Source organism: Ischnura elegans (assembly GCF_921293095.1).
Source record: "Ischnura elegans chromosome 13 unlocalized genomic scaffold, ioIscEleg1.1 SUPER_13_unloc_4, whole genome shotgun sequence".
Lineage (NCBI taxonomy): Eukaryota > Metazoa > Arthropoda > Insecta > Odonata > Coenagrionidae > Ischnura > Ischnura elegans.
Genome location: NW_025791660.1, coordinates 919,763 through 1,025,622, shown reverse-complemented (window position 1 = coordinate 1,025,622; position 105,860 = coordinate 919,763). Strand labels below are relative to the sequence as shown.

Here is a 105,860-nt window from a genome sequence, read left to right as displayed (position 1 = left end):
CCTATAGGAGGGTAGGAGAAGCAGAGTAAACCCAATAGCTATTTAATTAAAAATTCAACCATTACATGGTATATTCCATTGCTGTGCCACTAAGTTGTAATAGTAGTTCAAACATTACTACTTCATCCACCACACAGCCTAGAAGAAACATCTTCAAAGCACTGGATCCAATCATTTAACTAAATTGTGTCACGCATTGCATATAATGCATATTCCCTCCACAAAGTTCAACCACCATCAGCACTCCACTTGAACCAAGAATATTCACCTTCATCACTATAATATCCTACAACTGCCCACGATGAATTCTGAATCAGTGACGGCATTGATAAGGATTAAAAAATGTTGCATTGCGAATGAACTGCACTGCAACATAGACAGTGAGGTGTAGGACATTGAAAGTGAGGAAGTGATTTTTCTCAGATCTAGGCGATAGCAACAAAAATTTTAAAAATTGTTATGATATAGATGAATCGGTGATTTTTTGTTTTATTTCCTCAAGAGGGATGATATTTGATTTCATAATGTAAAAAATGCTATCACCTAGAGTTTTCCCATTTGATACCAAGATGTTCAGATTTTGCCCTTGCCCACACCATCAGCTCATACATCACACCTAACTACTGCTTTCAGGCATCTAGAAGGTATGAAGAGCAATCTGTTTTCATTTAATTTGCCGAAGGACTTCCGTAATTGAAAAATAATGAATTGAAATTGCAAACAGGTCTGAACTTATGTGGTTGGATATCAGGATGGCAATATGGATGCATAAGGCAATAAATTCATGACAAAGATATGCAGGAACACTCAACATTAGAAAATAATTTTGACTAATAGATTATACATTCATGTCATCACAAAGTAACGCAACATTAAGAGGTAAAAATTTAGTTTTTGTTTTCATTATTTACTTCCTCATGAGCCTGTACAGAAAATGTGGGTTGCTTGAGATACACGAGGGCCCGGCTTACTTAAGTATATACTATCTCTACATATTGTAATTCAGTTCCACACTGCATGTTAGCAGTGAGTTATTTAGTTAACTCTTTTCTTGCATTTCCTGTTTCCATGACTATGATCCATTTCAATTTTTTTTACTTTAAAAATTCAAAAGAAGATAGTAAGATCTATGCAGTATGATAAGTTCAGGAGCCATGGCCGCCCTCTTTTTAAAAAGTTAAGAATTGTTCATTGTACCATGTATTCATATTTTATGTGCATGGGTTTTTACAAGGGAAAATTCATCTTTGTTTCTGAAAAACATGTGCTACCAAGAACTTGACAGGTAACTAATCCATATCTTCAACAAAATTGTGAAGTCTCTTCTAGGAGGGATCCAGAGTAGTGTATTAAATTGCGCAATGCCCTTCCAGTGCATCTAAAAACACTCCAACAATGTCTGTATTTGAATGCCAGCTATTGTCATTCCTAAAGTCGAAGTATTTTTACAGTGTGGAGGAGAACTTCTTGTACTTTTAATCTGTTAATAATTACTTCTTATGTACCAACTTCATCTTAAATTTTGACCAGTCAATTATATTCTTGTAACGTCACCAGCATGGAATAAATTATTCTTATTTCCAATTTTTATTACTAAGGAACCATAACTTTCATAGTTATTGTGATTCCAACCCTTTTAGTCGCCTCTTACGACAAGCAGGGATACTGCGGAGGTATTCTCGAATCCCCTCTCCGCAGGGAATGCTTTCCTAAACAGCTACTATTAAATGCCTGTTACACTGAAGAGTAATTCAGATGTTTTTTTTAAAATAATGATGTGTAAGCAGCCTAGGTCTTTGATTGTGAAACTTGGAAAAAAAATAATATGAAGTTGCTAATTCACAATCAACATTTTTATTACAACTGAAAGTAACGTTGCACATGAATTGCATATATTCTCTTCCAGAGTTAGGAGAAGTGTGACTGCAACGTAGAGGTAAATTTACTGTATTCCAGTACATGCAGATTGTACAAAAATTAACGATTTAAGGAAACTCACTTGATGGCTCACTGTGGTGCAAGTACAGAGAATATACACTTTCACAATCAAAGACCATGACATGATCACATCAACAACCTAATTTAAATGACATTCTACAAAATAATAAAATTCTTAACTGTATACCTTGAAATTTCTGGGGTAATACTTACTGAAAGTTACTTTGGTAAAAGTCATCAAGTAAAATCAAGTAGTTGATATACATGTAAATATTACAACACAGTTACAAGCAATATAAGGTTAATAAAATTCTTTTGCATGAGCAGAAACAAAGGAGAGATTAATATTTATTTACCATAATCAATCGAAATTTTGTCAGCAACATTTACCATTGGTTGTTTCACATTTTTTAGTGATTCGGGTAAAGCAGTTCAAATTCAGGCCACTTTATTTCTTTCAACAGCTATTTCATTCGTTGCTTTCCTATTCCCGAGGTGAGATTTGATAGGTAAGATACTTTAACAGTGAAATGCACAGGTGGACACCATGGGTTTCACCTCTTGATGCTTAGTTGTGTGCAGGGCAGATCCGGACTGCTTTCTTGCCATTAAAACCAGTCTCTTCTGTGCCTGGATTAAGATGAATGTCTCATACTTAAGTACTTCTAGGTTAACATCCATACATCACTTCAGCATCATCACAGCCTTGAGGTGAGCCTCTGGGACTCTTGAGGCATGGCTCTCTTCAGAGTATCCAAATGTTATTTGGATTGACAGAGGGAAGAGATTTCCTGTTGTCCTAGTTCGCCTCTGCTCTGCCCTTTATATATCTTAAGAAATCCATCTGGAACAGTCAAGTAAAGAATACCTACATGAGAATAATTGGAAAAAAAAAACTGGATAAACTTAAAAAATGCTGCATAAAATTATATGTATTGGAAATGAAGATTAAGATAATAATACCAATTAAGCATATTAGGAAATTTAATATTTTTAAATTGCGGGTATACCACAGTTTTAAGAAGTTAAGACCCTAGAGGCAATTCCACAGCTGGCACTGATGAGACTACATAACCACTAACCACTTCTAGCCATTGCCTAGAGATGTTACAGCATTTTGCAGCCTCTTATTAATGGGAGCTTAATGCATGTAATAAAAAAAATCAAAAATCATAACAGCGACAAATATATTTATTTTTTATTTTATCATAGCAAATGTATCATTACATGACATACTGCCAGTGAGTGCTGTAGTGAAAAGCATATGGCATCATGTATCAATGCATGGGCTCTCGAAGGAGGTTTGTTGGAGTACACTAGTATAGCCTATCTACCTAGCCTATCATTTCAGAAATTTTTAACACAGGATTGTGGGGCTCTGTTGTCACATGGATGGGTGGAAGATTCTCCTTCAATCTTTGATTTCCGGTTTCTGTGTTATGGTGATTCTTAACGAGAAAAGTATTTTTTAGGGGAATGGAGCCTTTTTAGGAGGGGTCTTGAGCTATGGTGACATTAGGGCATCCATGGTTGGGGTACCTGCCAGTTGGTGAAACTGAAGGGATCTGCAGGCATGTACCCAGTTCAATTGAATTTTTAGATATAATGCACTCATGTTCAAAAGCCTCAAGTGGTAAATTCATCTCCTTATTTTCAACTCTAATATGTTTACCTGTTGTATGTGTGACCCACCAAAATATTTTACCAAATGAATTAAATTTTTGTTGAATTTTATGCATTTGTTTGTTCATGACTGGTTGATAATTCATAGTATTGCCTCTCACTTACGTGGGGATAGTCTCTTTTAATATTTCTCTGTTTTAATTCATCAATAATGTATGCATGGTACTAAGGTACTATGTACAGTCGGATACAAAAGTAGTGCAACAAATGGAGCGGCGCCACTTTCGCCGCAGTTTGGAAATCGAGTTTCGGCATTTTCTATTACATCAGTGGGAGGGAAATTTGAACAACTTTACCACCTCCCGTACTATTTTTATAACAACATCGTTAAAGGGAAATGTATGCCGGATATGTGCAATGTTTAAGACCAAATAATTTATGCAGCTTCTGATAGATAATACATCTACGTCCAGAACGTCAATTTACCTTCTCTCGTAAGTTGGCCGATCCGTCGAAGTATATTGTCTTACATTTAACGCTGAAGCTTTTCGATCAGCGATAGCGAACATAACATACATATAAAATATCCGCCGCAATATCACAGTAAATAATGCCAGTGAGTGTTTAAAATCAGCTTGGTTTAGTGACACTAGAAGACTGGTTCATTCCTTCTCTGACAAAGCTCGTAATGAATTTGCTTCGCAGTCAACGAGTGGGATGGACTAGTGGCTAAGGAGAAGACTTACCACGGCAGCAATCCCAAGTCATCAGTTCGAATCTCTACGGTTCAATTTTTTTTCAGTGGCATAGTATAGTAGTAACATTTTTTTCCACTCTAACTCATATTAACTTAATTAAACACTGCTGTCGTTTTAAAATTTTGAATAGAGAAAATTCTCTTTTTGCTTTCCGCGGATATCATTATACGTTTTTACCGAAATATCAGTGCACCAATAATATGGAAAATATTTCAGTCAGGTAAACCGCTCCATCAAGTCCTTTTTCGTATCACCCGAATATTTTATCGTTTTCAATAATATGTAGATACTCACGAGACCCGCTTAATTGATGGGGCCGGGTCGGAGTAAACTTGGAAGGTTGGCACATGAACCAACCTGCATCCGTTACCTTCGCGGCGAGCCGACGAGGACGGACACGGACGCGACTGAGCAACTGAACCTGGAGTCAAACTCCAGGAGCAAGTGCCCAATCAAAATTAAGATTAGCGGATGGAATGTATTGAGGCCCCACAGACGTTGGGCTGTCTGTGTGTTTTCTTTCGGACTCCGTGGCGAGGTTTTTCCTATCATTGGATTCATATTTGGACTCACCATTTACCTCTCATCACTACGTGGTTCCCTGGCCGAGTGGGTCTATACTGTGCGCTGTAATTTCGAGAGAATCCTTCGAAGGATCGAGTCCGACGAAATCAAACTTTTTTCATTTTTTAAAAGATGTATTCTTAATATGAACATGATCTATGCAGGTGACTCAAGAAAAATTGTGCAGTGAATTTTTAAGTAAAGTAATCTAACTGAATGTTGTCTCCTAAGTAGTTCACATTGCGAAATCCATGAAGTAAATTTACGAGAAGTAATTCCCGGTAAATAACGATAATTCCAAAGCGCCTACTCCACAAAAAGCGATTTTATCTAAATTAATTAGCCCATTTTAGAGTTATACACTCATTTATACACATTAGAGAACAAAAGAACCAACCGAAAGGCAAAAAAAAGTGACATTAATTTTGTCGCAATTTATTGTCATAGCGTTATAAATAAGAGTGCTAAAATGGAGTAAATATTTCAGGACGCAGACATAGTCATAGGAACAGAGAGTTAACTTACGAAGGATATAAGCGACAGCAAAGTTTTCCCTCCAGTATATAAGATCAACAATTGCGATCGACGCGATGGGATAGGTGGCGGAGTTTTCCATCAGTTAAAATACACAGCGCCTTAACTTGTATTGAAATAGATAGTATTTGGTGCACAATTAATCAACGAAATAATATTATTTTCCAAGTAGGAAATCAAGTATCTGCATTTAGTTTTTCAATGCCACGTCTATATTTTGGATTCTTACACTCTAAACCCTAAATCAAGGAATATATAAATCTCCGAAATCTTAGTAAAAGCACTAATAAATTACTTACTTGCACAAGTAGTTGACAAGCTCACTAGAGGAAATAAAAATTAGATCATTAATCAGCGAGTCATCCTAAGTTGATGAAAAAAAAATCGATTTCATAGACGGTATACGTGATCACAGAGTAAATGATTTAGCCTGAAAAATTGGAATAGATTCATCTGTAAAACCAAAACGGAATATTTAATTTCGGGCATTTTTAGGGGTAGAAGTAAAGGCTACAAGTGTAGTGAAGTATCTAGGAGTTACGATGTATTCGAACCTATTGCTGGGAACACACAAAAAAATATTTTTTAAGAGCCCTGAAGAAGGTAGCAGTCGTCAAGCGTATTGAGAGAAGATTTTCGGACGATAAATTAAAAGACAGGTTCTATAACGCAATCGTCTGACCATATCTTAAATATGCAACGAGGATATGGGATGTGGTGCAGAAAGACTTAATTGTTAAATTAATAAAACACAAAGGAAAGCTGTGAGATTAGTCAAAAACTACCACGGGTGATCAGAAAGCCTTACATATATTGTGACGGTACACTCCCGGTTGCCGTGCACCGTCGAACTGGGATAACGATCCGAGTTCTTAATTTTTCGTAGGTTCTGTGGCTCGCGGTCAAGATGGAAACTCATGGCATTGAATGCAATGGGACAGCAAGAGGATGAATGACCTCGTACACAGTGAATGACTGTCATACAAAAATTTATTCAGAGAAAATAAAACGAACACTTTTGTCCTTAAACACTAATGAGGGATGAAAGGTGATGCTGACTTGGGTGAGACATCAATGATACACTTGCAAAAAAGAAAAACGAAGCAAATATACCAGACACAAAAAGAAAGAAATCTTAAATCTAATAAATGAGGGATGAGATGACTATTGGGGTAAATGAACAAAAATGGACAAAAATAACACTGAATATCTCAATGATTGCTATGACACGGGCACTCGTTATCTTGCTCGAGTTGCGACAAAAACCACTACACTTCAAAGGCAATTATGGGTAATGTTCGTTGTTCTACTTTCAAATGTTACACGCTCCACGTTCCGTTCAATCAAAAATGAGTCTGACGTCAACCAGATGGGATGACGTGAACGGGAGAATAGTGATACAATTTAAAATGATCTTTAGACCGAGAAAGAGCGACGTGAGTTTATGTCAGAAACCACATGGTTATTAGGATGACACACGTGCACACTGGGGACTTTCTTCGTTATTAGGGCGCGTGGGCTGGCTGGAGCGGGGGGAGGATCGGGATTATTTCCCCGTCCCGGGAGAGGGTTTAGAGTACTTAAGTGTCAAAGACGGCGATTCCGAATCCTGGTCGTCGGGTCACGATGCGTCGATCGCGGGGAACCACGTCCCGCGAATCCTTGGACGATGTCGTGATGTCCTGACAAAAAAACGAGGACACTTTTCTTGTGCCTCGCTGTACTCCACGCTCTCCTCTCCGGCACGCCATTCCCCTGGTCGCATTGTCCGACCTCCAGAATGCCGTGGCCCTCGACTGCCGCGGCCCCGTCTTATTGCCCCACCTCGGCACTGTCACAGCTGACCTCCGTCCTCTCTAGCGGATCAACCACCGCTTTCTCAGGAATCGACCACCGCTCTCACCGGAATCGACCCGAGTTCCCACAATACCGGGCCTTATATACCCATTACACAACAAAAGACATGCTAAATGCTAGCAGACGACAGTATATAAAAAAAGAAGGTCGCTCATCACTTGCTGTTGCCGCGCGCCAACATGAATCGGGAAAAAAGACGCGGACGCAGAACGCGCCGTGACGAGGCTTTTCGTCACAATATGTTTAGAGCATTAGGTTAGGAGCCGCTAGAGACCCGGAGACTAAGAGCGAAGCTTATATTGCTTGAGCAAATGAGAATGGATATCTTTAACAGTGACACGGAGAACATGATATTAGAACGCCACTACATTTCCGCGCCCGACAGAAAAAACAAATTCAGAGAGGTATTTTGCCGAACAGATAGGTGTGGGAATTCGTTTTTCATCTGCGCGGGAAAGGCATTTTTATATGAAAGCGGCTGGTGTTCTAATACTTCCCGCCGTTCGCCTATTAAGGCGGCTTAATGGGTATTAATAGCAATATTAGAAGGTGTATTAAAAGATGAAGATATACTGTTAATATAATAAGCTAATAGCCAAAATTGATACATCCATATCTTCAAATTAATTAATAATGCTCACCAGTGATTAGATGTGATGCATTTAGGTGGGATAAATGAGCCAGCCGTGGTGTTTCTCTCAAGTTGCCATGAATGAAATCCGAAGACAAGGGCAATAGATTTCCCAATAGATACCTATATTTTCGTATGATTACTTAAAAGTTATTTTAAAGTTGGAAAAATGGATTATATTCATTCGGTATTATATGAAAAGTACTTATAGTGGTCGTTCAAGTAAAAGAGTTAAAATACAATTTTTTTTATACCTGTCACTATAATCAAATTAGAGTCATTAATTGAATACCTTTCTTCGTCTAAAAATTCACTGCACAATTTTTCTTGAGTCACGAGTCGATTATTTTTTCATCAACTTAGGATGACTCGCTGATTAATGATCTAATTTTTATTTCCTCTAGTGAGCTTGTCAACTACTTGTGCAAGTAAGTAATTTATTAGTGCTTTTACTAAGATTTCGGAGATTTATATATTCCTTGATTTAGGGTTTAGAGTGTAAGAATCCAAAATATAGACGTGGCATTGAAAAACTAAATGCAGATACTTGATTTCCTACTTGGAAAATAATATTATTTCGTTGATTAATTGTGCACCAAATACTATCTATTTCAATACAAGTTAAGGCGCTGTGTATTTTAACTGATGGAAAACTCCGCCACCTATCCCATCGCGTCGATCGCAATTGTTGATCTTATATACTGGAGGGAAAACTTTGCTGTCGCTTATATCCTTCGTAAGTTAACTCTCTGTTCCTATGACTATGTCTGCGTCCTGAAATATTTACTCCATTTTAGCACTCTTATTTATAACGCTATGACAATAAATTGCGACAAAATTAATGTCACTTTTTTTTTGCCTTTCGGTTGGTTCTTTTGTTCTCTAATGTGTATAAATGAGTGTATAACTCTAAAATGGGCTAATTAATTTAGATAAAATCGCTTTTTGTGGAGTAGGCGCTTTGGAATTATCGTTATTTACCGGGAATTACTTCTCGTAAATTTACTTCATGGATTTCGCAATGTGAACTACTTAGGAGACAACATTCAGTTAGATTACTTTACTTAAAAATTCACTGCACAATTTTTCTTGAGTCACCTGCATAGATCATGTTCATATTAAGAATACATCTTTTAAAAAATGAAAAAAGTTTGATTTCGTCGGACTCGATCCTTCGAAGGATTCTCTCGAAATTACAGCGCACAGTATAGACCCACTCGGCCAGGGAACCACGTAGTGATGAGAGGTAAATGGTGAGTCCAAATATGAATCCAATGATAGGAAAAACCTCGCCACGGAGTCCGAAAGAAAACACACAGACAGCCCAACGTCTGTGGGGCCTCAATACATTCCATCCGCTAATCTTAATTTTGATTGGGCACTTGCTCCTGGAGTTTGACTCCAGGTTCAGTTGCTCAGTCGCGTCCGTGTCCGTCCTCGTCGGCTCGCCGCGAAGGTAACGGATGCAGGTTGGTTCATGTGCCAACCTTCCAAGTTTACTCCGACCCGGCCCCATCAATTAAGCGGGTCTCGTGAGTATCTACATATTATTGAAAACGATAAAATATTCGGGTGATACGAAAAAGGACTTGATGGAGCGGTTTACCTGACTGAAATATTTTCCATATTATTGGTGCACTGATATTTCGGTAAAAACGTATAATGATATCCGCGGAAAGCAAAAAGAGAATTTTCTCTATTCAAAATTTTAAAACGACAGCAGTGTTTAATTAAGTTAATATGAGTTAGAGTGGAAAAAAATGTTACTACTATACTATGCCACTGAAAAAAAATTGAACCGTAGAGATTCGAACTGATGACTTGGGATTGCTGCCGTGGTAAGTCTTCTCCTTAGCCACTAGTCCATCCCACTCGTTGACTGCGAAGCAAATTCATTACGAGCTTTGTCAGAGAAGGAATGAACCAGTCTTCTAGTGTCACTAAACCAAGCTGATTTTAAACACTCACTGGCATTATTTACTGTGATATTGCGGCGGATATTTTATATGTATGTTATGTTCGCTATCGCTGATCGAAAAGCTTCAGCGTTAAATGTAAGACAATATACTTCGACGGATCGGCCAACTTACGAGAGAAGGTAAATTGACGTTCTGGACGTAGATGTATTATCTATCAGAAGCTGCATAAATTATTTGGTCTTAAACATTGCACATATCCGGCATACATTTCCCTTTAACGATGTTGTTATAAAAATAGTACGGGAGGTGGTAAAGTTGTTCAAATTTCCCTCCCACTGATGTAATAGAAAATGCCGAAACTCGATTTCCAAACTGCGGCGAAAGTGGCGCCGCTCCATTTGTTGCACTACTTTTGTATCCGACTGTACATAGTACCTTAGTACCATGCATACATTATTGATGAATTAAAACAGAGAAATATTAAAAGAGACTATCCCCACGTAAGTGAGAGGCAATACTATGAATTATCAACCAGTCATGAACAAACAAATGCATAAAATTCAACAAAAATTTAATTCATTTGGTAAAAAATTTTGGTGGGTCACACATACAACAGGTAAACATATTAGAGTTGAAAATAAGGAGATTAATTTACCACTTGAGGCTTTTGAACATGAGTGCATTATATCTAAAAATTCAATTGAACTGGGTACATGCCTGCAGATCCCTTCAGTTTCACCAACTGGCAGGTACCCCAACCATGGATGCCCTAATGTCACCATAGCGCAAGACCCCTCCTAAAAAGGCTCCATTCCCCTAAAAAATACTTTTCTCGTTAAGAATCACCATAACACAGAAACCGGAAATCAAAGATTGAAGGAGAATCTTCCACCCATCCATGTGACAACAGAGCCCCACAATCCTGTGTTAAAAATTTCTGAAATGATAGGCTAGGTAGATAGGCTATACTAGTGTACTCCAACAAACCTCCTTCGAGAGCCCATGCATTGATACATGATGCCATATGCTTTTCACTACAGCACTCACTGGCAGTATGTCATGTAATGATACATTTGCTATGCTAAAATAAAAAATAAATATATTTGTCGCTGTTATGATTTTTAATTTTTTTTATTACATGCATTAGGCTCCCATTAATAAGAGGCTGCAAAATACTGTAACATCTCTAGGCAATGGCTAGAAGTGGTGGAACAGTATTACAATGCATTTATTCAAGAATTAAAAACTTCTTTCTCTCATACACCAGCTATTGAAATTGAGAGCGGCTTCATATGATACAATGGGTTTAATTGAACTGCTGCTGCGTGCAAATTAAATTATAATTTAGAGACTTCTACAATGCTTTCAATGCCATTTACTCATTAAAGCCCATATGTTTTCACTGTCTTTGATAAAGAAACAGCTATGGTGACATTGACCAAAAACGAAACACCGTGGAGATGGAAAATGTTTTTAAGAATCATAATGTACAGTAATTTCCATCACATCCTTAGTTAAAATAACAACATAATGAAATGCAAATGCTTAATTGGTATAACGATGAGTTATGGAAGGAAAATAAAATCATTTTAATGTAAGCTTTTAAAAATTGGTATGAAAATAATGGTATGGGGTACAGGTCGCTTAGTGACCTAATTTTTTGAAGCACACTTTCATTGCTTAATAAACGAATATATTTTATTCCTGAATCAATGTATTAAAATGAAGTCATTCTAAATGTTTATGATTCCAAATACAATGAACACAATGAAGCCAAAATATTTCCTCTAGCTTCGAAGTAAATCAGCAGTTATTCAATGGTTAATAAGTTTCGAAAATATTGTGAGCACTGCCATTGCATGTGTTTATGGTACTTCATGTTGCAAAACCCTATGTAATAAACATATATAGTTTCAAAAAATGTTGTTTCACTTCCCTCAACTACCAACAACACATGTTACCACCTATTCCCTGGTTATTCCACATTACCTATCGAGGTTACCAGGCAAATGTTTCTTGATCTTATCCAGGGAAATACCGCAACGGAAAAGAAACCCCCTTTTACAGGCTTATTATGAAACTGTTAAAAACAATGTGTTTTTACTCCTCCGTAAAATATTTATGAGAAAGCTCATGCCTTCCTGGTTAAGGTGGATAATGTCCGGCCCCCTGCAGTCTCTGCATCCCATCCAGCTATAAATTACGGAGGTTATGTATGTAAGAACATATGCCCAATAGGTGAAGATATAGCATATATATAAATATATTAGTACGACATTTGTGAGCTTAAAATTCAAAATACCCCTCCCTCACCCTACAATCCCAAAGAAAAGGTGTGATGACGTCAATCACCTGAAATCCACAAAAGAGATTTGAAATCGCAAGAATGGGAAATCAGCAGAAAGGGAAATTAAATCACCAGAATGAATATCATGTTAATGCATGAACGCAATGGCAACTGTAAGAAGAATGAGTTATTGACATAATATGAATAAAGTGAGTGAAAACATTGTCTTACTCTCCCTTTTTAGTGTCCATCAGTTGATGGCTACTAAATGATGCTGATGAATAATGTTTCCCCATTGAGCTGGAGTCAGTGATCGTGCTTAACAGAACCACCCTCAATGTCAAGCAATGAATCCTGAGAAGTATCCGATGGATATTACTCATCAGCTGTTGAAATCTTACCTCCCTCCTCAAGTCATTGGATCCTATTGATAATATCATTGGAGAATAAAAGCATCCAACATCCAGCAAAACTCTCCGCAATTCCGTCATTCTCTGGCCCGATACGCAAAGTCCAACGGCAGCAGGACAACCTATGAGCAAATGAAGCATTTAGTAAAGAAAACAAGTTGCATTAAGGATTCATTACAAAGAGAAAAAATTCTCCTGCCTCTCTCAAGGCGGTTCCCCAGAAGAGACACCAACCACACAAAATGGCTGTTTCCCACCATTATGTGCCCATATATCTCGGGTCTATCCATGGAGAATCCATATCACTCACACGTGGAACACTAGCGATTGACTATGAAAAGGCAAGTGTGGCCACGATAGGCAGGGTGAAGGTCAGCCAAACAACTCCCCCTTCCACGCCTCATAAAAACACACCCACAATGTACTCGGTTGAAAATCAGGACAACCTCTGTCTCTCATCTCCCGATTGGCATAACTAGCTACTCTTAAGTTGAAACAGGCAACCGGAGAGAAATAAAAATGTTAGCAACCTCTGCATTATTTCCAATGCCACAAGCACATCGGTGGCAAAATGCTAAATGTGAAAACACGTATGGTGACGCTGAATGTAAAATGAACACTGTGAATGTGCGTAAAATGTTTTTAAAAATCAAGGAATCCAATTATATGCCCATACTTCATATTGAGTGACAAATTGAGGAAATATTTAAATCACAGGAAGGAAACATGGAATAGCAAAATGGCAATTCATGGAACACATTGCTAATTTGTAAAATAACAATAAAATCCATGCAAAACAGAACTTTTATAGTAAGTATATTAACTAGGTTAAGTAACATTGCTTACCGCAAAGCACCTTTACATAGTTGGTAGTAAAGAAATAAATCATGTGACTAATTCAATATAATTAAAAAGACATCGCTTTCAGTGCATTTAACCTTTTCTCAACTAAAGACGACAATATATGTGTGGACATTTCTTGACCCAGGAGACGAAAGCCGCATATTTTCTTTGGAGGATTTCTTATGCAAATAAATGAATGCCAAATACATACATTTCCCAGCTCTCCCCCTTTTACATAGGGGTTCCTGGGGGGGGGGGGGGCATAAGCCCTCAGATGTGAAGCCATGCCTAACGGTACTCTTTGAGCATTTAGCCATCATGTCCTGCCCAGCTTCGTCAATTTGCCATAAGGCTGCATGTTAAGAAAATATTGAGTTTTTCTGAAACCAGTGGCTTCACCTTGCATTCTTTAGACAAATGCATCCTTTAGACAAATTAAATGCAAAAACAATGACTTTCTACCTGTGATTTAAAGGAGATTATAGGGTTGCAACTCTGCCTACATACTGAAATTCAGTTTTTTCCAGGTTTTCATGGTTTTTGCAGGTTTTCACAGTCTCATTGTCATCAAATTCAGTCTGTTAATAAGCCAACAATAAAGCAATCACCAGCCGTATATCAACTAAAAATTAACATGCGCGACAGATGCCATGAATGTAAACGCAGCAATTAAAATTGAAATCTGTTATGACATCACCTATTGTTTGTAAAATTCAGGAAGGCCCAACCCAACTGCGGTCTTGCCCAGACACTGAATACCATAGCCTATTCTAACCCTTAAGCAGTGACGTGCAATTCTTGTTACACTACCAGTGACGTGTGGAGACCGCAATGAATCAAAAATACATAAAATATTGCTATGCCATTTTTATTGTTTTGTTTAATTTTTCTTTGAATGCTTAACTATTTTAAAAATTATATTAAAATTCTTTCACTCCCAATACGAACCAATTTGTCATAAAAATTGTGATTTGAAGCAGGATCAAAAAACTGAAACCAAAAACACTTGAGTAATAATTATTATATTTTTGTATCAATATTTTGCCAGATTCAAAAAAGGCCTCAAATGCTCAAGTTGGAAGGCTAAGTAGCAAGTAGTCATGAAATTTATCCGGCGTATTCCTTTTTGTTGCATTCTTAGAAGTGATTCTCACAGACTGCTAATCGAGTTGAATTGCAAATTTACAGAAATTAATAAAAGGAACGTTAAATTTTAAGAGTGGGATGTCCTTGTTTTGCAAAAATATGAAGATAACGAGAATTATAGATATTTTGAAATCTTAATTTTGAAAATATTCATAATTTTAGAAACGCAGCAGTCTCTCAGACCGCACGTCAGCGGTTAAGGGTTAATATGCTTATGCCCTTAGGACCTTCTTCCATCTGGACACTGGAAGTCCTTTTTTAATTCCTTGCCAAGAGATTTTTTTTTGCGCACATTGTTATCACCACACAGTAACCAAATTTCCCTTAACCATTTCAAATTCAATAGGGAATTGAACATGTAACTTATTTTAACATAAGTATAAATTATTGTGAATCGTACATAATATTTCTATTTAAAACAGTGCAATAATTTGATGGTGGACTCATGGGCTAGAGGGTCTAGTACAGTGCCTGGGGTAATAGCCCGGCACCCCATTGAGTTGAGTCCCAAATCAGAGGGAAGCAAACACAAGAGAAGTGTACTCCTCTCAAAATTACACCTCAATAGAGAGAGATTAAAAATATTCTAATGCTATGTGTAGAATGGAAAACATTTTTCTTTGGCAGAAAGAATTAAGTATGCCACCTTCACCTTGGAGTTTGCCTTAATCAATAACTCACTGACCAGAGGATCTTGCTCAACTCCAGCATCAAGCAGCTGTTTTTCTGTGACCTTTACCCTCCAATCATAACTATAGCTGGAAGGTGGAGCGTTACTCGAGACAATCGGGATTCTGAAAACACAGTAGTCCTCATAGATACTGTTTTACCTCAGCTTGTCCAGAGAGACAGAACAGACGCATCTCGGGAAGCCATCTGACTGCACAACCTACAAATCAAGAGGAGGGAAATCTTTCATACTTATAATAGGTCCAATGAAATCATTTCTTCAAATTCTCTTCAGTCGGAATTTCGATCATTGAACAACGATGCCGATTCATGAAAGTCAATCGATAGTCAAAGTATGGCTTGATTAGGGCTGAAGTACGTGAAAAAATTCCTTTCAGTTTAGGGCCCCACAGCGACAATATCTCTAGTTTTGTCTAACAATTACACCTCGACAATTACCATATTTCTAAATGCATTATAGAAATAAACAAGAAAACAACTTACTTCAATTTGAAATAAGTCACATATCACTCAAGAAGTTTTTCAAGGATGGCCAAGACAGTGGAGCAATAAACATATCCCTCTTGTTAGTTTTTCACCTCCAATGAATACGTAGGGGTCAAATGTCACAGAATCTTTCACGGAAATATCATGACAATTACAATGATAGACAAAAGGCTTTAAAAGTTGTTCTAAGGTACAGCGCTGTCCACATATCATTACCCTACATAAACTTACAAAGTTACACATTGACCTTATTGGGTGTCTCAAAAGCTGTTTGATGTATTTTTCAAGTATTTTCATGAAGGCACCCTTACCTCAGCAACAATGTAACCCATTTGGGAAACTTCAGCTGCATGTCTCACCACCTTGATTGGTCACCTTGGTCACCTCGATTCAGAATCTCGCGCAAGTAACGCGGGGTTGGCTGAGCGTGACATCAGAGGCCAGTAAACAATAGGTTTATGTGGTGCCAGTTGACTATTTGTCTCAGTTTTATTAAAACATATGCATCTCTTAATACAATTTATTTTTTACTTTCTTAATTCCAACATCAGTGATGTGAAATATTTATCCTGAATAATTGACGGATTTAAAGAATGTATGCAAACTGGAAGATGCAGCACCATCTTGACAAATAGCACTTATTACTTTATCATCCTCCTCATCCATGGCGATTTCCACAGTATAAGCTTATTGTTCTCACTTAATTTTCTGGTGACCTTAGCCTCAAAAGTGCAAACGTTCAAATTTAATAACACTTGAACCTAACAAACGGTTGAAACATGGTATGTCTCTCTTTCAGACCTTAGGATTGCTAAGTAAATCAGCGTAAAATATGATCCGTTGTATTGATTTCTCCTAAACGTTAACATCACATATTCCAATATTGCACCATTAAAAGTAATGTACCATCAAACATCATCAACAAGTACTGTCACCATTAAAGTACACATTAAAAGCAATGAGTAAATGACAGTAGTTAAATGAGACACAAACAAAGCTTTAGATTACTAGCGAATGAGATTATTGATTTAATTTATGTTACATTTCAATTTCGTGGCTTCTCAACTCATAGAAATCTTCATTACTGGAGAAGAAATAAGTGGCCATGAATTAATCTACCATCAGAATGTTCCCAGGATGCGTCTTCACAAAGACAGAGTCAACGATTGCGCAATACAAGCACCATAAAAACTTTGAAACTATTAACAACTGTTTTTGACACACCCTTTAAGTTGTGAATCAGTATCATTGTAGATGTTCGTTATCGTCGTCACTGTTTTGTTATTGTAATGGAGTGAGTCTGCTCACTCGCTGATGTCACAGGGCGTTTTTGTAGCATGAAAGAATTAGGTAATTGTCGGGAACTTAGAAGCTCTCTAGCAACAAAAACACAGATTCATGAATTATTTATATTGCATATACGTTTTATATGCAAAAAAATTATTTTGCATACGCTAATATCTTAAACTTCATTATCTTAACTTGAAAAAAAATTAGCTTTTTCATTTTAGGAGAGCACGCGATTCCTTTGTAAAGACTATGAGAAATTCCCAATGGTATTACTTGTGTTTTTCACTGCATTAACTCATTCAACCTTTAAAACAGTTCACTCTAGTAACAAATTTCAAAGCACTCAGCGATTAACAAATTTCTAATACATTACGTTCATTTCTATGACGTACACCAATGCAAAAACTTGAGAATAACTAAGTACATGGGCGTAAAAAGATCACATTAACATATGACCTCAAAAATAAAACTAATTTCAACAGAAAAGACAGCAAATTATTTACACGAACTCCATGCTCATTGACGGCCTAACTCATAACTGACCAGGCTAGCAAGGTTTATTCTAGATACCAGTCTTCATTTGCGTATTGCACCACTAGAGGTTTACGTACACAACAGGGGTATCATCGAAAAATGAGGTATATCCAACGATGAGTGATATAATATTGAGGTGCATTGCATTATTTTAAACATGGATATTCTAAAACTTTTTTCATTACACATTATTGAATTTTTTAACTCTCTTTCATATTTAAAGACCATAGATGAAATGTGACCAAGTGGAAGCCATGAAGTATCTCTTGGACTCACGGATTGCTACATGAACTATCACAAATTGTTCCTCCAACAAAGTCATTCTCCACTAATACTTAGAACAGCCCACCAACATGGTCATTAAAATAAAATTGCTAAATATCGCAAAACATCCTTGAAAAAAGACTTTCCCGTTCAAGTAGTTCATTGCAATCTGTACGACAACAATTATTTTTTCATGTACTCCAAATTAAATAAACAAAACTTATCTATAAAAAAACCACATTTCATCAGTAAATAAACCTCAAAAAATGGGCGCAAATATGATTCTGGAAATAACCTAAGCTTTGAGTGTAACACATTTAAAAACAAACAATTTTCCATGTACTCAAAATTAATTAAACAAAATGGATCAATAAAATAAAACACATCCCATTCTCTAATCCATGAGTCCAATTCTAAAAAAAAACTTATATGTACAAATACTAAGCGTTTCCATAAAAGAAGATAAAAAAATATATCACGAGAATCAAATTCATCACCTCATATTTTTAACACCTGTTTAAACCACACATAAACATATACAAGTTATTGAGTGAATGTATGAACGACTTTACCAGACCAGAATGGAATGTGTACATATGCGTTGACCATATCAGAACAGGATCTTTTTTCTATTCATGCATCCACACAAGTTGTGTCGTTACACAGCGCATTTTTTTTTTACAGTCATGGGTATATATATTTAGATAATAACTAGTACAGGTAAATGCATGGAGTAAACAGACCTTTAAGCAAGAACGGTAAAGCAACGACATATACTGATTTTAAAAGCACTACAGAATTTAATATGCCCTGCGAGAATTATGAGGACTCTTGCATAGGAAAAACATCTAAATACATAAAAAATAGTATTTCACAGCAAAAATATCTCTTAGAAATAACATACCTATAGGAATGAGCCCATTTTTTCCCAGCAATAAATTCAAACCACACTTTCATATTTGACAGCACCAATATTATGTACATAAAACGTTATTAAACAAAAAATTATTTGAATAAACATTTTTATACGCGAGCACATAATTTTTTTGGTAACCATCTGACATATATAATGTTAGAAAATAAAAGATTTATCAAATCAAACGAAAAAGGTTACAAAGCAAATATAAAAAATGCATTCGTATATAATATTGTAACATAGGAACAAACAGGTGCAGTAAATAGCCAGGTGTGTCAAATTACTTTTCTCAACTTGTTTTAAATATTTAAATCGATATGTTGAAATGCCTAATGTGATATTTTTTGCAGCTGAATTATTCTGTTGTAAAAGCAAGGAGGAGGTAAGAAGCAAAGGAAATACATTTAAGAACATGTTCATCAAAATTCTTCACGTTCATTGATATGTGTTGGTCATTGGTAAATTCAAATTATTCACTTTCATGACTGATTGAATTGTAAACACTTGGTTCTACCAAAATAGCGACTTCGGTCGCCGCCATTGAGGCACCAACTGCGAGTTAATTGATGCTTCGTCAGGATTCGGAAACACTATGCGGGAAATTGGACTTTTTTCACTGCTCCGTCGATCATTGGCGAGGTCCTTTCATAACATTCAATATTGTTAACTAACAAATTTAGTGCTACATTAAGTTTTGGTCTCTAATAAGAAGTGCTTTCAGTTAATTTTTCATGTAATACATTGATGCAGACACTAAGCATTAAGGCCTGTTTACACGATGCATTAACAGGTATGAGATAATGTACGTTTTCGTGAATAATTTTTGTGAACCAGAATGGTACACGCACGAATGGATAAACCAAATAAGAACAAGTTCTATTTTCTGTGCATGCATTCGCACAAGTTGTGTGGTTACACGGTGTATTTTGGCGTTCATTCTCGCGTTCATACTTTTAGACACTCTTAGTGCTATTCTTCTTCCTGGGGTACTGGCGAGAAACGCGGAGGGTATTTTTATAAAATGTAGCTATAAGGAAAAAAAACATTACGAAGATATTTTATTACATGTCCATAAGCGGTTTTTTAAATTATTGAGGTTAAACTGGCTAACATTGACAAAATCTTTTTGCATTTACTGAAATAAAATATAGCAATGTAATAAGTTATATGAAATTATATAATGTACTACGTAAGAGCCGATATATTGGCCCGCCGCACTTTTTGCCCGAGCTGCAAAAGCCGATATATCGGCCAGCCGCACTGAAAGGGTTAACGCGTACGTGTTGATGTACCGTGCAAAAAAATACATTGCCCGTCGTATACTTCGTAATCGTTTACACAATTAATTACATTTTCAAGTTATTACTATAATCTGTTGAAACCACAAGTACAAACATTTATCAGAAATTTCATTCCAGTCTATATGAACTTTAAACGATAAAGTCCGGGCTACACGGTAAGTTAACACGAACAAGTTAATATCTGGTTACGTAAATGATTTCACATTATTTGAAAGCTACACGAGGCTTCCAATGAAATTAAATAAGATGCACTCACCCTGAGGTTATTTCTACACGAAAATTAGGTCAGTTCTGCGTCCGATTCATGACAAATATTTCTGAAATCATTGACTTCGATGAGCTTTTTAAGCACAGTGGGCATATAGTGGCAGGCAGGCCATCTCCAACAGCAACCTACGAAAGGAATGAAAACATGTGCGCAAGAGATTTCAGACTTGCTATGGAAAACATGCCCATACCACGGAATAAAACAATAACTAAGGACATCAATAAAACCCCCCCTTACTTGTAAGTCAACAAAATCGCCTAAGGCGTCCTTTCCAGTTAAATGGCTTCCATCAATTGAAAAGAATATGTTGTAACAATAATCATTTTTCTTCATGCAACGTCTGCACGGAGTACCCTCAGAATTCCTTTCTGAAGACTCAGATAAATTCCCAGTGGTAATACACACATTTTCAACGCAATAACTCATTCTATCTGTAAAACCAGTTCACTCCCCAAACAAACCATCCACACAGCACTCAGTTATTTACAAATTTCTAATACATTACGTTCATTTCTATGACTTATGCCAACGCAAAAACTTGATAATAATAAAGGAAAAGTGCATGAAAAACTCACATTTACATAGGACGTCAAAAATAAATCGCATTTCAACAGATAGGCAGCAAATACCACACACGAACTCCATGCTCATTGACGCCCTAAAACTTAACTGACCAGGTAAGCAACGATTACCTTACAAACCTGGACTTCGTTTGCGTATTGCACCGCTAGAGGATTGCGTATACAACAGGCCAAAAATCGAAAAATGGAATATTTCCAACAGTTAGTGATATATTGTGCTTGTTTAATGTATTATTTGAAAAAAAAATTTTTTCATTTTTTTAAATTCTACATTAAAGAATTTTGAACTCTTTCTCATATTTAAAGACTGGAGATTTAATCTGACCTTGTGGACGCCGAAGTTGGGCTTTAATTTCGTTTTCGGCCAGTTGAGTGAATAACTTTTAACCAAACATTTTTACACTACAATTTATCAAAAATTTGATGAATTTTAAATGAAATGGTCCTTTATTTTTTGAAATGGAAAGAAAATACTCTTCAAACACGGGTGTTTGGCCTGCACTATAGCTGTGCTATTGGCGGATAAAATAGCAACTAGAAATCATCGGTTTTATACTGAGGTTGAATACATGTGACAAGTGAACGTTGTGGCGTTGTGGATTAAATTTGTCGTGAATGCCTGTCCAAAGACTACATAACAAGTGTCATAAATTGTTGAAAATTTTCTCGATCCATGCTATTGAGTCGTGATATATCTTTCCGTCGATTCATCATTTGTTGGATTCTGTGTTCCTTTCGTTGAGCATTCTTAAGTATTTTATTTTCACTCAGCATCTTAGTCAATGTAGTTTCCTTGTTGGAATTTGTGATCTTTGTCAATACTGAGTAGATGATTTCTTTGACGATAAACCTGATTTAAAAAGTGAATAAGAGTTTGAATCGAAAACATGAGTCGTACCATCGGGATTTTCACGGAATCTTCAGATAGGAATCCAGAAATAGACCTTTGCAGACTTTGTAGGGAGAAGCATGATTGTTATTACAGCATATTCACTTCGAATGTAGCATGCAAAATAACTGTAAAGGATGCCCTATATGATTTAGTTGGTTTACAAGTAAGTAGCACATCAAATTCACTTCAAATGTAACACAGTAACTGTGAATAATGCCTTACATGATTTTGTCGGTTTACGTGTAAGTGTGTTCGATATTATGACAATGGTGCTTACTTCATTTTATGATTTAATTCCAAACTGTTGATGTTCAAGTTGTTTTTTAATATCTCAGATTGCTGTGGGAGATGGCCTGCCCACTACCATGTGTCCACCGTGTTTGAAGAAACTTACGGAATTCAGTGTTTTCAAGAAGATTTGTTTAAAATCAGACGCAGTTCTTAGAAAAAGTTGCATCAGGGTGAGTACTTATCGGAATTTCTTATTTGAAGACTGGTGTAGTACAAGTATTGCAGAGTGAAAGGTGAAACTCTTTGGTTTATGTCGACAACAGTAGGAATCAAGAAAGATACATTTTGCGAATCGGTTTACGGTAAAGTGTAACAAGTCCAACTTCCCGTTAATGGTTTTTCCCTATCCGTCAATCGTTGGCAAGGCCCAATTAATGTTGCTGTTGGTGTTACAGTGGCGACGATTGAAGACATTTTGTCTTCAAGTGAAATTAAGTGTGTGCTAAACTACGATATCCAGGAAAGAATGGCATTCAAACTCACTATTTATCAACTCAAAAAGGCAATCTACCCACTGCGCTATACCACGCTACATTTTTAAGTATTTGATTAGGTAATCGGAGCATGTTAAAGTGAACAAATAAAATCCCTGACGATTTGCTGCTAAAGATTGAAGTGTCAGAGAACCAGAAATTATGATGATAAAATAAAATAATTAAACCTTTGAATTACCCAGAAAATAGTTTGTCAATGCGTTGTCATATAAAGTCACATGTACACGTAAACATAATATCTTTCTTTTGGTCGGAGCATCTTCCTTACCTTTAACTACGATCTCATGAGGCTATGGTTATGTGTAATTTAAAATAGTGAAAGTCCGGAAAAATTAACACAGAAAACATTTTCATCAAAAATGTAAAATTAGAAAGAAAATTAGGAAATTTGATGTGGTGTATCTTTTCTGTATTTGTTAAGTTAGTTTTTATATACTATTTTCCAATATTGGAATATAATTTTCATATTTGCATCAACTTTGATTTTTTAAATCACAGCATATTTGGCTAAAACCATTTCTGTTAGTGGCTTTACTAAAATTATTCGCATTTGTGCCTCTAAAAACAGTTTTTTACACAATCTTTTGGATAAACTATTTTGTTTCTAAAAAATACATTATAAAACTTGTAAGTTTTCTACAAATTTTATGGTTAGCAAGTTTAAATATGACCTTAGCATAAATATGTTCATAGGTTTCCTGTATTAGGAAATACATTTTGAGGTACTCAGATGCTTATCCTTCATAACAGTCTTCAAAATCTTTGCAAAGAATATGGCATGCTCAAGAATTCTCAGATTCTCCTACTCCATCATGGCCGACATTTCTATTTCGACGAGTTGTCCAGGTGCCCTGATGAAGATGGACAACTTGTGCATCAAAACTTTGGCTGGTTGTAAGATAGAGTTGGAGAACCTGACCCAGTGGAATTCCCATGTAACCTTTAATGAATCTATACCCAGGGAAAACCTGTGATAATTCTTTTTATGATATGCATGCCGGGGAAGGTTATTGCATTCTTAATTTTTTTTTGGGCTATCGACGTAAAGAAGGGTTATGAATTCATGCTCAGAGTAGCTTAATTCTTACAATCTATTTTGATGTCTATTCTCTTGAAACCATTTTTTATTTGTTTGGATAACATTTTTTTGAACTAATTGCGTGATATTTGGAATGGGTTGCTGTTTTAATCTGTGGATCAATTATGTGCAATGAGTTTGGAGTGTGTTGACAGAAATATTTTCTTAGTGCATAAGAAATAATTAATGTTTTTTTCTGATCTTTTTGGAATACATTTGAGCTTACGCAAGTAACTGTGGTGATAAACTGTTTCACGTAACTGTAGAGTTAAAGATTTAGTTCATGATGTGTATTTATTTTGTATTTTAATGGTTGATGTGATCAATAACTTATAATTGTGGTTTATTAGTAAGGATCTGCCCACCCTATGATAGAAATGTAGCTATTAGAATATCTTATGGGTGTGGTGTAAAAGGAAGGATGTTGTCCATTGCTAGCTGCAGTTTTTCCCCATCATTGTGGCAGAGATTGAATACTGGAATAGTTTAAGTGTTCATCTTTTGAGGTTAGGCATGAATGAAGCCATTTTTCAATGCATTCATTTGAGTGCAACTGCTGATCTGCCAGACCATGTAATATTGAATGCAACAAATAATAATCAGATGATTCAATGTCTGGGGAATTTGGTCTGTGCGTTCGGCACATTCATTTCAGTGTTTCCAGTGAGGTTTTAATGTTTAAAGTTCTTGGCTTTGTAATGTGAGGTTGAGCATTTCATACTGTAGAATTACTGTTGAATCATTGGGAACACAACTTCCTTGCTTGACACTAAATTCCCAATGCATGCAATCCCTTGGAAATGGCTTGGTAGGCAACTCCAAACACAAAGCAGTCTCTTCTTGAGTATGGCATTGATCATTGAGCAATGTCTCCAATTGATTTTATCTGAGGTTTTGGCCTTTCTACGCCTAGACAGTTGTCATCATTGAAATGATTGTCTTTGAAGAAATGATACCAATTTTGTAACATTGTTTCTCTTATAGCATATCTTGGTTAACTATATGGTGCTCTTCTCTCAACACTACGTATCTAATGCCGTGACATATTCATCATGGTTGTTGAGCAGTTTGTTTACCTAATGTCGAAGCTTGAGATATGATTATTCTGGTGGTTCAAAAGTGACCAGCAATCAGTGCTTTAGCCATCTATTGACAGGCAGTTGGAACTTTGTTTCAAGCGTAATACATAATTGCTGTGTAATTGGTTTTGCATGTTTTAAGGATAATGATAACAGGGTAATTATAAAAAAATGTTCCATGAAATAGTTTTGGAAGAGAAGATTATATTGAGGCCTGTTTTCTTTCTGCATAAATATTACACACTGTATTCTCTTCCAGAATTTATATTTGAATATTAACAAGAGGTAAGAGAACATAACAAATACATTGAAAACATACTCCACATGTTTTTTCCCATGATTCTACTGTCGAGAAAAGGAAAAATAGTGATTTTGGCCTTTTAACAGCTACTACTACGAAAGTGATAAATGCAGAAGCAAATTGAGTGCAAGAATAAGAAACTTGATGAATTCATTTTCTTAACTGCAAAAAATTGAATCTTTAGTCCCTCTTTTGATTTCTCATGATTTGAAAAAAAAAAACAGAAAAATGATGCATCTAAATAATCTCCATTCTCTGTCGTGTATTATGCTGTGAAGGGGTAGCTTCCATGGCCCCTAAGATAATTAGAAAAGACCCTGAGTTAACTTGGAATATCAAAATGTTCCTGTCATTTTTTTTCAGTTTGCGCTGTAGCTTTTCAGTATTTGATTAACAGGCATGCAGAGACCAGACTATTTTGATATGATAACAGAGGCAATATGTTTAACATTCTTCTTCTAAATGATTTGAGTATCCCATGTATGTGTTTTTTAAGAGATAAAGGTTTATCCATGTTACTTATTCTGCAGAGTTTTGAAGGAGGAGGGGCAGATGATGAGGAGTCGGAGCCTTGTGTGGAGACTAAGGACTTCATTCAAGATGACATTGAAAACACTTCAGAGTTCGCATGCTCAGACAAAATGACTGAAGTATACTTTCCTGTGCCAGACTGCTTATTGCCCAGGGACGATAGTTTGGTAAGTTATATTCTCATTCACTGTGAAAACTGAGTCTAATCACCTCCAGTTTTACAAATTTCTCGGTTGTATGAGGAATGGGGGTGTGTCTGTTATAAATTTAAGTGTTTTTGTGGGAAGTCACTGGCATAATGCAACCTTCAGATGCTGTTCTTTACAGTAGTGACACATGAGACAGGAAGTGGAACCACACAAATATTTTCATGCCAGTCAATAGCAGTTGTACAGCATTGATAATCTGTTGACAGAAATGTCTCGTATCCCGTAGAGTATAATTTTGGATACACTTGTCGAATCTCTGTTCAAGCCATTAGTGGTAGCTATAACAAGGCTGTGTCTCATGATTGCCCTCAATTTGTTCAAGCCATCATGCTCCATTATTTCAACTGAGGAACCAGCATTAACTATTGTGAATCCTTTTTATAAGCCTAGGTGAAGAAAGGATGAAGGCAATTCAATGTACGGTGGAACCTCGACGTATCGTTCCCACTGTTGTGCCCTTACTGTTAGTGGCCAATACTCTCATTCTAACTATGTGATGTTGGTGGCGTAACTCTCCCCTCCCTAGTTGAGCATTTATATGCTGAAGTTTGATCTGTGAGTCGCAAGAATTTATGAGTATTTTGCACTGCCAAAAAATATCAATTGTTGTTGATGTGAACTGTTCCTGATTATTTTTTACTCAATTTTCTGCTGCTGTGAGGTACTCAAAGTTTTGAAACATTTTCCACAATTTTTTATTTTAAGTTAATATTATTATTGTTAGATTTATAAGAAATTTTTTCTAGAAGATTTCAAGTTTTTTTTAAAATCAGTGCTCTTATAGAGTTTAATGTCAAATCATTTTGAAAATAATTATAATGATTTTGGCCAGATTGGGTGGCTGCAAGTGTGCAAGTGAAAGATAAGATTTTATTATCAAATGATCTTATTTTGTTTAGCTTTTTTGTGCAGAAATGAGGTTTTTATTGTTTTGCCTTCGAGTGACACCCATTTTTCTCTTCTAGTGTCATGTAAAAGAGGAGAACCAAGATCACCTCAGTGAGGAGAATAATCCTGTGCTCTACACAGATTCAGCTGGAATTTCAAATTACGACTCGGACCCATTGATGACTGATGAATTGGTGAGTTAACTCTCGCCTTGTATAGTTCCTTTTTTCTAGGGCACAATGTCTTTCTGTTGTGGAATATTGGCAACACCTCTGAGTAGAAACCTACAGCATTTTCCATCACCTGATCAGTCATTTAGGAATACAAAAGAGCCTTCATGAATAAGTTGTTAAAAATGAATGATTAAATGCTATGGACACATTTGGTGTATTTTGCCAAACTGACAGTCCAACTTCACTCACTGAGCAATTGAGCTCGCCGTCATCACCGCACTGAGCAGTTATATTTTTTTTTCATCATACAAACACGGTTTTCACTTCCGTTTGCCACCAAACAGAAGGGGATAAAGAATTGAGAGTAATACTGAGTTTTCTTTAATTTGGTACTCTGACAGAATGACCATGACATCATGATGTAGCTGCTAGCCAGATTCTACTACATAAATCTCATTCCTTATGAGAGATTGATGTTCATAGGAATCATATTGTTGCAGATTTGGATTTTGTGATGAAATCGAACAGGAATTTATATTGTAGGCTAGGGATTCAACCTTCTGTGCCATTTTTGAATGGGGTGTTTGGCGTTTGCGATGCTAGTGGATTGCCAAAAGATATCAATTTTTAGTGACTTGAATTGATTTTTCTTTTCTCTGACTGAATTTTCTGCTACTGTTGTTCTAGTCTTGAAATCCTTCCACTATTAATGAAATATTAAGATTTTGCTTATTCTTAAATTTTTATCTATTTTTTAGAAGTCAGTGCTCATGGCCTTGTACCCCTTTCGAAATTAATTTTAATGATCGGGGAAGTTCACAACTTAAAAAGTTCTTTATTCCCAAGATTTTCCCAATAAAGTTGTTTCTTATCAAACTATGGCTATTATTAGGTTATTTGAGAATAATAAGGATTTTACTGGCTGAATCATTTTGGTTTATCAAGTTAATCTGTTTTCTACAAAGAAACCAGAATCATTCATCAGGAATAATTTATTTTCTACGTACACTTTGTAATTCAAGCTATGTTCATAGAAACTATTTCTTCTTGTACCAATTGATTAAAATGGATATCCATCGTTGTCCCTCTTTCCAATAGAGTGATCGGGTAACGTACAAGTGCACTTCTGTTAAAGAAGATCAGATTAGCGATGATGAAGAAGGACTTCATGTACTCAATGATTGCTCTGATGGTGTCACAAATAAACTGATGCATCAAGACTCTTCTGATCAGGTAATAATATTAATGTACTTTATTTTTTTCTGTATCACCATCATAATTTAACAGAACTAAAATTGGTTTCATGCAACCCCCAATTAATATCTAACGTCTGCTTATCTTTTCATGTATATGGCCTTTTTTATATCCTTAATAACCTGGCCCATGAGAAACATACGGAGCTATTCTTTTCCCTACTCTGTCCACCTCTCCTTTTTGTCCGACTGTTGTATTTATAAGGCCATCACATCTAATGAGGTGGCCAATTAAGATAAGGGTTTTAGAAGACTTCCCTTTCCTCCCACTCTTCTTTTTACTTCCTTCTTTTGTTTTCATTTTTTTTATCTTTGGTAATCTTCTGGAGCGACACATTTTGAAAGCTTCCAATCTTGACTTTTCTGCAGCTGTCCATTTTGAAACATGGCTACCATTTTTTACTATGCTCGAAATGTAGTATCAGATATACTGTTTCCCTATTTTGGTGTTAATACTCTCAATTGTAGGAGTCTTCTTCTTTCTAGTGTTCTCGGTGCCTGTGCTATTATACTGACTATTTATTTCTTGCTTCATCATCACTGGTAACTAACCTTCCTAAAGCATAATATATCAGTCTGTTTGTAAGAACAGAGATGTCCTTAAAAAAGACAAAGGGTATTGTAACCTTCATCAGTGGTGGAGTTTTATATTAAATTGAAGAAATTATCATTTGTAGTCTATAATTTTTCATTAATTAAGTGCATTTACTCCTGAAACAATTTGATATGCTTGAAAGTGCAGTCTAAATCTTTTGTGCAAATTAGTTGTAAAGGATTCAGGTTTTTCCAGGCAAACTAATGTTGTTGTGTAGAAATATGCATCATAAAAACTTAATTAAGTCACTGGATGTAAAAATACCTCAAGAAAACACCAGTTATCAATTTTACATGTAGAGAAAAAAATCTTCATATTTACCAATTGAAGTTTTGCATCTTTTGTCCTATTAGAAATTAATCTAAAGATTTCTCTTTTTCTTTAACTCAGAATGGCCTTCAGTTGTATCTCATCTGAGTAAGTTTTTTTGTCAAAATTTGATGTCTCTAAACCAAATTATAAACCAAAATAAACTGAAATTATTTTCTGTTGTTGCCCCTTTTTATTTTCCATGAATGAATGCTATTTCCTAAGGCGTCTGGATTCTCATGCAAAGTGTTCCCATAATATAAGTTTCTGTTATAATATAAGATGATACCTGGAGAATTACATCTCCAGGAACTGTTGCCCAGAGAATAATGACGTGGATTTTTCAGGAATTTTGCAATGAAAATAAGAAGCATTAGGAGTATAGTTAAGTGGTAAATTTAATGACAAGTATAAACATAATCAATTCCTGACATTAACTACCTCCCCGGATAGTATGAAGAATATATCCATTTGAAACTAACTTTTATTTTATTCGTGTGACTAATTCTGAAAAGCACATCTATGTTTCTGTACCTCATTCGCTAATGATGATGATTGGGCATTATGTTACAGCCCAATACCTTAACTGCTTTCCAAGGTGAAAAGGTGGAAGCTCAGAGTAGGGGAGATATTGTGGTAGACCTGGACGCGATGCCAATTGGGGCAAAGAAGGGACTATCTCCGGAGGAGAATGCCCAGGTACGTACAAAATCCTTGTAAGGGAATGTAATTATTAGTTGAAGGAGGTAAAAATCTAAACTTTTGTCATTGTAAATCATAGGACATTCTGCTTTTTACACAGATTCAAAGGTAACCCATTTGATTCAAAGTAATTAATAATTCAAACAAGTTATCTTTTCTTAATGTTAGCAGTTTTTTTTTTCCTTCTTATGTTGTTCATTTGGTAGTAGTTTTCTTGCCTTATACATAACTATATAAAATCCTGGGATAGATAAACTTAGCCTTATTAGCCCTCCAGTAGGGAGGTGGTGCACCTTGGTGGTCCAAAGTATTTCATGTGTCCAAGTAGGCTTCCGCGGAGATTATGATGAATTCTGCTGGTTTTTCCGGGTATTCTTCCGCGTTTATCCATTTGTAGGACGATATTTCGCCAACGTTCCAGTTGGCTTCCTCAGGTCCACTGAAGTGATGATGCAGAAATTTGTTCATCTTATATACACCCCGTTTGCCGCCTTTTTTCTCGAGGTGTGCCCTGATTGGTCAGGATCTTTGAAGACCCTTTTCCACGCGCTGGCGAGATTGTAGCCGTCTTCACGGTTGAAGTTCTTTGTCGTTTTGGCGATTTCAATTGCCTCCCTGATTATTCTCGGGTAGTAGCGGCCTTCTTTGTTCAGAAGAGAGGCGTTGTCAAAATCAATATTGTGTGTCGGTCCACTCCATTGGTGTTCCGCTACCGCTGACTGGGTGAAATGTCTATTTTTTACTGCCCTTCTGTGCTCTTGGACTCGGCATTTCAGTGCTCGTGATGTTTGGCCGATGTAGGACTCACCGCAGCTGCATTTAATTTGATATACTCCTCCACAGATGTCATTAGGGTGGTGGTCTTTCGTGTTGACGAGGATATTCGACATCTTGGTGACGCATTTGAATCTGGTCATGATGTTGTGTTTCTGGAGAGCTCTCGCGATCTTTTCCGTGGTACCGGCGACGTAAGGTAGGATAGCGTGTGCCCTCGCCTTTTCTGTAGTAGGGCTCTCTTCATTGGTCCTTTTTGGGGCCATCCGCGACTGCTTACGTTCCATTTTGTGGAAAATCTTCAAGATGTTTTCTCGCCGGAAGCCGTTCATCTGGAAAGTTTCCATTAAATGCCGTTTTTCTTTTTCGATGGAGGCAGCGTCTGAGATGGAGCATGCTCGGTGGAATAATGTTTTAATTACTCCGAATTTCTGTTGTGGGTGGTGATGGGAGTCTGCATGGAGATATCGGTCCGTGTGGGTATTTTTTCGAAAAACAGAGTGTCCCAAAGTCCCATCTCCTTTCTTCTCGACCAGTACGTCTAGAAAAGGTAGGCGATCGTCCGTTTCCATCTCCATGGTAAATGTTATGGCAGCATTTTGTACGTTCAGGTGGTGCAAGAACTTCTGGAGTTCATCTTTTCCGTGGGGCCATATCACAAATGTGTCATCCACATACCTCACAAAGAGTTTTGGCTTTTTGTTGAAGGACTGCAGGGCTTTACGTTCAAAATCTTCCATGAAAAGATTGGCGATTACCGGGGAGAGTGGGGACCCCATTGCAGCACCATTTGTTTGCCTGTAGAATTTTCCGTTCCACGTGAAGTAGGAGTTTCTCAGGCAAAATTCCACCATCTTTGGGATGTCTTCTGGGAGGCCGTCACTTGTGAATGTCTTGATAATCTCTACGGCTTCACCAATTGGGATGTTGGTGAAGAGAGACACTACATCGAAACTCACTAAAATATCATCCTTGCTTATTTTGGCGTTTTTTATAATCTCAATGAAGTGAGCGGAGTTCTTTACATGCGTAGACGTCTGACCGGAGAACGGTACGAGTTGCTGGGCCAAGTATTTTGCAAGTTTATGAGAGGGAGAGTCTATTGCACTCACAATTGGTCGTAGAGGGACACCTTGCTTATGGATCTTGGGTAGACCATATAATCTAGGTGGTTTGGGCGCCGACTCGATGATCCACTTTCTTTCTTCTGGAGGGATCGAAGACTGGTTGATAATGTGTTTGATTCCTTTTTGAGTCCTGGAGGTGGGATCCAGTTTTTCTTCGGAGTAAGTATCATCGTTCAGGAGACCGTTGATTTTACTAATGTAGTCTTCTTTATTCATCACTACAGTTGCGTTCCCTTTATCCGCCGGTGTGATAATAATGTCGTCGTTCGTCCGAAGTTCTCTCAAGGCTTTTTTCTCCTCTCGGTTGACGTTGTTTACAGGGGTACCGTTCTCCGGTCAGACGTCTACGCATGTAAAGAACTCCGCTCACTTCATTGAGATTATAAAAAACGCCAAAATAAGCAAGGATGATATTTTAGTGAGTTTCGATGTAGTGTCTCTCTTCACAAACATCCCAATTGGTGAAGCCGTAGAGATTATCAAGACATTCACAAGTGACGGCCTCCCAGAAGACATCCCAAAGATGGTGGAATTTTGCCTGAGAAACTCCTACTTCACGTGGAACGGAAAATTCTACAGGCAAACAAATGGTGCTGCAATGGGGTCCCCACTCTCCCCGGTAATCGCCAATCTTTTCATGGAAGATTTTGAACGTAAAGCCCTGCAGTCCTTCAACAAAAAGCCAAAACTCTTTGTGAGGTATGTGGATGACACATTTGTGATATGGCCCCACGGAAAAGATGAACTCCAGAAGTTCTTGCACCACCTGAACGTACAAAATGCTGCCATAACATTTACCATGGAGATGGAAACGGACGATCGCCTACCTTTTCTAGACGTACTGGTCGAGAAGAAAGGAGATGGGACTTTGGGACACTCTGTTTTTCGAAAAAATACCCACACGGACCGATATCTCCATGCAGACTCCCATCACCACCCACAACAGAAATTCGGAGTAATTAAAACATTATTCCACCGAGCATGCTCCATCTCAGACGCTGCCTCCATCGAAAAAGAAAAACGGCATTTAATGGAAACTTTCCAGATGAACGGCTTCCGGCGAGAAAACATCTTGAAGATTTTCCACAAAATGGAACGTAAGCAGTCGCGGATGGCCCCAAAAAGGACCAATGAAGAGAGCCCTACTACAGAAAAGGCGAGGGCACACGCTATCCTACCTTACGTCGCCGGTACCACGGAAAAGATCGCGAGAGCTCTCCAGAAACACAACATCATGACCAGATTCAAATGCGTCACCAAGATGTCGAATATCCTCGTCAACACGAAAGACCACCACCCTAATGACATCTGTGGAGGAGTATATCAAATTAAATGCAGCTGCGGTGAGTCCTACATCGGCCAAACATCACGAGCACTGAAATGCCGAGTCCAAGAGCACAGAAGGGCAGTAAAAAATAGACATTTCACCCAGTCAGCGGTAGCGGAACACCAATGGAGTGGACCGACACACAATATTGATTTTGACAACGCCTCTCTTCTGAACAAAGAAGGCCGCTACTACCCGAGAATAATCAGGGAGGCAATTGAAATCGCCAAAACGACAAAGAACTTCAACCGTGAAGACGGCTACAATCTCGCCAGCGCGTGGAAAAGGGTCTTCAAAGATCCTGACCAATCAGGGCACACCTCGAGAAAAAAGGCGGCAAACGGGGTGTATATAAGATGAACAAATTTCTGCATCATCACTTCAGTGGACCTGAGGAAGCCAACTGGAACGTTGGCGAAATATCGTCCTACAAATGGATAAACGCGGAAGAATACCCGGAAAAACCAGCAGAATTCATCATAATCTCCGCGGAAGCCTACTTGGACACATGAAATACTTTGGACCACCAAGGTGCACCACCTCCCTACTGGAGGGCTAATAAGGCTAAGTTTATCTATCCCAGGATTTTATATAGTTATGTATAAGGCAAGAAAACTACTACCAAATGAACAACATAAGAAGGAAAAAAAAACTGCTAACATTAAGAAAAGATAACTTGTTTGAATTATTAATTACTTTGAATCAAATGGGTTACCTTTGAATCTGTGTAAAAAGCAGAATGTCCTATGATTTACAATGACAAAAGTTTAGATTTTTACCTCCTTCAACTAATAATTACATTCCCTTACAAGGATTTTGTACGTACCTGGGCATTCTCCTCCGGAGATAGTCCCTTCTTTGCCCCAATTGGCATCGCGTCCAGGTCTACCACAATATCTCCCCTACTCTGAGCTTCCACCTTTTCACCTTGGAAAGCAGTTAAGGTATTGGGCTGTAACATAATGCCCAATCATCATCATTAGCGAATGAGGTACAGAAACATAGATGTGCTTTTCAGAATTAGTCACACGAATAAAATAAAAGTTAGTTTCAAATGGATATATTCTTCATACTATCCGGGGAGGTAGTTAATGTCAGGAATTGATTATGTTTATACTTGTCATTAAATTTACCACTTAACTATACTCCTAATGCTTCTTATTTTCATTGCAAAATTCCTGAAAAATCCACGTCATTATTCTCTGGGCAACAGTTCCTGGAGATGTAATTCTCCAGGTATCATCTTATATTATAACAGAAACTTATATTATGGGAACACTTTGCATGAGAATCCAGACGCCTTAGGAAATAGCATTCATTCATGGAAAATAAAAAGGGGCAACAACAGAAAATAATTTCAGTTTATTTTGGTTTATAATTTGGTTTAGAGACATCAAATTTTGACAAAAAAACTTACTCAGATGAGATACAACTGAAGGCCATTCTGAGTTAAAGAAAAAGAGAAATCTTTAGATTAATTTCTAATAGGACAAAAGATGCAAAACTTCAATTGGTAAATATGAAGATTTTTTTCTCTACATGTAAAATTGATAACTGGTGTTTTCTTGAGGTATTTTTACATCCAGTGACTTAATTAAGTTTTTATGATGCATATTTCTACACAACAACATTAGTTTGCCTGGAAAAACCTGAATCCTTTACAACTAATTTGCACAAAAGATTTAGACTGCACTTTCAAGCATATCAAATTGTTTCAGGAGTAAATGCACTTAATTAATGAAAAATTATAGACTACAAATGATAATTTCTTCAATTTAATATAAAACTCCACCACTGATGAAGGTTACAATACCCTTTGTCTTTTTTAAGGACATCTCTGTTCTTACAAACAGACTGATATATTATGCTTTAGGAAGGTTAGTTACCAGTGATGATGAAGCAAGAAATAAATAGTCAGTATAATAGCACAGGCACCGAGAACACTAGAAAGAAGAAGACTCCTACAATTGAGAGTATTAACACCAAAATAGGGAAACAGTATATCTGATACTACATTTCGAGCATAGTAAAAAATGGTAGCCATGTTTCAAAATGGACAGCTGCAGAAAAGTAAAGATTGGAAGCTTTCAAAATGTGTCGCTCCAGAAGATTACCAAAGATAAAAAAAATGAAAACAAAAGAAGGAAGTAAAAAGAAGAGTGGGAGGAAAGGGAAGTCTTCTAAAACCCTTATCTTAATTGGCCACCTCATTAGATGTGATGGCCTTATAAATACAACAGTCGGACAAAAAGGAGAGGTGGACAGAGAGTAGGGAAAAGAATAGCTCCGTATGTTTCTCATGGGCCAGGTTATTAAGGATATAAAAAAGGCCATATACATGAAAAGATAAGCAGACGTTAGATATTAATTGGGGGTTGCATGAAACCAATTTTAGTTCTGTTAAATTATGATGGTGATACAGAAAAAAATAAAGTACATTAATATTATTACCTGATCAGAAGAGTCTTGATGCATCAGTTTATTTGTGACACCATCAGAGCAATCATTGAGTACATGAAGTCCTTCTTCATCATCGCTAATCTGATCTTCTTTAACAGAAGTGCACTTGTACGTTACCCGATCACTCTATTGGAAAGAGGGACAACGATGGATATCCATTTTAATCAATTGGTACAAGAAGAAATAGTTTCTATGAACATAGCTTGAATTACAAAGTGTACGTAGAAAATAAATTATTCCTGATGAATGATTCTGGTTTCTTTGTAGAAAACAGATTAACTTGATAAACCAAAATGATTCAGCCAGTAAAATCCTTATTATTCTCAAATAACCTAATAATAGCCATAGTTTGATAAGAAACAACTTTATTGGGAAAATCTTGGGAATAAAGAACTTTTTAAGTTGTGAACTTCCCCGATCATTAAAATTAATTTCGAAAGGGGTACAAGGCCATGAGCACTGACTTCTAAAAAATAGATAAAAATTTAAGAATAAGCAAAATCTTAATATTTCATTAATAGTGGAAGGATTTCAAGACTAGAACAACAGTAGCAGAAAATTCAGTCAGAGAAAAGAAAAATCAATTCAAGTCACTAAAAATTGATATCTTTTGGCAATCCACTAGCATCGCAAACGCCAAACACCCCATTCAAAAATGGCACAGAAGGTTGAATCCCTAGCCTACAATATAAATTCCTGTTCGATTTCATCACAAAATCCAAATCTGCAACAATATGATTCCTATGAACATCAATCTCTCATAAGGAATGAGATTTATGTAGTAGAATCTGGCTAGCAGCTACATCATGATGTCATGGTCATTCTGTCAGAGTACCAAATTAAAGAAAACTCAGTATTACTCTCAATTCTTTATCCCCTTCTGTTTGGTGGCAAACGGAAGTGAAAACCGTGTTTGTATGATGAAAAAAAAATATAACTGCTCAGTGCGGTGATGACGGCGAGCTCAATTGCTCAGTGAGTGAAGTTGGACTGTCAGTTTGGCAAAATACACCAAATGTGTCCATAGCATTTAATCATTCATTTTTAACAACTTATTCATGAAGGCTCTTTTGTATTCCTAAATGACTGATCAGGTGATGGAAAATGCTGTAGGTTTCTACTCAGAGGTGTTGCCAATATTCCACAACAGAAAGACATTGTGCCCTAGAAAAAAGGAACTATACAAGGCGAGAGTTAACTCACCAATTCATCAGTCATCAATGGGTCCGAGTCGTAATTTGAAATTCCAGCTGAATCTGTGTAGAGCACAGGATTATTCTCCTCACTGAGGTGATCTTGGTTCTCCTCTTTTACATGACACTAGAAGAGAAAAATGGGTGTCACTCGAAGGCAAAACAATAAAAACCTCATTTCTGCACAAAAAAGCTAAACAAAATAAGATCATTTGATAATAAAATCTTATCTTTCACTTGCACACTTGCAGCCACCCAATCTGGCCAAAATCATTATAATTATTTTCAAAATGATTTGACATTAAACTCTATAAGAGCACTGATTTTAAAAAAAACTTGAAATCTTCTAGAAAAAATTTCTTATAAATCTAACAATAATAATATTAACTTAAAATAAAAAATTGTGGAAAATGTTTCAAAACTTTGAGTACCTCACAGCAGCAGAAAATTGAGTAAAAAATAATCAGGAACAGTTCACATCAACAACAATTGATATTTTTTGGCAGTGCAAAATACTCATAAATTCTTGCGACTCACAGATCAAACTTCAGCATATAAATGCTCAACTAGGGAGGGGAGAGTTACGCCACCAACATCACATAGTTAGAATGAGAGTATTGGCCACTAACAGTAAGGGCACAACAGTGGGAACGATACGTCGAGGTTCCACCGTACATTGAATTGCCTTCATCCTTTCTTCACCTAGGCTTATAAAAAGGATTCACAATAGTTAATGCTGGTTCCTCAGTTGAAATAATGGAGCATGATGGCTTGAACAAATTGAGGGCAATCATGAGACACAGCCTTGTTATAGCTACCACTAATGGCTTGAACAGAGATTCGACAAGTGTATCCAAAATTATACTCTACGGGATACGAGACATTTCTGTCAACAGATTATCAATGCTGTACAACTGCTATTGACTGGCATGAAAATATTTGTGTGGTTCCACTTCCTGTCTCATGTGTCACTATTGTAAAGAACAGCATCTGAAGGTTGCATTATGCCAGTGACTTCCCACAAAAACACTTAAATTTATAACAGACACACCCCCATTCCTCATACAACCGAGAAATTTGTAAAACTGGAGGTGATTAGACTCAGTTTTCACAGTGAATGAGAATATAACTTACCAAACTATCGTCCCTGGGCAATAAGCAGTCTGGCACAGGAAAGTATACTTCAGTCATTTTGTCTGAGCATGCGAACTCTGAAGTGTTTTCAATGTCATCTTGAATGAAGTCCTTAGTCTCCACACAAGGCTCCGACTCCTCATCATCTGCCCCTCCTCCTTCAAAACTCTGCAGAATAAGTAACATGGATAAACCTTTATCTCTTAAAAAACACATACATGGGATACTCAAATCATTTAGAAGAAGAATGTTAAACATATTGCCTCTGTTATCATATCAAAATAGTCTGGTCTCTGCATGCCTGTTAATCAAATACTGAAAAGCTACAGCGCAAACTGAAAAAAAATGACAGGAACATTTTGATATTCCAAGTTAACTCAGGGTCTTTTCTAATTATCTTAGGGGCCATGGAAGCTACCCCTTCACAGCATAATACACGACAGAGAATGGAGATTATTTAGATGCATCATTTTTCTGTTTTTTTTTTTCAAATCATGAGAAATCAAAAGAGGGACTAAAGATTCAATTTTTTGCAGTTAAGAAAATGAATTCATCAAGTTTCTTATTCTTGCACTCAATTTGCTTCTGCATTTATCACTTTCGTAGTAGTAGCTGTTAAAAGGCCAAAATCACTATTTTTCCTTTTCTCGACAGTAGAATCATGGGAAAAAACATGTGGAGTATGTTTTCAATGTATTAGTTATGTTCTCTTACCTCTTGTTAATATTCAAATATAAATTCTGGAAGAGAATACAGGGTGTAATATTTATGCAGAAAGAAAACAGGCCTCAATATAATCTTCTCTTCCAAAACTATTTCATGGAACATTTTTTTATAATTACCCTGTTATTATTATCCTTAAAACATGAAAAACCAATTACACAGCAATTATGTATTACGCTTGAAACAAAGTTCCAACTGCCTGTCAATAGATGGCTAAAGCACTGATTGCTGGTCACTTTTGAACCACCAGAATAATCATATCTCAAGCTTCGACATTAGGTAAACAAATTGCTCAACAACCATGATGAATATGTCACGGCATTAGATACGTAGTGTTGAGAGAAGAGCACCATATAGTTAACCAAGATATGCTAAAAGAGAAACAATGTTACAAAATTGGTATCATTTCTTCAAACACAATCATTTCAATGATGACAACTGTCTAGGCGTAGAAAGGCCAAAACCTCAGATAAAATCAATTGGAGACATTGCTCAATGATCAATGCCATACTCAAGAAGAGACTGCTTTGTGTTTGGAGTTGCCTACCAAGCCATTTCCAAGGGATTGCATGCATTGGGAATTTAGTGTCAAGCAAGGAAGTTGTGTTCCCAATGATTCAACAGTAATTCTACAGCATGAAATGCTCAACCTCACATTACAAAGCCAAGAACTTTAAACATTAAAACCTCACTGGAAACACTGAAATGAATGTGCCGAACGCACAGACCAAATTCCCCAGACATTGAATCATCTGATTATTATTTGTTGCATTCAATATTACATGGTCTGGCAGATCAGCAGTTGCACTCAAATGAATGCATTGAAAAATGGCTTCATTCATGCCTAACCTCAAAAGATGAACACTTAAACTATTCCAGTATTCAATCTCTGCCACAATGATGGGGAAAAACTGCAGCTAGCAATGGACAACATCCTTCCTTTTACACCACACCCATAAGATATTCTAATAGCTACATTTCTATCATAGGGTGGGCAGATCCTTACTAATAAACCACAATTATAAGTTATTGATCACATCAACCATTAAAATACAAAATAAATACACATCATGAACTAAATCTTTAACTCTACAGTTACGTGAAACAGTTTATCACCACAGTTACTTGCGTAAGCTCAAATGTATTCCTAAAAGATCAGAAAAAAACATTAATTATTTCTTATGCACTAAGAAAATATTTCTGTCAACACACTCCAAACTCATTGCACATAATTGATCCACAGATTAAAACAGCAACCCATTCCAAATATCACGCAATTAGTTCAAAAAAATGTTATCCAAACAAATAAAAAATGGTTTCAAGAGAATAGACATCAAAATAGATTGTAAGAATTAAGCTACTCTGAGCATGAATTCATAACCCTTCTTTACGTCGATAGCCCAAAAAAAATTTAAGAATGCAATAACCTTCCCCGGCATGCATATCATAAAAAGAATTATCACAGGTTTTCCCTGGGTATAGATTCATTAAAGGTTACATGGGAATTCCACTGGGTCAGGTTCTCCAACTCTATCTTACAACCAGCCAAAGTTTTGATGCACAAGTTGTCCATCTTCATCAGGGCACCTGGACAACTCGTCGAAATAGAAATGTCGGCCATGATGGAGTAGGAGAATCTGAGAATTCTTGAGCATGCCATATTCTTTGCAAAGATTTTGAAGACTGTTATGAAGGATAAGCATCTGAGTACCTCAAAATGTATTTCCTAACACAGGAAACCTGTGAACATATTTATGCTAAGGTCATATTTAAACTTGCTAACCATAAAATTTGTAGAAAACTTACAAGTTTTATAATGTATTTTTTAGAAACAAAATAGTTTATCCAAAAGATTGTGTAAAAAACTGTTTTTAGAGGCACAAATGCGAATAATTTTAGTAAAGCCACTAACAGAAATGGTTTTAGCCAAATATGCTGTGATTTAAAAAATCAAAGTTGATGCAAATATGAAAATTATATTCCAATATTGGAAAATAGTATATAAAAACTAACTTAACAAATACAGAAAAGATACACCACATCAAATTTCCTAATTTTCTTTCTAATTTTACATTTTTGATGAAAATGTTTTCTGTGTTAATTTTTCCGGACTTTCACTATTTTAAATTACACATAACCATAGCCTCATGAGATCGTAGTTAAAGGTAAGGAAGATGCTCCGACCAAAAGAAAGATATTATGTTTACGTGTACATGTGACTTTATATGACAACGCATTGACAAACTATTTTCTGGGTAATTCAAAGGTTTAATTATTTTATTTTATCATCATAATTTCTGGTTCTCTGACACTTCAATCTTTAGCAGCAAATCGTCAGGGATTTTATTTGTTCACTTTAACATGCTCCGATTACCTAATCAAATACTTAAAAATGTAGCGTGGTATAGCGCAGTGGGTAGATTGCCTTTTTGAGTTGATAAATAGTGAGTTTGAATGCCATTCTTTCCCGGATATCGTAGTTTAGCACACACTTAATTTCACTTGAAGACAAAATGTCTTCAATCGTCGCCACTGTAACACCAACAGCAACATTAATTGGGCCTTGCCAACGATTGACGGATAGGGAAAAACCATTAACGGGAAGTTGGACTTGTTACACTTTACCGTAAACCGATTCGCAAAATGTATCTTTCTTGATTCCTACTGTTGTCGACATAAACCAAAGAGTTTCACCTTTCACTCTGCAATACTTGTACTACACCAGTCTTCAAATAAGAAATTCCGATAAGTACTCACCCTGATGCAACTTTTTCTAAGAACTGCGTCTGATTTTAAACAAATCTTCTTGAAAACACTGAATTCCGTAAGTTTCTTCAAACACGGTGGACACATGGTAGTGGGCAGGCCATCTCCCACAGCAATCTGAGATATTAATAAACAACTTGAACATCAACAGTTTGGAATTAAATCATAAAATGAAGTAAGCACCATTTTCATAAAATCGAACACACTTACACGTAAACCGACAAAATCATGTAAGGCATTATTCACAGTTATTTTGTTACATTTGAAGTGAATTTGATGTGCTACTTACTTGTAAACCAACTAAATCATATAGGGCATCCTTTACAGTTATTTTCCATGCTACATTCGAAGTGAATATGCTGTAATAACAATCATGATTTTTCCTACAAAGTCTGCAAAGGTCTATTTCTGGATTCCTATCTGAAGATTCCGTGAAAATCCCGATGGTACGACTCATGTTTTCGATTCAAACTCTTATTCACTTTTTAAATCAGGTTTATCGTCAAAGAAATCATCTACTCAGTATTGACAAAGATCACAAATTCCAACAAGGAAACTACATTGACTAAGATGCTGAGTGAAAATAAAATACTTAAGAATGCTCAACGAAAGGAACACAGAATCCAACAAATGATGAATCGACGGAAAGATATATCACGACTCAATAGCATGGATCGAGAAAATTTTCAACAATTTATGACACTTGTTATGTAGGCTTTGGACAGGCATTCACGACAAAATTAATCCACAACGCCACAACGTTCACTTGTCACATGTATTCAACCTCAGTATAAAACCGATGATTTCTAGTTGCTATTTTATCCGCCAATAGCACAGCTATAGTGCAGGCCAAACACCCGTGTTTGAAGAGTATTATCTTTCCATTTCAAAAAATAAAGGACCATTTCATTTAAAATTCATCTAATTTTCGATTGATTTTAGTGTAAAAATGTTTGGTTAAAAGTTATTCATTCACCTGGCCAAAAACGAAATTAAAGCCCAACTTCGGCGTCCACAAGGTCAGATTAAATCTCCAGTCTTTAAATATGAGAAAGAGTTCAAAATTCTTTAATGTAGAATTTAAAAAAATGAAAAAAAATTTTTTTCAAATAATACATTAAACAAGCACAATATATCACTAACTGTTGGAAATATTCCATTTTTCGATTTTTGGCCTGTTGTATACGCAATCCTCTAGCGGTGCAATACGCAAACGAAGTCCAGGTTTGTAAGGTAATCGTTGCTTACCTGGTCAGTTAAGTTTTAGGGCGTCAATGAGCATGGAGTTCGTGTGTGGTATTTGCTGCCTATCTGTTGACATGCGATTTATTTTTGACGTCCTATGTAAATGTGAGTTTTTCATGCACTTTTCCTTTATTATTATCAAGTTTTTGCGTTGGCATAAGTCATAGAAATGAACGTAATGTATTAGAAATTTGTAAATAACTGAGTGCTGTGTGGATGGTTTGTTTGGGGAGTGAACTGGTTTTACAGATAGAATGAGTTATTGCGTTGAAAATGTGTGTATTACCACTGGGAATTTATCTGAGTCTTCAGAAAGGAATTCTGAGGGTACTCCGTGCAGACGTTGCATGAAGAAAAATGATTATTGTTACAACATATTCTTTTCAATTGATGGAAGCCATTTAACTGGAAAGGACGCCTTAGGCGATTTTGTTGACTTACAAGTAAGGGGGGGTTTTATTGATGTCCTTAGTTATTGTTTTATTCCGTGGTATGGGCATGTTTTCCATAGCAAGTCTGAAATCTCTTGCGCACATGTTTTCATTCCTTTCGTAGGTTGCTGTTGGAGATGGCCTGCCTGCCACTATATGCCCACTGTGCTTAAAAAGCTCATCGAAGTCAATGATTTCTGAAATATTTGTCATGAATCGGACGCAGAACTGACCTAATTTTCGTGTAGAAATAACCTAAGGGTGAGTGCATCTTATTTAATTTCATTGGAAGCCTCGTGTAACTTTCAAATAATGTGAAATCATTTACATAACCAGATATTAACTTGTTCGTGTTAACTTACCGTGTAGCCCGGACTTTATCGTTTTAAGTTCATATAGACTGGAATGAAATTTCTGATAAATGTTTGTACTTGTGGTTTCAACAGATTATAGTAATAACTTGAAAATGTAATTAATTGTGTAAACGATTACGAAGTATACGACGGGCAATGTATTTTTTTGCACGGTACATCAACACGTACGCGTTAATGTCTAAAAGTATGAACGCGAGAATGAACGCCAAAATACACCGTGTAACCACACAACTTGTGCGAATGCATGCACAGAAAATAGAACTTGTTCTTATTTGGTTTATCCATTCGTGCATGTACCATTCTGGTTCACAAAAATTATTCACGAAAACGTACATTATCTCATACCTGTTAATGCATCGTGTAAACAGGCCTTAATGCTTAGTGTCTGCATCAATGTATTACATGAAAAATTAACTGAAAGCACTTCTTATTAGAGACCAAAACTTAATGTAGCACTAAATTTGTTAGTTAACAATATTGAATGTTATGAAAGGACCTCGCCAATGATCGACGGAGCAGTGAAAAAAGTCCAATTTCCCGCATAGTGTTTCCGAATCCTGACGAAGCATCAATTAACTCGCAGTTGGTGCCTCAATGGCGACGACCGAAGTCGCTATTTTGGTAGAACCAAGTGTTTACAATTCAATCAGTCATGAAAGTGAATAATTTGAATTTACCAATGACCAACACATATCAATGAACGTGAAGAATTTTGATGAACATGTTCTTAAATGTATTTCCTTTGCTTCTTACCTCCTCCTTGCTTTTACAACAGAATAATTCAGCTGCAAAAAATATCACATTAGGCATTTCAACATATCGATTTAAATATTTAAAACAAGTTGAGAAAAGTAATTTGACACACATGGCTATTTACTGCACCTGTTTGTTCCTATGTTACAATATTATATACGAATGCATTTTTTATATTTGCTTTGTAACCTTTTTCGTTTGATTTGATAAATCTTTTATTTTCTAACATTATATATGTCAGATGGTTACCAAAAAAATTATGTGCTCGCGTATAAAAATGTTTATTCAAATAATTTTTTGTTTAATAACGTTTTATGTACATAATATTGGTGCTGTCAAATATGAAAGTGTGGTTTGAATTTATTGCTGGGAAAAAATGGGCTCATTCCTATAGGTATGTTATTTCTAAGAGATATTTTTGCTGTGAAATACTATTTTTTATGTATTTAGATGTTTTTCCTATGCAAGAGTCCTCATAATTCTCGCAGGGCATATTAAATTCTGTAGTGCTATTAAAATCAGTATATGTCGTTGCTTTACCGTTCTTGCTTAAAGGTCTGTTTACTCCATGCATTTACCTGTACTAGTTATTATCTAAATATATATACCCATGACTGTAAAAAAAATGCGCTGTGTAACGACACAACTTGTGTGGATGCATGAATAGAAAATAGATCCTGTTCTGATATGGTCAACGCATATGTACACATTCCATTCTGGTCTGGTAAAGTCGTTCATACATTCACTCAATAACTTGTATATGTTTATGTGTGGGTATATATTTATAAACTTGTATATGTATATATATACTTGTATATGTTTATAAACATATAAACATATACATATACTTGTATATGTATATGTTTATATGTTTAAACAGGTGTTAAAAATATGAGGTGATGAATTTGATTCTCGTGATATATTCTCGTCTTCTTTTATGGAAACGCTTAGTATTTGTACATATAAGTTTTTTTTTAGAATTGGACTCATGGATTAGAGAATGGGATGTCTTTTATTTTATTGATCCATTTTGTTTAATTAATTTTGAGTACATGGAAAATTTTTTGTTTTTAAATGTGTTACACTCAAAGCGTAGGTTATTTCCAGAATCATATTTGCGCCCATTTTTTGAGGTTAATTTACTGATGAAATGTTGTTTTTTTATAGATCAGTTTTGTTTATTTAATTTGGAGTACATGAAAAAATAATTGTCGTACAGATGGCAATGAACTACTTGAACGGGAAAGTCTTTTTTCTAGGATATTTTGCGATATTTAGCAATTTTATTTTAATGACCATGTTCGTGGGCTGTTCTAAGTATTAGTGGAGAATGACTTCGTTGAAGGAACAATTAGTGATAGTTCATGTAGCAATCAGTGAGTCCAAGAGATACTTCATGGCTTCCACTTGGTCACATTTCATCTATGGTCTTTAAATATGAAAAAGAGTAAAAAATTTCATTAATGTGGAATGACTTAAGTTCATGTTAAATATCCTTGTTTAACATAATGCAATGCACCTCCATAGTATATCACTCATCGTTGGAAATACCTCATTTTTCGATGATAACCCTGTTGTGTACGTAAACTTCTAGTGGTGCAATATGCCAATGAAGTCTGGTATCTAAACTAAACTTTGCTAGCCTGGTGAGTTATGAGCTAGGGCGTCAATAAGCACGGAGTTCGTGTAAATAATTTTCTGTCTTTTCTGTTGAAATTAGTTTTATTTTTGAGGTCATATGTTAATGTGAACTTTATATGTAGGTTTCCTTAATTATTCTCAAGTTTTTGCATTGGAATACGTCATAGAAATGAACATAATGTATTAGAAATTTGTTAATCACTGAGTGCTTTGAAATTTGTTACTTGAGTGAACTGGCTTATAGGTTGAATGAGTTATTGCAGTGAAAAACACAAGTATTACCATTGGGAATTTCTCCTGGTCTTTACAAAGGAATCACTTGCTCTCCTAAAATTAAAAAGCTAATTTTTTTTCAAGTTTAGATAATGAAGTTTAAGATATTAGCGTATGCAAAATAATTTTTTGCATATAAAACGTATATGCGATATAAATAATTCATGATTCTCAATATTTCTGTTGCCAGAGAGCTTCTAAGTTCCCAACAATTACCAAATTCTTTCATGCTACAAAAATGCCCTGTGACATCAGCGAGTGAGCAGACTCACTCCATTACAATAACAAAACAGTAACGACGGTAACGAACATCTACAATGATACTGATTCACAACTTAAAGGGTGTGTCAAAAACAGTTGTTAGTTTCAAAGTTTTTATGGTGCTTGTATTGCGCAATCGTTGACTCTGTCTTTGTGAAGACCCATCCTGGGAACATTCTGATGGTAGATTAATTCATGGCCACTTATTTCTTCTCCAGTAATGAAGATTTCTTGGTGCGGAGAAGCCACGAGATTGAAATGTAACGTATATTAAATCAATAATCTCATTTGCTAGTAATCTAAAGCTTTTTTTGTGTCTCATTTAACTACTGTCATTTACTCATTGCTTTTAATGTGTACTTTATTGGTGATAGTACTAGTTCATGATGTTTGATGGTACATTACTTTTAATGGTGTAATATTGGAATAGGTGATGTTAACGTTTATGAGAAATCAATACAACGGATCATATTTTACGCGGATTTACTTAGCAATCCTAAGGTCTGAAAGAGAGACATACCATGTTTCAACCGTTTGTTAGGTTCAAGTGTTATTAAATTTGAACGTTTGCACTTTTGAGGCTAAGGTCACCAGAAAATTAAGTGAGGACAATAAGCTTATACTGTGGAAATCGCCATGGATGAGGAGGATGAGAAAGTAATAAGTGCTATTTGTCAAGATCATGCTGCATATTCCAGTTTGCATACATTCTTTAAATCTGTCAATTATTCAGGATAAATATTTCACATTACTGATGTTGGAATTAAGAGAGTAAAAAATAAATTGTATTAGGAGATGCATATGTTTTAATAAAACTGAGACAAATAGTCTACTGGCACCACATAAACCTATTGTTTACTGGCCTCTGATGTCATGCTCAGCCAACCCGGCGTTACTCGCGCAAGATTCTGAATCAAGGTGACCAATGGAGGTGGTGAGACATGCAGCTGAAGAGTTTCCCAAATGGGTTACATTGTTGCTGAGGTAAGGGTGCCTTTATGAAAATACTTGAAAAATACATCAAACAGCTTTTGAGACACCTAATAAGGTCAATGTGTAACTTTGTTAGTTTATGTAGGGTAATGATATGTGGACAGCGCTATACCTTAGAACAACTTTTAAACCGTTTTGTCTATCATTGTAATTGTCCTGATATTCCCGTGAAAGATTCTGTGGCATTGGACCCCTACGTATTCATTGGAGGAGAGAAACTAACAAGAGGGATATGTTTATTGCTCTGCTGTCTCGGCCATCCTTGAAAAACTTCTTTAGTGATGTGTGACTTACTTCAAATTGAAGTAAGTAGTTTTCTTGTTAATTCCTTTAATGCAATTAGAATTATGGTAGTATTAGAGGTGTAATTGTTAGACAGAACTAGAGATATTGTCAGTGTGGGGCCCTAAACTTAAAGGAATTTTTTCTCGTACTTCAGCCCTAATCAAGCCATACTTTGACTATCGATTGACTTTCATGACTCGGCATCGTTGTTCAATGATTGAAATTTTGACTGAGGGAAATTTGAAGAAATGATTTCTTTGGACATCTTATTATTATGGAAAAATTCCCTCTTGATTTGTAGGTTGCGCAGTCGGATGGCTTCCCGAGATGCATCTGTTTTGTCTGTCTGGACAAGCTGAGGTAAAACAGTATCTATGAGGACTACTGTGTTTTCAGAATCCCCAGTGTCTTGAGTAACGCTCCACCGTCCAGCTTTAGTTATGATTGGAGGGAAAAGGCCACGGAAAAACAGCTGCTCGATGCTGGAGTTGAGCAAGATCCTCTGGTCAGTGAGTTATTGATTAAGGCAAACTCCATGTTGAAGATGGCATACTTAACTCTTTCTGCCAAAGAATAATGTTTTCCATTCTACACATAGCATTAGAATATTTTTAATCTCTCTCTATTGAGGTGTAATTTTGAGAGGAGTACACTTCTCTTGTGTTTGCTTCCCTCTGAATTGTGTGCCGGGCTATTACCCCAGGCACTGTACTAGACCCTCTAGCCCATGAGTCTACCATTAAATTATTGCATTACTAGGTACTGTTTTTAATAGAAATATTATTTACGACTCACAATAATTTATACTTATGTTAAAATATCTTACATGTTCTATTCCCTGTAGAATTTTAAAGATTGGGTAAGGGAAATTTGGTTACTGTGTGGTAATAACAACGTGTGCAAAAAACAATCTCTTGGCCAGGAATTATAAAAGGACTTCCAGAGTCCAGACGGAAGAAGGTCCTTAAGGCAGAAGCATATTAAAAGAGGCTATGGTATTCATTGTCCGGGCAAGAGTGCAGAGGGGTTGGGCCTTCCTGAATTTTGCAAACCATAGGTGATGTCATAACAGACATCACTTTTCATAGCTGCGTTTACATTCACGGCATCTGTCGCATATGTTAATTTTTAGTTGATATACGGCCGGTGATTGTTTTATTGTTGGCTTATTAACAGACTGTGACTTTGACTACATTGAGACCGCGAAAACCTGAAAAAAACATGAAAATGTGGAAAAACTGTGAATTTCATTATGTAGCCAGAGTGGCAACCCTATAATCTCCTTTAAATCACAGGTCGAAAGTCATAGTTTTTGCATTTAATTTGTCTAAAGAATGCATTCATTGATGCGAATCAATCCAGGAAATAAAATTACATTTAAGAAAGAAAAAAAAACAGTATTCAAAATGAAATAAAGGATAGGGATTGTTGAATTAACAAAAGAAAGATAATTACTGTATATTTTTGCAACATATGATTCTCCATTTTGACAAAAGTTGTTATGTATTCAATTAATTTTATAAGTTTCATTCCCACACAAACTATACTACAGACATCAACGGCATATATGCGCAAAGTCACTTTTATGTTAACTTTTAGTCTGACTGGTTTAGTTGAGAATGGACTCGCCACTACAGTTTTTATGTCCTGCCTGCCTGCAGCGTGATCATTCAATGAGATGGGAGACTTGTTACCTTTGACCTGAAGACAAATGCAGGATGGGCGTTGAAATCTTGGTCAATGAAAAACAAGAAACATGCTGGTGAACCCAGAATTAGGCAGTCATCACAAAAATTATTTTCACCACTTTGGGCAAAATATAACGTGTTAGCACATGTAAGAGGCACAACTTTTTACCCAGAAATTTCATCCAAAAATGGGGGTGCGTCTCTTGCACAAACTTCTTATCTCCCCCCTCCCCTTCACCGGTCGCAAGCCCAAAGGGAACTGAGTGGCCTTGGTTTTCAACGTGTATCGGTCACCTGAAACCCTAGTTCAAAAACAAGCGGCAGGCAGGGGAGTTTCTACCGTAGTGACATATAAACTTGATTGTTTCTGGCTTTACTTTGTGAAAATCCATTCTTAATAATAAAACGTTATTGTACTTTTCCACACGATTTAATTAATACGACCGGTTTCGTCGCAGAGGCGACATCATCAGGTACAGAATCCGTTATAATAACAGTTATTTTGTTCTTGTTTATCTGGTTGCTATTACGTTGGTAGGGAAGGGTTACGTTGGGGTTGGAGCGTCACTCAGCTTCAGGGGAATCTCCAAGAGCGGGGAATAGTTTACAAAAATATTTTCATTTGCTAAAATTCCATTTTTTAAATGCTTCCTTATCTCCAACTCCTCCAAGCAGTCCATCCTTCTTCCATTTCCCTCAAGGTGGAGAATTTCCGGAACAAAATTGCTCCTGTGGTCACTCTCCCATAGATGTTTCGCAAAATGCGATTTTCCTAACTCCCCGTTTCTCAAATGCCTTCCGTGTTCCTCTGCTCTTACTCGGAACGAACGTCCAGTCTGGCCTATGTAATAGGTCTCACAGTCACTGCACTTGAGTCTGTAGATGCCACTTCTATCATTTAAGTCAATTTTATCTTTTGTATTGCATAATAACGCCCTTAAATTAGATGTGTTATAATATGCTATTTTAAAGTCTTCTCTGGGAAAAAGGTTTGCGGTTGCCTGTGAAATATTTCCATAATAACTCAGTTTGCACCAGCGTTTCTTATGCTCATTATGAATGGATGAATGGTATATCATTTTCTGTGCCCGGAGGGAGTATTTCTTCCTTAACAATTTATCTATGACACTTTCTTCGTACCTGTTTTTAACTGCAATGTTTTTGAAAGTTTTGATTTCCATGGCGAGGTTCTCGGCAGAGAGGGGGATGTTGAGTGCTCTGTTTAACATGGCATGAAAGGCGGCTAGCTTATGAGAGGGGTGGTGGCGGGAGTCGGAGGGGATGACATGGTCGGTGGTAGTCTCTTTCCTGTAGATTTTGAAGTCGTAGCCTTTTTCCGAGGTTGAAATAGTGATGTCGAGAAAGTTGATTCTATGGTTGGATCCTTTTTCACATGAGAACTTTATGTTTTTGGCTTGTGTATTCAGTTTATTCAAAAATATGTCCAGTTGCCTCATAGTACCAGTCCATATGGCAAACACATCGTCAACGTACCTGTACCAGCAATGGATAAAATTGGTGTTCACTGAATCTTCACTGAAAATTTTTTCTTCAAACTTGTCCATATACAGTTCCGCTAAAAGCAGCGATAGCGGAGACCCCATTGCCAAACCTTCTTTCTGTCTGTAGAATTTGTTATTAAATTTAAAATAATTCTCTTCCACACACACTGTCAGCAATTTCACAAAATCGTCGAGGAAGGGTGGATCGGCTCCGGCTTTCCTCAGTGTTTCTTCTGCTATTTTAACAGCCTCGGAAATTGGAATGTTAGTGAATAAATCTTTCACGTCGAAGGATACTAACGTATGTTTGGATGGCGGGGGCTCTCTTTGGGTGAGAAGACGGCACAGTGCAGTTGAGTTCTTCACCCCGTATCTTGGCTTGAATCCGGTGAATTCTCTGAAGATTGAATTGAGGTGGGAGGCTAGTTTTCTTGATGGTGCAGCAACACTTGAGACTACGGGTCTGATTGGAATGTTTGTTTTGTGTAACTTTGGAAGACCAAAAAATCTTGGTGCCTGCGGGTTCATCACTGTTACTTTGTACATCTCATTTGTTTTAATGATACTTGGGGCAGAATTTAGGGCTTTTTTCAGCAACTTCTGAAATTTGTATGTTGGGTCATTAGGCAATTCCACTACAGGGTTGTTCTCAATGAAATCGTTGCACTTTTTCGCGTACTCAACTTTGCCCATCACAACAACTGCGTTGCCTTTGTCCGCTTTCTCAATAATTAAATTTTCTTCCCTTAACAGTTTTTGGACGGATTTCAAGGGTTTCAAGTCACTGGAAAATTGTTTTGCTGTGGGGTTAATTCTCTTAATTGCGTTGGAAATTTTATGAGAAAACACTGATTTATGTCCCCTGTTGCTATTAAATAGGGCTGCGTCGCAGTCTATGATTAAGCTTTCAAGCTCTCTTTTGCCTATGGGAAGGTCGGGAACGTATTTAAATCCTTTTTCCAGGAGTTGGATCTCTTGTTCATTAAGTTCAACGTTAGATAAATTAACTACTCTTTTATAAAAACAGTTGGCTGGTACATCTATACGGGGCTTTTGTGGTGGAACATGGTTGTCTTCTGTGAGATTCTTCAATTTATTCATTAACACCAACCTTTTCTTGTGCGCAATTTCGCTGCTTCGTTGGCGAACGTAGTCGTCAAAAATGGTCCATTCCGTCCAACTTAGTTCCCTGCAGAGATCCAGGTGTAGACGGAATCTATACTGGGCGATGCTGTCCCTCTTCATGTACCAGCTCTGGAGTTCCTTCCTTATCCATGTCCTGCGTGCCGTCTCTAGAGCTATCTTGGCTGCTGGAGACTTGGAGGCGGTGGTTAATGTCACATACTTCGGTGTCAAACCCATAGCAAGGCATCTACTATTAAAGTAAATGTTTAAAGATGCCACTCTGTATATTATAGTCAAGGTCCGGTAGAGTTTAGCCTTCTTTGCTGTACTGGCGTTTTCAATAAACTTGATTGTTTCTGGCTTTACTTTGTGAAAATCCATTCTTAATAATAAAACGTTATTGTACTTTTCCACACGATTTAATTAATACGACCGGTTTCGTCGCAGAGGCGACATCATCAGGTACAGAATCCGTTATAATAACAGTTATTTTGTTCTTGTTTATCTGGTTGCTATTACGTAGGTAGGGGAGGGTTGCGTTGGGGTTGGAGCGTCACTCAGCTTCAGGGGAATCTCCAAGAGCGGGGAATAGTTTCCAAAATTTTTTCATTTGCTAAAATTCCATTTTTTAAATGCTTCCTTATCTCCAACTCCTCCAAGCAGTCCATCCTTCTTCCCTTTCCCTCAAGGTGGCTTCGAACTGCGTCGCGACGGCGTTCAGAAGATCGTCCGGAAGTCGCGACGCAGTTTCTCTCGCGTCTGGGCGGACGCGGAACGCACCCGTGCGTCGAGGTGGCGCGGCCGGGTTTAACGACCGCACCACGCGGGGAAGGGGGGGGGGACACGGGTGCATCCAGGGCGCGGCACTGTTGGGCGGGGGATGCGGGATCACCCATGGCGCGGCACTGTTGGGCGGGGGTGCGGGATTATCCATGGCGCGGCACTGTGGAGTGGGAGTAAGAGCAGAGGAACACGGAAGGCATTTGAGAAACGGGGAGTTAGGAAAATCGCATTTTGCGAAACATCTACAGTCCGGCCGTCGAGAGTTGTCCGATGACAGTTCAAAAGGAGGGGCGGAGAACCCTGCGCCTGCACGGTTTGCAGCCAATTGCTGTTCCCCAAACGCACCTCATACCCTCGCCCAGTCATACAACGTTGTCTCATGGATATGAAGCACTGAAACAAGCCTGAGCCACCCAAAACAAGCCCTTTCTGCGAATCGCCAAAACAAAGGAATCTTCCTTTGGGTCCTTCACGCTCGTCGTCCCTTCTGGTTCCTTTCTTAAGGGAACCCTTTTGTTTACGTGTGGTGTGGGCGTTTCCATTTCTTACCTGGCAACCTTGCCCCCTACTCCTTCTAGCTGTCATCGGACAACTCTCGGCGGCCGGACTGTATGGGAGAGTGACCACAGGAGCAATTTTGTTCCGGAAATTCTCCACCTTGAGGGAAAGGGAAGAAGGATGGACTGCTTGGAGGAGTTGGAGATAAGGAAGCATTTAAAAAATGGAATTTTAGCAAATGAAAATATTTTTGTAAACTATTCCCCGCTCTTGCAGATTCCCCTGAAGCTGAGTGACGCTCCAACCCCAACGCAACCCTCCCCTACCAACGTAATAGCAACCAGATAAACAAGAACAAAATAACTGTTATTATAACGGATTCTGTACCTGATGATGTCGCCTCTGCGACGAAACCGGTCGTATTAATTAAATCGTGTGGAAAAGTACAATAACGTTTTATTATTAAGTAGTGACATATTTTTAAAATGCTCCTGTTTGCTTTTCTTACTCCTTGGCATAGCGCCATCATGTCCGTACCTCAGAGGTATGCATGTAGAAGATTGCCCTGGTTTTTTTTTCTCTGGAGGGCACACTTAATTTACTGCCACCAGTGGGCATCCTGTGGCATTTTTACTGCAACTGCTAATCACATATCAAACGTAAAGAGAAACATGAGGAAACTCATAGTTTTGAGGGACAATACCTGGTTAATAGTCCACATCTGCCTTGCCAAGTAATGTCCATTACGCTAAGGCCCTGATTTTTCAAAAATAATTTTCAGGTGCTATTATGAGGATAAATACAACTGAAATGTATATTGGTGTAAACAGCTGCAGTTTAAAAAACTCGAGCGAGTGTGTACATTGTTGGACTAAATGGTGGATGGAAGAAATCGGAAATGCTTTTAAGTGAAGAGCACTGAAGGAGGGGTTGAAGGGAAGGAGCACGCTCTGTCTTTCAAGCAATGAGGCTATGAGCAAAGGAGCAACACGTCCGATCTTGCATGTTACGTGGTTGCCTTCAAAGTGAAGGGGCGAAAGATGTGATATATGCAGTTTGAGTTACCTGAAGTTTCCAGTCTGTATTGTCTTGTTTGAATGCACTCATGCTATGCTTGTTTCTTCTGAAATGGTCCTGTTTCGACTGAGTTGAGTATTAGTAGCCTTGTTGTAACTATAAATCTTTGGGTCAATAGATTAGAGAAAACTTAAATGATGTCAAATATGTGTCACGTTAGGTCTCATTCTTTTTTGAACCACATGCATGTCATGCAATCACAAAATTGCTGAAAGCTAAGGAGATATCTTTGAGCTTAGTAAGTGACTCACATAGCATTTGGCCTCCAGAAACTGGGAGAATGATGGAACCTGGTAGACCAAAAAAGGTCAGTTGGTGAGTTAGGGTAGGGATGAAACACGTTTCCATTGTTCCCGTGTAACTTGATCTTTTCCTTTGAGGCAAGTGATTTATGGTCTGTGGGGTCTCGGAAAGGAAAAAAACTACAGAGGCATTGGCTGATGGAGGGGTGAGAGTGGATTTGTGAAATCTACGATGTGGTTATTATGCTATGGTGCTTAGATTCCCCTGATTGTTGTTCAATCTCTTGGAAAGGTTCATGCTATGTGCCTGTCGTGTTTTGCCTTAAAATTTTCCGTGGCTGCAATTCTATTGCAATACTCCTACGAGAGCTTTTAATCAGTATTGTTCATGAGTAGGACAAACATCGTAGTTCGACAGCATATGTGAATAGGGGATTGAAATTCATTCCAACACACTATTGGAACGTTGTATTAACAAAAGCGTTGATTTAACATTTCAGAATCCATTTTTACGATGAATTTGGATCAGAGGTATCAGATCTGACCATCCTTAGTAAGCATCATAAGGTTACGACTACAAATGAATACCTACTTATCTCTGAGCGTCATACATGTTATGTAAATTTAGCTTTAAAATTCCACATAAACTGTTAGTTTTGAAAGAGGAAATTTTGAAAGCTGTCGAAAGTCCAGGCATAGGTCTGGTATCTTGCACGTGTGTGGCTATGAGATGTACTTCTATGGTAACATGGAAGTGTTTAGGGACTAAAACTTTTTCCCTTGTATTTGGTAGTTCTGATTGTCTTAGGAGCATGAATTTCCCTTGATTGAAACTAGATTATTTGTCTGATTATTGGTGTGGTATTGGAATTTAGAATATTTTTTTTAATTATTGAAAATTTGCAATGCTATTCTTATTAGCCTAACTGTGGAATTTTTTTTGGCCTACTTGCAATAATGTTGGTACAAATTCCCTGAAAGAAAATATACTAGATGTTTTGCTTGATTTAATGGCTATCTTGGCATTTTTGTGCCTTGAAAAATTTCCAAGCAACAAATAATTTTCGATTTTCCATTGTCGAGATAGGCAAATTTTCAATCAATCTTGGATTTTGGCCTTGAGACTTTGGAATGTGAAAATTTGGAATCTTCATGAAAAATCGTGGAGGCTACTTTGTTCCCTCGTGTTTTACTCTGATTTTCCCGTGACTCTCTTGGTTACTTCATAATAAAATTCCAAAAAATTGTGCTGCAGGTGAAAAATCGTTGTTGCTATTTTCATGTAGAGAATACAAATTGGATTATCTCAGTAACTGTTTGCGCTAGATGCATAAAATTTTCAGTGTATTTCTATCACCAAATATATCAAATTTTGCAATGATGGTCATTCAGCTTTATGGAATCGTGTGAGTTATGTAGATACCTATATTTTCGTATATGCTTTATTTGCTAATTACTTTTTTGGTAAGCAAGGTTTGAATATGAAAGTTATATATAGTACTACTGCTAATGTGTTTAATTAGAAAAAAGTTAAATCAAGTGGATTTATGTACAGTGGAAGCCCGGTTTTCCAAATAGGGCATTTTACGAGAATTCGGTTTTTGCGAGTGACAGTCTTTGTACCACCAAATGGTGTATGTTTTACATACAAAATAAATCTGATTTAGCGAGGTCAAGAAATTTCTTTCGCTGTGTGCGCCCGGTTTTACGACTGATATTTCTCGAATGCAATGCACTGCTGAGCAAGTATTAGCTATTATGCTTTGTTGTTATCTGTTTATTAAACTAAAAATAGCAGATGTTTGTCAGTTCTAACACGCCTAAAGCCAGGTACGTCCAAGCATTTATGTGATTTATGGCCTTAAGTATGCTCCTTGTGCTCCTATTTCACGTTCTTCTTTTGTTTGGCTTAGATACCAGTGGGAGGGGAATGGGAGGAAGATGACCGTGGGAGAGGGAGTTAGGTCCCCCCTTTCTTCCTTTTGGCTGGCTTCCTCGCTGTAGGCTACCTCTTGAGAGCTGCAACTTGCATTGCAGTGAAACCCACTCCATATTTTCCTGTGGTACGTTAGTGGAAAGTGCAACATTGTCATAGTTACATCGGCACCCTTACTTTGACTTTTGACTAATGGAAACATAGGGCAACATGGCCTGTCGCTGCATGGTATTAGGTGTTGTACATTTCGATATTAAATTAATGCATTGAAATGTAGTTCGATAAAGGCATTGTCTGCAATTGCCATGTTGAAAAATCACAGTAATTACCAAGATGCTAAAATAAAAATCAACCTTAGGTTAGCGAGCGTGGACTCAGCACTGCCGAGTAAACAACTATAAAAAACTTGCAAAAGCTGAATTACTATGATGATAGCAGATATCCCATACATAAATATTTGGGATTTCTGCTATCAGATGTAAGAGTTAATTCTTCTGCTTACTGAAATGCTTGGTAGTTTTTGTGTTTTAAAACTACCATGTGTGTGTACGAAATACGAGTGTTACGTGATCGTGTGTTTATTTGTATAGTTGCTATAGTGGGTACAGGTATTAAAAAAATTGATCGTCGTTACAAAATAGATTTATTTTTAGTTAAAGTGGCAATTCATATGCCTTTATGAGAGGCACCATGCATGGTATATTAATGCATGAGCTCCAAAAAGGAGCTTCTTTGGGGTATGCTATTGTACAATTTATTCACATCATATCAACTTACCTTGATCCCCTGTATGAGTTATTTGATATGATTTTGGCATTAATTGAAATGCGTGGCAGTTCTGCATGGCTGGTTGGGAATGTATTGTTCAGAACTATGCATGTAATGTATGCATGCTAAGTATGTATGCATGTAATAAAAAATTAAAAATTGTGAAAGTGAGAAATAATTTTTTTTTTATTTTAGCATAGCAAATATATCATTGCATGATATGGTGATAGTGAGTGCTATAATAAGAAGCATGTTGCATCATATATCAATGCATGGGCTCTCGAAGTTAGAGAACACTAGTATAGCCTGCCTACCCATTTTAGCAATTTTTTACACAGGAATGTGGAGTTCTGTTGTCACGTGGAGGGGTGGAGGATTTTCCTTCAATCTTTGATTTCAGGTTTCTATGTTATCATGAATGTTAATGGGAAAAGTATTTTTTAGGGGAATGGGGCCTTTTTAGAAAGGGTCTTGAGTTATGGTGACATTGGAGTATCCATGCTTGGGGATCCTGCCAGTTGGTGAAACTGAAGGGATCGGCAGGCATGGCTTCATTTAAATTGGATTTTTAAATATAATGCACTCGTGTTCAAAAGCCTCAAGTGGTAAATCCACCTCCTTATTTTCAACGTTAATATGTGTACGTGTTGTGTGTGTAAGCTACTTAAAATTTTTATCAAATGTATTCAATTTTTGTTGAATTTTATGCATTTGTTTGTTCATGACTGGTTGATAACTCATAGTATTGTTTCTCACTTAAGTGGGGATAGTCTCTTTTTATATTTCTGTTTTAACTCATCAATAATGTATGCATGGTAGTACCGTACTACATAAAAATTGAATTTCTGTGAATGTCGGCACTTTTCATTCTCCATCCTGCAGCTACCGTAATTCCACCAACCATCTTGTAGATGCAATGATTCTCTCAGCAATGGTTTCTTATTCTAAGAGGGTCTGTTTTTGCAAGTCAGCGTTTTTATCTGTTAATTTGATGCATATCCTTCAGCACTACATGGTGCTTTAGAGATTTACTTTGGTTTATAGCTTTGTGGCAGCTGCATTGGTGTACCAGGGCTTTGGTCATGTGTAGTTAGTTCTCGTTTGCTGAAATGCTTCGCAGATGTACTCGTGTTAGTACATATATGGTATACACTGAAGTGGTGTTGTTGCATTGGAATTTGACCTATGTAACCTCTGGTATAATCTCTACCCTCAGTAGGCCTGAACAGTCTCATGTTCATCCTCTTCCCTTCCTACTGCTCCCATTGATAAGAGGCTGCAAAATGCTGTAACATCTCTAGGCAATGGCTGGAAGTGGTTAGTGGTGATGTAGTCTCATCAGCGCCAACTGTGGAATTACCTCTAGGGTCTTAACTTCTTAGAACTGTGGTATACCCACATTATAAGAATATTAAATTTCCTAAAATGCTAAATAGGTATTATTATCTTAATCAATATTTCCAATACATATAATTTTATGAGGCAGTTTTTAAGTTTATCCAGATCGTTTGTCCAATTATTGTCATTTAGGTATTCTTTACTTGACTGTTCCAGATGGGTTTCTTAAGATATGTAAAGGGCAGAGCAGAGGCGAACTTGGACAACAGGAAATCTCTTCCCTCTGTCTATCCGAACAACATATGGATACTCTGAAGAGAGCCATGCCTTCCAGAGGTTCAACTCAAGGCTTTGAAGTGATCTATGGATGTTAACCCAGAAGTACTAAAGCATGAGGCATTCATCTTAATCCAGGCACAGCAGAGGCTGGATTTATTGGCAAGAATGCATACCTGATCTGCCTGCATACAACTAAGCATCAAGAGGTGTGAAACCCATGGTGTCCACCTATGTATTTCACTGTTAAAGTATCTAACTTCGCAAATCTCACCTCAGGAATAGAAAAGCAACGAATGAAATAGCTGTTGAAGGAAATAAAGTGGCCTGAATTTGAACTTTTTTACCCAAATCACTAAAAAAATGTAAAATAACCATTGGTAAATGTTTCTGACAAAATTTCGATTGATTGTGACAAATAAATATAAATCTCTCCTTTGTTTCTGCTCATGCAAAAGAATCTTAATTACCTTAAATTGCTTGTACCTGTGTTGCAATACTTATATGTATGTCAACTACTTAATATTACTGGATAACTTCTACCCAAGTAACTGTCAGTAAGTATTACCACAGACATTTCAAGGTATACAGTTAGGAATTTTATTAATTTGTAAAATCACATTAAAATTAGGTTGTTGATGTCATCATTTCATGGTCTTCGATTGTGAAAGTGTATATTCTCTTTACTGGCACCACAGTGGGCCATCAAATCAGTTTCCTTAAAACGTTAATTTTTGTACAATCTGCATATACTGGAATACCTTTACTTCTACATTTCAGTCACACTTCTCCTAACTTTGGAAGAGAATATACGCATTTCATATGCAAAATTACTTTCAGTTGTTATATAAATTTTGATTGTGAATTGAAAACTTCATTTTATTCTTTTTTTTCGGAGTTTCACAATCAGACGTAGGCTGCTTGTACATTGTTCTTAAAAAAAAACATCAGAATTACTCTTTGGTGTAACAAGCATTTTATAGTAGCTGTTTAGGAAAGCATTCCCTGCGGAGAGGGGATTCGAGAATACCTCCGCAGTATCCCTGCTTGTCGTAAGAGGCGACTAAAAGGGTCGGAATCACAATAACTGTAAAAGTTTTGGTTCCTTAGTAATAAAAATTGGAAATAATTATTTATTATATCCTGGAGGCATTAAAAGAATGTCATTTGAAGGTCAGATTAAAACTAAAAGAAGTTATCCTGCACACTGTAAAAAAACTTTGACAATAGGAATGACCTTAGCTGGCATTTAAATTCAGACATTGTTGGAGTGGTTTTAGATGCACTGGAAGGGCATTGCACAAATTAATACACAACTCTGGGACCCTCCTAGAAGAGACTTCACTATTTTGTTGAAGATATAGATCAGTTACCTGTCTAGTTCTTGGTAGCACATGTTTTTCACAAACAAAGATTAGTTTTCCCTTGTAAATACCCATTTGCATAAAAGGTAAATACATAGTACAGTAAGCAATTCTAACTTTTTAAAAAGAGGTCGGCTATGGCTCCTGAACTTATCATTATGCATAGATCTTAATGTCAGCTTTTGAATTTTAAAAGTAAAAAAAATTTGAAACGGATCATAGACAAGAAAACAGGAAATACAAAAAAAAAAAGTCAACTATTCAACTCACTGCTAACACATGCAGCGTAGAACTGAATTACAATATGAAGAGATAGATAGTATATACTTGAGTAAGCCAGGCCCTCGCATGTCCTAAGCACCCCACATTTTTTGTGCTGGCTCATGAGGAAGGAATTAAAACAAAAATTCAATTTTTAGCCCTAAGTGTTGCATTTAGTCATGGCATGAATGTACAATCTATTAGTCAAAATTATTTGCTAAAGTTATGTGTTCCTGTACGTCTTTCGCATGAATTTATTGCGTTACGCATCAACATCGCCATCCTGATATCCAACCACAAAAGTTAAGAAATGTCTGCAATTTCAATCCATTACTATTCAATTACAGAAGTCTTTCGGCAAGTTAAATAAAAACAGATTGCTCTTAGTACCTTCTAGGTGCCTGGTAGCAGTAGTTTGGTCTGATTTATGAGCTGAAGGTGTGGGCAATTGCAAAACCTGAACATCTAGGTATCACATGGGAAAGCTCAAGGTGATAGCATTTTTTACATTATGAAATTAAATGTCATCATTCTCGATGAAATAAAACCAAGAATCACTGATGAATACCTACCTATATCGTGACAGTTATTTTAAATTTTTGTTGCTATCGCCTATATCTGAGAAAAATCACTTTCTGTCCCACACCTCACTGTCTTTGCTGCAGTGCAGTTCGTTCGCAATGCAACATTTTTCAAGCCTTGTCAATGCCATCACCGATTCAGCATTCATTGCTGGCAGTAGTAAGATATTATAGTGATTAAGGTGAATATTCTTGGTTCAAGTGGAGTGCTGATGGTGGTTGAACTTTGCGGAGGAAATATGCATTACTAAGGCGTAGCATTGCGTGGCACAAATGAGTTAAGTGATTGGATCCAGTGCTTTGAAGATGGGTATTCTAGGCTGTGTGGTGGATGCTGTAGCAATGGTTGAACTACTACTACAACATAGTGGCTCAGCAACAGAGTATACCATGTAATGGTTGAATGGATAATTAACTAGCTATTGGGTTTGCACTGCTTCGCCTACCCTCCTATAGGAACATCAGGTTTTTACACTGCTCTAACCTGAGGCAAAACATTTTGGTATTAAGTATGCGGCTTTGTGAAAACATTTTGAGATTGGATTGCGAATAAGCAAACATGGTGAAAGCACAATAGTCTTAGTTCTGATTGTTGCAAGTTCTTTGCCATTCTCATTAGGAAAGCATTCCCTGGGAATGGGTGACTAGAAAGTCCAACAGTATCCCTGCGTGTCGCAGAAGGCGACTAAAAGGGTGACGGTGCAACAAAGGGATGGCCAGCTCGATGTCTTTCTCTGAGGCATCCTTTTACAGCTGGTTCCTATGTGCAGCATCCGAAATGAATGTACTGTAATGTTAGCAATCACCCTTATTTTTTGTGTGTATCTTACACTTCGCACTGGTGGTTATGCTAAATATACTTTAAAAATTTAAATTAAGACAGGCAAGAGGCTGTTTAAAATTATATAAATTTATGAAAACAAGAATATTGATACATAGACTTACTCAGCAACAAAATAAAAAATGCAGGGAAGTAGGCAGTATTACTGACAGATTGCATGGAATGTATTGTTTTTCATGTAGCGCATTGGTGCCTCCATGGTTACAATATTGAGATTTGGAACACGGTTTACAGGCAAAATTCTTGACTGAGGCCTTAAGATAGGAATGCCTAATAATTCATAAATACCAAATGTGGAAAAATAAGTCCCGAAAATGAAAAATAGCATTTAAGATGCTTTTTGGCCTTCTCAGGGGTGAAAAATACGCTCATTACGTACCAACACGAGGGTTCTATAAAAATAGTAAAAAATGTTACCTAACCACCACTAAAGGCCTGTTTACACGGTACATTAACTCCTACGGGTTAATGTACGAACGCATGTCCCGTTTCATGTACGAAAACATGTACATTTGCGTGAACGGAATTCATGAATGGGCGGTTACACGGTGATTGCTTACGCACAAGTTTTCACACAATTTTGGTGACGCAATGTGCGATAGCTTTTGTTTACAATCAAAAACGCGCTTATTTCAAAAGGTCAAACCACAAGCAGACAATGAAAGAGCAATTATTTATGTCATATTCAATTTCATTTTTCTCCTTTATAAGTGTACGGTAGTTCCATCTGGCGATAACCGGTGAAATCATCACTGCAACTGTCGTATTCGGCTTGTTCAGTTGTTGACGAGTTTACAAAAGTGCCTATAATTTTTATTACGGATTTTGACGACGAGAGGACTGCGGCCGCAGCCGCAATAATATTGATATCAATGATGATAGTAGTAGGAACAATGAAGAATGTGCGGAGGAGGAGGAGATCAGTTTGGACTCGGCCGTGGATCCAAAGAAGAGAAGGTGGCCGCGGTTTATTGCATATGGTCCATCGGGAATTAGCAGTCGAGGATGCGAACGCCTTCCGCAATTTAATGCGAATGTCTGAAGAGCAATTTCACGAAATCTTACGCCTCATCAGAAATGACATAGAAAAGCAGGACACGACAATGCGGGAGTCTATATCTGCAGAAAAAAGGTATCAATCGGACATGGAGGTCATTATTTGTTTATGAAAGTGTTATCCCGTTGTATTTTATTTTAAGGTAGACTTTATTTAATAGAATATACTCCTTGCTTATACGTTATCGTTAACGTTACGGTTTTTAGCCACGGGAGAAACCTACCGCTCGTTGATGTATGCAACCAGAATTCATCATTTCACCATTAGCAAAATCATTCCTGAGGTTTGCATGAGTATCTATCGCAACTTGAAAGGAAAATATCTCCAGGAATTTAATAAGGAAGACGAATAATGAAGAACGTTTGATGATTAAAATTGAAGGCGAAGGTTGGTTTCATTGGTTCATTCCTGTTTTAGGTTCCTCGGAAATGTCAGGAGTGGGAAAGTATTGCTGAGAAGTTCAGTAGCCCGTGGAACTTCCCCATGTGTCTGGGTGCCATGGATGGGAAGCATATAGCTTTTAGCCCACCGGCCAGTGCTGGCTCCCACTTTTTTAATTATAAGGGTAGCCACTCGATTGTACTATTGGCAGTCGCTGATGCTCAATGCAAATTTATTTATGTTGACGTCGGAGTCAATGGAAGGGTGAGCGATGGCGGAGTATTCCGCGAGAGTACTTTGTGCAAAGCTATACCCTGCAACACCCTGAACTTTCCACCAAATAGAAGGCTACCCCATGGGCAAGCAGAGGTGCCGTACGTTTTTGTTGCCGATGAGGCCTTCTCACTAACTCCTCGCATTTTGAAGCCGTATCCGAGCAGGGACTTGAATGAGGAGAAGAGAACTTTCAATTACAGGCTTTCAAGGGCTAGGAGAGTCGTAGAAAATTTGTTTGGGATATTGAGCAACCGCTTCAGAGTTTTCCTGACTACTATCAACCTGAGCCCGGAGAAGGTGGAAAGTGTAGTTTTGGCAGCAGTAGGGCTGCGCAATTTTCTTTGTGAAAAGAATGGTGCTGCATACACCGGGGAAGCTGAAGGTGACTGCCCTTTACTAGTGCTACCACAACAAACTGGGAACAGACCTACCCAATCTGCTTTGGACATTAGAAATAAATATAAAAGTTATTTTAGCTCAAATACAATTTAACTATAAGGTGAAACTGAGAAAATAAATTAAACAAATTATCTCATTTAACACCTTCACTTTTTATTATCTTTGAATACTTGCAAAATTTCTATCATGATTTTGTTCTTCTTGCCTTTATCGGAGACCCCCCTCAGCTTACAGGCAACAAGTTCCCCAAAACTAGTGTCGCCATCCCTTGACTGGAACTTTGTAGAGAGGAAACCTATTGCCTCTGCAGCCGACTTGAGGAACACATTAGTGTCATCAGGTGTGGATGCCTTCCTCTTCCTACCCTCGCCTGATGACACTGGCGTGGAATGGCTCACACTCCCCCGTGCCTCTGCCATTGCCATTGGTGGAGCACTTGCCGGACGGGCATCATCATCCACAAAGACAATGTCCATCACGGCAGATGGATCCCCCAATTCCCCAATTTCCCCTTCTTCCACCACCGGAATCTCCTCTTCAACAGCAGCATATTCCTATGGAATGCAAGTGAATTTATTACTGTCTCTCGGTGTAAAATAACAAAAGAGAAATCGAAATGCCATTTTCCCCTATGATGGACAGGAAAATGATAAATTGACTTCCTTCATAGCTGACCTCAGTTTAAATACAGCTTCTGAGTCAAAAACCTATAGCTATTATGATTTTGGTGAACAAAATACATTCAATAATACCAGCTATTTCAGCCAAAATCAAGACTATTCACTTTCGTTGCATATGTAAAGTAAAATTGTATTTATTTATAAATATATCACTTAATCTCTCCACCTACTAAAATTTAAATATTCATTTTTTGCACTAATTGATCTGCAAATGAACTCATCGAATGCTTAGGTAATGGGTCAGTGATGAGGTTGCATGCAGGGTAAAGGGAAACGTAAATAGTTGGCATCAACCTACCTCAACATCTTCATCCAAGGTTGATGTGCTCCCCCTTGGTGATGTGTACTCATCTAGGAACCCCATCTCTCCGTAATAGTACAGAGATGGTACATAAACCTGAAATTATCAAATAATTTTCAACTTAACTACCAATTCACTAGCTACAGAATAACGATGGGCAGTAGTTTTAATTTTTATGAACTTACGGAATCCGTCCCGGCGCCGCTCCTTTTGGACGTCGTCACCTTCCTTCTCTCTTCCATGTAATTGGTCCAAATACAGTACCATTTTCTCTTAATGTCCATGGCAGTCGTCCCCGGTCTACCCAAAAACGAAAAAGAAATCCGCACAAGGCTGGTATGATTATTTATGGTTTTAGCAGTCAAAACTTAGCACAATTGACAGGAATTACACAATCTAACGTAGTAGGTATCACGTGAACCAACTAGCAAGAATATGTAAGGAAAGTATATTTAATGACATTAACATGAAATTACTACCTTTCAAATCTCATCTGCTGCGCTATCTCCGTCAAGCCAGACATCCTCTTCCCCTTGTTCTTGTAGAGAGAGTTCCTCGGATCGAACAAATAAGGCCTCTCGCTCACCAAATAAATTAATGATTGCACTTGTCCTATGGTCCAAGCCATTACTGACCGTAAAGTAAAATCCGTGAAGAGTAATCCAAATCGCGCAAAAGTCGTAAACGGGAGGGTGAGAGAGCCAAAAACAATGCAAGGGTCAAACTGGAGAGAGAGAAGCCCGTATAGAGCAGAGGTCAGGATAAATTAGCTGTCAAAAGATCACCGTAAACACCACTTCACAAGCCAAAACACATCAAACAACGCAAGCTGAAAGTGACGTTCCCACTGTCTACCACCAGGGGTCTCTGAAACGAGCGCAACTTGTGCGAATACATGAACCAAATTAGAACAGGTTCTATTTTCTGTTCACGCATTCATACATTTGTTCATTTTGGAGTGGTTACACGGTGCATTTTGGCGTTCACTCTCGCGTTCATACATTTAGACATTAACCCGTACGAGTTAATGTACCGTGTAAACAGGCGTTAAGGAAGAGTTTCACTGATACACGCAAACTCCACACATCAGGCGATATAATAAACCGTGTTAACATTCTTTTGTTACATCTGCAAGATGATTTCCCCCAACATGACTCAAATAAGTTACCTGTAAAATAAATAAACTACATGGTAAAGAGTAATTTGTTATATCTTAATGTTTACAGCCACATTTATTACAAACACGATACAATTCACATGCTAGATTTCCATCACTCCACCTCCGAGAGGCTCAGGTAAAAATTTCTCCCTTGCAACTTGACTGAAACTGGGCTGAAACTACCTTGAAACTCACTGCCTTGTTTCTATGCTGAAACTGCATTGAAATTGAAACAAACTAGTGGAGTCTGGAAGAGGGATGGCAGTGCAGTAGCAGTGCAATTAGGTACTCCAGCTACTCCACTGAAACTCCCTTGCCCGACTGGGCTGGCTAGACTGAAACTCCCTTGCCAGCCAGACTGAAACTCCCATGCCTGCCAGACTGAAACTCCCTTGCTTGCAAGACTGAAACTCCCTTGCCTGCCAGACTGTAACTCCCTTGCCTGCCAGACTGAAACTTTCTTGCCTGCAAGACTGAAACTCCCTTGCCTGCAAGACTGAAACTCCCTTGCCTGCCAGACTGAAACTCCCTTGCCTCCCAGACTGAAACCCCCTTGCTTGGCTGAATACAATTCTCCTGCCCAATCCATTGAAATTCTCTCATCAAATCATATGGAACACCATAAATCCCCTTGCTTAACCTAGCCAACATTGGTTGATCACATAATTGGTTCCATCCACTATGTTGCATGCATGATAAAAGATAAAGAGTGTTTAAGTGATTGTGAACAATAGCTGTTTCTGCAATGACTACAACAGTTTTCAAAAGACAATTTATTACAAATTGAAAAATATCAATTACATCAATTATTATTACCAATTACATCAAATGCACAAACAATAATTATAAATACGATAGAATCCTGATTTAATGTTTTTCAGTGGGGACCAAATTTAAAACTAAATGAGTACAAGCCATTTTTTGAGGTTTTAGGGTCTGTAATGATTGGAATGGCTTTATATTAATAAATATTATATATTTGCGGAAAGACTAAATGAGGATAACTTTTACATTGCTCGCATAGGGAATGAATCAGGACCTCAAAAAATAAACAGTAAATGCGGAAAAACATTAAATGCGAAAACCTTACATGCGGATCTGACTGTACATCAATTATTACTACGAATTACCAATTACATCAAATGCACAAACAAATATTATAAATACAGTAGAATCCTGATTTAACGTTTTTCAGGGGGGACAAAATTTAAAACTAAATGAGTACAAGCCATTTTTTGAGGTTTTAGGGTCTGTAATGATTGGAATGGCTTTATATTAATAAATATTATATATTTGCGGAAACAATAAATGAGGATAATTTTTACATTGCTCGCATAGGGAATGAATCGGGACCCCAAAAAATCAACACCAAATGCGGAAAAACATTAAATGCGAAAACCTCAAATCCGGATCAGACTGTAAATAAATTATGGAAGCTCCTACAATTGAGAAGAAAAATAACTGATGAATCACAAATGACATAACTCAAAACCAAATTTTAAAAAAGATAGTCGAATATGATAAGATAACCAGTGAAAGCATAATGATCACACAATTGCTTGCAAAAAAAATCAAATGACATTAAAACACAGAACCGTTGTTTCCCTCATTAATTACACTGCATTCATACCACCATCAAACAAAGGACGTCTAACCGTCAATTATTTCAAACGAGGAAGATACTAGGCATCTTAACACGAGGAATACCGGACTTGACATCCCCCCTAGAACTACCAAATGGAGTCATTTCCACTCCTACCTTATAATTGTTTATTTTTCCAGTTTATCTCTGTTTTTATTGATATATTGCTTTAGTTTATCATTTTTGTCTATTATTTCAATATTTTAGGCGTGGTTTTAACAAAAAATAATATATTTTTTAAATGCGAGATTCGACAGTATTGCTTTGTAATCGCCGTGGTAAGGCACAATTCGGAGTTTCGTTTAAAATCCATAAATTTATGTTAAATTTAAAAAATCGCGAAGTAACTAAATAAAACGAATGGGGATAAAATGTAACAGTGATATCAAAAATTAGAAGAGAGAAAAACACGGCAGTAAGTAAGAGGTAGCGATTACTCAAGGGATGTCATGCTGCGCGAAATCTTTACAAGCGAATATCTCTCGAACCCGGGCCTATGTGGAAGAAAGCCGTGACACTTTTTCTACCTTACCTATATAGTTTAAGAAAATAACATCCGCATGCAGATCCCGACATCACTTTGGCGGTGTCTCCTTGTCAGAATAATACCAATTTTAGATGAAAAAATCATGCTGCAAACAATGGATTTCACAATAAATCACAAATAGTTTAAGCTCAGGGATTGCATGAACATTGAGATTCACCCTAATCAGGAATAAAGATTTCCCCCAATCAGTATTGAACAACGGTTGAGGATTGGGCGAATCAAATGCCAACATCGCCTTCAGCATTACCATGTTTCTTGTACTGAAATGTGTACATACTTAGAAATTTAAAGGGTACCAAACTAGCACAACGGGTTATATATCCCAGTCATATCATAATACTTTCCCGATATAAGACGGATACTATATCTCCTACGGGAAAAGATATCTCGGATATAATGGGGAAATGCAGCGGAAAAGCACGGGATACATTTCCGCCTTTGACGGGATATGTTATCCGTAGCAGGGGATAACTGCCGCCTGGCGGCGAAAATCAGAATGAACAGTAAACGATATATCGATAACATACTCGAAGCAATCGCAACGAAAGCATATCGACCCTGACGCGTAATCGATATATCGACTGTACTCGACGCGTTCACGCTGCAAGAGCTAAATTATATGAAAGAACCGCCACATTCTTCAAAATTACCAACAATCACCCACCAAATGAATTTAAAACCAACTATCAAGCCGATCTCCCAAGGATACTACCCTTAAATCTCCTTCGTCACCGGCCGGCTCGAGATTATTCATCTGGGTTCACTGTCCATGGTAAAAAAAAGAACAGGAAGTTCATCGAAAACCTGAAAACTCGAATATTGAAAGGTTTACCCCTAGGGGAGAGTAAGTACAAACTCGACACCGAGACACCCCTACCCACTTCTAAAATATAAATTAACCCACAGTTGCTTCATCACTATGAGGATCCCATATTTTTTAAATCTGAAACAGAGGCACATCTGTAGGTATAATTACAATAGTGAGGAATGAAATAAGTTACAGGCGAATGTATTTATTTAAAACATCACAAAACAAATATTTAAACAATTTCGCTTGTCACAGATTTCTTCGATCCTCCCCGCAGCCTTGCCAACCGGAGCCACTCCCCAATGCTTTTCTTCACTGTGAAGAGGTCAAGTTGTGGTCCATTTGCTCCCTTGGTTTTTACAGAGTCTGAAAAAAACCTATTTTTGATTTTCTAATAACCAACGGATTACTATGGGGATTACTACATCCCCCCCAAAGCCTCAGAGAAATTTAAAAATTATTTAAAACTATTATCTAGTTTTGAACTTAAATAACTGCATCTGCTTGAAGTTAAATCTTTAGAGCTAAAATGATGTAAAATGTATTTCCAGGCATGTCATTAAAAAAAAAATTTGTGGACCCCGATACCTGGGGGTGGAGGGTGGCCACCCCAGACCATCCTATCCCCCCAGAGCCTATCCTTAGTTATGCTACTGCTAATAACTCATGAATTCAAAGGATGAGAGGTGTTCAAATGAATTAAATCAGGCCACCTCAGCATTAAGCAAATTTACCAGCAGCCATTCAAAACTTATACTTACCAAAAATTAAGTCAATGGTATTTGGGAAGGTACTCTTAAAAGGGATTTTATGAGGGGTTCTGCCCTTCATGCAGAACTGCTTCCCCATGTCATTGCTCATAATCATCGAGCATATGTCATTCAGTCTTGTTGACTCCAGCAGAGAACAACTTTTCTGTGATGCTGTAGTACAATAAATTGGACGAACGTTCCATCAAGTACTTGACCTGTAATTACAAAAAACTATTGAAGCTCAAAAAATTCAGTGATGGAATAATACAGTAGCCAATGAGAGCAATTGCTTCAGTAAATATTGATAATAATAACACAAACATTAAAAATTTTAATGGCAAGGGGGAAAAATTACTGTTATCTTCAGATAAAAGTCAAAAAGGACATTTGAGATGATTCCAATATATTTCAAGGGCAAAATTAACCAAGACTTACTAAAAATCTCCTATACTCTTTATCGGAGGCAATTTCTCCTTCAAACTCTATTAACTCTTCTAATGTGTCCATTGGCAGACAATGCCTCGACTCCATTTCAGGAGGAAATGAATCGGCAATTGAACCTATCCTGGCAGATTTCAATTGAAATGCGACTGCATTTATCGCCTCCAAGACCTCTGCTTTGTCTTCCCTCATCTGTCTCTTTATGTCTTTCTTCATTTCAGCAATTTCATGTTGCATGAAAGATTTTATTTCGGCTGTGGAAGAGAAGAAATGACAATAAATATACTATCTGTAGTAAGTTCCTATTAATGTACGGAATGCTTACATTTCAGCCACTCCATGTTAAAAAATTTCTTACCACTCAAAGAGACATTATTTGTCTTCATTGCTGCTGCAATGTCAGAATCAACTGCCTCCCTCGCCATTGATGACTCTACTTGTTTGTTACACCTCTTGGCTGTATCCCGAACACCCTGAAAGAAAAAAAGTGGAGGACTCAGAACAGCTTTCTTTAGAGCTACCGTTGAGGAAATATAGGATAAAATGAATTTATCAATACACTCAAAGGCTAAGGCAAGTATTGTTAATCCCTTAGGCTACTAGTCTCAACACATATTTTTGATATTGAGATACCTTCTCCACCACCTATAGAAGTTCGAGGTTTTGGTACAGGTGGCACTTCCGATGGAAAGTCACATGACTTTACAGCTGTAAAGAAAAAAAAATGCTTATGTACTATCAATTACCACAGTATGAAACATCAACACTTTTTGTTTCATCAGTACCTGAAGGTGAGGGAGGATTACTTATAGTATCCACATCAGACTGGTCACTCTCAGTCCATGGCTCATTAGGATAATGAAAGTCCTTCATTTTCCTCTTCCTTTTTGTTGCCCCTTTCTTCATTATAAAAAATCTTTCCAGATCAGAGTCCTCACAGTCAGCCGCCTCAATTTCTAGATGTGTGGCGGCAAGTACATCATCTGGAATAAGAGAAAACAAAACGGGAATAAGGGTACCGTAAGCATGGGGCCATTAACTTCAATGAAATAAAAAATTAGAATGATTGGAAAAGTATATGAAGAATATACAAAGAATATCCTACCAAATGGAGTTGTCACAAACTTCAATTTTATTTTCTCCCAAGATTTATTGGGACTATGCTGCTTCCTTATCATTTGCTGCACCACAGGAGCAGGAAATGTCTCTGGTGGGTACAGGGCATATGTTTGGGATGCATGACGATACACCCAGCTCTTGGGAATGGTCTGCACTGTGGCTTCTAAGAATTCCCGATGAGGAAAAATTCTGCGACTACCCACGGTTTACTGAAAGAAAAAAATGGAATCTAAATCCTTAAATTACTTTTGAATAATTCACTGGGTCACATTAATAAATAAATGGAAGCAATAAATACAAGAACTTACACCTTAGGGACATTAATGATGAAGGAGCTCAGCAACATAGTAGTGATTAATTGGAGCACCTAATGGAATCATCATTGCTTTACTTTTCACATCTGAGACAGGATATAACTTCTCTTGAGGCAAAGGACTTGCTATATATATTCCCACTCCATCTGAAGGAGCTTGCGTGTTATAAAATGCGGAAATCTTTTCAAAAGCCTTCCCGACTATGAACACCTGACCATCCCTAGATGCAATAACTTCAACTGCCACAATATCTCCACATGTGGTGATCACACAGTTGTTAGGGGCTTTATCAGAGATTGTCAGGTGATCAGTAACAGTATATTTTGAGTACTGAGGATACTTCAGGGCAAATGGTAATCTCTCATGATGATGTTTATACTGACGGGTTCTATCAGTAACAGCTTCAGGTCGATGGAATTGAGACATTTCCTGCAACCGCCTGACAATTTGAGGTAGAGGGAGATTTGGCTTTCTTACTAGCCTTTTAATTTGTGCCAGTTTATTCTCAAATTTAAAAGCGCTGTACTTCTCAAGGGGCCCATGTATCTTTGCATCACTTGCCAAATGAAGAAGGCCATGCACATTATAAGTTAAGCCCTCACGACCATATAGGAGAGCAAAGTTTTTCACGAAGTACTTCAGAAGTGCTCTTGCATAATCCCCATGCTTTAAGTAATCATTGGACAGTAAAATTCGAATAGCATAGTGCAGTGATAAAAAATGCTTGAATGCTGATTTTAATAATATTCCCTTTAGAAGAAAAGGGCCTGTGTAAATAAGAAACATTCTAAATTCCGTAGCCTTCCACCTTAGTACCTCATTGACACTCCTAGGCTTCCTTGCAAATTCCTATGGCACATGCTTTACAATGTTTTGTATTTTTGAATTCAAGTGCACCACTTTCCTTGCCTGCAATCTCACACTAAGACTGCCCTTCAACCAACCCAGGAGTAGCTTCCTCATGACATCAAGGCATACCAGATGCATGTATTCGTAGGGAAAATCTGTCACCATCTTGATGTCAGGAATGGCTAGCAATGGAGAATAACCTACATGGTGATCCTCATCTATAACTTCCATGAAACTCTGATCTGTCCTCAGTGGTGCATTCACTTCATCGAAAATGACTCTATGATTTATATACTCCCCCTCCACACAACATTTTCCACAACCAAAGTAGCCAGTATGCGATTTGATTTGGGCTGCATAAGCACGGGCAGGGGCATCACACACATAACATGTCACAATAACCTTAACTTTCAAACCATTACACAAAATACCCCTTGATTGAAGGATTGTGATTTCCTTAACATACTCTGCCAAGTATTCTGAGCAAGACTTAGGCTTCTCATTACCATGAAATATTCCAATAGCAAAGGGTGGAATAGAAGAAAAATCTTGCAAGGACATCAGAATGGGCCACACCTGACTACTTGAGCGATCTTTTTAACTCGGGAGAGGAGGCGCTGCCGGCGGCCCACGCCGCCTTAAGCAACGCACTCCTCTCCGGCGAGTACCCACCTAGAATCCTAAATGCAATCTTGCAATAGATCACTCGCGCTTTTATTTCGTCATTAATGAGGTCAAGCCCCCCCTTAACGCGACTCAAATACAACTGTTGCCGTTTCACCTTGCGCGGCATTTTATGCCACACCATGCTGTTTGTAAGTGTGAGGAGTTGTGCGTCGTGTTTTCGTGTAAGTGGTCATATGTGTGCCACGAACCAGATCTTCGGATAAATCAAAGTATTAATTAATTTAACCCTATCCGTCAGGGGCAGGGAGACACAAGTATATTTACCAATATTAAACCTTATTGTCTTAAGGACCTCATTCCAATTATGCTCGAGCATGGCGGGGATTGGCTTCTCCCACCATATACCGAGAATCTTGACTGGATCCTGCGTCACCTTCCAGCAGTAATTAGATGGGGGTGTCCCTTGTAAGACAATTTCCTTACTTTTTGCGTGGTTAATTTCCACACCCCCGCCGTGTACGCCTCGATTACTTCACGAGCAGTTGCCATCTGCTCATGGTCGTCGATGAAAAGCGTAATGTCATCGGCGTACACAATCCCGGTAAACTTTGACCCAAATCGCTCAATGCCAACCCCCGCCAGCTGTAATCCTTTAATTAGAGGATCCATGGCCATCGCGAAGAGAGCCATGGACAGGGGGCACCCCTGACGGACTGAATTCTTAATTGAAAAGGGCCCAGAAAATCCTCCCCAAACCCGAAGACAGGCCATGGCGTCTGTATATAATAATTTAATTACACTGATAAAAACGTCAGGAAAAGCCATTCGTTTTAAAACAGTTAAAACATACTCGATCCTAATAAAATCAAAGGCTTTGCTGAGATCTATAGCTAAGACATAATAAAAGAAATTTTCGTTTGGCGTGATAAAAAGATCTCTCAGCAAAGCCGAAGCATCCAGGATGCTACGTTCTTTAGAGACCGCTTACTGGGATTTATCTAAAATCAAATCGGTAACGGCCGAGAATCTGTTTTTTAAAATTCAAGTAAAAATTTTAATATCACAGTTTCGTAAGGCGATCGGCCGTAAATCGTTATACGACTTCGGCCGATCTTTCTTTGGCAATAAGGTAATCACCGCGGTCCGCTGACTTGGAGCCAGCTCGCCGCCAGAAAACATTAAAAATTCGCGTCAACACGGGGGTTAAAATATCCCAGCATGCAGCAGCCCCAGCAACTCGTAGGGGAGCCCATCGGAGCCGGGTGACTTACCCTTGGGGAGGGAGCGGAGAACCAGCTCCACCTCCTCCCCTCGGATCGCGCTTTCGAGCTCGAGAGATTCATCGTTCGGGAGTGTTGGTCGGACGGGGAGTGGGGGGCAGGGCGCATCACTCCAAGCAGAGTAGCGGTCGTAGATGCCTTTAAAATGTCCCTCCGCCTCGCTTAAGAGGCGATCCATGTTTGCAGTGGAGTGTCTATTTTTTATTTTTATCACTCGCTTGAGCTCGGAGAGGGACAGCGGGCCCCACCCCTCCTTATCTATCTCCCGCTGCCATGTGCGAGGAGAGTAGCGAGCAATTTCATGAGATAGAATAATGCCTTTCAATTCTCGCACCATGGCGTAATAATTATCAGGCCGGCGAGGCAAGGTAATGAGTTCTTTCAAAGCCAACCTATAGAATCTTATTGTGGCATCTTTTCGTTTTCTCCATTGCCTGGACATTTTTCTCAGCAGGAGGGTAGCCTTGGGCTTGAAGAAACTCTCCCACCATGTAATTGCGTCCATGTTTGGGTCGAAGGAGTCAGCCAGCTGAACTACCTTCGCCCTGATTATCTCCGTGTACTCAGGCATTTCTAAAAGTCGAGTATATAGACGCCAAAAGGGAGTTGCATTGGGAGTGACCGGGGTGGGGGAAGGTAGGGGTAGGGAAAGGTCTAAAATAAGGGCACAGTGGCCAGAGAGAGACACTGGCAATAAATACGGGGTTCGAGGAGAGAGTTTAAGGGCTTTGGATATAAAGATGAAATCAATTCTCGAGCGCGATGTTGGGCCCGTGCGCGTGAATGGCATGGTGTCGGAATTAGAATTTAAAAAACTATCTGTTAAACACACAGAATCTATTAAAATTTCAAAAGCCCGGCTCGGAGGTTCGACACGAGCGCGGGATGATTGACGATCTTCGCCGCGATAAGTACAATTAAAATCCCCCGCGAGAATGGCTTTCCCAGTAAAAACATGTAAATACGGCAACAGTGATTCATTTAAAAACAAATCTCTGTCCACCCTCCGCTCAACATGCGCAGGAGCGTAGACGTTTACCACATGGATATCAAATACCGTTAGGGAGGTTATTCTCCCTAAAGGGTGGAATCTGATGTTGCTTACCGGAAGCCCGGATTTAATTAAAACAGTTGTACCTCGGCCCGGCCCGTCGCAATTGGCGAAGGACCGGTAGAGGGGGTCAGGCCAAACGATCCCCTCTAATGACTCTTGTAAACATGCAAAATCTATGTTTTGTGTTTAGATAAAATTCAGAATTAAATTTCTCTTAAGGGGATTATAAATCCCCGCAATGTTTAAAGAGAGAATTTTCATTACAGGCCAGTGGGAAGAAGAACTTACGTGAGGGGTGAACTTGGTTGGGAGTGCACGTCGTTCTTCTTTTGTTTGTTCGTTCTTTTTCGTCTCGACGACCCGCTATGGGATCGGCTGCGTCGCCCGTGGCCACCCGTCGGCTGCTCTTGGCTGCTTCCACCTTCTCTCACACCCCGCTCCGGCTCGCCATCACTGCCACTTAGGCTCCCGCTGGGAGGGACAGCCCCCCGGGACGGCAAGCGTGAGGGGGAGGTCGTCGCCTGCCGGTCGCCTGGCTCCGCCGTGTTGAGGGTGAGGGATGAGATGGGGTCGTTCTCGCTGACATGCGAGAGGTCGGAGAGGGAGCTGTGAGGGGAAAGGGAGATAGGGGAGGTGGAGGGGGAAGTGGAAGTGACGAAGCTGATGGTAATCGCCTCGTCCGGGGTAAAAGGGTCTTCGATTGTTTCACCCTCATGTTCCACTGCGTAATCCTCCACGTGCTCTGAGGTTGGTTCCGCACCACTGGTGTCAGTCGGCACTTCTTTGGGGGGCTTTGGGTCGCCCTCGTCATCGGACTGCTGGTCAGGAGACTCGATGACCCGAACAGACGCGAAGACATGACGCTCCGCATGGTCAGGGGCCGGCACTCGTTGAGGGAGGGGGGGAAGTTCTATGGGCGTAGAGTATGGGACCTTTGGGGCATCGTCAGCTGTTTTTTGCTTTTTGGTGCTCTCGGGGTTGAGTTCAGGGATGATGTCAGCCGGGGAAAGGGGTCTCTTCGGGTTCGGGGGGACAGGCTTCGACGGTTCTTCCTCCATCGTAGACAGTTGCTGGGCGATATCAGCCGTTATCTCTTCATCGTCAGCGGGTGCAGAGGGGGAACGGGCCGCTACATCCGCAAAACGTCTTCCAAAGTCATTTCGCGGGCAGTTCTTACGAATAAGGCCCTCCTCGTGGCACCGGGCACATGTTTTCTTTCCCCCTTGTAAAGTATCAGGGCCCTGTGGCCTCTGAAATTGAGGTAGGAGGGGATGTTCGCTTTAATCACCATTTTCACAAAAAAGGTGCCGGTTCTGGTGCCATCGAGGAGGTCCTTGCCCCTCCACACCCCTTCCCAGCATGACTTGATTTCGCCAAAACGCCTGAGCTCGTCGGTGACCACCGCAATGGGCATCTCGAGCGGCAGGCACATGATTTTGACCAAGACTGGGGCATCGTCCGTGGAGTCTATATTAGCCGTCATAATTTTCCCCTCCTGGGTGGGAAATGGTAGCGTTTTCGTCTTCGTCTCTAAAACCTTCTTCAAAATATTTTCATTTTTTAGCTTCAGATAGATATTCCTTCGGTTGTAGCCAATCTGTATCCCGTCGATATCCTCCACCGCGAGGCCCAACGTCTTCCTTGACAAAAACGTGCGCCTCCAGCGGCGTAGCGAATCTCGCCGTTTCTTCCGTCGTTATGACGATCGTGTTAGTGCGATTGATTTCCATCATCACACTAATATGAGCACATTGGGGGGAAGATCACCAAACAAAATGGGGAGAAAGAAAAAGAGATCACTGATGATAAACCTGCCCGGCGCAGACTGCGCGCAGGCAGGGGCGGGCACACTCCGCTACTCGCCAAAACACAAAAATGTAACTAAAACACCACTCGTAGAATAACGAAAGAAAACTTGCAAACTGTTTCACTATGGCTAACTATAGCCCGTATGTCAGGAGAGAGAAAATCACAAAATCACATGGTTGCTTCGGAAAAATTTCCCGATCGTCAAACACAGGAAAAAAAAGACGATCGCCAGAACGGGCGATCGTCGCCTCGCGCGGGCGGCCGAGGCAGGCCTCCCGGCCGGGAGTCTTATCTCGCGTTCGGACTAACAGAGCGCTCCGCAAACACGTCCGTCTGGTGTGGCCGTTGGCGAGTACATAACCGAATCCTTAAAAAGTTATCATGATCGTGGCTACTTGAGAATCGATGGAAGATGTGGTTTCTTCGCGAGTGTGTTTGCATTACATTCTGTTGGATAGCTACCACTTTCAGGCAGTAGTCCCATGATGCTTAAGTAAATCTCAATTCCGTTATTTCTTGTAGTCGATCTTTGAAAATGTGTTACTGAAAAATGTCCTCAGTAACGGTGTGCTTGTTGGTGTAATGGCAATTTATTTCAGCTGTACTCGCTTTGTAAATGTGGCCTGTTGTTGTGTCGGTTGTTTCATGATAGATGCAAAACAAGGGTTGCATTTATTTATTGAAAGAATTTAGTAGGCAATAGGGGATTATGTAATGCGAATAGGAAAAATAGTATTCTCCGAAGGGAATCATTTTAACCTCTTCCCTACGCAGGGCGTGATTTCACGGCCTGTATTTTTCGAAGCAATATGGCCAAAGGCCGTGTTTTCACGGTTTCGCGGTCAAGAATGCCAAGTGGGTCCCAACCGTCATTAGGGTCCCTCGGCGCGAGAGGTCCGACCCTCTCCTATTGTCCGTGTGGGGATTACCTCTGCCCATTTCGGCTCTCAGTGTCCCACTCAAGGAAGGTGCTCATGGTCACTTATTTGTTTATAAGGTGAAATAACTAAAAACGTTCATGTTGCATTTATTGAAAATCAATGCGAGGAATAACATTCTGTATGTTCTGCTGATTGGTTCCAAATTTTAAACGGAATTCTAGCGTTCATATTAACGGAGTTGATCATCACCTAGAACAATTTTTGGAGACGCTAAGGTTAGATGTTTAATTGTTATTTTTATAACTTACTAGCAAGTTTATAGGAGCGATATTGTAATGATTTACATCTAAAAATATACGTTACTCTTTAATTACATTCTAAGTGTACATTTGCGGTGAAATTCGACAGAATATCCTATTTTATTTCTATGAAAAAGAGCCCTCGTAATGTAATAAAATTTGATTCTCTCAGTTCTTTGTCGTGAGCCAAAATTACAGCGGCTATTTTTAATAACCTCTTACCAACCTTTAAATACAAAGGTATTATAAACGAATTTTATTATAAGTACTGATTAATGCATATCCTAAAAATTCGTAAATTTAATGTACCAATAGGGAATGTTATACGTAGACACATGTTGTGAGAAGCATTCCATACCATTGTAGGAATAAGAACTGCTCTACCCAGGTAATTACTCTCATATTGTAAGTACTCTCATTGGTGTAAGTATTGTCCTACTGAAATATGTACGTGGAAGATGATAACCTCACTCTTCTCGGAAAAGCTCATTTGGCAATGATATAGTGCCGTTTTGCTGAAACCCTAAAAATAACCGTAGAACTTCGTTTAAAAGTTCTACAGTCATTGCAAAATGAAAGGAATACATTGATGAACTGACATTTAATGCAACAGTAACAATTAAAAAAAATAAAATTGCACTGGCAATAATAAACTGACCGCAAAAGTACGCCGGGATTAACTGCCATCGGGGAAAAGGGTCGAGGATTATATTTGCCCAGTTGCCGAGGAAAGGGTACCTGGTCAGTCCCAAGCCGAAAAAAAAACTCCGTACTGGGCGAAAGCAACTTCCCGCGAAAGAGCTCGGCGCGAAAAGGTTAAGAAAGATAATGCTTGGCGTTCGAAATTCTTCATCCACATTTTCCGGGCTTGACGGTGTTAAGTCCGGTTTCTGGAGTAATAGGTTATGAATGCAACAAACCAGATACAGAAATATTTGCTTGCAATGCAATGTGTGCAAAATCGTCTCCATTGTTCGTGGAACAAAATCTTTTTCGCTGTATTATTAATTTCTTTTTTTGTTTCATTTCTCTCTCCCAATACCAAGGCAGGTTATGAATTGTAGAATAGTGAACGGTGCGACTTGAAATCGTTTCATTGGAAGGAAATGTGAATAATGCCATTGTGCGTGAAACAAAATGTTATGCAAACCCTTCTACGCATAAATTTCGACGGAAAAGTGTAATTCGTTCTCCTTAGGGTATAGAAAAAAATAAAAAGTAATACCAACAGCACCCGATGTTCCCAGGTGGTCACCCATCCAAGTAATATCCGGGCCCGACGTTGCTTAACTTCGGTGATCGGACGAGAACCGGTGTATTTTTTTTAAAGAATTTTTTTTTATTTACAATCAGATTACAATCATTGGTAATAGTATTACACAGTTATTTCCTGAGCATTTGGCTTTGGAGAAAAAACCAAGAGAAACCAGTTGATTTCGGGGACCCGGGGATTCGAACGCCCGACCTGGCCCACTCGGCCTTGTTGTCCGTGAGTCGGGCGCCGATCCCCGAGGCCACCGTTCACTTATTACCAATACATCAGAATTTGAGCCTAAAAGATTGAATTCCTATGGATTGTTCTCTGCAGAGGTCTTACATTGTTTGTCTTGCTTAACATATTTACATACATTTCATACAAGTATCCATATAATCAACTAAAACATAGATAAAACTAAAGGTGACCTCTTTAGAGTATAAGATTTTCACTGGATTTACAACACAGTGGGTGTTGTTAACATTGCATATTTGAACGTAAAATTTATGAGTCTAATACATATTTACAGTAGTTAAAAATTATTATTTTTGGTTACACATCTTGTTTGTATTATGATTTAAAAGAAAGTGATCTGCTTTTTTTACTTTAAAAACTTTTAAGCAATTGTTATCAACATTTTAACATCCACAGGGTTACATTATCTAATCATCTAATACAGTCATAAGAAATTTTCTCTGCTCTTCGATCATCTTTATTTTGTTACATTCATTTTTGTAGTTGTTGAGGCTTAAGGACTCTTCCCTAATCAGTGTTACATAATTTGCTATCAGTGCACATATAATGTTGTTTCTTGCGTCTGGGAATAGTTTGAAGTCAAGTGTCAACAGCTGTTTGTCGGTTGCTGGGGCGCCTCCAAATGCGTCCCAGCATCTGTATATCTGCTTAATTTTATTCCAAATTCTTTTGCCTTTTACACAACCAACAAATGCGTGTGTGTTGTTATCTATTTTACCGCATGTTTGACAGTCTGGCGAGTTGATTAGTCCGCACTTGTGTCTCATTTCATTTGTTATGTTTATCCCTGACAGTATTTCATAAAGTGTGCTCTTCTTCTGGATGTTGGTTTTTAGCTTCTTGAAATTTTGCCATGCTCTCCTTCCAGGTGGTGGGTGTTCGGTGTTTCTTCCTGCTTCCTCGACTTCTTCTTCCAGTAACGTTTTTACCGGTATGATGCGATAGTTATTTTGTTTGCGAAATTGTGATATTTTCTCCTTTAGGCCTTTGAGGAATGTTACGCGCTTCCCCCTTTCCATCGCCGCTTCCGCCAGGTCAATTCTCTGCTTGTTCTGCGAAGCGAAGGCTTTAGAGTGGCTATTCATTAATATCAGGTTTGCTTTCTTTTCCGCATTTTCTAATCGGAGTCCGCCTTTTTCTTCGTTTAGGTACATTAACCTTCTTTCCTTTTTGATCAGAAAGCCATTCCATATTAACATATTCGTAGCTCTTATTACTTTTGCGTGCGTCTTCTTGGGCATGGGCCAGACGTGGGCCACATACCACAGCACGGGATATATTTGTTGATTTACATTCCTGATTCTTTGAAGCAGGGGCGTATTACTTTGGCTCAATGTGAAGCATTTGTGCCTGGTTATGCGGAGGGCTTCTTCCCAGTTGTTCCGGATATTATTTGTGATGTCCTTTTCCCAGCTTAATCCCAATATTTTTATTTTCCTTGCTACGTCCCAGGGTAATTTTCTCTTGTTGTCTTCCTTTTCGGTTAATTTAAGAATTTTGGTTTTTTTCTGGTTCACTTTTATTCCTACCGGTTCGAATTTTTCCAGTATTTGTTTTATTTTTTCCAGTTGGTCTTCGTGATCTGCAAAAATTGTCAGGTCGTCTGCGTATACTATGGACGAATAGCGCTCCCCTCTTCTGATCGTCCCTATTCCTTCGTTGTGTATTGCTTTCAGTACTGGATCTATTGCTAATGTAAATAATAACATGGAAAGAGGGCAGCCTTGTCTCACGGAATTACGTATACGGAATGATTTTGAGACGTTGTGCAGCAGTTGTTCTCTTGCGGTGGTATCTTCATATATGTTTTTTATAATTGTTGTGATGCTGTCTGGTAGGTTCATCTGTGTCATTATTTTGATTATCCATTCGAATCTAATTAGGTCAAAAGCTTTTTCCAGATCTATAGCTGCTATTACCGGGGATTTATCCAGAGGTCCGGGGGATGATAGTAGGAGGTCTCTGATGATGGTCACAGCTTCTATAGTACTTCTGTTGCTGAGGCCTGCGTATTGATGTTGGTAAAGTAATGGTGTGATTAAAGGTTCTATTTTGTTTTTAATTATATGCGTGAAAATTTTGTAATCGGTGTTCAGTAGTGAAATTGGTCTGAAGTCATCTATGGTTGTTGGAGTCTGCAATTTAGGTACCGGTTTGATTATGGCTTGTTTCATTTCTGTTGTTAGTCCTTGCGTACTGATCTGGTTGAATAGTTTTATTAAAGCTGGTTTTAGTAAATCCCAGAATTTTATATAGATTTCATATGGGGGATTCCGTCGGCACCTGGTGATTTTCCTCTTTTTAGATTAGGCTTGATGTTGTCTAAGTCCTCCGCTGTTATTCTCCCCTCGTGAGTCTTCTTTTTTCTTCCGTCAGTCTGGGTCCATCTGGTATTTGTGGTGCTGCATCATCAGTCCAAGTGTCGTACTTGTTATATCTCCTCTCGAAGTGTGCTCTCATTCTGTCCAATATTTCCTCTTCCCCTACATCTGCGATTGGCTTCGGGAGTATTGCGCACTTCACTTCGATTGTTCTTCTCAGGGTGGCGAGGCTGGTCGGGGTTTGCTTTTCATTGTATATTTCCTGTTGCCACCTTCTGGTGGCGTATTTTTCTCCTAATTTTTGGATTGTATTCTTCAGCTGTTTTTCTTCTAAGTTGTTTCCTCCGTCTCTATGGGTTTTTTGTAGACTGTCATTTAGGCATTCTCTGTAGAAGTTGAGTGTTTTTGTCAGCCTGTCGTCCTTTCGTTTGATTATCCTCTGTATTGTAGTCCTCGCTCTGGGTTTGAAGATTTTTTCCCACCAGTCTGCAGTATTGTGGTCCAGTGCTGGGTGGTTCAGGAGTTGAATTATCTTTTCTCGTATTTCTTTTGCGGCTTCTTCATCCTCCAGAATTTCTGCCTTCATTTTCCAGTTGTTTTTGCGTCTATTTATTTGTGTATAATTTCCTGTGTCTATTTCCGTGATTATGGCGTGGTGGTCTGACCAGGTCATTGGGAGGTTTTTGAAATTTTTTATTTTGTGTTGCAGATTTTCCGAGGTAAATATGTAGTCTAGTCTATTGTATGAGTGGGTTCCAAATCTTGTGTACTGTTGTGAGTTCTTTCCTTTGATTAAACCGGTATCTATTGCTTTGATGCTGTTGATTAGTAGGTGGAATGATTTTGACACTTGGTATGTTATTCGGTGCTGGTTTGCGTTGCTGTCTTCTTTTCTATAAATCGTATTAAAGTCTCCGCCCATCACCGCGTGTTCGTGAAAACAGTTGACATAAGGTATTATATCATTATAAAACAGCTTGTCCCTTTCTTTTCTGCCTAAGGCGCCTGAGGGTGCATATACGTTAGTTATGTGTATGCCTTCTGTTTTGATGGCTAATATCCTTCCTGAACTGTGTCTGCGGCAATTTGTTGTTTGTAATTCTTTTCTTACGCAAATTATGATACCTAGGTTACCCTCAGCAAAATTTTCATACGTTGCAAAGTTTACATTATTCCATTTCGCCTCTTTATGAACCTCCTGTAACATGATAGCATCAAGTTTTTCCTCTTTAAACGCCCCCCAGCATGCGTTTATTTTGGAGGGGTTTATTATACCCGCCGTGTTAAAAGAAGCGATTCTCATTTTTTTCTTTCTCTGTATGCAGTGGATTTACTAATCTGCATCGCAGAAAATTTAGGGATGCAAAGCAGAGTAATTTCCAAAAACAAAAATATCCGGTATATACCATAATAAGGAAAGAGACAATAATAACTAAATCTAGACACATTTAAAACCCGGAAAAAAAAGAAAAAAACCAGAGTAAATATATAACAGGTTTTTGCCGGGATTCGAAGACCCGACTGAGGCTTTTTCGTTCCACTAAGCACCGCCTTGCCCACTGGGCTATGATTCACAAGGTTTTATTAGTCATAATTCACAGAGTACAACAAATTTCAAAACACTTTAGAATATGAAAGAAAAGCAATAAAAAATAAAATAAAAAGGCATCTCTGGCCAAAGAAAATACAAAGAAATTGAGAAAGTTATTTGAAAAGACATAAAAAATAAATGGGCAAACTTGCTATGAACCCCAAACGGCACTGGGGTGCTTAATGTGAGGACAAAAAGTCAAAAACATATCAGGCCCATATCTTCTAGGATGATAAAGTCAATGTCATTTCACTTGTTTATTATTTTTTTTCTGGAATGGGGTAGAAACTCACACACTCTTTTTTTTTTGTTGGCAGCCTAGGCGGGGTCGAACTCAACAACTTCCAGAAATATCTCCTTAAGGAAATTCCGGAAGTGCGGTGGAGCGCCCGCAAACGACGCCGTAGTGACGAAGCCCAAAAGGCCTTTACCCACTGGCTTTTTATTAAGAAGAAGAAAGATGAATTTACTTATTATGGCCGAAAGAACATAGTTTTTGAAGGAAGGAAAGAGTTTAAAATTAAGCGTCATTAGATTAAAATCATCCAGCCGGGCACAACTTCCAAAGGAATCTAAAAAAATAAAATCGATTTAATTGCCTTCCATGCCCTCGGACTATCTCCACAGCCGAGGACATGGTGTGGCAGGTCGTCCATGTGGTTACATGCAGGGCAGAGAGGCGAGGTGGCAACCTTCATATTAAATAGATTAACCCTTGTGGGCAGAAGGCCCGCAATCACGCCGAACATCGCGCTTGCCACCCTCTCTTCCACCCCACATGCCGCCCAGTTCCTCCACGAGTTGGCGGAGGGGGGCGCAGGGCCTCCCTCCCCTTCCCCTAAAACCCTCGCGTACAAACGCTTTACTTTGAATGCCTCGCCCGGGCGAACAAGATCGGCGATCGCCCGCGCTGATGCGAGCGATCTTTTAACCCTCATATGGATTATCTGCGCCTTAGCGGCGCTCGTGGTTTTAAAAGTGGTGTAAAAATTTTTCATTCCGATGGATCATTTTGAAATTTTCAGTAGTCTATTGTTTCTGCCTTCTTCGTCTACGTACAAAATTTTGTTGGCATAGTGTCGATAGTTTACATTTTATTGGCCTCTAATGGAAAAATTTACGTCGTTGGATTTTCGGCGCCTCTGCGGCGCTCAGTATTTCCTCGTCGCTACGTCGTTGACTGCACTCCCAATGTTAATGTCAAAGCATTTATGTTTCGTATGAAATGCTATTATATATTTATTATCATATTATTTATATTTCTAAACATTATAAACAAAATGAAATTGTTAAACAAAAGGAAAATATTACCATACCAATTTTGCTTTCTATTAAAGCTAAGAATCAAAATATTTGCCTCGTTATGATGTTCATTGACAAAACTTCATCTTTTTACAAGAATTATTCATAAAAACTCATGGCTAGTCAAAGTTGTTTTCTCATGGGCCGCCGACTTAATTTTGCTTGGGCCGAGAATTTCCTCATCGCTACGTCAGGGTCTGCACTCTCAACGCTAATGTCAAAGCAATTATGTTTCATATGAAATGCTATAATCTATTTATAATCCTATTATTTAATTTTTTAACTTATAAACCAAGTGAAATTGTTTAACAAAAGGAAAATATTACAACACCAATTGTGCTTTCTCTTTTAGCTAGGAATCACTATGTTTGCTTCGTTATAATGTTCATTGACAAAACTTCATCTTTTTGTGAGAATTATTCATGGAAACCTAGCCTAGGTTGTTTTTCCATGGCTTCCGACTTAGTTTTGCTTGGGCACCTTCTCCGCTCTGCATCCACGTACCTGCCGTGGTGATAGTCAGCTTTGGGTAAATCCTAGAGTGACTCTGTTTAGAATTACTCCAAAGAGCAATTCTAAGAAAAATTTAACACAATGCATTATCCGAATTCGTAGAATAATGCTTCCTCACCGTTATGTGAATATTTCTCTCTGAATGGGTAACTGTAACTTGCCAGGAGATTCATAAGTTTCACCGACTACCGTGAAGAACACATCGCACAGTTATTGTTATATGTCTTGTACCTTCCATTCGAAAAAAAATCCCTTTGCGGCGACGATAGTCTATACAAAATTGCTGGCGTTTATATAGCTACTGATGACGTGACAGTTTACCATTGAGGTGAAATCAAGATAACTACCCAACTAATTGTGTGATAGAAAATAATTTCTCTTTCCTGACGATGAGTTTAGACTTTACTTGGTAAAAATCGTTTCAGTAAAAGACAATTTACCGTGAGGTGAAAATTTGTGAACATATTTCTCGTTTCTTTGTTTACTGAAATGCACAGATGTTTTGTGCATTGGGGGTGTTACTAACGTAAAGGGGTGAGTGAGAAGGAGAAAGGAGAAGGAATGCCAGGAGATTGTTTTGAGGTGAAGGGGTGGTGTTGTGTCGACAGCCAAGGATCGGGGAATACCCAGATCGTTAGGACAGGTAGGAGTAGAAAATCCTTATCGCGAAAAAGGTTGGGAGTGCAAGGAGGCAATTAGATACAAAAGCCTGCTTTTTCTTCATCCTTCCAACGCTGCATGAAGGACAGGGAACAAAAGCCTTGTCAAAACGCCCCGCGGTGGCCCTCCCTTCATTCTAAGAAGGTCCAGCTCGGGTGGGTCATTAGGGTGGAGAGAAGTTCAATCAAGTTTTGTGGGAGGGGGGAAGAAGGTGGTGAATGACGAATAAGGGAGCTTAGTGGGAAGGTATGGACTGTCTCAATGTTTGGGTCAGTGAAACGCTAAGAAAGGAAACGGAAAGAAAATGTAAGGGAAGTCCTTCCAAAGTGAAGGTATTTTTGTCACCCCTGAGCATTCTTTCATCAGTTTCTCACGCAGAGCTGGACGAAAAAAAAAGGCAGCTGCTCCTTCTCCCCTACCACCAATAACACATACTTCTAAGAATTTATTTTTTTTGGACTTCCCACCAATCCAGGAGTAAAACCTAATCTTACACCTGTATGCACTCCCACGCAAAACATTTACCCGTCCATATCTAAGGAAACCTTTCCCTTAGGCTACACGTCCCCAGTGGGGGAATGGGGCTCCGTGGTAGGAAAAGAGTACCGACTCTTCTAGCTCCATCTCCAAAGAAGCGTTGGGTTCTTTGACACGCCGCTTATCATCCCATATTATTTATATTTCAAAACCCATAAGACACTTTTTTTTTTATTTCAGGACATTAGCTCCCAGAATATTCGTAAGATTTGTCTTGATCGCCAGAATCTTGTAAAAATCACGAAAGTAACACTCGTCTCTTCTCACTTAACCTACATCTGTTCCATTATTAACGTTTAATAACTTATCCTTCTATATACACTGCAAAGATATAACATATGGGTCGACGCATTGAAGCAAAATTATGTCATATGGGCATAAACGAATTTTATTCGGTCATCATTTTTAGCATTTAGATACATAAAATTATAAACAATATAAACATTAAAAAGCGGAGTTTATCGAGCTCTGCGTATCAGAAAAATATTTCAAACAACAATTACACACGAAATTAAAACTTTCACTCAAAAATAACAAACAAAGGGAACTGAAATAAAGAGCATTACGGCAAGAAATGGAAAAGAATGCAGCGTTCAAGATTTTTTGTTATAACTTCAACAATAAGGGTTTAAATCTAGCAAAATACGGTAAGAAATAAAGATAATAGATGTATTTACCATTATCAATCAAAAAACTTGTAAATTCAGGCTAACTTTGAAAGAAAATAGCAAAAAATGACGCGGCGCCGCTGCGGCGCCGAGAATCCAACGACGTAACTAATTTTGTAAATCCATATGAGGGTTAAACTCGTGCGAGGCGGCGCTGCCGGCGGCCCAAGCGGCCTTCAACAACGCACTCCTCTCCGGCGAGTCCCCACCCAGAACCCTGAAAGTTATCTTACAAAAGATAACCCGCGATTTTAAGTCGGCATTAATTAGGTCAAGCCCCCCCTTATTCCGAGTAAGAATACAACTGTTGCCGTCTAACTTTACGCGGCATTTTATGCCATATCATATTGTTTGTGTGTTTAATCAGTTGTGCGTGGTGTATTCGTGTCAATGGGAAAGTGTGTGCCACATACCAAATCTTGGGATAAATCAAAGTATTTATGATTCTAACCCTCGCCGTCAGGGGCAGGGAAACACAAGTATATTTACCCACATAAAATCTTATGGTCTTAAGGACCTCTCCCCAATTACGGTCGAGCATGGCGGGAACTGATTTCTCCCACCATATACCTAGGATCTTGACTGGGTCCTGCGTCACCTCCCAGCAGGGATTAGGCGGGGGTGTCCCCTGCAAGACTATCGCCTTGCTCTTGGCGTGGTTAATAACCACTCCCCCCACCGTGTACGCCTCAATTACTTCACGAGCAGTTTCCATCTGTTCGTGTCTGTCGATGAAAAGAGTAATGTCATCGGCGTACACAATCCCGGTATAAGTCGAGCCGAAGCGCTCAACTCCAATCCCCGCCAGCTGTAATCCTCTAATTAGAGGGTCCATGGCCACCGCGAAGAGGACCATGGACAGGGGGCACCCCTGACGGACTGAATTCCTTAATGGAAAGGGCCCAGAAAACCCTCCCCCAACCCGAAGACAGGCAGTGGCGTCAGTGTACAATAAATTAATAGTTTGAATAAAAACCTCCGGAAAAGCCATCCGTTTCAAGACAGTTAAAATAAACTCGATTCTAATAAAATCAAAGGCTTTGCTGAGATCAATAGCTAAAACTGCAAAAAAACGGTCATGGGTTGGCGTGATTAAAAGATCTCGTAACAAAGCCGTTGCATCCAGGATGCTTCTTAAACTAGATACCGCATACTGGGATTTGTGTAAAATCAAATCGGCAACGGCCGAGATTCTAGATATTAAAATGCGAGTAAAAATTTTAACATCACAGTTAAGGAGGGCGATCGGCCGCAGATCGTTACACGACTTAGGCCGATCAGTCTTTGGCAACAAAGTAATCACGGCGGTCCGCTGACTTGGAGCCAACTCGCCGCCGGACAGATAAAAAACATTAAAAATCCGCGTCAACACGGGTGATAAAATGTCCCAGCATGCAGAATAAAACTCATACGGCAAGCCGTCCGAGCCGGGTGACTTACCCTTGGGGAGGGAGCGAAGAACCAGCTCCACCTCCTCCCCTTGGATCGCGCTCTCGAGCTCGAGAGAGTCTCTTTCTGTGAGGGTGGGCAGGACAGGGAGTGGGGGGCAAAGCTCCTCACTCCAGGCAGGGTAGCGGTCGTAGGTGCGTTTAAAATGGTTCTCTGCCTCAGGCAGAAGTCGCTTAATAGAGGCAGTGGCGGCTCTGTTTTTGATTTTAATGACTCGTTTCAACTCAGAAAGAGTGAGAGGGCCCCACCCATCTCGCTCCAACTCCCTCTGCCACAAGCGAGGGGAGTAGCGCTCAAGCTCGTGATTTAGAATGATTTTCTTTAGTTCACGCAGCATAGCATAGAAATTACTGGGCCTCTGGTCAGTAAGGATCAACTCCTTGAGTGCCTGACGATAAAAAGTAATCGTCCTTTGTTTGGCCTTTAGCCACTGCCTCGTGATGTTGCGCAGCATTAAAATAACTTTGGGCTTAAAAACATCCTCCCACCATTTCACAACATCACTATCCGGGTCGAAGGCGTCAGCCAGCTGACCGACCTTCGCCCGGATTTCCTCGCGTCACTCGCTCACCTCCAGGAGACGAGTGTCGAAGCACCAAGAACGGGAGGTGGGGGTGACGGGGTTAGGGGGGGGAGGGGAAGGGAGAGGTCAAGGGAAAGGGCACAGTGGTCCGAAATGGACACCGGCAATAAATTAGGGGTTCTGGGAAGGGATTTCAGGGCTTTAGATAAAAACAGAAAGTCTATTCTCGATCTCGAGGTTGGGCCCGTGCGTGTAAAAGGCACGGTGGCGGAATTAAAATCTAAAAAAGTATCCGTTAAACACACGGAATCAATAAGAACTTTAAAAGCCCGGCTCGGAGGCTCCACCCTCCCCCGGGAAGACTCGCGATCCTCCTCGCGATAAATACAATTAAAATCCCCCGCGAGGATGGCTTTCCCTGTAAAAACATGCAAATATGGCAACAGTGTTTCATTTAAAAATATATCCCTGTCCACCCTCCGCTCAACATGTGCGGGAGCGTAGACGTTTACCACATGGACATCTAAAACACGCAGGGAAGTAATTCTCCCTGAGGGGTGGAATCTTACACTACTAACCGGAATGCCGGTCTTAACTAAAATAGTTGTGCCACGGCCCGGCCCATCACAATTGGTGAAGGACCGGTAGAGGGGGTCAGGCCAGATCACCCCCTCCATGGTTTCCTGTAAACATGCAACGTCAACATTATGAAATTTAAAAAAATTTATAATGACGCTTATCTTAAGGGGGTTAAAGACCCCCGCAATATTTAGAGTTAAAAAGATCATTGTGGAAGCCAGTGGGCAAGTACACTTACGAACTGTCAACAGGCATGCTGCGGAGCGCGATCGTCATTTTCTTTCGCCGCGATCTTCTTTTTGTGGACCCCGATCGCGAGCGGCTGCGGCGTGAGGAAGTCTCCGCTGCGTCGCTTGTCGGCTCGTCACTCCCGCTGTGTTCAGGCGTCGTCTCCGCCTCGCTGCCACTTACCCCCCCGCTGGGAGGGTCGGCCGCCTTGGAAGTGGAAGGGGCGGTCTCGTCGGCCACCGTCGTCCCATCCTGGGTGGTGGGGGTGGAGGAAGGGATGGGGGCACTCTCGCTGATGTGGGAGAGGTCTGAGAGGGAGGGGTGGGGGAAAAGGGAAGCCACGGACGAGGTTGGGGAAGAAACCAGGCTTATTTCAATTGGTTCACTTGCCATTTGAGAAGGGCTGTGCTTGATGGCGTAGTCGGTGTCGTCTACGGCCGTGGCAGCGGAAATTTCCACTGCCTCGTCGTCCGAGGCGGATTCTTCGGGGGGGGGGGGGGGGGGAGACCACGGTCTCGGAAGCCACAATGTGCTGCCTTTCTTCCCTGGCCGGGGCCTTCACGCGTTGGGGGAGGGGGGGGAACTTTCCGGCTGGTACCGAATAGATCCCGTCGCCAGTGCCGTCGTGCGTCTTTTGTTTCTTAGCAAGATCAGCGGCACTCTCGGGGACAATAGCAGAGGGGGAAGGGGGTCGTTTGGAGGGCAGGGCACCGGAAACAGCCGGGTCATCCTCCATGAGGGCCAGCTGGCCGGCAATGTCGGCAACTAGTTCCTCGTCCTCGGCAGGGGCGGCAGTTGCGGCTCCCGCGACGTCCGCAAAACGGCGGCCGATGTCATTTCGCGGGCAATTGCGCCGGAGATGTCCTTCTTCGTGGCACCGGGCGCACGTCTTCTTTTGTCCTTCGTATAATACGAGGGCCCGGTGCCCACGGATGCCTAAGTAAGACGGGATGTTCGTCTTTACAGCGACCTTAGCGAAAAATGTGCCTGTTTTTGTGCCCGAAAGGACATCCTTTCCCCGGCATACTCCCTCCCAGCAGGCCTTTACGTCACCAAATCTCTTTAATTCCTCGATAACCGCGGAGGCAGGCATTTCAAGCGGGAGGCACATTACCTTCACTAGGACCGGTGCCTCCTCCGCCGAGTCAATTGTGGCGTCCATGACGCGCGCCGCGTTCGTAGGGAAGGGCAGCGTCCTGGTTCTCTTCTCCAGAATTCTTTTGAGGGTTGCGTCATCCTTCAACTTCAAATAAATAATCCTTCGATTAAAGGCGATTTGTACGCCGACGACTTCTTCAGCCGCGAGGCCCAATGTACTCCTCACGAAGAGGTGGACCTCTAGCGGCGTTGGAAAGCGACTCTAGTCATCGGGAGCGATGACAAGGGTGTTGACTCTTTGCACCTCCATGTTGAGTATGGAACTTTGGGGGGGGCAGAAACACTTGTAGAAAACACAGGTGTGTCAGTAGCCCTGCCCGGCGCAGACTGCGCGCAGGCAGGAAGAGTGGCACCCTCTGCCACTCACCGAGCACGTGAAAAAAGAAACACACTTCTTGTGGAAATAGCACAAAAAAGGAAAAAACAGTCACACGAAACGTCCGTCAGCACCTCGACACAAAAATACAACGCCAAAATCACATGTTGAAAAGTTCGTCAAAACACGTTCGGAAAAAAACAAGTGCCGATCGCCGGCGAACCGAGATCGGCGGTCGGAGCGGCCTTATCGGCCGGGAGAGTTCAGGCGGTCGGGCTTCACGGGAGCGCAGCCAAAACACGTCCGCTCTCGAGGGATGGCCGTTGGCGATGTAGTATGTATGTAGTAGTAGATGTAGTGGCGTATGCAGTGGATTTACTAATCTGCATCGCAGAAAATTTAGGGATGCAAAGCAGAGTAATTTCCAAAAACAAAAATATCCGGTATATACCATAATAAGGAAAGAGACAATAATAACTAAATCTAGACACATTTAAAACCCGGAAAAAAAAGAAAAAAACCAGAGTGAATATAACAGGTTTTTGCCGGGATTCGAAGACCCGACTGAGGCTTTTCCGTTCCACTAAGCACCGCCTTGCCCACTGGGCTATGAGTTCATGTTTGAAATTTCCAAGAATTTTCCGTTTAAGAGTCCATTAGCTGTTGTGTCTCTCACTTACATCTACAACATCTACAAATTACCCTGCGAGCCACCTCTAGGGTGTTTGGCAGGGGGTGATCAATCACCAGCATGCAGCATGCATTTGGACTCCCACATGCACACCACACCGTCCAAGAAACGTCCCGTATAATAACAATCTATACTACTATATGCTGTTAGAAATAGAATATAGAATAGAAATTCAGAAACATGCAGTAAGTTTTACATAGGTTAGTAGGCTACACTATAAGTCATGCAATCTATTTACGCGTTCTATTGCTGCCGTTATAATCTCTTATTGATCGTGGAAAAAATGACATTCGGAATCTGTCTGTTCTGCAATCTATCTCTCTTATTTTATTTATATGATCTGATCTTCCGTAGTACGTTGGCGTCCGCAAGATATGGTTAACTTCGTCAGAAAAGACACTGCTCTTGAATTTATCTAAAAGGTTTAGTCTATTTTTCAATCTACGGTCCGACAGAGATTCCCATCCGAGTTTATCTAAGAGGTCAGTTACACTAACAAGACTATCGTAACGACCTTTCACATACCTGGCAGCTCTTCTTTGCACGCGTTCTAACTCTGTTATTAAGCCTTTTTCATGAGGGTCCCAAACACTGGCAGCGTATTCCAAATGTGGTCTAACGAGGGAAAAGTAGCTAATTTCTCTCACTTTGTCGTCGCACTTTCCTAATATTCTTTTGACAAAACCCATTTTACGATTAGCTTGACCGGTTATTTCTCGAATATGTTTATTCCACGATAGATCATTATTGAGTCTAACCCCTAGATATTTCACAGATTCAACTGCCTTTAACTGCGCGCCCCGAATGACATAGTTACGCTGTAGGGAGTTATTCTTCTTCCAGAAATTCATTACGACGCATTTTTCCAAATTTAATTCTAACTGCCAAGCATCGCACCAAGCTTGGATAGCAGCAAGGTCATTCGTTAGTTCATCTATATCTTTGCTGGAACGAATTTCTCTGTAAACTACAGCGTCGTCTGCAAATAATCGTAACTTACTCTGCACTACTTCGCCAATGTCGTTTATATAAAGAAGGAATAGGAGTGGGCCAATGACACTACCCTGAGGAACGCCAGAAGTCACTCTAACCTCATTGGAGACTGCACCGTCTAATACTACTCTTTGGACGCGGTCGCTCAAAAATTCTCTAATCCAGGAAATGACATCTTCGTCTAGACCATAAGATTTCAGTTTTAATATTAACTTTCCGTGGGGTACTTTATCAAATGCCTTTTTGAAATCAAGAAAAATCGCGTCTACTGGAATGTTGTCTTCCCCGGAGACTAAAATTTCGTGGGCGAAAAGCACTAACTGAGTTTCGCACGATCTGCTTTTCCTGAATCCATGTTGATTTCCCATTAATAAGTTTTGCGCGTCTAGGTGTTTCATTACCGAGCTGACTACGATGTGTTCAAGGACTTTGCAAGAGATGGACGTTAAAGATATCGGCCTGTAATTAGATGGCTGTTCCTTGTCTCCACTTTTAAATATAGGCGTTACATTAGCGATTTTCCAGTCATTAGGTACTTCGTGTTGCTTGATGGATTTACTGAATATTAACTGCAAGTAGGGGGCAAGTTCTGAGGCTAGTTCTTTATATACGCGAGAAGGGATTTCGTCTGGACCAGGTGATTTATTTGGACTAAGCGATTTCAATATATTTTCTATTCCGAGCGTACTAATGTCAATAGCTGGCATCTTATGAATACAGGGATTGTCATCGGTCTCGGGTGAGTTTTCGGAAGGCTCCGTGAACACGCTCTTAAAGTAGGAATTTAATAAATTGGCTTTATCGTAACTGCTTGTCAACACATCTCCATTGTCGTTTCTCAGCGAACATACGGTAGATCGTTTACCTTGAACTTCCCTAACATATGACCAAAATGCTTTTGGGTTATCCTGTAACTGCTCTACTAGTGTTCTTCTTTTAAAATTCGTGAACGCATTCCTGAACGCTTCCTTCGTGGCGGCTTTAGTCATCCTATATTTTTTAATTATTAGCTCGCGTTCATTAGCGGATAAATCCGTGCTGACTTTTTTCATTTTAGCATGACACGCTCTCTGTCGCCTCAATGATTTTCTCACTTCCGCGTCGTACCATCTCGGTTCGCTGCCTTCTTTTACTATTTTACTGGGGATGTAGCTATTTATTCCCGAAGTTACGAGCGAAAGAAAAGCTTTCCAAGTATTCACTACATTTAACTTTAATACTGATTCTTGAAACTCGGGGAAAGCATTTTTCATATGACTCTTAAACCCATCAAAATTAGCTCTTTTAAAAATGAAAACTTTACGCTCTTTTTTAAAGTTTACAGCGGTATTTAGAGAAAACTTTGCAGTTACTACCCTATGGTCACTTATTCCTTCGACAGTGCCAACGTTTATTACCTGATGTGGTATATTTGTCGCTAATAAATCAAGAATATTTTCTCCTCTGTTCGGTGCGGATGCTATTTGAAACAATGAATTAGATGTGAAAGTGTGTAATAAAGCCTCGCAGATCACTTTATCCCTCCCACCAGGAATGAAGCTATAAGTCTCCCAATCTATAGAAGGTACGTTGAAATCTCCACCCACAATCAAGTTTCTTTCAGGATACTTGGATGCTACGCTGTTTATTTGATTTTGAAAATCCAACATTGACGTTATATCTGAGTTAGGTGGTCTGTAATACGAACATAATAAAATAGTTTTGAATTTTGGACATTTAATTAAACACCACACAGATTCAACGCTGGTCTCAGTTACGGTTATCGCTTGGCTGACGATTGAATTCTTTACAGCTATAAAAACTCCGCCCCCAACTCGATTAATTCTATCTTTCCGATAAACAGTGAACGATTTTGGGAAGATCTCATTGTCTGAATCATCATCTGTTAGCCAACTTTCTGTTCCAAAAATGACGTTACACTTCGTACTATGAATTAAATGGTGGAATTCGGGAATCTTATTTCTTAAACTACGGCAATTAACCACAGCCACGATTAAAACTTCGGAAGTAGTAATATTGCGATTCGGGAATAATTCTGATTTGCTTTTGTCGAATAGACTATTCACAGGCTCTATACCGCTGATAAATGGAAATGCATGTCTTATTGACACACTATCAAAATGACTTGAGCCTTGACTGCCTTTGAACGTGTTGCTCGACTGACGCTTCTCGTGCTTAAATGTAATACCTGAAACGCTGATTTTTCTCTCTACTTCTCTATTCTCATTTCTGGAAGAATCTTTGTCTGTGAAAAGTTTTGAACTTACCCCTTTATTTTTCAACCCACTAATATATCTACACTCTGCCCTACTCTCTACTCTAAAAAAGACCTACAGTGCTCAAATATGCTACTCGCTACACGACTAGCCGACTCGGCCGTGTAATGGACTCCCGAACGGTTCAGAGGGATCCGACACGATCGGATTGCCGGCCTAAGGTCCACGAAGGAGGCTCCGATGTCCGTGCAGAAACGACGCAGCCTCTGGTTTATGCCTTCCACTCGGCTCCAAACCAGAGAACCACGATCGATCCTCGGGACAAGACTACAAATCGAAAGCTCAATGCCGACTCCAATGGTCCCACCCACCCGCTTCACTTCGGAATTCAGATCCCGGAGGGAATCTAGAATTTCCTCAGATCCACGGAAGGTGGCATCATTGACGCCAACATGAGCCACGACCCGCAGTCTGGAGCACTTCGTGCCCCGTACCGCCGCACCAACCGCCTGCGTCACCTGAGGAACACCGCCACCAGGGATGCACCATGACGTTACACGGTCGCTTACACCCTCGCGGTCTGCCCTCTCCCGTAACGGGACCATCACACGACGGACATTGCTACTCCCTAACACTATGATCCCCCCCTTCCCACTCTGACGCCCCTTCCTAGGTGCCGGTTTCGGGGTAGGAGTAGGCACGTCAGGCACCTCGGAGTTTCCATCCGACAGCAACTGGTACCTGTTCGAGACGGGGACGGGATTTGCCTCAGCATCCCCCAAACCCCGTCTTAGAGTGACACTACCACCGTCCCTCCGAGACACGACCCTCCAAAACTCAGATTTACGGGGTGACGTGACCCCGTCATCGAGAGATGGACCTCGAGGAAGGCTCTCGATCGACCAGCCGACCTACTTACTGTTGCCACGTGTTGGGAATTTCTCCGCCGGTCGACCGCAAGCCAACGCTGCTCTCCTCCCGTAAGTAGGTCGGCTAACGGTGCTTTCCTTGGGCTGTGGCAAAAAATAGCCTCCCTCTCTCCGTCGTGTCGGGCGCCGCAGCACGGGCTGCCAACCGTTGAGTGTTGAAGTCGCAGTCTATCAGCGTCAGACTCCTCGTGCCATGCTTTGCTCCTGCTTTCTTCAACCTGTAAAATAAAGAGAGACATTTTTTTAGGATAATTGCCCTTCGTCTCTTCCCCCCCTCCCTTCACTTTGCAGTAAGCCTGCATTCTCTTTTTTTTCACTACGAGTCTGAGTTTTTCCTCCATTCACGGAGGTGTTTGTCTTTTTTCTTTTTGCTTTCACTCGTCTTAAATGTCAATTTCGACATCGATAGTCCTCGTTGTGGTTTATGTCTTTCACTAATTCCTCTAATTAAAGATCTCGATCGTCCTTCTCTCTCACTGTCACTATCGTATTGTCTCTTTGTGATGTGGCTCACAGACAGTTCACCCGGTAAAACCATGCTGAACACATTTCCTTCCGTGCCAGCACATTTGAGGCTGATATCCTTATATGGATCTTCGTTCTTATTCTGATTAGCTATCATCGTGTCTATGTTTGTATCAGCAATTGAGCGATCGTCCATTATTATTATGTCGTCCTCCGGATTTGTTGGTACTGGCGTTGGTGTGGATACTATTATCTCTTCTCCAACGCCTTCCTTCTGACTCGTGTTGCCTTGTTCGTCTTTGTCAGTTCCCTTCTTCTGCCTGGTTCGGTGTTTTCTTGTTTTCTTCTTTCCTTCTTTCTTCGAAGTGCTTTCTTCGGAATCTTTCTCCTCCTCCATGAAGATTTCAGAGTCGGAGCTTGTGGCAGTAGTTTTTGTTTCCCTGCTTTCTGCTGCGCTTCCTACGTTTCCTGATGAGTTTCCATGTTTACTGTTTTCTTCTCCTTCTGCTGGGCTCTTTTCTGCTTCTACTTTCTCTGCAGTTTCACCACTCGTACCGTTTATGTTGGCAGGCCTGTCTGTCCTTTCTTTTCCTTCTTGTCTGGTCTCCGCCTCCTCTATCATCATCGCCTCTTGTATTGCTCCCTCTTCCATCTCCGTCTGTTCTTTTCCGATTTCCATATCTTCGATTGGGGCCTCCATGCCTCTTACTCGCTGAGCATATGATTGTCTACCCCCTTGCAGGAGCAGAGGACCAGCTATTCTCAGATGATCTGTTGCACCGCACCTTGAGCAGGTGGCTTTCTGTCCGTTGTAATAGATCGCGGCTCTGTATCTCGCTACAGTTATGTAGGATGGTATCTCTTTTTCAAGCTCCATCTTCACACTCCTGGCACCGGTATAAGCTCCTGCAAGGGTCTTAGGCCCCACCCATTTGTTCATTTGATAGTCTAACACCTTGCCGTATGGTTCTAGGGCTTTAACTATCTCCTCTTTCGGCACCTCAATGTTGAGAAGGTGTACCTTTACCATGGTTATCTTCTTACTAGCCGATGTGATGAGGACCCTCCTGTTTTTCCATACTCTCCATTCTCCATCCTTCAATATGTCGTCCATTAATTCTTCCGTTCTCAGTTTCAGAAACACCGTCTTTCTTCTGTTTGTTATAATTACCGCTACAGCGTCTTCTGCTTTCACCCCGAGCTCCGACATGATTAGCTCATGGATCTCAAGGGGTTGCGGCCCTTCTTCGTTATTCGGGAATTGTATACATACAGTATTCACCTTTTGATACTCCATTTCTAAATCACTGGGTTGAATTCAAACTTATTCTTCGTAAGAAATTACGGAAGACAGGTTGCGTGTAAAACACGCAAGTCTGTCTTAGCACCCTCCGCCTTACACTCCTTCCACTCAATTTCAAAGCGCACTTTCACTAGGGAGCCCGAGTAGCCTCGGCTCCCGGCGATCGCGAGCACGATCGCCGGGGAGCAGTCGTCCTTGAGACCGTCGGTCGACGCAAAACAATTGCCTATCGGACCTCTCCGTAAAACACGTCCGTCCGCTTTGTGTATTCAACGTGGTATTTTTTTCCACAGAGTTTTCCCTCTTTTATTTTTTATATAAAACGTTTGGAGGTCTGGGGATTCGAACGTCCGGCCACACACACTGCTCACCTCTTCTCCTCAGCCGGAATCCGATCCACCAGGCTACCACAGCTCTTGCATTTACAACAGGAAAAAACTGATAAAATGCTTTTCAAGATCCATTTGGGCATTTTAAAGAGTTGTTTTCCAATTTTAACATTTATTACTTACAAACAATAGAATTGTCGCATGTATTATTTCCACCTTGTAATTAAGTATCACATTTATCGCATTTCACTGAGATAATCTCCACGATTAAATTTTTATCCTGGGGACCTGGGGATTCGAACACCAGCCCAACTCACTCTCCCCTACTCACCAGTCGGACGTCGATCCACCAGGCTACCCAGGGCGACACAAACACATCACGTAACCACCCATTTCATTATTCTCACTCTATTGTGGTCTCTTTGTCCGTGACAAAACACTTTTCTAACCACCAACCACAATTTCAAGAGACATCAGAATATACAGGAAAAACACTTACGATAATACTAAATTAAAATAAATAATTCATTTCATAAATACCCAACACTGAACTGTATGGACAGATATATATAGATCAAATATTATATTCAGAGAGGTACAAACGATAATACAATAAAATTCCTTTTCCCAGAACAAAACACAATTAACATTGGTAAAATGGAATCAGGAAATCCCTAGCATCTTTGTTCAGTGCTTTAAATTCATCCTCTTTTACATTCTTATTCACTACAACATTCCATTTCAAAATTTCATAACAATATCCTGCAATAATAAAAACCATTATCTCTGTCTTATACGATGGAAACAATAGGAAATCTATTTTTATCAGTCTGATACCATCCATATCATTTTCACCAAATAAGTTTAAAGTTCTGAACGTTTTTTTTATTTTGTCCCATTCATTTTTTATCTTAGGGCATGTTATAAATTTATGTCTTAGGTCCTCAAGGGTATTGCAGTTTTCACAATTCCCTGTTCTGTCCAAACCTATTTTTTGAAGTTTTTTTTGTAGCTGCCAACTCATTTATCACATTGAAAATTGCCGGTTTGTTATCTATTGGCATAGAAACTTTTTTAGATTACCCCAGTTTGGCAGTTGAGATAAGTTCTGTGATATTGAGCTTATAATCTTCCCTACTGTTTTTGTCCTTTCGTACGTGAGATGTACAGTCACTTTCAAAAGTTTTAGGACAAAGTTTGTGGCGCCACTTCTTCTTCTCAAGAAAATTTAGTTTCCCTTACTCCATTTGTTTTCCTTGCTCACGCACTGCAAATATTTCGCTTCCATGTGAAGATATATGAACAAAGAGGGAGAAGTTACTTGCTAAATTTATCGTTTTGTTTCGATCTTTGATGGATTTAATGATTAATTTCGTGTGCATACTCTGTATCCTTGCTCCGGTTTTCACTGCTGGTCCGATATTATGTATTATAAAGACCTCAACGTCAGAAGTCATGGTGGCGTAGTGAAGTTAATGCGACGTCGTCATAGTAAAGGTTGTTGGATCGATTCCCCTGCTCGGAATTAAGATCTCAACATTTTTTTCCTTGGTAACTCCTTTTGTATTAAATAATGGATTTCAAATAATTTGAATTCGCTCTAACCGTTATATACTTTTTTAATGATAAATGGTAATATACCTACAAGTTAAGAATTGGGCAAGGGTTGACGTATCATTTTAATGGATTGCTAGAACACATTTTGAACGTTAGGGATTTGCAAAAGGGGTAACCGTAACCCGACGGTAAGGGGCGCATTCAAACCCAGCGTTGGTATTAACTTAATGATTTTAGATTGGCGATGAAGTTTCATACATAGCAGTTGATTATTGCATTTGATTAATTGGTTTAGAAAGCTGTTGATTATTATGATTTTCTGCAATGAGCACCATGCTTCATCACACGTCTCTTGAGACGGGTGATAAAGCAGTGTTCATCACCACAAACCTCAGTCTAGGGATTCGAAATAGAGATTCGAAATTAAACTTTTTAACGCACTATTTATAAAAATTCCCTGGGCAGGACCCCCGGTATGGGCTTCCCTAATATTTTTTTTATGAGACGGCACCCCTGCATATATATCATTATTAAAGATGGCGGAAATAAGGAACACGCCAATATTTGAATCCTCTTTCAAGTACTGTGTTAAGGCGAACGATAAATAACTTCACTTGCACGTTCAGAGCACGTTAAAAAAGATAGGGAGTAGAGAAAGCTGGCATCGGCTTTCTCTTGTTCTTAACGAAAGGCGCCAAGGGTCTGAACGTCACATGCGACGGACAGATATTTTGTACTTGCAGTGTTACCCACACACCACACAGGATGGGAACGACATTCAACAGAAAAATGTCCACCACCACCAGATTTTTTAATAAAGCCCTCGGAGAGTATTCCCTATGCACTGTCAAAACGAAAATCTGTCACCGTGAAATTACCCACTCATGCTATACAATTACCGAAGCAGGCATATAGCGCTAGAGGGTAGTAGAGCTCAATAATCCACTGCAACTCTTAAATAGTTTCAAGTTTTCCTAACTTAACTGAGAATCGTTCAACAGATAAACCTTTAAATATTGAAAAATGAAAACTAAAGCACTGAAGTAAATTCTATTACCATGACAAATTTTAAAATGAATCCCAGGTAAGTTAAATTTGTGGTTATCAATCATCTCTCCCCGAATGATCAAATAAAAATGACTTAAAGTGAAAATAATAATTAAATAAATAATCAAAAATAATTACTAGCGAACCCAAAACTTATGGAAAACTTTAAAATTGTTAATTTTATTTCCGTGTTTTGTTCAGTACATACGCATAAAAAATAATTGTAAATTTTCGTAAAAATCTTTTATCGACCAATAAAAGTAAAAAAATCAAAATATGATACAAAAATGACAAAGCTTGCAAATTATTCTTCGGTAGGCGTAAGTGTTGGTTTATCTAATTAATAGCGAGTATTACCGCCATTATTTTCTATGACCGCCTCCAGTCTGGAGCTCATAGAACGAACTAAATTCTTGCTCACCTGAGGACGGCGTCCAATCGATTGCCATATTTGGCGCACATGACCATCTAGCGCATCCAGATTGCGCTCATTCCCAATGTCCCATTCTCTCACCACTACACTCCAAAGGTTTTCTATGGGATTCAAGTCTGGGGAATTAGATGGCCATGGCAAAACATGAATCCGTGGATGCTCCTCAAAAAAATTAGAAACTATATTTGCCTTATGGATTGGGCAATTGTACTGGACGAAAGTCACTTCCTCGCCAGGCGGAACGACCGTTTCAATATACGGCAGAAGATGGTTCGTCAGGATACCCACGTACTCCTCTGCATTCAGTCTTGGAGACGTGGAAATTATAGGCCCGGGCCCTGCAGCAGTCATTGCACCCCAATAACCGTCATTGCACCCCAATAACTTTTGCTGAGCCGTCCTGAGTTATTCCTTGTAAGGACGTGCCGCTGATCGTATCTATAAACGTAATATGTTCATGTTGTATTAATCAATTCCATCATGATTGACAAAACAAAAGAAATAAATATTAGCAATTTAAGAAATGAAAGAAATGCTTTCATACCGTGTATTCCTTGTTCTATTCTTCCTTCCTGATTGCTGCGAAAAGTTTTTTCGTCCGCGAAAATCGTCAAGTCCCAAAAAACCTGGTCGTTTACTAAATTATTTCTGCTAAAAAACAACCTCGAATGCTTCTGCTGCTCAGTTAAGAAAGGCTTTAGGGCAGGTTTGTGGTGTTGTATGCCATGCGCAATCACCCGCCTTCTAATTGTTGCGTAGCTGCAACCAAATTGCACCTCCCTGGAACTCGCAGCTACTCCACCAACACTGAGAGGTTTACCCTCAATCAAATGGCGAATCCTGTTGCCCTCCAAATCGTTGGTGGCCCGAGGTCTGCCGCTTCTTCGCCCGTCCTTCAGGGATTCGTCGCCTTCCATAAAACGCCGTACCCAGTAATACACGGTATTCCGGGACAAATTGAGCTGGCCAGCTACTTGGGCAACTGTTTTACCGCCCACCACCATGCCAATTATCTGTCCGCGTAAGGCTGGACTCAACCGCGTGATCCTCTGCTCTTCCATATCCCAGAAGTTCAAGACTGGTTCTGAATTATCGATGAAGTTGTTTCTGAACCACGTGCTTTTCTTTAGTTCGCTGCTCCATAGTACACGGTTCTCAGGTCTTGTTCCCATGATTACCACTTCAAAACCATGGATATCTTCCATTCCCACTCATTAGTAATTCGCGGCATGGATAAGTGGTTAGAGCGTTAGTTTGCTGATCTGGAGTCTTAGGTTCGTATCCCCACCGAAGCTAATATTTTTTCTTTTGAAAATTTTAATTTCAGCGTATTTACTGTCATAATATTATTCAGTAGATACTCATAATTTATAAAGGGCTTAATTTGTTTTTTTTTGCAAGCTGACCCGGCGAACTTCGCACCGCCTAGCAATCAATGAAAATTTATTTGAAATAAATCAACATTCAGCCCTGATGATGAGTGCCGAGACGGTACTTGAAACGTTGGCCGTTATAAAAACATTAACCCGGTGGGAATCCCGAGAAGAGTTTACCCACATTATTCGCCGAGAAAGTGTAAAATCATATTTCACAATGAACATTTTGGTTATAGCATTTATAAATAATGAGCGGCGGAACCGATTTGAATCATTTTTGACTTATTATAATATCGTAAGGAAAAAATTCAATAAAACTACAACAATTAGTATTGCAATTGCTTGTCAGAAAGGCATTTTCTCTATCTACATAGGGTTGACCAGGGCATGTTACGCAGAATTTCTTTCTGTGAATTTTCTAATTTTTATTTTTAACTTATCAAAAATTTGAGTCCGCGCCCGCGAAGAAAATATTCCAACGCCCACGCAGCGTCGCGGATACAAGAGCCGCAGGCCGATCCCCTCCCCTCCCCGCTCGCTTCTACCCCTCCCACGCCTCCAATACAGCAAAATTCATCCCGCGTATGCTGCTAGGAGGTCATTTATCTTTGATAATATAAATCGGAAGATGGTAGAAGGTAATAAAGAAAGCTTAGTGAGACGACTTGTCCCTTATTAGGCGCCTCGTCGGGGTTAAACAAATCGATGTTACCAACTTTTAGAGAAGTGATGAAATATTTTCATATCCGAGAACGCAGGAAAGGAGCCTATTAGGCATTTTGCGGCAAAACGGTGGCAGATACGTCATAATGCACGAAATATTTGCCCTTGGAGGGCGGTAACTCGGCAAAATGTATAGAAAATGACCATAAAATACTATATTTTTCGAATTTCGACCTTCGCCCCCCTAAATTGCATTTGAGCGAGGGTTAGGGGTCCTCCTAGAGGTCTCAAAAATTTCAGGCCTTATTTTTGATCGGTCCCACAACTTTTTTTCATTGGGCCAGATGGATTTGAAAAAAATCGATTTTTCCGATCCGCCCTACTGAACGTCGCTCAGTTGCCACCAGCCAATCCCTCCCCATTTCCCCCTCACCTCCACCTACCCCTTCAACCTCCCCCCACCCTAAACTCCACAGGAGACATCAGCAGTCCTCTCTCACTCATTGAGAATGGTGGGTCACCCCATAGAAACGTCTGAAAAACATTTTGTGAGTGTCCCTTTTTTAGTGTTTCTATGTTATTTATTTATTTAATCTAAGTATATTTATATTCATAAAAAAGTCGTAAATCGTGTTAGTTACACTATTTATAACTCGAGAACGGCTACAAACTTGCACTTAGGACAAAGTTTTTGGCGCCACTTCTGCTTCTCAAGAAAATTTAGTTTCCCTTACTCCATTTGTTTTCCTTGCTCACGCACTGCAAATATTTTGCTTCCATGTGAAGATATATGAACAAAGAGGGAGAAGTTACTTGCTAAATTTATCGTTTTGTTTCGATCTTTGATGGATTTAATGATTAATTTCGTGTGCATACTGTGTGTTCTTGCTACGGTTTTCACTGAAGGTCCCATATTATGCATTATAAAGACCTCAACGTCAGACGTCGTGGTGGCGTAGTGGAGTTAATGCGACGTCGTCATAGTAAAGGTTGTTGGATCGATTCCCCTGCTCGGAATTAAGATCTCAACATTTTTTTCCTTGGTAACTCCTTTTGTATTAAATAATGGATTTCAAATAATTTAAATTCGCTCTAACCGTTATATGCTTTTTTAAATGGTAAATGGTAATATACCTACAAGTTTAGAATTGGGCAAGGGTTGACGTATCCTTTTAATGGATTGCTAGTACACATTTTGAACGTTAGGGATTTGCAAAAGGGGTAACCGTAACCCGACAGTAAGGGGCGCATTCAAACCCAGCGTTGGTATAAACTTAATGATTTTAGATTGGCGATGAAGGGTCATACATAGCAGTTGATTATTGCATTCGATTAATTGGTTTAGAAAGCTGTTGATTATTAAGATTTTCTGCAATGATCTCCATATTTTTTCATCCGTCCCTCGAGACGGGTGATATGTGTGTCATGAAATGACGTCCAACTTGACTTACATACAGCAAATAGCCTTTATAATCATCACATACTACTCCATTTGGGTTTTGCGTTGGATGTGTTTTCTAGTTTTCAATCAATGCAAAGATCCAACTAATTTGTCAGAACGGAATCATCCAAGTAATCGGCGAGCTGATAATGGAAACCTGTTGATGTTATACCCTATTGCGAATGCACAATCTAGAATTTTATCCAGTGAATTAGTAGGAGGCCTGAAGAGCCCTAAGAAATAAAAAATATCTTAAGAGACCTCTACCCCATCATCAGCGCAAACCACAGTACTTCCAATGTCCTCCCTTCCCGCCCTTCTATCACCTACAGAAAGGCACCCAACGTGCGCAAATATTCCGATCCACCCGCCCCTCTCTCCCCCGCACTGCCCCTCTATCTTCTCCCTCCTCAACATGCAACCGCCCAAGATGCAAGTGCCGATTCTTGATTCGCTCCACCTCCCCACCAGTCATCAACAAATCTTCCTCTTCTCCTTTTTTCTTTAAATACTTCCTTTAATTCCATCTACCGACTATCCTACAATTTCTGCCCTGCCTACTACATTGGAGAATGCACCACGGCAGTATCCATTCGAATGAACAACCATCGCCTCTCCACCAAGTCCCCCCCATTCCTTGAACCAGTAGTCCAACACAAAATAATTCCTTCGAGCAGTGCTTTTCCCTTTCCTAAATCGAAATACTACCAGA

At 39.2% G+C, this 105,860-nt stretch overlaps 3 protein-coding genes and 2 long non-coding RNA genes across 5 annotated transcripts; 2 read left to right on the top strand and 3 right to left on the bottom strand.

The window, feature by feature from the left end:
• Positions 1-2,258: 2,258 nt before the first annotated feature.
• On the bottom strand, positions 2,259-20,536 carry LOC124173246. The gene is made up of 5 exons (XR_006868475.1): positions 20,497-20,536; positions 20,248-20,384; positions 15,196-15,399; positions 12,513-12,643; positions 2,259-2,782 (listed from the first exon to the last, which is right to left on the bottom strand). It is a non-coding gene; the product is annotated as an uncharacterized LOC124173246 (long non-coding RNA).
• Positions 20,537-23,329: 2,793 nt separating this feature from the next.
• Positions 23,330-29,747, top strand: LOC124173264. Its single transcript, XM_046552782.1, has 5 exons — positions 23,330-23,452; positions 26,681-26,797; positions 27,875-28,009; positions 29,507-29,632; positions 29,736-29,747. Exons 1-5 carry the CDS (start codon positions 23,330-23,332, stop codon positions 29,745-29,747), a joined length of 513 nt encoding a protein of 170 aa, XP_046408738.1.
• A 3,827-nt stretch (positions 29,748-33,574) lies between these two features.
• Positions 33,575-39,994, bottom strand: LOC124173262. The gene is made up of 5 exons (XM_046552781.1): positions 39,872-39,994; positions 36,527-36,643; positions 35,315-35,449; positions 33,690-33,815; positions 33,575-33,586 (listed from the first exon to the last, which is right to left on the bottom strand). Exons 1-5 carry the CDS (start codon positions 39,992-39,994, stop codon positions 33,575-33,577), a joined length of 513 nt encoding a protein of 170 aa, XP_046408737.1.
• A 2,793-nt stretch (positions 39,995-42,787) lies between these two features.
• Positions 42,788-59,003, top strand: LOC124173245. The gene is made up of 4 exons (XR_006868474.1): positions 42,788-42,827; positions 42,940-43,076; positions 47,697-47,900; positions 58,569-59,003. It is a non-coding gene; the product is annotated as an uncharacterized LOC124173245 (long non-coding RNA).
• Positions 59,004-63,934: 4,931 nt separating this feature from the next.
• On the bottom strand, positions 63,935-65,703 carry LOC124173261. Its single transcript, XM_046552780.1, has 2 exons — positions 64,767-65,703; positions 63,935-64,342 (listed from the first exon to the last, which is right to left on the bottom strand). Exons 1-2 carry the CDS (start codon positions 64,830-64,832, stop codon positions 63,935-63,937), a joined length of 474 nt encoding a protein of 157 aa, XP_046408736.1. The 5' UTR covers positions 64,833-65,703.
• Positions 65,704-105,860: the final 40,157 nt, after the last annotated feature.

What these genes read in the sequence shown, in the direction of transcription:
- LOC124173264 (XM_046552782.1), top strand. Translation starts at nt 23,330, where the DNA reads ATGGCCGACATTTCTATTTCGACGAGTTGTCCAGGTGCCCTGATGAAG. An exon ending in CATTGATGACTGATGAATTG is followed by an intron (nt 26,798 to 27,874) that starts GTGAGTTAACTC and finishes TCTTTCCAATAG; the next exon opens with AGTGATCGGGTAACGTACAA. An exon ending in ATCAAGACTCTTCTGATCAG is followed by an intron (nt 28,010 to 29,506) that starts GTAATAATATTA and finishes ATTATGTTACAG; the next exon opens with CCCAATACCTTAACTGCTTT.
- LOC124173262 (XM_046552781.1), bottom strand. Translation starts at nt 39,994, where the DNA reads ATGGCCGACATTTCTATTTCGACGAGTTGTCCAGGTGCCCTGATGAAG. An exon ending in CATTGATGACTGATGAATTG is followed by an intron (nt 35,450 to 36,526) that starts GTGAGTTAACTC and finishes TCTTTCCAATAG; the next exon opens with AGTGATCGGGTAACGTACAA. An exon ending in ATCAAGACTCTTCTGATCAG is followed by an intron (nt 33,816 to 35,314) that starts GTAATAATATTA and finishes ATTATGTTACAG; the next exon opens with CCCAATACCTTAACTGCTTT.
- LOC124173261 (XM_046552780.1), bottom strand. Translation starts at nt 64,832, where the DNA reads ATGGGGTTCCTAGATGAGTACACATCACCAAGGGGGAGCACATCAACC. An exon ending in CCTTGGATGAAGATGTTGAG is followed by an intron (nt 64,343 to 64,766) that starts GTAGGTTGATGC and finishes TGCATTCCATAG; the next exon opens with GAATATGCTGCTGTTGAAGA.